We start from the raw sequence: 144,179 nt of genomic DNA on the forward strand, positions 1-144,179 counted from the left end.
CTGCGATCGCAGAATTGACCACATAATCAGCAAAATGGCGCAGATTTTTGAAAGGCCGCATATTTATCAAAAGGCCGCATAATCCCCGCATTTTTCCACAAAAGTTGAGAAGAAAAAAAGTTAACTCGTCTTGACGTGACGACATCAGCTCGCGCATCACAGAATGTAAACAACACTGTATAGAGTGAACGTGTGGAGCTCACACGATAGAGAAAACACCAAGATGAAAAAATCTAATCCATCTCATTTACCGACGAACATTTCTACTAAAGACCGGGCAAAAAGTGGGGGGAAACTATTCTGCACCCCGTGCAACTGTGTGTTGGAGCATAAGAGAAAATCGACGGGGACGACCCACTTTGATTCATTCAAACATTCGAAAATGCTTTCTGCTGCTGCGGACAAGAAAGCCAAACAACTCACGTTCAGCGAGGCATCAACCTCCAAAACCCTTTCGAGGGCTACAAGAAACGAAGTGAGTAGCCTACAAGATTGAAGCTGGTCAGATAACGAACGAGTAAATGAAAACGGAATGAGGCGGAGAAGTGTGTGTGTGCGTGTGTGTGTGCGTGTGTGTGTGTGTGTGGGTGGGTGTGTGTGTGTGTGTGTGTGTGCCCAATTGCTTTTATAATAAATAAACATTGAATGTGTTTAATTGAATAGTAAAGGGGTTTAACTTTAGTGGCAGTTTGTGTGTGAGAGAGAATAAATAAGACAGCCCAATATTTAAAAAACTTGTTATTCTTTTCCCCCGCATATTTAGCATATTCCGCAACTTTCCGCATATTTCGCAACTTCCCGCAATTTCACCGCATAAAATCACATAAAAACCCTGCATGTTTGATCGCATAATCAAGGATTCTAGCCCGCATAATCAAGGAATTTAGCCCGCATAATAAAGGATTTTTGCCCGCGTTTTTCTGGAGGGTCTATCTAATGTAACATTTTAAGACAATTGATTTTGAAAAGAGAGGAAAGTTTCCTCTCAAATCTTTAAGGACAATTTCTGTATACTAATTGCTTTTGCACTTTATTTCAGTTAAAGTATTTTTACTTTAATTTTATGGTTTTTGTTTGGCAGCCGCTGCTGCTTTTTTTACGGGTTTTTTGCCCGTAGAAGTTTTAGTGCTGTACTTTTATTAAAGGTTATTGACTTTAAAAAGAGAGGCTAAATCTGTAAAATTACAGTGTTTTCACGTTAAAGTATTAGTGCTGTACTTTTATTAAAAGTTATTGACTGTAAAAAGAGCAGATACATCTGTAAAATTACAGTGTTTTCACGTTAAAGTATTAGTGCTGTACTGTTATTAAAGGTTATTGACTGTAAAAAGAGAGGCTAAATCTGTAAAATTAGAGTATTTGCCCGTAGAAGTATTAGTGCAGTACTTTTATTAAAGGTTATTGACTGTAAAAAGAGCAGATAAATCTGTAAAATTAAAGTGTTTTCCTGTAAAATCTTTAAGGACAATTCCCGTAAATGAATGGCTTATTCACTTTATTTCAGTTAAAGTATTTTACTTTAATTTAAGGGTTTTTGTTTGGCAACCGCTGTTGCCAGTACTTTGACCGTTTTTTTACGAGTTTTTTTTTTACAGTGTAAGGAAGTAGCGTAATTCATATATCCATAGCAGCATCGTTTGTCCAGCGGCTTAACGGTATACCAATACCCTCCAATCAGGTACCGGTACTGACTTAGTACCGGTTCTCGATACCCATCCCTAACCTGCAGTATCCCTCAGTGAGAACAATTGTGAGAATATGAACAGTATTTAATTTAAAAGCACAAGAGTGCATCAGAATCAGAAACATAGGGTTAAACAAGGAATTTGTCTTGGTATGTATAGTGCATACATAAAAATAGTTAAAGAAGATAAATTGTAAGAAAAACAACCAAAAAATTAGGATAGAGAAAAGAGTTTACGGGATATATAGATATAACAAAACAAAACGTCATACAGTAGTATATGCTGCGTACATGCTGGGTATATTCTTACCCAAACCAGGTTAGATACATGAGGCAGCGGCTGAACAAAGGGTTGGTGTTCAGAGAGGGTCCACAGGGGGGCAGTAGCAGTCCATATTAGAGGCACTACCCCCCCCCCCCCCCCCCCCACACACACTCATCTTCTGTTCTCAGTCAGCAGGGATCACGGAATGGCTTGTGTATCACATCAGCTCTGAAACAAAGCTCCATACTTTATAGCGCAATTCTACCTACTACAGAGCCACATTACTGACAGCCTTTGATTCTCCCATTATCCACGCATTGGGCACTCTGGGCCCAAAGAACCGCCCTGCTCCAGCACCACCGTTATCATCACACCCACACATGTCGTATCGGCTGCTCGTCTGTTTGAACTTCTCTGTGTAAGTGAATCTAAGCAGCACGTTCACAGCACGTTCTCTCAAATTCATGAGACACATTTACAAATGCTGATGTCCTTGTATTCAAAGACTATGCCCATTTATTCTGACCAGCTAATTAGCATTCCTGTAATATATCCTGTGCGCGGGGGCACAGACAGGAATTGGAGTGTTCCTGATTCATTGCTATGTTGAGCGCTCATAAGAATGGTTCGATAGGAGAAACTGGTTAGAGAGTGTTAGAATAAGGGGTGAATATTTTCTGTTAGATCTGGTTTGGTGACGTTGGGATTGTGTTATTTTTTTATTTGTCTTTCTCTAATCCTGGGTCACGCTTTTTCAAAGATGAATAATACTAAGCCATATGAAAATGCCGGTAATATAAATGAATGTATGAATGTTGATCATATGAAGTGATATGAAGTGGTTATTTTTAAAGAATAGGTCAAAACTATCTTGTGTAACTTCAACTAAACTGAACAGAATTCTGATCGTTTCAGATCGTGTCTGTTTTAAGGCTGGTTTGTGGATTTTCAGCAAGTGCTGATTAAACATTGTGTTGTACTTGTACCTGGTGTGGATGGAAGGAGTTATCGTTTCTAAAAAGAACAGCCAGCCCATCAAAGACTAGCATGACTAGCGTTAGCAGTTTTTTGCTACGCTAGCTACTGAATGTAGCTACACATGCTGCTGTTATCTTGTATGATTTGAACGGTGAATAAATATCCTCTCTGCTTTATTGCAACATTTATTTTCATTTGAAGAGACCTTGGTTTACTTTTGATGCAAGTTAAAGTTGAGAATTGCCTGTAACTGAATATGTACACATGAAACTCTGAATATTAGTATTTTTAGATTTAAGCTCTGCTTCCAATGCAGTCAATGATGACATTGATTGTTGAGATACTACAATAGTGTGTATGTCATTTTCTCAGTTTACAATGGTTTAGGATTTATCTGACCATTTTCAAATCACTCCATGGACTAGCACCTGAACACTCGTCAGACATGACCCCTCAGGTCCTCTGACGTGTGAGGACAGACCGCTACAGGTGAGGGTCCTTGGTTCCGCCCTGTGGAATAGTCTGCCAGAAACACCGAAGGCATGTCAATGAAAACACCTTTAAACCATATCTTAAGACTTATTGTTTTACCTTAGCATTGTCATGATCTAATTTCAAGTTTAACACACAGAACTCATTAATCCGCTTTCTGACTTTTTTACACAAACAAAATACATTGTATTCCAATACGGTATGAAGTGTGTAATGCTCTGCGCTATAATAGGCTGTAAAAAAAGTCTTAATCAAAGACAACGTTTTGGTAATTGTATGCCTAGGCTATGAAATGGTAAAATTCAATGACTAATTAATAACAATCACAGAAGCATTCTGTTAACGCTTGTCATGTGTAATGTGCTGGAACTGTGGGAAGTATAATGCTGAACAGAAGACTCGAAACAGAAATACAACGTACAAATGGTTATTTATTGATAATAATTCACAAAACATTCAAGCTGAGGGATGGTTCTGACTTCAAACCTTCTTTTTAATGCATCTCTTTGACATCTCATGTCCTTCAGTGTTAGCATGATTAAGGCAACAGGTGCATTCTTCATTTCAATAACTTCAATGTCATCAACAGCTAGGATGACTTTACACAGGTTGTTCAATATAAAAGCTACTGTTACATATTAAATATGACACATTGTTTGATTAAAACAACGGTTGATTCATGATACATATAAGTATTATAATCGTTACAATATACTTGTTTTGATAGGAGCATTAATGTGGCAATAAGGACTTTTTTAGGTGCAAAAAACATGCATGTTCTTCAAAACAATTACTTCATTGTGAGACCTGTACTGTACCAACACACACTTCCTGACTACACACACGCACCATACTGTTACATATATAGTTATATATGTATATGAAGCACTAGCAAGGTTAGTGGTTTGACAGTGTGTTCACATTCTGTGCTTACCAGGCTTTCATGAATGAATGGAAAGAATAAGAATAGCAGAGGGGGCTCCACACTCTGCGGCTAGCTGTAGCATGCTAATGCGCTGCTAGCAAATTGCGAATAAAGGATTAAAGATGGACGGGAATAAAGGAGTTGAAGATGTGTCCCCTTTTTACAAGGTGAAGATATATCAAGGGTATCACATTTAAATCCTGAGGCAGGGTCCGCTGTTCCTGAGTAAGAGCAATTGCTTTTTAAGGTGAAAGGATTTAGACTGCAAACACTGAGCCAGATGAACATTTAAACTCTAAACGTTCACAAATGCGCTCATATGGCATTATACCAGATTAAATGTCTGCGTAATAAGTATATATTGATATTTGTACACTTAAACTTTAGATGTCACTTGTTCTCAGCACATACTAGTGATAGAGGTTGCATTTTATTAATGCTGGATCTTTGTATTTATGCGTATTTCTTCGAATTGTAAGAGATAATGAGCCCTTTCTACAATTATTAGAGCAGTGTACTTTATAGTCATTAGTACACTGACTTGCTTCTCTGACAGCAGAAGAAGAAACATCTGTGTTGTTTCCACCAGAGCTGTAGCACTACGTACACAGCAGGTATGGGGATTTTAGAAAACATCACACTTGACTTTGGACCCATGTTTCCTGTCTTTATGACTTGCTGTCACATGTCTAGGAGTTGTATAAGGACACTGGCTGCCTGAAACTTCTGAGCACTAATCAAATACAAACTGTTCATAAGATTACATTTGAATTTCACCAATTATATATACATTAAAAAAAAGTACGTTAAGGATATGAGAGCTTACAAGCTGGATTATACAGTGAGATATACTGTTTAATTGAAATGAGAGGATCAGCATTATGTTCTGCCCTCACCTCTATTACTTCATACACTGGGACCATTAAGATTAAATTGGCTTTGATGCCTGTAATGTTTCCATGTCTCTTAGCTTCATATCGTCCTCTCCCCTCGGTCACTCCTGCTTTTTGATGGCGCGTCCCGTGAAGTGGTCCATGAGGCTGAAGGCTCCCAGGTATTGGCCCAGCATGATGCCCTGCTTCACAGGGAGGAGGCTACGGAGAAACAAAGGAAATGTCTGTTAGCTCTCCCTTTAGTTCAGGTGAGGAGTGGGGTATGGATATTAAACCAACGTAAGAAGCACCTCAAAGAAGATCAAGTCTAGTTTATGTTAAATATATTAATCATGTACAGTAGTGGGGAATGTTCTGTATTGACCTCAATCCATAGGCATTTATATTTAATGTGGTTCCATTTCATGTAATTATTCCAACAATAAAGCAACACATTCCCTAGCTCTGTGTTCGCTGTTTCAACGGATTCTCTTAAAGCAACATGTTAAAGGGATGATCAATTATGGTATGTGCCCAGACTTTCTATGTGCTGCAGACACATTTTTATGCAGAGGGAAAGGAATGAGTATAGATTGAACACAACTTTTTTACTTGAACATCAGTTTCAAATTCAACATTTAGCACTTCCCTCAAACCGAAGTCAAAGGTTTTTTGAACACGTTTTTGGTTAGAAGCCTGAAATAAGATCTGTGGTTAACACAAGCTGAAGAGATGTTGACGTTTTGTTCTAGGACATAACATACAGTACGTCAGTAAATACCCCACTTCTGAACACAGAGTGGAGCACAGCAGAAACACATAATGAGCCTTGGTGACCGGACCTCTTCTTCATAAAACTAGTAATCGAGCAGTGTGATGTGTGTAGAGGTGTGTGTGTGTAGGTGTGTGTGTGTGTGTAGAGGTGTGTGTGGTTAAAACGTAGCAGCCTGCGGTCGCTCTTTAGCTGTTCTAATTAAGGTAAACACAGTTGACTCTTTGCAGCTGATGCTGGTGACGTTTTCCTTCTATAAAACAGCTGTGGGCAGCAGATACTGTGAGAGTCACAGACATGAATTCATAGATCAAGGCAGACTGGTTTACAGACTCTCCTGTTTTGCCGATCTGGTGCTTAAACAAATAGCTTCATACCCCTGGACAAAATGCTCTTATACGGAAGTCCGAGTTTGAAATACATCTCAAGTAATATAAGCACTGTCATGTCAACACCTAAACATAACAGTATGCAATGAAATGGTGGTCTCCTGTGTGCTCCACTTACACTTTTGCACACCGGTAACTTTCTCATTCGAATAAGAAAGTAGGAGAAACTAACCAGTTCGCCCCAATTTTCATTTCGGTTTTTTTCATCTCCCTTAAAAGTGTAATATAGGGCATATTTTCTTCCAGGTCGTCCTACGAAAATGTGTCATCACTGCACTATAGTGTACACCTATATGTGCACACCTATATGTTGTATGGATACATGTCTGACAGACAGAACAAAGGCACAGGTCGCCAATTAGCTGCATCTCTTTGTAAAAATACTTCCCACTCAAAGTCAAACCAATAAAGCATGTATTCATTTCATTTCATTTCAAACCTTTATTTAATCAGATTGGTCCCTTGAGATCATAGATCTCTTTTTCAAGGGAGACCTGCAGAATTACCGCAGAAGACCTGCAGTATTATTCAGAGACACACTAATAGGGTCGAAGTAATGGAAACATCTTTCTGTACCACTCAATACAGCAGCCAAACTACAGCCTGCTAAAATACCCAGTGAGACGCAGCAGGAACAGTGAAGCTCCACGAGGAGGATTTATTAGACATGTGGTTTGAGAGGTGGTCTTAATAATCTGCACTCTGACCGAAGAGTCACTGTACCTCAGGTTATCCACAGCGCTTACTATGCATGGGTTCATCTATTTATTTCTTTATCACTTAGATTTATATGTATGATTCCGTGCTGCATTTCTTTTGATTTAATGTGATGTCTTATTTATAAGCTTCAAGTCCCTCAATAGAGAAATAGCCCTGGTAAGATTGATATATTTCATTAGTAGTTCAATGAAGCTCTTAGTCTAGACACGGGATCATTGGATGTATTTGTCAGAAAGGTACAATTTGTAAGTTGCTCCACCAAAATGATCCCATATATTACTGTCATTATGGAAGGTGATGTTCAAGTACCGGAACACAAAATGCTTAAATGGTGAATTTTGTTTTACCTCTAACCCGTTCAACGACACAAGTAACAATCTATCTGTTGTTGTGCAGTGTGCCGTCTTATGGCAGAGCTGATCATGGGATTTTGGTTTACAATAGCATAAATAAGAAAAGATAAATCAGGATGACCCCTAATGCTATGGAGGAATGCTATATTTCTGGATAACCCATTTAAAGCCAGAAATAAATATACATTTATCTAATTGAACAACATATTTGTACTAATGTAAAATCATTAGAGCCAGAATGCCTCCTGCATTCCTTGTAAAAAAGATTTGTGTTAGCAGCTTCTCGGTGACTAACAATTACTCTTTTGTCTCCGAAGACGGAGCACATACACGGCTGGATAATACAACAACGCGTTATTAAAGACGGAATACAAAGGCTTTTATGTAAAGCCAGCAGAGGGGACAGGAAAAGCGCTATCTCCATTTGTGTGAGCCGTGTTCCAGAGAGGAAAATCTTTCTAATGAGAATCATTTATAAATATTCAATAATAGCTCCGTTCTGAGACAAATGGACCAGAGAAAGGAGGGAAGGAGGACAGAAGACTGCAGAAAGACCTCGGAGCACTGAGGGATCAATACAATGCTCCTCTTTTATCACCTTGGTCAAGTGATGGGAGTCATTCACACTACTGCTACTGCTGCGTTATGGGAAATGTAGGCACCAACCCTATTCCTGTTATTAAGACTTCACCCATCCGAAAATCCTAAAAAGGGCCCTATTATGCTCCTTTTCAGGTTCATATTTGTATTAAGGGCCTCTACTGTGACATGTCTCAGAGCTTTAACGTTGAAAAAGCTTATTTTTTGTTGTTGTATTGCCTTGTGCTGCAGCACCTCTTTTCACCCTCTGTCTGAAACCAGAGCCCAGTGTGTAGTAGAGAAACCCCCTCTGGAGGGAACACAGGGCATTTACATACACTAAAAGCTACAATATAGAACACACTACAGGAGAGGGAACACCCTTTATATTCATCATTATTTCATATTTGAAATGCTGCACGTTGCAGTTTAATGAGGATTAAATAATTGAATGTTATTGGCCATGATTGTCTCAACCTGTCACATCCGTCTGTGAGGTATGCTAATCTTTTCTTTCTGAATAGATCAGAGATCACCTTGTACTACCTTTTCCCCCTGATAATGCTACATTATGAACAATGTGATTTTGATGAATTTGGCAGGAGGAAAGCTAGCTAACATTAGCTGTTAGCTGCAGGAGGGCAGAAAAGTACTGCTTTGCTAAATTCAGGAGCTAACAGCTAACTTTATGATGAGTAACATTATGATGTTTTAGAACTCTTTCTAAAAGTGCATTAGTGACGTTAAATGTCATGTTAAAAATGTAGTTTTGCCGGAAATGTAATTAATCCAGTTGTTGAAAATAAATGTTTTCACAGCAAAGTATAATAGATATTAGAGAGGGATTCAGAACACCGTATATAAAGACCCTAAGCAGAGGGTATACATACAGTAGGTGTTTGTTTAGGAGATGGGAATTATTGTTTTGTTTTTCACCAGGGTATCAAACTGGGTGTCCAGAATCCTGGAATTTAATAAAATGTATTGGTAATACTAAAACTACTAATACAATTCTAGTATCAGTATCCTACTATGAGTTATAACTTCACATTGCACATGTGTGTTCTCCCCTCCCTGTTTGCCATTCAAACTACAGCTCCTTGGCAACACTTCCATCAGCAGACTGGTAAGTGCATTACATCCTCACAAGAAGCACTCTTACTAATCAATAATCCTTAAAAGCAGTGAGGTTAGTATCATGTCCACTCCACTCACTACCCCACTTTACTCCGTTAAACCGAAGATAAGCGCCATCGTTCCTCTCTGGCAGAACTGAACCAGTTAAAATGGCTTTTCAGATCATTTCAGCTAAACCACACCCTAACCAATTTTTTTCCAAATCTAACTAAGCAGTCCACGTCATAAACAGCGAGCTTATCCCTCCTCAAACTCCTTATCTAATTTAGACAGCATGAGTATTACCAATTGTTATGTTGACTGATGCTTGGCATTCAGGTAAAACAAAAGTGTTATGAGTAAAAACCACGACACAAATAAAAACTGGGTACAGTCATTTTTTTTGTTTTAAGGGACACCTACACCTTAGATTATTCAACAAATCAAATACAAGAATTGCTGATTTGTTGTATAGCCACCATTGGTAATAGCAGAGACCTGTAAGGTATATTCATTGTCTTCACTGTCCAAACGTCTGCAAATGCGCTCAAGCATCATCATATTAAACATCCACACAGACTGGCAGGTGGATATTTGGCAGAAGGTACCTCATAAAAGGGCATTGTATTTTACTGTAGGTATCGAAAATGATTTAAAAGGTGGACTTCTAAACTTCTTCTAAACTTAACTCCGAAAACCATATTGCAACTGTCAGTGTACCGCTGTGGCTCAGTGGTTTAGTGTGCTGATCTTCAGATCAGGGGACCAAGGAAGCAGGTTCAATCCCACCTTTCTTCCCTGGTGGGATTGAACCCACCTAGGTAACCCTAACCCACCACTGCAGTCCACATGCCGCTGTGTCCTCGGGAAAGACACATCACCCTACATGTCTAATATATGTCATATGTCAGCGTGTAATATTTTAACAAAGTTGTTACAACTGCAACTAGTGTTCTTCTAGCTCTGAATTTCCTTTAAAACACTCATGAGGTCATTCAGTAAAGGAAGAGCAGTTAAAGGGTGTTCAACTGATTTATATCACACTTTAATACATGTAGTGAAGGAAGCTAAAAAGAAAGGTTCCTTTTTAAGATTTAGTCTCTAGTAGAGGTCTGTTATTTTTGTATTGAAGCTGGGTGATTTGTATGCACATGAAACCACAGATGTGCATGAACCATACACCACCAGAACCTACATCAAATGAACCATTCAACCTGAAGTCATTCAGAAAGAGAAAGCATCTTGATGCTACCTGGTGACATGGACATTTGGAGATGGACTCAAAGGGCTGGAAGTCCAAAGGAAAATAATAATTCCATGTTTAACTAACTCAAATGTAACTTACTAAAAAAAAAGGAAATACAATTGAGTGTCTAGATAGTTGATTTGTTAAAGATCATCTCAGACCTTCTTAGATCATCTCTTTTTGTAACACAATTTGCCAAATGTCTAATAAAGATTATTCTCCTGCCATGAAGAACGTGTCACACCAGGAGCAGACTTAGTATCCTCTCGGTTTCACTAGAGCAGGGGTATTCAACTAAAATTCAACGAGGTCCAATTAGAGAAAATCTCCCCATGCAAAGGTCCGGAGCTTCAAAATGTCTAACTAGCTTTATGAATAGTGTGATATATTTTGAAGTAGCCTGTAGCTTTATCAACGTCTGCATGTAATCAACAACTGACTGCCAATCAAAGAAAGAAAGTACAATTCAAAAACAACAATATTTATTGTCAATTAACATTGAACTAAATACAGATATACAGTAAATACTGTGGATATGTGTAATGTTCCTCTCTGGCTACATTTACAAATAAAATAGAGAAAATAAATAAAATAGCTTTTGAAAATATGTGCATCTTAAAAGTGCTTAATTTTAGATAAATAAAAGAAAGTGTAGCAGCAGCTTGAGTTTCTCTTTTTCTTTGTTTCTTCCGTTTCACATCATGACTTAACAGTTTCAGACTATTGTAGAACAATATCAGTCTTTACACATCATAACAATTGAACAGTTTTAAAGTTTCTCTTTCTTTCCCTCTTACATTGCCCTTTGTGTTTTGTCTCATAGTGGCGTTTTGTCACTTTTAATGAGCGCCAAGGTCTCTGAACAAATGAGACACACTGGTTCTGTGCTCCCAGTGGGCAGGATGAACATGAATGAGTCCACTCAGGGTTCAAAGCTCTGTTCTCACTGTCCACTTTCCTTTTCTTGGAGAGTGCCATGTGTAATTATTTGTCTCTCCCTGTCTGCCGCTAACACGCCTGTTCACTCTCCTCTCCACTTCTCTCCCTGTATCGCTAACTCTTCTCTTCACTAAGGCCCATTCCCAAACCGCCCCCGACACCCTACCCCTACCCCTCCGTTTGCGCGTTCACGGGGAGGGTCCGCCATATTGAGGGCTGTTCCAAACCAACGAGTGTTGAGCGGTGTGGAGGGGGAGTGGGCTATCAAGCCCTCAAACAGCGAGTCTGCAGCGGTGCTGACTTGAGACTGGTCTCGACCTGACCTGACTCAACGCTGTGTGTGTCTGTCAGGAAACACGCTGTTAACAAGTAGTTCCAGCAAACAGCCACTGATAAACTGCGATGTTAACAACCTCATGATAACCTCATATGTTTTTAACTTAGGATCATACCTGTGTTTAGTCTAGAAAAAGGTAAATGTGTGCATTTTATTATAAAGTTGTGTATATTTACAGACTATTGCAAAAACTAAGAAGCTTATAAACATCAGGTTTCAAACTAAAAGAGCTTTACAAAAAGTAACACAGTTAAAGATGTTTGGAGTTTTATTTGAGTTATTCATTTACATTTTTTGTCAAAGAGATGCTGATTTGAAACCGTTGTTAAAGACAGTTACGGCATTTCCTGTTTCTGCCGGAGAGAGGGGAGTTTGTCCCAAAGCTTACCGCTGTATTTACTCCCTCCATCTGACAGGAGGGAGCCTCGTTGAGCTACGAGTGTGGCTACAGACGGAGTTCACTCCGTGACGGAGGGGTAGGGTCGAGGGAGTGGTTTGGGATTGGGCCTCACTTTCCTCTCCGCTTCTCTCTGCCGCGCTCTCGTCTCTTCTTCTGTGTTTCTCTCCCTATGTCGCTCACTCGTCTCTTTCGCCTCCTGTCAGCGGCGGTTAAAATAGAATCGCCCCACCAAAATTGAAATCCCCTATTAATGTATCAGGTCCGGGTCTATATAGGTCGGCGTCTGGGTCCGGATCCGGCCCGTCTGTTACTGAACTATGCACTAGGCTGTTGGATTTATGTACAGACCACAGCGGAAATAATCAACACCCACTTTTACATTTCATGAATTGAGGACCCGCTATGGGAAAAGCTCCAAAACCACTGGATCCAATACAGTAAATGTAATGTCCTCAGTTTGTTTGTGCCTTTCTGTTTAAAGAATGATCTTTTCAAACGTAATATTCACTGTAGAACCCACCTGTTTCCATTGCTCCTAAAACACATGTTGCACTTAAAATGGTTTGGCTTATTGAAAGCTAATGTCTTTGCAGGACTCTTGTTGTTCTGAGTTTGTATCCTCATTGTGGATTGCACCTATTTATAAAAGTGTTAGCTAAACAAAAGTTAATGTAAAAGCTACCACGATACCAACATTGATTAATAAACTGTTAAAGCCGAGTGTACCTTTAACTGACAATACCCTCCCATGATGCTTGGCCATTCTGTAGATAACCATGAAACAAGAGAACTAAAGCTGGTATATTTACTGGGTATCGTTAAAAGTGCTCATTCTAATGGCTGAATTAAATTTTCTGGACATGAGCAGTAACTGTCCTAAATAATTGTATTCTTCATTTTCCAGCTGGTTTATGCATGTACCTGCACATAAATGAGCAATGAAATCCCATCATACCCGTGGTGAGCATGTGTGACTGTGCTCCAGCTGAGAGCAGCTCCTTATTGAACCATTTTCATGCTTCATAAGGTGGCTGTAGCCTGATCCCTCCTGCCATAAAGACCCACAGTGTCTCCATAAAAGTGACGCCTGCTGCTGTTGCTGTAAAAAGGCAGCTGGAGGCCTGTGTTGTGTATGAAGGACCGTCATAAACACTGGGATACATAGCAGCCTGTTGATTTACTTCTAATGTTGTGGCTCTGTTTTTTCTGCTGTCTGACTGTACTCAAGCTCTGCATGTGAATACATTTGTTTATGGTCCACTTTAGATGGGCTCTGGGTTGTTGTTCCCACAACTAGTCTGTTGTTTTATTAATCTATTCATCTCCTTTTCAATGCGGAAGAAAATGCAGGTATAGTAATCACAGATATCTTCCTGCGCTGTTGTTGCAGCCTCAGAGCACTTCACAGGACAGTGGCTGAGCTGCAGGGAAGTGGACTAGCCGATGGCCAGAGGAGGTCAGGGTTCGTACGGGTGCTTGAAATCCTTGAAAATGCTTGAATTTTTACGAGGTGTTTTCATGACTTGAAAAGTGCTTGAATTTTGGGAATGGTGCTTGGATTTGAGATAAAGTGCTTGAAATTGTAAATGCTTTACTTTTACAATAAATTGCTGTCTGACTGAATAGTTCGCTTTTTAGATTAAAAGAAAATAAAGAAGTCGGAGCGCGCTTAGTTGCTTCGCTTCTACATAAAACAGCTCCGCTCCGGCCTTCCCGCGCTATGCGCGCGACCTGCAAGTGTTTTATTTTGTGTGACCTGGGCATTCTAATGAGAGAATGACAGTATGCCAGGAGGTTGCTGTTTTAACGAGCGTTGGCTATCCGAAAAGAAATACAAGCTGTGGCTAAAACGAGGATCAACCCAACGATTCGCCTTCTGCACAGTTTGCCACAAAGAATTTCAATTATTCGCGATGGGAGAGTCTGCGCTGACGAGCAATATGAAAGGTAAGCCGTAGTAGAGCATTTTGGATTAGGCTAACGTTGCATGTTACGTTTGTTTAAGCTAGTAACGTTAGCGAACTCGATGTGGGATAATTGCTTATGCAGGTGACAATAATAAAAAGGAGCGTACCTATGTCGGTATTTGCGACAGTCGCCATCCTGTGGTTTTCAGAGGATGAAGCACATAAAAGCAATGTATTTTGTACTGGTAGTATTTTTCGTGCGTAAACTTGCTCCATCGAAATCAGTCACATTGACCCGAAGACACATTTTGAGTTATACACTGTTGGAAAGAGGATATTCCTAGCTTTCTAACGGAGGAAACATATTTTCGTTTGTATTACTGGTCTGGGGGAAGCTCGCGAGTGTGTGTGTGTCGCGAGTGTGTGTGTGTGTGTGTGTGTGTGTGTTTGTGTATTTTTGCGTTTGTGTGTATTGTGTTAGTTTCCCGGGGAAAACACTCACGAGAAACACCGGCTGTTGTTATGCCTGCTTTGACGTAAAGTTACTCCGTTCTCCGCTTGTAATTATGCTGTTACAAGCTTCAAGACTTTGTTTATTTGAAATCAGATGAAAACAAACTGTAACGGACCCTGCCGTGTTATCTATGATTACTATACGCCAGGGGTACTCAAATACAAATGTTAAAGGTCCAAAAAAATGTTTTTAATAAGACAAAGGTCCGATGATTACGGTCATTCAACATTTTAAACAATTGCAACAAGATTCTTAACACGAGGTTGCAAAAACAAAAATAATCTGTGTGCAGCAGTTTTCATTGTTATTGCGTCTGTGCTTGATCCCTCAGAGTCGCAGAGCTGCACAGTTATGAATAAAGGCAGCCGCACCCTCTTTCATTCAGCATTCCCATCATTGCTTTATAAGTGTCTTGCCCCCTTGTGTGTCCACTGAGGTTCGTCAGGCCCAACTCATCTTCAACAAACTCCCCCTTTGCCTCATCATAAAAACTCACAAACACCAGCAACTGAGCATTGTCAGTGGTGCCAGTGGACTCATCCACAGCTAAGGAAATGCACTGTGCATTTTGTATTCCATCACAAAGCTGATTAATCAAATCACCAGCCAGTATTTATGTTCTTCTGGTTGCTGTGGAATCTGAGAGGGGGATTTGCTTTATTTGACCTGTCATTTCCTCTTTTTGTTTGCCTTCAAACATGGTCTCCATCACTTCAGTCATGCATTATTTTATACTTCAGTTATTATCCAGTGGAAAGTCCTTACCTACTGGCCTAGTTAAAAAAAAGTGGTTACTTTTTTTTGGCTGGGCAGTGTAGTTTTACACACCGTCTTATTTGACTTTCTCAGGACTTAGAACAGTTTTTTGGGGGCAGACCCCCACAAAGAAAAAACTCGTAAGGTCATCATCTTAACAGTTTTGTATGCTCATCCCGTGAGCAGAGCATCATGTCTATTACAGCTGAATGCCGCGATTACCATTTTGTTCAGCAAAACGCCTCACCAAATTAGTAAGATCCAAAGCTTTAGTGCATTTTGATTCAATGAACAGCCATTGATTCAATGTACAGCCAAACTTGACAGTCTCTTCTCTGTCATTGTAGACCGCAAATACCTCATTCCTTCAGTACTTAGGTCCGAATCAGTCTATGGTCCGAATGCTTCTCGTTTTGCGCCGTACCGTTCAAATGAAATCGCCGCCAATCATATTTCAACGCTCGCGCCATGGGTTGACGTGCGTTACAAGACGTGTGTCTTGTGCTGCATTCACTTGCACTCGGACATTAGAGACGTTCTCTCATAAATGTCCGATGAGCCACAACTTTTCTTTCAAAACAAAGCTGCCAACTGGGTGGCAAGGCCTATTTTTAGGGTGGCAGTTGCCACCCCATGCCGCCCCGGGGTCCCCGGTAGGTGAAACTAGGCTGCTAGCTACAGTACAGATGCAACTAGATGAGCTGTTAACTCTCGCTCTGACTTTTTTTTTTTTAAACACACATTTTTCCCACCCGCATTCCGCGAAGACCCGCCCTACTGTGCCTCTGATTCGCAGAGTGTTGGTGGGGGGGAAAAAACGCTGACGGGATGCTGAATGTGATTGGACCAATGCGTTGACAGACACACACAGACACACACAGACAGACAGACAGATAGAGCGCTGTTTGTACACAGCGGAGAATTTTGACTCGTTGCGTTGTCTCAAAAATAACACAGATAATACAGATAATACATATGAAAAGTATAATTTCGCTCAGAGTCCAGAGACAGTTGTCGTTCGGTCCGGATCCGGACCGGAGTCCGGACTTTGAGGATGCCTGCTATACGCCATACATTCATAATGTCAGCGGGAGGGAGGGGGGAGCATCGCTACTTAAAAGCATTAGTGCGAGGGAGAGCTGTCATCTTCCCTTTACAAGCTTCAAACATGTATTTATCGGGAGTTTTTGGCAATAAAAGTTTCATATTCTGAAAGCCAAGACTTTGTTTATTTAAAATCAAACAAAAAACCCGAGCCCTGAACAACCATTTTTTTTTAAACAAGTAGATAACGTAATAAAATAACACATACAGCGACATAACTGAATGACAACTATCATTTTCAGCATCTTACTGATAACTGTTTTATGAATAAACAATTTGTGTTTATGATATGTTATTTAGGAAAGAAGCATCAAGATTGGATGTGAAGACTTCAAACTCCAGGTCCTACATTGGGAGATTTTTTCCAACAGACGAGGGATGCAGTAGAGAGAGCCAATACAGTGGAAGCCGCCAGTGGAGTAGCGACAGGAGTTGCCCCTCTAATATCAGCAGGTTCATCAAATCCACCCAAGTCATCCAGCAAGACCACAGGCACTTTAACATCATTTGTTAGCTCTAATCCAACACTCAAAGCAGAAATATGTTGGGCAACAAAAGTTGTAACCAGCCACTATTCGTACAAATCATGTGAGAACGCAGGGGCCATTTTCCAGACAATGTTTCCTGACAGTGATGTAGCGAAGCAGTTCAGTTGTGGGGAGAATAAAGTGGCATATCTCACTACATTTGGGATTGGTCCTCATTTCTCTTCCATAATGAAGGCCAAAGCCAAGAAAGAGTCTGGATATGTTCTTCTGTTCGATGAAAGTCTGAATCGGGAAATGAAGAAAAGCCAGCTTGACATCCACATTCGATTCTGGAATGACAACCAAGTAAACTCAAGGTATCTGACATCGTTTTTCATGGGTCATCACACTGCAGCACAAATCTATGAGAAGGTTGAGACAGTGTGTTTGGATATAGGCTTCCAAAACCTGATTCAGCTGTCAATGGACGGTCCAAATGTGAACTGGAAACTCTCCTCCATAGCCCAGCAAAACATTGAAGGACAAACTGGCAAGAAATTGCTAAATGTAGGAAGCTGTGGTTTGCATATACTACACAACTCCTTTAGAGCATGGTGTGCATCCACAAACTGGGAGCTGGGAAATGCTCTGTCAGCCCTTACTGTAAATGGCTTTTCAAGGATGTTCCAGCTCGTAGGGAGGACTATACAGAAGTCACTGGTACCTCATCCTTCCCTCTTGACTTCTGTCATCATCGATGGCTTGAAAATGTGGAGGTAGCTGAGCGTGCCTTACAGATTTTGCCTTCTCTAAAAATAAACATCGATGCTGCCAAAATGAAAACTGTAACAGAACCATCTACTAAGTCTTTTAAGACTGCTCAGATGATTGTTCAAGATGACCTCTTCGAAGCAAAGCTCAACTTCTTTTTAATGGTGGCAAGGGAAGACACACCTTTTTTGAAGTTATACCAGACTGATAAACCGATGCTGCCATTTATGAGTGAGGATCTCTCTAATATACTGAGGAGTCTAATGGAGAAGTTTATCAAGCCCAGTGTCATGAAGAATGCAACTAACACGGTCAAGCTTCTGCAAGTTGACTTAACTGACCCAGTCAACCACATTGTCACCAAACTGAGAGTGGGATTTGTCACAGAGCGAGGTCTGGAGGAACACATGAAGAAGAACTCAGGTGCTGAGAGGTTGAGACTGGAGTTCAGACAGAATTGCAAGCTGTTTTTGCTGAAGATGGTCTCCAAGCTTTTTGAAAAGGCTCCACTCAAATATCCCCTTGTAAGAAACTTGTCTGTTCTGGATCCAAGGGTGCTCCTCAAGAGCAAAGAAGTAAGCACACGAAAATGCACTACTGTTCTGCGGCTCCTTGTGGAAACTGGCCGCATTGAAAAAAATGTTGCGATGAGATCATTAGGGAGTTTGGTCACTTCAATGACCACAGCCTGATGTCAGCGTCAGATTCCTTCAGGGACTTCAACCCACAAATTGGAAGATTGGATGAATTCTACCAGGAGCATTTATCGAACAAAGCAGAGTGTCGTCATCTATGGGAGGTAGTAAAACTCGTCCTGGTCCTTTCACATGGTCAAGCATGCGTTGAGAGAGAGTTTTCAATTAACAAGGAAGTTATGGTGGAGAACCTCAAAGAGCATTCATTGATTGCTCAGCGGGTCATTAATGACCATGTGCACAGTGTTGGAGGGCTGCTCAACATAGCCTACACAAAAGAGCTGCTCCTCTCTGCAGCATCTGCCAGGCAGAAATATCACATATATCTTGATGACCAAAGACGTCTAAAGCAAGATGAGAAGAAGACACAGAAGAGGAAAGGAATGATGGAGGAGATAACACAGATGAAAGCCAAAAAGAAGAGAATGGAAGAAGACATAAGGGTCCTCATGAAGTCTGCTGATAATAACACAGAAAAAGCTGAGTCAGAAGGAGAACTAAGCTTCATCTCCAAGTCCAATGGCCTTCGAAGAGCTGCTAAGGAAAAGGAAAGACATCTGGAGACTTTGGAGAGACAGCTAACTGATAAACTCAAAGAACTGAGAGACACTCCCTAATAAGCTGCATGCTATTTAGCCTTGATGATTCAGTGTATAAGCCTTGTTGCCTCTGCTGCAAAAAAAAAAGATGCGGTTTGTGTCTCCCACTTCCGTTTCCTTTCATGGAAATAGTTTAATCCTGTGATTGCTCCTGCGTGTTGTTTGAGGATGCATTCAGGGACTCGTGTGTTCTGCAGACCAGTGGTCTGATCTGATTTAAAAAGTGTTTTTTATCACTATCTTACGATAAATCAATATTGTAAAAACCAAAACTCTTACACAGAAAGAGGATCTCTGCACATGCTTTTTTTTTACATCAGCTTTGTGTTTCAATGGTTTTGTCCTAACCTTGGAGAGCCGTATGTTTACTGCCACCCTAAAAGGACCTCAAAAATGTTAATAAAGAATTTATTGAAAAGTTAGTTGGCTGATTGTTTTATATTGGCTCAGCCAGGTTATATGGGATGCCCAGTCTACTATATATGATATGGGTCACTCATTTTACAATATTAAACTTTGTTTTCTTATCTTACATTTTTCATCCTTATGTAGAATGTTATTACGAAACACACATTTGGTTGTTTATAGCATAAAGAACATCTGATTTAATGTGAGGTAGCGAAATAATCATTTTAGTATAAGTAAGTGCATATAAATATGTAATTTACAACAGCTGTACGCTGCTTGAAAAGCTTGAAAATGCACCTTGAAAATGCTTGAAAAGTGCTTGAATTTGACTTTGGAAAAGGTGTAAGAACCCTGGGAGGTGCATCCAGGAGGAAATGTTGCCTTGCTGACATGCACACACCCTCACTAGCTCGTATGTTGATAACCATTTCTTTTGAGTGCTTGCATTACAGAGAACATATTCTGCTCATTTCCAGGTGTATATCAGTATATAGTGTCTCTACTGGGACATGTCTCCATGCTTTAATGTTCAAAAAGCTCTTTATTTTTCTCATACTGCCTGTGCTGCAGCACCTCTTTTCACCCTCTGTCTGAAACCAGAGGCCACTCTGCTCTGATTGGTTCGCTGGACGGCTCTGTTGTGTTTGGTAAACGGCTTAGAGATGTCCCACCCCTTAGCCTATCAGGTACAATGTGTTAGAGCGCTAGCCAATAGCAGCGCTAAGCATGTTACATAGTGATGTCACTTGCTACTCCCCTCTCTCAGAGCACAGACATGAGACCTTGGAGTGCCACAGTCTCCTTATTATTGCCTGTTATGGGTCAGGCATAGGTTGATACAGGACATTCTGCCACTACTAGGGACATCTGGTAGTGCATCTCATCGGGGACGTGTTCCCCTTTGGCACATATTCTCTTAACAAGGAGTCATAGTGCTTTGTTGTCTTGTCATGCAGAATGTTGATTATTTTCTCAGAACTAGCTAAGTACTTGGGAGAAATCTACAGAATTGCTTCGAGAAAGCTTTGAGCTGTTACCAACCTTACGACCCCAGCCCCCCCAGAATCCTCTGTCCAACAAGCTCCAATTTGTTTTTCTTAACCTAATCTGAGTTTTGCAGAAGTGTTGTACTGCAGCGTGGGAGTTCATATTGAATTTAAACTGTAAAGGATAAATCCCATCTTCCACATTTCAAAAACGTTCATTTACTTAGATTATTTTGGATATGAACATTGTATTATTTATTTAAAACATCAATAAAACAATTTAAACCTGTACCCTATCAACAGGTTGGTCATTTCCGTTTTCCTGGCCAGCTTTGCATTAACCATTATAAATATTGCCGTGGGAAATGTGTCTCTCCAGCTGCAAGGTGACGTCTCGCTGACTCACCCTCTCTCTCTTTGATGATGCCAAAGAACCAATTCTGTGATGTGTGAGTCACTGGAGAACAGAAGAAGATACGATCCTTGATTCTTTCACCCACCCCTGAAAGATTTCATTTTATATATTCTTTCATTTAATATATAGACTGCTGTATTTCTTCACATCCAAGGCTGGATAAGCAGTCAGGGAAATGCCCCGGGTTCCCTGAGAGGGTGACCAGTTGGCAAAAAGTAAGTTTGTGAGGGACAATGTGGGACACGTACAGCGATGCTTTGAGGTAGTTTAGATTTCCATAATGTTCATTTAATCCTAAAGAACAAAATCAACATTTCTATTGAAACTATTAGCTTGTAAATATGAATACTAGGCTTTTCTATAGGTTGATTTGTTTGCACAAACTATGCAAGTTAAGGACTTAAATATATTTGACCGCAGGTAGCTTACTACCACAAACTGCTGAACTGCACAGTGTGGTATACGTTCATTATTTCACTGCTGTTACCTCGTGTGTTTGGATATCCTCTTTTGGTTTTTCTTTGTGAGTCAGGGGTTTCTCATGAGTCTTGTATATGTATATGTAGCTTCAAATCCTATTCACTTCTGGGAGCGATTAAAAAAAAACTGGCAAATGTCACCAAAAACTCTTCATCAGCTACTGAGTAAATCATTGTATGATTGATTGACATCTGACACAGCTAATGGTGATAGCCCTCTCTGGCAGAGAACAGCCATTGGATAAATGCAAAGCTTCAACTGTCTGGGCGACTGTCAAATGAAGGGACATGGCCTCAATCTGTGGGACAAAGGACACTTGGTCCCCCTACCTGGGACTATGGACTGATCTCTGTTTCCTCAACAAGGCAAGGAGAAAAAATGGCGATGTGTGTATGCAGCGCTTTTAGTAAACGCTGTGCATGTTTCATCAAGTTGGTGAAGATGTTTCCTAATTTGCATGTTTTGGCACATTTGTGTTTTGATATTTGCATCGTTTTTGAAAGTGCAGCATTTTTTTTTCCTAATTGAAATGTTTTCATGTTTGCACCAGTCAGCCCTCGTAAGAACGAATGAATGCTGCCATTAACTTTACAGAGTTCTTCATCCATTCAAGACAGAGTCTACAGTCCCATGCCTTCGAAGAACGCCATTTTCCACATTTAATAAACTGTGATGGTGTGCTCAGTCAGCCCTTCCCTTGGACATGAACCAGTTCCCTCATATAGAGTTTTCCCATACATGCCTACAATGGTCTGTAGTTTATATTTTGTCCAGTAGGTCTGTGCTTTAATAGATCTGAGTAGGTTGCTTATAATGTATTGTTCTTTCTTTTGAAAGAACAATACAATACATTGGTTCTTTCTTATTGTTATGTCCTTTCTCTTTGATGCCCCCTATTCAAAGCCCCTGTTGTGATAAAATACTGTATAAATAAATTAACCTGGCCTCTAAATTGGTTGACAGATAATGAGGTAAACAAATGGGGCGCGTTTGACTCAAGGGGAATGCTTTTAGAAGTGACGTGAGAATTGAAAAAGGTCCCCAGTGCCCTGACAGCACCCGGTGAATCACCAATTGAGTCACAGCAAAGGTCCTCTCAGGTCACGCTTCCTTTTGTATCAAAACCGCCTATGCAGTTCAGCCATGGCTTGAGCATGTGAGTCAAAATCAGCAGGAAGTGTTGAAAAGGCTTATTCAATTTGTGGACTGTGCAGAGAGTACAGAGAGAACAAAATGCTTTGTAATTAAGCATATTCAGAAATTGGTCTGTGGACAAAGTTAAAGTGAAGTTTAAAAAAGCAATACTACAATCTGAGTTTGTTTTAGTTTAATACATACAGTAAATGGAGAAATGTCCACACATTCTTTGAACCAGAGGCCATGATGACTGGTTTCGTTCAAGACTCCTAAATGTGTATCATAAAATATCGTTTAAAAAATAAATGTATTGCAACATTGTAATCCTGCTAGTAATCCCCATGTTTTTGAAATGTAACAGTAACCTGATGCATTATTTTATGTAAAAGTAAGGGAATACAATTATCTTTTTTTGTAAATATGTTACTTCCCAAGCCTGTTACATGCTGGGCATGTACTCTAGAGGCCTGTACTGAGAAGCCAGTTCAACACACCCTTCAACACACCCTGGATAGGTTTGAGTTATCTGGCTTAACTAACCCTAACAAACGCGATCTCGCTAAGCGGTCCTAAGTCAAGCAAGGGTTTCTCTGTCCTGCTATGAGCGGGTTCACATGAAAGGGGCGGAGTTAGCAACATTCCACTAATCACAATATAGAGAAGTGTATTGACAGCAACACGTCATATTTCATGAATGAAGAGTAAACTATAATATTTGATAAATATCAAGAAGTTCAACTGTATACATCCATGACTTCATATGTATGGCGATTTACCCACGTAAAAATTGAACCAGGGTTGTAGGACTAAAAAGTTAACCCTAAAGTATCTCTCTAACCCCAAATCCTGCTTCTTGTTCAGGCCTCTGATGCACGTTTAGTTACACCAAAAAAACTAAACACTGCCAGACCAAGTTCATGATAGCTTAAAGTTACAAACGGCAAGGTGAAACGCCTGACTTGACATTATACCGATAGTGAAGTTATTCTGTATTCATCACATCAACAGGAACACAGGGAAAAATATAATGTATATAATATAAACAGAAATGCAAAAATGTGTAGATTTGCACCAAAGGAAACCTCCGCCCTTATACGATCATGGGATGTTTGTAATGGTTGTTGCTGAGAGGTCAGCAGATTTAGATCTGAGGCTGTTGACTTGCAGTAGTGAGAGAAGGACTGCAGCAATGCCATTGATATTATACATCATTAGAGTGGTTTAGTCTGAGGTTCAGTGCCTTGCTCAGGGGAACCTCAACAGTAGCAGCAGCAGCAACGGGAGGGAGAGCAATTTATGTATAAAGACGTTTAAGAAGCCAGCAACCCTATTCGATGGAGCTTTAAAATAATAAAATCCTTTGAATGATCTTTAAGAAAGCCTCACTGATAGTAAGCCTACTTGTGTTGTTTTTTTATGAACACACATTATTCAGATTCACGAAAGAATACATAATCTTTATTTAACACTTTCAATATGCAGACAAAAGACCAACAAGTCACAATGATTACTGGTTATCTCCAAGACTCTCATTTGATAAAGGAAGTTAAAAAAAAAACTTTTATTACGTTCACTTTTCTAACAAAAGCTTTATAAACTTATATCAAACGTGTCTGTCGAGTCATGATGACCTGGAGCTACTCTCCACACACTGATGAAGAAGTTCATCAGGAGCCTGCTGAGGATGCGCAGACGATAAAAACACCTGCAAGCTGTTTGATATTGCTAATATACTGAAGTCTATTAATGACATCACTAACAAGTTCAGCATGTGGGAAGCCATTTATGTGAGTGCACACTAAACTATGAAAGAAGAAGCTTGCTGTTGGCTCTGTTCTACATTAAATCAATAGAGAACAATAATGCTTGCTAACGCTACACTGCTCTCTACAGCTGATGTAAAGTGCAGTAGTGTTAGAGGACAAGACTGAGGCAGTGCCAATACAGTGTGTGGGCTTTACCTCTACTTGCTATATTCTACATCTCAAGTCTCTTGACACATACACCCACACACCCAGAAGAACTGTAATATTGACTATTGTATTGACGATTGTGCTATTGCAATTTGAGATGCCGACTTAGGAAAGTTTGGCAGTCTACTTCAACTGACAATGCCCGGTAAGAGCTGAGGAGGGAGAAAAGCTTCCACTGCAGAACACTGGGGAGGAGGAGGATGAGGGAGGCAGGGGAAACAGATAGAAAATAGTGAGCTTATTTCACAGCTAAAAGGCAGCAAATTCAGCATTTGAGTTCATAAAAGCTATATTATTCCTGTTACTAACCACCCTACCATGACCACAGACTATCATGGCATATCATGTCTTTAAATGGTGTCACCCGGTCATGTAACTATATCTGTACTCATATATGCTTTTATTTTGTAATACAGGTGGTTTCTGTATCCTGTTTATGCCGTTTGCGCTCCATTATGCTTCTGCAGACGCTGCAATGATTTATGTGATGTTAACAATATTTATTGTACGTTGGAAATGCTGCCAAACCTACTGTAAAGGTTGTTAGCTTGCTCTGAAATTAGTATTTGCTTGCTTTGCTAGCTCTGTATTCATGTCAGAATTTCCGTTAGCCGGTAATTACCGGACTATGACCGGTAAATCTAAATCTCTCCGGTCAAAATGTCCGGTCAAAATAACTTCCCCTTAGTGCAATACCGCATCGGTTGCGCCACTTATGTGACAGACAAGAAGAGTCAATACGCTACATGCACAGTCACTTCCTTTCTAATGTCTGACATTTCATGTGGAGAAAGAGATTTATCCTCCTGAAGGGGACATGTTGACCCCTCATGTAAATATGTTTATTCTTTACTGTTGGTTCACTCATTACTGGATCAGCGAGCTGCATGAGAGGGACCGGCTGTCAGGAGAGGGAGAGGAAAAGAGAGGATCCGTTTATTATTCCTGTGTTATTATAAGTTACTGTACCCTTTTGAATAATTTAGTTAATCTACTATAATTAGTTTGTTTAATATAGAGTCGTTATCAATTTATTTTAAAGCTCAATAAATAACAAAGAAGACCTTTGACCGGCACTTTTCTCATTTTGTCCGGAAGATTTAAACTTTAATGGACATGTTGACCGGCAAAAAATAATTCTAAAGGAAGCTCTGATTCATGTGTACAGTCTGTATATTTTTACGTGTATTATAACATTCACGTTTGCTGCTGCAATAACTGAAAAGAATGCAGATTTCATATACAGTCTTTTAATGTCCTAAGCTAATGCTGACTAATAATCAGTAACTATTCTCACACATATACGCTTTGTTTCTTGCGCTTCATTTCAGAAACTTCTTCAATGTTTTACTTCCTCACTCATTCATGTACAACAACATTGTGTACTGCTTGTTGCACCTCTGCTTTGCAACTAAACACTTTTAAATCCATCTGCTGACTCTGTGCTGTCTGACCGGAGCCCTGTAGTGCTCCATTATCCACAACACCAGTTTAAAGGCTTGTCCCTACCTACCATGATCTCTCTGTTGAGAGAAAGCACCACCCAAGACTCTTCATCATTGATCAGTTAAAGTTGAGGAAGAGCTGAGGGAGTGCAGACAGGTCAACAGACTGGGACCTGGTTCAAAGGGTCCACAGCGACCATATTGGTTCACTTTAACAGTGAATTACAGACTACATTAGGGTCAGCCCCAAAGAAAAACTGAAAAATATCACCCGCTGGGTGGGTATAAAAGGCAATTTTTTGGGCGATTTTTTCAATCTGACTTCCAATTGACAATTTTTAACAACAGAGGGTGCTATATAACACCCTTTCAGGAAAAGTCACGGACTGGGAGACTTTAATATGTTATGGAAAAAAAGTTACATACCATCAAAAAACAGCTGCGGGTAAAATGTACCCGTTGGCGGTTCTAGTGTTAAGGTGCTTTTTCCCCCCTTTTTGTTTTTCACTAAACTGTGTCTCAGGGCTTCTTAAAATGTAATAAACTATTCATGTGTCCTACTCATTTAACGGGAAGAAACTCAGCTAACTGATGATATGAACCATGTTTACCGAAACAAAACACAAGTCTCACAAGAAGCGTCTAAATGAGCCCTTAGCGAAAAAATGCTATCGGACTCTAGGTATAAATGAATTGATATACTTATCGGATATGCACAAACAAGTTTAGCTAACAAGCTGAGATTCCATTGATTCTAGAAATATAAGTATCATCACTGAGCAATCAGAACTCGCGACAGGGGAAGCAAATACAGACATCACACAACGTAGCTTTAGGTAGCAAAACACGGAGATATGCTTACCTTTTGCTGTTATTCTGATCAAAAATGAGAAAAATGTGGCTGAAGGTTAATCGATAGGTTAATCCAATGTGTCTGTCACTTTAAAAAAATTATTGATAATCCATAATTCCATTTTTATATCAAAAACTGAGTTTTCATATTGGCTGCTAATGATAGCTTCCAGAGTGTATGACAGCTTCCTGTTTGGTCTCCTTGGATACGAGTCCAAACAACTCACAGACTGCACCGGTCACTGACGTAGGCGCCCTGTGGCTGTGACCATCATATTTGACTACGCTGATTGGCTGAAATTATGTTTCGGCGGCTGTGACGAAGGTCACTTCGCCACTATGGACTGACGGCTTTGGGCCGGGTAATATTGCACTTTATTAGCGGGATTCCACAGGACAGTTTGGATTCGTATTTGCACATAATGTATTACATAAACCGTATTTATTGAAATGTGCCTCCTCTGCCTCCTTGCTTGGTCGGGCCGCTCAACGGTCAGTACCACAGCGGCATAGTTTAAAGATAGCAACAGTTGGCTTCTGCTGCACTTGCTGCACTCTCGTCTGGGCGCTCTTCATAGCGCCCAGACGAGTGAGGGTAATGCAGGTCAGGTAGGAAACATGTGACTTATCAATAACTTTAGACATCGTAACACAATTTTAAACGAGATTTTATAGTAGATTATACATTTTACTGATACCAATTATATAATATTTACCTTGTTTATTAAAAATAAAAATAAAACATATTTTTCAAATATATATATTTTTTATTTTGAATGTGGGAAGAGGGGGGGCGGCGCCCCTATGGGCCGGCCGCCACTGCTTGCCACCAAAGCTAATTATTGTCATTATAAGTACTTGTATTATTTCTGGGATGTTTAAAAGAAGAATGTGATCACACATTATGTAAACTACACATCGTGGAACATTAACCAGACATACGCATGACATATTAAATATTCACTCTAAATTGTGAATGAGTAGGACTCGTTTGCTGTCATTGTAGCATCAACCAAGACTATAACACCTCTGTTGTGCAGTATTACTTATGCGCAATATACGTATATAAATATACCACTGTATAATTCTAATTATTACTGGCTGCTATCTCTTAGTTGACAATTCAACTACTGTAATAAATCTGTAAATAACTGTTCAATATATACTTCCGCTTTTACCTCTATCCCCGGGATGTTGTCACAATACTTTATACATGCATCACTTGCTTTTTAAACTTTTTGTTTGGATGTGTAATTTTGTAAATTGTAATTTATGTCATTTCTATTTTTATCTTTAATGTTTTAAGCATGCCTCTGCCCCAAACTCAGATTTGCTGGCAACACCTAAAACACTATTGTTCTCATGACAGACTCCAAAGCCAAAAGGATTTATAGCCAATAGGCGCATTCACACCGCAGTACTTTTCCCACAAAGGTTCATGAGAACTTAGTTCATGTGAACTCTTTAGTAGCTTACAAAGCTGCGATAGGCAAGATGCCGAAAACGCCTATAAGGGGAGGAAAGAATGATATACAGTGTATAAACAGGACTGTCTCAGAAAATTAGAATATTGTGATAAAGTTCTTTATTTTCTGTAATGCAATTAAAAAAACAAAAATGTCATACATTCTGGATTCATTACAAATCAACTGAAATATTGCAAGCCTTTTATTATTTTAATATTGCTGATTATGGCATACAGCTTAAGAAAACTCAAATATCCTATCTCTAAATATTAGAATATCATGAAAAAGTATACTAGTAGGGTGTTCAACGAATCACTTGAATCGTCTAATTAACTCGAAACACCTGCAAGGGTTTCCTGAGCCTTGAAAAACACTCAGCTTGGTTCAGTAAACTAAATCACAAGTATGGGGAAGACTGCTGATCTGACTGCTGTCCAGAGGACCGTCATTGACACCCTCCATCAGGAGGGTAAGACACAAAAAGAAATGTCTCAAAGAGCAAGCTGTTCACAGAGTGCAGTTTCAAAGCACATCCACAAAAAGTCTGTTGGAAGGGGGAAATGTGGCAGGAAACGCTGCACAACCAAGAGAGATGACCGCAGCCTTAACAGCATTGTGAAGAAGAGTCGCTTCCAGAATTTGGGGGAGCTTCAAAGACAGTGGACTGAAGCTGGAGTCCAGGTATCAAAAGTCACTGTTCACAGACGTGTCCGGGAAATGGGCTACAATAGCCGTATTCCCATGGTCAAGCCACTTCTGAACTCAAGACAACGGAAGAGGCGTCTGACTTGGGCTAAGGAAAAGAAGCACTGGACAGTTGCACAGTGGTCCAAAGTCCTCTTTTCAGACGAAAGCAAGTTTTGTATTTCATTTGGAAGTCAAGGCGCCAGAGTCTGGAGAAAGGCTGGAGAGGAGCAAAATCCAAGTTGCTTGAAATCCAGTGTGAAGTTCCCACAGTCAGCGATGGTTTGGGGAGCCATGTCAGCTGCTGGTGTTGGTCCACTGTGTTTCATCAAGCCCAGAGTAAATGCAGCTGTGTACCAAGAGATTTTAGAGCACTACATGCTTCCGTCTGCTGAAAAGCTCTATGGAGATGAGGAATTCATTTTCCAGCATGATCTGGCACCTGCCCACAGTGCCAAAACCACCAGTAACTGGTGTACTGACCATGGCATTACTGTCCTCGATTGGCCTGCAAATTCCCCTGACCTGAACCCCATAGAGAATATGTGGGGTATTGTGAAGAAGAAGCTGAAAGACACCAGACCCAACAATGCTAATGAGCTAAAGGCCGCTATTGAAGCATCCTGGGCATCCATAACACCTCAGCAATGCCACAGGCTGATTGCCTCCATGCCACGCCGCATTGATGCAGTAATCCGTGCAAAAGGATTCCCAACCAAGTACTGAGTGCATTAATGGACATTTTCAAATGTTTGATTGTGTTTTGCTGTTATAAATCTTTTTTTTTTACTTGGTCTGAGGAACTATTCTAATTTTTTGAGATAGGATTTTTGAGTTTTCTTAAGCTGTATGCCATAATCAGCAATATTAAAATAATAAAAGGCTTGCAATATTTCAGTTGATTTGTAATGAATCCAGAATGTATGACATTTTTGTTTTTTTAATTGCATTACAGAAAATAAAGAACTTTATCACAATATTCTAATTTTCTGAGACAGTCCTGTATGTATATTATTTTCACATGTTCATTTTGTACATTTTTAAAAATAAAGTTTGATGGAAATACTTAGTAGCCTTTCTCCCCGGAATTATTTGCTCCTATAACATATCATTCATATATAGCAAACCATGATTTGATTTTTCATCAAACAGCAGTAGTTTATTACAGGTAAAAATAACTTACTCTTCTATAAGAACAGTTGTAGGTACAGTTTGGTTAGTTAGCGTAAGAATTATGTTTTGCTCAGAGCGAGCCGAAAAAAGCACTGTTAGACATGGGAGGAGCCTCTCTGGTGGTTGACTAATCAGAACAGAGTGGCCGAGCCGACCAATCGGAGCACACTGGGCTCAAGGGGAGCGGGGGGGCAAGAGCCCCAACGAGCCGTTTAGGACAGAGAGTGAATACACATACTTTACAGAGATGCTGTATGCGAAACCAATGCGAGTTTGGAAAATTGCACTGTATATTCTATTTTAGTATACCTCAACAATGGAATTACGAACAGTGCAAATGGCCATGACATGGGACCTTTAATTGAAATAAAAAGCAATGTTAATTTTGTTCACAATTTGTTTAGTTAGTTTACATTATTTCTTTCTCCAAAAGAACCAATAAGAGTACCGTTAAAGGACCGGATCGATAAGCGATATCGATAAAAGTAGTAGTACCGTTAAAACCTTAACGATACCCATCCCTACTAGTCTGAAACAAAAACAGATGAGTCAGTGACATCAACTGCATTGTATTTCTGACTATATTTGAAAGAGCAATTATAAGCAGGCTGAGATCAGTCAGAGGATTCAGTTTCCTATTGTATGTGCTTCTACTGTGACATTATCTATTTTTCTCATACAACCTGTGCTGCACATGGATACGTAAAGAGAACTGGATACAGCATTGGAGGCGGGACCTTGTACATTCCTATGAAAGTTTCTCAGTGGAGCATGAAGCAAAAATGGCCAGCCTCTCGAGAGCAAAAGTACCCTTATCTGGAACCATAGAGCGTGGCCCTTGAGATTGCAGCGCCTCTGTTCACCCTCTGTCTGAAACCAGAGCCCAGTCTGCTTTGATTGGTTAGCTGCTTAGAGATGTCCCGCTTCAAAGCCTATCACATAAAATGTTTAGGAGCGCCAACCAATAGGAGCACAAGTGTGACATAGTGATGTCATTATGTTCGGGAAGTAAACAAAGGAGTCCAATGGAGGCGTTTTAGGCAAGTGGGGGGGGGGGGAGTGTATGAGAGAAATTCCCTCTGGAGGAAACAGTGATTCTAGCCTCTGCAGACCATTTACATGCACTAAAACCGATAGAACACACACAGGGAAGGGAAAACACCCAAAAAGCATAATAGGGCCTCTTTAACCTGTTAAGCCCCGAGCCTGAATCTCAGGCCTCAGGCTCGAAAATGACATGCCCAGAACAAATGATTATATCTTCACTTCTAAAAAGGGGTAAATTAATAATCTTTTTCTCAAAGCAATGTTAAACCTGTGAGTTCGATGTAAAAAAGTCAGAATCAATATAGATGTCTTTATTTAAAAGTAAATTCAGATTGAACATAGTAAAAAAATGTAAATTACAGTTTCTGTCCAAAAAAAAACCTTACTTATAGTGAAAACCACCCTTGAATGATGGGATAGTAGCCAAAACGCTTTAGGAATCCAAACTATAACATATAATAAGTACCCTGTATCAAGATTGATGCAAAACAAGTTAAATTTGACCTTTTTAGAGAGGTTTAGAAAAAAGAAAAAAACACTTCTGGGGTCATTTGGGTGTATTTGCCTCTGGAACCCATCGGTCGATTTTGGTGATTGACACCTGTTTTGAACCGTTAAGAGCCAATAGAATCGAGGGGATCCATCTAAATCCATCTAAACATTATCATTGGTGAATGAGATTGATGCGCAGCCAGCATGCCCAAAACCGGAAGCTCTCATACACTCTCATAGCAGCTATATATGAAACTACTCTTATTGAAATAAATGTTATGATGGATTATCAGTAATCGTTTCAAAGTGACACAGAGACATTGGATTAACCTTCAGCAGCGTTTATATGCGTTTTAATGCCCTTGTACACAACTTTTGATCAGAAAACAGCAAAGGTAAGACGTATACCGTTTTGCCCACGTAAAGTGAAGTTGTGTGTTGTCTTTCCTGGCTTCGCTGCAGAGTGTTTTGGTCACACAGTGATGATAAATATAACATTGGAATCTGTGGAATCCCAGCTTTCATATGATATATAGTTTGTGCAGATTGCATTAAATATAAAATATTGCCACCATGAGTTATGTGTTAAGTGTGTTAGCACTCTTTCGCTTAGTGCTAATTCAGACGCTCAGCCTTGTGTTTCGTTTTGGTAAAAATGGTTCATATCGTCAGTTAGCTAAGTGGGTATGACACATTAATAGGTTGTTTAATGGTAAGAAGCCCTGAGACACAGTTTTGTGAATAGTGCTGTGCCGACGGGGGCAATCGGGCTGAACAGGTTAAGAGGTTAAGCCTTTAGAACCAGACACAGTAATGTGGTGCAGCCACGTTAGACATGTTAGCATCCTTTCTGAATACATTTACATTTGTATGAGCATGGCCTAGTGAAAAAACAGGCGGTTCACTTCAATGCTTAGCATAAAGGTCAGGAGACTAAAAGAGTATCGAATTTCTGGACACACTTTAGGTCCGCTATTGACTCTGTACAGTGAAAGGTGTATGGAGAAAGGGTTTCAGTAAACGGAAATACAAAGGTAGACACTCACGTCTTGAGAGCAGTGATGAGGTACATGGTTTTGGGCAGGAGCAGGAACACCTGGTCTGTGAGCACAGCCTGGATTATCTTCTTAGCTACATAGTTTGGATCCAGGATTGGCAGCAGTGTTGGCCACCTGGTGAAAACAAGAAAAAGGATTTAGACAAAAAAATACAGCAATACATGGATACCACAACAGTTTGATCCTTTGAGCAGGCCCTTTTTTAGATGTCGTTTTAAAAGTGTGTGAGAAGTAGGAAGTGACAGGTCAGGCGTGAAGCATGTGTCCTGGTGCCTTCAGGGGCTGTTTGATGGGTGAATGCAGAGGGACAGAAATACAGATGGACACTAGTCAGCAAACATATTGAAAACCTGACCCCAGGACTTCTAGGAGTGTACGTGTGTGTGTGTGTGTGTGTGTGTGTGTGTGTGTGTGTGTGTGTGTGTGTGTGTGTGTGTGTGTGTGTGTGTGTGTGTGTGTGTGTGTGTGTGTGTGTGTGTGTGTGTGTGTGTGTGTGTGTGTGTGTGTGTGTGTGTGTGTGTGTGTGTGTGTGTGCGCACGCGGGGAAAAAAAGAAAGGCACCGTCAGTCCAATGTCTGCCAGTGTCCCCGGAGAGGCCTGAGGCTCGTCGCTCTTCTTGTCCATGGGTCCATTTGTGTGAGTCATTAGAGCAAGGTTAAAGGCTGGTACACTGAATAAACAACAAGGGTGGCCATGGCACTATGTGGTATGTGTGCATTGATAACAAATGAGTTTTTGGGAACAGATTGAGGAAAATTCCATTCAAAAGGGATCCTCCCCAATAGAAAATATTCCTGCATAAAGCACATTGGAAACAATTGGATAAAAAAATATATTGAATATGGGGGAACATGTAAAGAAAACGGGGGAGAGCGAAGTTTATAATGATATTGCCAATAGAAGACATTACAGATATTTGACCTCTTTGTATAATGCTGGCTTTAAAAAGGTGTCAATAACAGAAATTGTGAGCAGATCATTTGAAATATGTTGTAGTGCAACAGCGATACTTTTGTTTGCTTTCTTTAGAACTGTTTTGATATTTTCACATATAATATGTCATGTCTTACAGCTAATGAACGAAAACAAGGTCAACAAGGTCATTCCAACAGGCTTGGAACATTACTTTATCAAAAAGGATAGAAAATAACAGAAACCTCTTATATTAAAGAGATCATAGATGATCACAATCAATCCTATGTTAGGAATTAAGTCACTGTCCTTTTCTGTTCCCGTAATGTAAAATAACACAAGATCTCTGGCTAATGGAATGATCGAATGACTTTTTTAGTGTGCTTAACGAAAACATGGCTACCCAGGATATAACTGGCAACTAAAATGTTATTAAACTGTTTGAAGAACGTTTCCAAAACATGTTTCCATTGTTGGCTGACAAGGATTGCAACGAGAGTTTAATCATGTCTTCTTCATGAATCTGAGTCTTCATCATGAGCCTGAGTCTTCATCATGTCTTCACCATGTCTTCTTCATGAATCTGAGTCTTCATCATGTCTTCATCAGGAGCCTGAGTCTTCATCTTGTCTTCATCATGAGCCTGAGTCTTCATCAGGAGCCTGAGTCTTCATCATGTCTTCATCATGAGCCTGAGTCTTCATCATGTCTTCATCATGTCTTCATCATGAGCCTGAGTCTTCATCATGCGCCTGAGTCTTCATCATGTCTTCATCATGAGTCTTCATTATGTCTTCATCATGAGCCTTAGTCTTCATCATGAGCCTGAGTCTTCATCATGTCTTCACCATGAGCCTGAGTCTTCATCATGTCTTCACCATGAGCCTGAGTCTTCATCATATCTTCATCATGATTCTTCATCATGAGTCTGAGTCTTCATCATGTCTTCATCATGTCTTCATCAGGAGCCTGAGTCTTCATCATGTCTTCATCATGTGTTTATCAGGAGCCTGAGTCTTCAGCCAGTCTTCATCATGAGCCTGAGTCTTCATCATGTCCTCACCATGAGCCTGAGTCTTCATCATGTCTTCATCATGAGCCTGAGTCTTCATCATGTCTTCATCATGAGCCTGAGTCTTCATCATGTCTTCATCATGAGCCTGAGTTTTCATCATTTCTTCATCATGAGTCTTCATCATGAGCCTCAGTCTTCATCATGTCTTCACCATGAGTCTGAGTCTTCATCATGTCTTCATCAGGAGCCTGAGTCTTCATCATGTCTTCATCATGTCTTTATCAGGAGCCTGAGTCTTCATCATGTCTTCACCATGAGCCTGATTCTTCATCATGTCTTCATCATGTCTTCACCATGAGTCTGAGTCTTCATCATATCTTCATCATGAGCCTGAGTCTTCATCATGAGCCTGAGTCTTCATCATGTCTTCATCATGAGCCTCAGTCTTCATCATGTCTTTACCATGAGTCTGAGTCTTCATCATGTCTTCATCATGAGCCTGAGTCTTCATCATGTCTTCATCATGAGCCTCAGTCTTCATCATGTCTTTACCATGAGTCTGAGTCTTCATCATGTCTTCACCATGAGCCTCAGTCTTCATCATGTCTTCACCATGAGTCTGAGTCTTCATCATGAGCTTGAGTCTTCACCATGAGCCTTCATGAGCCTTCATCATCATCTTCAACAAGCTCTTCAAACCTCGTGCTGATAACCTCCCTACTTCTACTTCCGCTACTTGCAGCTCATTCCTCCAGTTTTTCGCAGACAAAATTAACGCCATTAACCACTCCTTCTCAGCTCCATCTGATATACAAGCATCTCCCCCAACCTCCACCGCTACCATTTCTCCCCCCATCTCCCTTGACCTCCTGACTCCTCCTCCCCAGCGCCGCCTTTCCCAGTTCAACCTCGTTACCCCAATTGAATTACTCCATCTGATCGGTTCCTCAAATCCCACAACCTGCTCCCTTGACCCTCTACCCACTCCTCTCCTGAAGTCCTGCCTCCCCGTCCTCTGCCCCTATCTTGCTAACCTTTTCAACTCCTCGCTGTCCCATGGAACCGTCCCCTCTGCCTTCAAAACTGCTGCCGTTACTCCAATCCTCAAAAAACCTGGTCTTGATCCCTCCTCCCTCACTAATTACCGCCCCATCTCCAACCTACCATTCCTCTCAAAAACTCTTGAACGCATTGTAGCCAATCAAATTCACTGCCATCTCCAAACCAACCAGCTTTATGAACCCCTTCAGTCTGGATTTCGTCCTCACCACAGTACAGAAACTGCACTCGTCAAAGTCCTCAATGACCTCCTCACCTCTGCTGACACTGGTTCCCTCAATATTCTCATCCTCCTCGACCTGAGTGCAGCCTTCGATATCGTGAGCCACAACATCCTGCTCACCCGACTCAGGGACATTGGTATTGAAGGTATTGCACTCAGATGGCTCCAGTCCTACCTCACTGAACGATCCCACTTCATCTCCCTCCCCAACCACTCCTCTGCCACAGCTTCAGTCACCCAAGGTGTTCCTCAAGGATCAGTACTTGGACCCCTCCTCTTCATTATTTACATCCTGCCCCTCGGTCAGATACTCCGCCACTTCAACCTGGATTTCCACTGCTATGCTGATGACACTCAGATCTACCTCAGCACCAAATCCCTCCATAACCCACCCCTTACCCACATCGATTCCTGTCTGACAGCTATTAAAACTTGGATGCAACATAACCTCCTCAAACTGAACAGCAACAAAACAGAACTCCTCCTAATTGGCTCCAAATCCACCCTCAGCAAGGTCACTAACATAACACTCACCATCGATGGCACCATTGTTTCCCCCTCCAATCAGGCACGCAACCTTGGCGTAATCTTTGACCCCACCCTCTCCCTCGAACCTCACATCCGCCAAACAGTCGAAACCTCATTTTTCCACCTCCGCAATATTGCAAAAATCCTACCCTCTCTCACCCGCCCCGCAGCCGAACGACTAATCCATGCCTTCATTTCCTCCCGCCTTGACTACTGCAACTCACTTCTTTACGGCATCAGCACTACATCCCTCAACAGACTCCAACGGGTTCAAAATGCAGCTGCACGTCTCCTCACACATACCAAATCATGGCATCACATCAGCCCAGTCCTCAAAGAGCTCCACTGGCTTCCTGTCTCCCATCACATCAATTACAAAATGATGGTCCTCACCTACAAAGCACTCCACCATTTGGCCCCCCCTTATCTCACAAACCTTCTCACTCCTTATCAACCCCCACGGTCCCTCAGATCCACCGCAGCCGGACTCCTATCCATTCCCACATCCACACTCTGCAGCTTTGGGGACAGAGCCTTCTCAGTGGCAGCTCCTAGGCTCTGGAATTCCCTCCCCCAAGATCTCCGTGACTCTGAGTCCCTCACAGTCTTTCAGTCCCGCCTCAAAACACATCTTTTCAACTCTGCCTACCCATAAGCCCCCCTCCTCTCAATCAATTTCCTCTTGACTGCCTTTTTATTTATTTTACTATACTTACTTGTTTGCCTGTCCTTGTTTGTCTACCCTCCCTCATATTGTAAAGCATCTTTGAGTCGTGAAAAGCGCTATATAAATAAAATGCATTATTATTATTATTATTATTATCATATCTTCATCATGAGCCTCAGTCTTCATCATGTCTTCATCATGAGCCTCAGTCTTCATCATGTCTTCACCATGAGTCTGAGTATTCATCATGTCTTCATCATGAGCCTGAATCTTAATCATGAGCCTGAGTCTTCATCATGTCTTCATCATGAGCCTCAGTCTTCATCATGAATCTTCATCATGTCTTCACCATGAACCTAAGTCTTCATCATGTCTTCATCCTGAGCCTGAGTCTTCATCATGAGTCTTCATCATGAGTCTGAGTCTTCATCATGTCTTCACCATGAGCCTAAGTCTTCATCATGAGCCTGAGTCTTCATCTTGTCTTCATCATGAGCCTGAGTCTTCATCATGTCTTCATCATGAGCCTGAGTCTTCATCTTGTCCTCATCATGAGCCTGAGTCTTTATCATGTCTAAATCATGAGCCTGAGTCTTTATCATGTCTTCATCATGAGCCTAAGTCTTCATCATGTCTTCATCATGAGCCTAAGTCTTCACCATGTCTTCATCATGAGCCTGAGACTTCATCACGTCTTCATCATGTCTTCATCATGAGCCTCAGTCTTCATCATGTCTTCACCATGAGTCTGAGTCTTCATCATGTCTTCATCATGAGCCTCAGTCTTCATCATGTCTTCATCATGAGCCTCAGTCTTCATCATGTCTTCACCATGTCTTCTTCATGAATCTGAATCTTCATCATGTCTTCATCAGGAGCCTGAGTTTTCATCATGTCTTCATCATGAGCCTGAGTCTTCATCATGTCTTCATTATGAGCCTGAGTCTTCATCATGTCTTTATCAGGAGCCTGAGTCTTCATCATGTCTTCATCATGAGCCTGAGTCTTAATCAGGAGCCTGAGTCTTCATCATGTCTTCATCATGAGTCTTCATTATTTCTTCATCATGAGCCTGAGTCTTCATCATGAGCCTGGGTCTTCATCATGTCTTCACCATGAGCCTGAGTCTTCATCATGTCTTCACCATGAGCCTGAGTCTTCATCATGAGCCTCAGTCTTCATCATGTCTTCACCATGTCTTCTTCATGAATCTGAATCTTCATCATGTCTTCATCAGGAGCCTGAGTTTTCATCATGTCTTCATCATGAGCCTGAGTCTTCATCATGTCTTCATTATGAGCCTGAGTCTTCATCATGTCTTTATCAGGAGCCTGAGTCTTCATCATGTCTTCATCATGAGCCTGAGTCTTAATCAGGAGCCTGAGTCTTCATCATGTCTTCATCATGAGTCTTCATTATTTCTTCATCATGAGCCTGAGTCTTCATCATGAGCCTGGGTCTTCATCATGTCTTCACCATGAGCCTGAGTCTTCATCATGTCTTCACCATGAGCCTGAGTCTTCATCAGGAGCCTGAGTCCTCGTCATGTCTTCATCATGAGCCTGAGTCTTCATCATGAGCTTGAGTCTTCATCATGAGTCTTCATTATGTCTTCATCATGAGCCTGAGTCTTTATCATGAGCCTGAGTCTTCATCATGTCTTCACCATGAGCCTGAGTCTTCATCATGTCTTCACCATGAGCCTGAGTCTTCATCATATCTTCATCATGAGTCTGAGTCTTCATCATTTCTTCATCATGAGCCTGAGTTTTCATCATGTCTTCATCATGAGTCTTCATCATGAGCCTCAGTCTTCATCATGTCTTCACCATGAGTCTGAGTCTTCATCATGTCTTCATCATGAGCCTCAGTCTTCATCATGTCTTCATCATGTCTTCATCAGGAGCCTGAGTCTTCATCATGTCTTCATCATGTCTTTATCAGGAGCCTGAGTCTTCATCATGTCTTCAACATGAGCCTGATTCTTCATCATGTCTTCATCATGTCTTCATCATGAGCCTGAGTCTTCATCATGTCTTCATCATGAGCCTCAGTCTTCATCATGTCTTCACCATGAGCCTCAGTCTTCATCATGTCTTCACCATGAGCCTCAGTCTTCATCATGTCTTCACCATGAGTCTGAGTATTCATCATGTCTTCATCATGAGCCTGAGTCTTCACCATGAGCCTTCATCATATCTTCATCATGAGCCTCAGTCTTCACTGTGTCTTCATCGTGAGCCTCAGTCTTCATCATGTCTTCACCATGAGTCTGAGTATTCATCATGTCTTCATCATGAGCCTGAGTCTTAATCATGAGCCTGAGTCTTCATCATGTCTTCACCATGAGCCTCAGTCTTCATCATGTCTTCACCATGAGCCTCAGTCTTCATCATGTCTTCACCATGAGTCTGAGTATTCATCATGTCTTCAACATGAGCCTGATTCTTCATCATGTCTTCATCATGTCTTCATCATGAGCCTGAGTCTTCATCATGTCTTCATCATGAGCCTCAGTCTTCATCATGTCTTCACCATGAGCCTCAGTCTTCATCATGTCTTCACCATGAGCCTCAGTCTTCATCATGTCTTCACCATGAGTCTGAGTATTCATCATGTCTTCATCATGAGCCTGAGTCTTCACCATGAGCCTTCATCATATCTTCATCATGAGCCTCAGTCTTCACTGTGTCTTCATCGTGAGCCTCAGTCTTCATCATGTCTTCACCATGAGTCTGAGTATTCATCATGTCTTCATCATGAGCCTGAGTCTTAATCATGAGCCTGAGTCTTCATCATGTCTTCATCATGAGCCTCAGTCTTCATCATGTCTTCATCATGAGTCTGATTCTTCATCATGTCTTCACCATGAGCCTGAGTCGTCATCATGTCTTCATCATGAGCCTGAGTCTTCATCATGAGTCTTCATCATGAGTCTGAGTCTTCATCATGTCTTCACCATGAGCCTAAGTCTTCATCATGTCTTCATCGTGTCTTCATCATGAGCCTGAGTCTTCATCATGTCTTCATCATGAGCCTGAGTCTTCAACATGAGCCTGAGTCTTCATCTTGTCTTCATCAGGAGCATGAGTCTTTATCATGTCTTCATCATGAGCCTGAGTCTTCATCATGTCTTCATCATGTCTTCATCATGAGCCTCAGTCTTCATCATGTCTTCACCATGAGTCTGAGTCTTCATCATGTCTTCATCATGAGCCTGAGTCTTCATCATGTCTTCATCATGAGCCTCAGTCTTCATCATGTCTTCATCATGTCTTCTTCATGAATCTGAGTCTTCATCATGTCTTCATCAGGAGCCTGAGTCTTCATCATGTCTTCATCATGAGCCTGAGTCTTCATCATGTCTTCATCATGAGGCTGAGTCTTCATCATGTCTTCATTATGAGCCTGAGTCTTCATCATGTCTTCATCAGGAGCCTGAGTCTTCATTATGTCTTCATCATGAGCCTGAGTCTTCATCATGAGCCTGAGTCTTCATCATGTCTTCACCATGAGCCTGAGTCTTCATCATGTCTTCACCATGAGCCTGAGTCTTCATCATATCTTCATCATGAGTCTTCATCATGAGTCTGAGTCTTCATCATGTCTTCATCATGAGCCTGAGTCTTCATCATGTCTTCATCATGTCTTTATCAGGAGCCTTAGTCTTCATCATGTCTTCAACATGAGTCTTCATCATAAGTCTGAGTCTTCATCACGTCTTCATCATGAGCCTGAGTCTTCATCATGTCTTCATCATGTCTTTATCATGAGCCTGAGTCTTCATCATGAGCCTGAGTCTTCATCATGTCTTCATCATTAGTCTTCATTATGTCTTCATCATGAGCCTGAGTCTTCATCATGTCTTCATCATGTCTTCATCATGAGCCTTAGTCTTCATCATATATCCACCATGAGTCTGAGTCTTCATCATGTCTTCATCATGAGCCTCAGTCTTCATCATGTCTTCACCATGAGTCTGAGTCTTCATCATGTCTTCATCATGAGCCTGAGTCTTCATCATGTCTTCATCATGAGCCTCAGTCTTCATCATGTCTTCACCATGTCTTCTTCATGAATCTGAGTCTTCATTATGTCTTCATCATGAGCCTGAGTCTTCATCATGAGCCTCAGTCTTCATCATGTCTTCACCATGAGTCTGAGTCTTCATCATGTCTTCACCATGAGCCTCAGTCTTCATAATGTCTTCACCATGAGTCTGAGTCTTCATCATGAGCCTGAGTCTTCACCATGAGACTTCATCATATCTTCATCATGAGCCTCAGTCTTCATCATGAGCCTCAGTCTTCATCATGTCTTCACCATGAGTCTGAGTATTCATCATGTCTTCATCATGAGCCTGAGTCTTAATCATTAGCCTGAATCTTCATCAAGTCTTCATCATGAGCCTCAGTCTTCATCATGTCTTCATCATGAGTCTGAGTCTTCATCATGTCTTCACCATGAGCCTGAGTCTTCATCATGTCTTCATCATGAGCCTGAGTCTTCATCTTGTCTTCATCATGAGCCTGAGTCTTCATCATGTCTTCATCATGAGCCTGAGTCTTCATCATGAGCCTGAGTCTTCATCTTGTCTTCATCAGGAGCCTGAGTCTTTATCATGTCTTCATCATGAGCCTAAGTCTTCATCATGTCTTCATCATGAGCCTAAGTCTTCATCATGTCTTCATCATGAGCCTGAGTCTTCATCATGTCTTCATCATGTCTTCATCATGAGCCTCAGTCTTCATCATGTCTTCACCATGAGTCTGAGTCTTCATCATGTCTTCATCATGAACCTGAGTCTTCATCATGTCTTCATCATGAGCCTCAGTCTTCATCATGTCTTCATTATGTCTTCTTCATGAATCTGAGTCTTCATCATGTCTTCATCAGGAGCCTGAGTCTTCATCATGTCTTCATCATGAGCCTGAGTCTTCATCATGTCTTCATTATGAGCCTGAGTCTTCATCATGTCTTCATTATGAGCCTGAGTCTTCATCATGTCTTCATCATGAGCCTGAGTCTTCATCATTTCTTCATCATGAGCCTGAGTCTTCATCTTGTCTTCATCATGAGCCTGAGTATTCATCATGTCTTCATCATGAGCCTGAGTCTTCATCATGTCTTCATCATGAGCCTCAGTCTTCATCATGTCTTCACCATGAGTCTGAGTCTTCATCATGTCTTCACCATGAGCCTCAGTCTTCATAATGTCTTCACCATGAGTCTGAGTCTTCATCATGAGCCTGAGTCTTCACCATGAGACTTCATCATATCTTCATCATGAGCCTCAGTCTTCATCATGAGCCTCAGTCTTCATCATGTCTTCACCATGAGTCTGAGTATTCATCATGTCTTCATCATGAGCCTGAGTCTTAATCATTAGCCTGAATCTTCATCAAGTCTTCATCATGAGCCTCAGTCTTCATCATGTCTTCATCATGAGTCTGAGTCTTCATCATGTCTTCACCATGAGCCTGAGTCTTCATCATGTCTTCATCATGAGCCTGAGTCTTCATCTTGTCTTCATCATGAGCCTGAGTCTTCATCATGTCTTCATCATGAGCCTGAGTCTTCATCATGAGCCTGAGTCTTCATCTTGTCTTCATCAGGAGCCTGAGTCTTCATCATGAGCCTAAGTCTTCATCATGTCTTCATCATGAGCCTAAGTCTTCATCATGTCTTCATCATGAGCCTGAGTCTTCATCATGTCTTCATCATGTCTTCATCATGAGCCTCAGTCTTCATCATGTCTTCACCATGAGTCTGAGTCTTCATCATGTCTTCATCATGAACCTGAGTCTTCATCATGTCTTCATCATGAGCCTCAGTCTTCATCATGTCTTCATTATGTCTTCTTCATGAATCTGAGTCTTCATCATGTCTTCATCAGGAGCCTGAGTCTTCATCATGTCTTCATCATGAGCCTGAGTCTTCATCATGTCTTCATTATGAGCCTGAGTCTTCATCATGTCTTCATTATGAGCCTGAGTCTTCATCATGTCTTCATCATGAGCCTGAGTCTTCATCATTTCTTCATCATGAGCCTGAGTCTTCATCTTGTCTTCATCATGAGCCTGAGTATTCATCATGTCTTCATCATGAGCCTGAGTCTTCATCATGTCTTCATCATGAGCCTCAGTCTTCATCATGTCTTCACCATGAGTCTGAGTCTTCATCATGTCTTCACCATGAGCCTGAGTCTTCATCATGTCTTCATCATGAGTCTTCATCATGAGTCTGAGTCTTCATCATGAGCCTAAGTCTTCATCATGTCTTCATCATGAACCTGAGTCTTCATCTTGTCTTCATCATGAGCCTGAGTCTTCATCATGTCTTCATCATGAGCCTGAGTCTTCATCTTGTCTTCATCATGAGCCTGAGTCTTCATCTTGTCTTCATCATGAGTCTTCATCATGTCTTCATCATGAGCCTGAGTCTTCACCATGTCTTCATCATTAGCCTCAGTCTTCATCATGTCTTCACCATGAGTGTGAGTCTTAATCATGAGCCTGAGTCTTCATCATGAGCCTGAGTCTTCATCATGTCTTCAACATGAGCCTCAGTCTTCATCATGTCTTCACCATGAGCCTGAGTCTTCATCATGTCTTCATCATGAACCTCAGTCTTCATCATGTCTTCACCATGAGTCTGAGTCTTCATCTTGTCTTCATCATGAGCCTGAGTCTTCATCATGTCTTCATCATGAGCCTGAGTCTTCATCTTTTCTTCATCATGAGCCTGAGTCTTCATCATGTCTTCATCTTGTCTTCCTCATGAGTCTTCATCATGTCTTCATCATGAGCCTGAGTCTTCATCATGTCTTCACCATGAGCCTGAGTCTTCATCGTGTCTTCATCATGAGCCTAAGTCTTCACCATGTCTTCATCATGAGCCTGAGACTTCATCACGTCTTCATCATGTCTTCATCATGAGCCTCAGTCTTCATCATGTCTTCACCATGAGTCTGAGTCTTCATCATGTCTTCATCATGAGCCTCAGTCTTCATCATGTCTTCATCATGAGCCTCAGTCTTCATCATGTCTTCACCATGTCTTCTTCATGAATCTGAATCTTCATCATGTCTTCATCAGGAGCCTGAGTTTTCATCATGTCTTCATCATGAGCCTGAGTCTTCATCATGTCTTCATTATGAGCCTGAGTCTTCATCATGTCTTTATCAGGAGCCTGAGTCTTCATCATGTCTTCATCATGAGCCTGAGTCTTAATCAGGAGCCTGAGTCTTCATCATGTCTTCATCATGAGTCTTCATTATTTCTTCATCATGAGCCTGAGTCTTCATCATGAGCCTGGGTCTTCATCATGTCTTCACCATGAGCCTGAGTCTTCATCATGTCTTCACCATGAGCCTGAGTCTTCATCATGAGCCTCAGTCTTCATCATGTCTTCACCATGTCTTCTTCATGAATCTGAATCTTCATCATGTCTTCATCAGGAGCCTGAGTTTTCATCATGTCTTCATCATGAGCCTGAGTCTTCATCATGTCTTCATTATGAGCCTGAGTCTTCATCATGTCTTTATCAGGAGCCTGAGTCTTCATCATGTCTTCATCATGAGCCTGAGTCTTAATCAGGAGCCTGAGTCTTCATCATGTCTTCATCATGAGTCTTCATTATTTCTTCATCATGAGCCTGAGTCTTCATCATGAGCCTGGGTCTTCATCATGTCTTCACCATGAGCCTGAGTCTTCATCATGTCTTCACCATGAGCCTGAGTCTTCATCAGGAGCCTGAGTCCTCGTCATGTCTTCATCATGAGCCTGAGTCTTCATCATGAGCTTGAGTCTTCATCATGAGTCTTCATTATGTCTTCATCATGAGCCTGAGTCTTTATCATGAGCCTGAGTCTTCATCATGTCTTCACCATGAGCCTGAGTCTTCATCATGTCTTCACCATGAGCCTGAGTCTTCATCATATCTTCATCATGAGTCTGAGTCTTCATCATTTCTTCATCATGAGCCTGAGTTTTCATCATGTCTTCATCATGAGTCTTCATCATGAGCCTCAGTCTTCATCATGTCTTCACCATGAGTCTGAGTCTTCATCATGTCTTCATCATGAGCCTCAGTCTTCATCATGTCTTCATCATGTCTTCATCAGGAGCCTGAGTCTTCATCATGTCTTCATCATGTCTTTATCAGGAGCCTGAGTCTTCATCATGTCTTCAACATGAGCCTGATTCTTCATCATGTCTTCATCATGTCTTCATCATGAGCCTGAGTCTTCATCATGTCTTCATCATGAGCCTCAGTCTTCATCATGTCTTCACCATGAGCCTCAGTCTTCATCATGTCTTCACCATGAGCCTCAGTCTTCATCATGTCTTCACCATGAGTCTGAGTATTCATCATGTCTTCATCATGAGCCTGAGTCTTCACCATGAGCCTTCATCATATCTTCATCATGAGCCTCAGTCTTCACTGTGTCTTCATCGTGAGCCTCAGTCTTCATCATGTCTTCACCATGAGTCTGAGTATTCATCATGTCTTCATCATGAGCCTGAGTCTTAATCATGAGCCTGAGTCTTCATCATGTCTTCACCATGAGCCTCAGTCTTCATCATGTCTTCACCATGAGCCTCAGTCTTCATCATGTCTTCACCATGAGTCTGAGTATTCATCATGTCTTCAACATGAGCCTGATTCTTCATCATGTCTTCATCATGTCTTCATCATGAGCCTGAGTCTTCATCATGTCTTCATCATGAGCCTCAGTCTTCATCATGTCTTCACCATGAGCCTCAGTCTTCATCATGTCTTCACCATGAGCCTCAGTCTTCATCATGTCTTCACCATGAGTCTGAGTATTCATCATGTCTTCATCATGAGCCTGAGTCTTCACCATGAGCCTTCATCATATCTTCATCATGAGCCTCAGTCTTCACTGTGTCTTCATCGTGAGCCTCAGTCTTCATCATGTCTTCACCATGAGTCTGAGTATTCATCATGTCTTCATCATGAGCCTGAGTCTTAATCATGAGCCTGAGTCTTCATCATGTCTTCATCATGAGCCTCAGTCTTCATCATGTCTTCATCATGAGTCTGATTCTTCATCATGTCTTCACCATGAGCCTGAGTCGTCATCATGTCTTCATCATGAGCCTGAGTCTTCATCATGAGTCTTCATCATGAGTCTGAGTCTTCATCATGTCTTCACCATGAGCCTAAGTCTTCATCATGTCTTCATCGTGTCTTCATCATGAGCCTGAGTCTTCATCATGTCTTCATCATGAGCCTGAGTCTTCAACATGAGCCTGAGTCTTCATCTTGTCTTCATCAGGAGCATGAGTCTTTATCATGTCTTCATCATGAGCCTGAGTCTTCATCATGTCTTCATCATGTCTTCATCATGAGCCTCAGTCTTCATCATGTCTTCACCATGAGTCTGAGTCTTCATCATGTCTTCATCATGAGCCTGAGTCTTCATCATGTCTTCATCATGAGCCTCAGTCTTCATCATGTCTTCATCATGTCTTCTTCATGAATCTGAGTCTTCATCATGTCTTCATCAGGAGCCTGAGTCTTCATCATGTCTTCATCATGAGCCTGAGTCTTCATCATGTCTTCATCATGAGGCTGAGTCTTCATCATGTCTTCATTATGAGCCTGAGTCTTCATCATGTCTTCATCAGGAGCCTGAGTCTTCATTATGTCTTCATCATGAGCCTGAGTCTTCATCATGAGCCTGAGTCTTCATCATGTCTTCACCATGAGCCTGAGTCTTCATCATGTCTTCACCATGAGCCTGAGTCTTCATCATATCTTCATCATGAGTCTTCATCATGAGTCTGAGTCTTCATCATGTCTTCATCATGAGCCTGAGTCTTCATCATGTCTTCATCATGTCTTTATCAGGAGCCTTAGTCTTCATCATGTCTTCAACATGAGTCTTCATCATAAGTCTGAGTCTTCATCACGTCTTCATCATGAGCCTGAGTCTTCATCATGTCTTCATCATGTCTTTATCATGAGCCTGAGTCTTCATCATGAGCCTGAGTCTTCATCATGTCTTCATCATTAGTCTTCATTATGTCTTCATCATGAGCCTGAGTCTTCATCATGTCTTCATCATGTCTTCATCATGAGCCTTAGTCTTCATCATATATCCACCATGAGTCTGAGTCTTCATCATGTCTTCATCATGAGCCTCAGTCTTCATCATGTCTTCACCATGAGTCTGAGTCTTCATCATGTCTTCATCATGAGCCTGAGTCTTCATCATGTCTTCATCATGAGCCTCAGTCTTCATCATGTCTTCACCATGTCTTCTTCATGAATCTGAGTCTTCATTATGTCTTCATCATGAGCCTGAGTCTTCATCATGAGCCTCAGTCTTCATCATGTCTTCACCATGAGTCTGAGTCTTCATCATGTCTTCACCATGAGCCTCAGTCTTCATAATGTCTTCACCATGAGTCTGAGTCTTCATCATGAGCCTGAGTCTTCACCATGAGACTTCATCATATCTTCATCATGAGCCTCAGTCTTCATCATGAGCCTCAGTCTTCATCATGTCTTCACCATGAGTCTGAGTATTCATCATGTCTTCATCATGAGCCTGAGTCTTAATCATTAGCCTGAATCTTCATCAAGTCTTCATCATGAGCCTCAGTCTTCATCATGTCTTCATCATGAGTCTGAGTCTTCATCATGTCTTCACCATGAGCCTGAGTCTTCATCATGTCTTCATCATGAGCCTGAGTCTTCATCTTGTCTTCATCATGAGCCTGAGTCTTCATCATGTCTTCATCATGAGCCTGAGTCTTCATCATGAGCCTGAGTCTTCATCTTGTCTTCATCAGGAGCCTGAGTCTTTATCATGTCTTCATCATGAGCCTAAGTCTTCATCATGTCTTCATCATGAGCCTAAGTCTTCATCATGTCTTCATCATGAGCCTGAGTCTTCATCATGTCTTCATCATGTCTTCATCATGAGCCTCAGTCTTCATCATGTCTTCACCATGAGTCTGAGTCTTCATCATGTCTTCATCATGAACCTGAGTCTTCATCATGTCTTCATCATGAGCCTCAGTCTTCATCATGTCTTCATTATGTCTTCTTCATGAATCTGAGTCTTCATCATGTCTTCATCAGGAGCCTGAGTCTTCATCATGTCTTCATCATGAGCCTGAGTCTTCATCATGTCTTCATTATGAGCCTGAGTCTTCATCATGTCTTCATTATGAGCCTGAGTCTTCATCATGTCTTCATCATGAGCCTGAGTCTTCATCATTTCTTCATCATGAGCCTGAGTCTTCATCTTGTCTTCATCATGAGCCTGAGTATTCATCATGTCTTCATCATGAGCCTGAGTCTTCATCATGTCTTCATCATGAGCCTCAGTCTTCATCATGTCTTCACCATGAGTCTGAGTCTTCATCATGTCTTCACCATGAGCCTCAGTCTTCATAATGTCTTCACCATGAGTCTGAGTCTTCATCATGAGCCTGAGTCTTCACCATGAGACTTCATCATATCTTCATCATGAGCCTCAGTCTTCATCATGAGCCTCAGTCTTCATCATGTCTTCACCATGAGTCTGAGTATTCATCATGTCTTCATCATGAGCCTGAGTCTTAATCATTAGCCTGAATCTTCATCAAGTCTTCATCATGAGCCTCAGTCTTCATCATGTCTTCATCATGAGTCTGAGTCTTCATCATGTCTTCACCATGAGCCTGAGTCTTCATCATGTCTTCATCATGAGCCTGAGTCTTCATCTTGTCTTCATCATGAGCCTGAGTCTTCATCATGTCTTCATCATGAGCCTGAGTCTTCATCATGAGCCTGAGTCTTCATCTTGTCTTCATCAGGAGCCTGAGTCTTCATCATGAGCCTAAGTCTTCATCATGTCTTCATCATGAGCCTAAGTCTTCATCATGTCTTCATCATGAGCCTGAGTCTTCATCATGTCTTCATCATGTCTTCATCATGAGCCTCAGTCTTCATCATGTCTTCACCATGAGTCTGAGTCTTCATCATGTCTTCATCATGAACCTGAGTCTTCATCATGTCTTCATCATGAGCCTCAGTCTTCATCATGTCTTCATTATGTCTTCTTCATGAATCTGAGTCTTCATCATGTCTTCATCAGGAGCCTGAGTCTTCATCATGTCTTCATCATGAGCCTGAGTCTTCATCATGTCTTCATTATGAGCCTGAGTCTTCATCATGTCTTCATTATGAGCCTGAGTCTTCATCATGTCTTCATCATGAGCCTGAGTCTTCATCATTTCTTCATCATGAGCCTGAGTCTTCATCTTGTCTTCATCATGAGCCTGAGTATTCATCATGTCTTCATCATGAGCCTGAGTCTTCATCATGTCTTCATCATGAGCCTCAGTCTTCATCATGTCTTCACCATGAGTCTGAGTCTTCATCATGTCTTCACCATGAGCCTGAGTCTTCATCATGTCTTCATCATGAGTCTTCATCATGAGTCTGAGTCTTCATCATGAGCCTAAGTCTTCATCATGTCTTCATCATGAACCTGAGTCTTCATCTTGTCTTCATCATGAGCCTGAGTCTTCATCATGTCTTCATCATGAGCCTGAGTCTTCATCTTGTCTTCATCATGAGCCTGAGTCTTCATCTTGTCTTCATCATGAGTCTTCATCATGTCTTCATCATGAGCCTGAGTCTTCACCATGTCTTCATCATTAGCCTCAGTCTTCATCATGTCTTCACCATGAGTGTGAGTCTTAATCATGAGCCTGAGTCTTCATCATGAGCCTGAGTCTTCATCATGTCTTCAACATGAGCCTCAGTCTTCATCATGTCTTCACCATGAGCCTGAGTCTTCATCATGTCTTCATCATGAACCTCAGTCTTCATCATGTCTTCACCATGAGTCTGAGTCTTCATCTTGTCTTCATCATGAGCCTGAGTCTTCATCATGTCTTCATCATGAGCCTGAGTCTTCATCTTTTCTTCATCATGAGCCTGAGTCTTCATCATGTCTTCATCTTGTCTTCCTCATGAGTCTTCATCATGTCTTCATCATGAGCCTGAGTCTTCATCATGTCTTCACCATGAGCCTGAGTCTTCATCGTGTCTTCATCATGAGTCTTCATCATGTCTTCACCATGAGCCTTCATCGTGTCTTCACCATGAGCCTGAATCTTCATCATGTCTTCACCATGAGCCTGAGTCTTCATCGTGTGTGATGAAGTGTGAAATGTGCCGGTGAAGATGACTGCATTGTCTTTTGGCTCCTCTCCAACTTTGCTTTTTTTTTTCGTATTTTTACAGTGTTTATTTACTTTTTGCCGTGTGCAGAGGCCTGTACTACGAAGCAGGATTTTTGGTTAGCGAGGTAACTCTGGGTTTCCGGTCCTACGGCGCTGGTTCACTTCTTACTTCACTTCTAGATCTCAATGGTAATTTATGCTGAACGGCAAACCTGCTCCGGAGTAGGTTTGGTTCCAGGAAAAGAGATCAACTCAGTGAAAGCACCACCTGCTGACCAATCAGAGCTCAGTGTGCTGAGTTTAAAGCTATCAAGTCATATTACAGGAGAAAGGAAATACAGAAAAACTGTCGATGCAGGAATGACGGCCGGCAAAAATCAACTGACTGTGAACGTGAAAATTAGAATATCACCTTCCATCTTCACAGCAATCTGACTATTATAAAATTAGCGTTAAAGAGCAACTTGCAGGTTAGAGACACCAGTAAATAAATGTGTAGGGAAATGATGAACACACTAGATTTTCAAAAAGATATACAGAAATATACACTACAGTGACATCTGGCGTCGTTTTAGTAAGACATTTTTACTTCCGCATAAAAAAGCTTCCGCACGTGACCTCCCGCGTGTGACGTAACATGGGGGAGAGCGGCCGGTCTAACGTATGAATAAACATGGATCACAATGCTAGTTTTGACACAGAAGAGGTTGAAAATATATCTTCGAATGCACATGATTATAATTATGAGCCTGCTATGCGTTCAAGAGACCAGGAGCAGCCAAGGATTAGAAGAAATAGCGGCCATCGGTGAGAAATGGAGCTGTGGTGTGAGGAGAACCAGTGGAGAACAGGGCAGCTGTCTTGGTGAGTGACCGGCGTTAGCTAGAGTTAATGTTAGCTAACGTCAGTCACATCACAACATTGTAAAGTTAGCTTTCATATATCAGGCTAAAACTAAAGTAGTATTGATAATATAGTAACGTTACTAGCAGGACTGTTGATACTGATCCATAACAGAAACGAATGCGCAAGTATCAGTAGTATCTCGCGTTACCTAATGCAACTCCACACTACGTCTTACGTTGCTGTGTACCGGAGGGGAGACGCGAGATACGACTGATACTTGGCGATCTGGCGGAGAAACGTTGTGGAGCCTCCGTTGATATGCCGTTGTAAATGGCTTGATGGAAAGCAAGTGTGTAGTCAGGGAGGGTGCAAAGCTGATTGCAGCAGGTGAGTGGAGGTCGAGCCGTGAGCCAGGAGTGACAGCCACCACGCCCACACAAACAACAGACAGGGGGAAACAAGTGGATGCACCTCGCACAACGCACCCAGGAACGAAAGCTAGCTCCGGTCCTTTTGCTGTTGGGGAAACAGTGGACTCGATGTCCTGACAGGCTGGAGGTTGCACAAACTCCAGCTCACCATGATTACAAATGGTGAAATGCAATGTAAAATGACTGAAAAAATACCAGCTCACTAAATCACAACCGCTCAAACCAACTACAAACTACTACCGCGGATTGGGCAGAGAGGGAGTCAGAGAAAGTAAGAAAAAAGCAGTTTTTAAAGAAAGTTGCTCCTCCATGTGACGTAATATGACGTGTTTGACGTATGACGTTAAAAAAAAAGCAGTTTTTAGTAGCAGAGCCGTTTTGAGCTCTGCTACTAAAAACTGCTTCTTTTTTTTTTTACTTTCTCTGACTTCACCAGCCTCAATGACTACCGCCCAATAGCACTCACCTCCATCATTATGAAGTGCTTTGAGCGATTAGTCAAAACCTTCATCACCTCCTCCCTCCCTGACTCTCTGGACCCCTGCAGTTTGCATACAGAGCAAACAGGTCCACAGACGACGCCATAGCCCTCACCATCCACACTGCCCTCTCACACCTGGACCAGAGGAACACATATGTGAGAATGCTGTTCATTGACTACAGTTCAGCCTTCAATACCATTGTGCCCTCCAAGCTGGTCATCAAGCTCAGAGACCTCGGGCTCAACAGCGCCCTCTGTGACTGGATCCTGAACTCCCTGATGGGCAGACCCCAGGCAGTGCGGGTGGGAAACATCACATCCTCCACCCTGATCCTCAACACCGGGGCCCCCCAAGGCTGCGTGCTCAGCCCTCTCCTCTACTGCCTGTTCACTCTCGACTGCGTGGCCACACACAGCTCCAACACCATCGCAAAGTCTTCAGGCACACGACCGTCATCAGCCAGATCACAGACTGTGACGAGACTGCGTACAGAGAGGAGGTCGCAAACCTGACATCTTGGTGCCAGGATAACAACCTCCATTTCAACGTCAGCAAAACCAAGGAGCTGATTGTGGATTACAGGAAGCAGCAGAGAGAGGGACACACCCCCATCGCCATCAATGGGACTACGGTGGAGAGAGTCAGCAGCTTCAGGTCCCTCTGTGTCCACATCACTGAGGACCTGACATGGACTCATCACTGAGGACCTGACTCATCACTGAGGACCTGACATGGACGCATCACACTAACACCATCACCAGCGGCTCTTCTTCCTCCGCAGGCTGAGGAGGTTCAACATGGACTCCAGGATACTTTGCAACTTCTACAGGTGCACCATAGAGAGGATCCTGACCTTCTACAGGTGCACCATAGAGAGCATCCTGACCTTCTACAGGTGCACCATAGAGAGGATCCTGACCTTCAGGTGCACCATAGAGAGGATCCTGACCTTCTACAGGTGCACCAAAGAGAACATCCTGACCTTCTACATGTGCACCATAGAGAGCATCCTGACCTTCTACAGGTGCTCCATAGAGAGGATCCTGACCTTCTACAGGTGCACCATAGAGAGCATCCTGACCTTCTTCAGGTGCACCATAGAGAGGATCCTGACCTTCTACAGGTGCACCATAGAGAGGATCCTGACTGGCTGCATCACGGCCTGGTACGGCAGCACAAACGCCCTTAATCGTAAGGCTTTACAGAGGGTGGTGAAAACTGCACAGCACTTCACCAGGACGGAGCTGCCATCCATGGAGGACCTTTACTCCCAGCGGCTCAGGAAGAAAGCCCTCAGGATTACAAAAGACCCCCATCACCCCAGCCACAAACCGTTCTGTCTGTAGCATCAGGACTAAACCACCACACACAGGGACAGTTTCATCCCACAGGCCATAAAGACTGTTAAACACATGAACTTTGAAACAACATCCATAACATTAAACTGGCTGCAATTTAGAAATTATGTATCTAATATATCATATTCAATCACTTGCATATGTGCAAGTGATTGAATATGATATATTAGATAAATAATTTCAAAATATATCATATTCAATCACTTGCATATATGCAAGTGATTGAATATGATATATTTAATCATATGACTATGATATATTAGATACATAATTTATAAATTGCAGCCAGTAAAGAAATAGTAAAAAAGTGGAATTCCAATTCCAATTTTTAACTATTTTTATTTTTGTATTTACTTACACCATATTTTCTGTTGTTTCTGTTTTATTGTGTTGCACTGTTGGAGGAGCCTGTGACCTAAGATTTTCATCGTCATAACTACACTGTAGCTATGAACGCATGACCAATAAAAGCCTTGAACCTTCATGTCTTCACCATGAATATACTGTAGGTAAATGGGCTGTTACACCCAGTCACATGCACACCTCGATAAACTCAGGACAAGACAATCTGAAGAGGCGATTAACACAGGCCATGTTAGACTAAAGCCAAAGACCGAAGATAATTACAGAGAATGGGAGAGATTTGATCTATGTCAATGATTCCCTATATGACGTGGCCCTTTCATACAAAAAGACAGGAGTGGGCGCGAGCACACTGGGCTCATAGGGAGGGAGGGGGGGCAGGAGCTCCAACAAGGCGTGTAGGACAGAGAGTGAATACACATACTATACAGCAGTGGTAACCAACCTTTTCAAGCCCAAGATCACTTTTTATTCCAAAATGTAAACCGAGATCTACCAATCCGATATCTTCCAAAAAAAACACTTAGGAGTAAGACTATTCATCGTCATATTTATTTTTGCAATCAATTTATGTTACAACAGGCTCAATGTACGTGTAAAGATGCACACAAAGAAAGACACAGTTATGTACATTTATCTGTGCAATGTACAATATTCTTATTTACGGTAGGCATATCTGTTCAATACAAACTATTAATATTTACAGTATCTGTTGAATGCACTATATTTAGTTTCTCAGTTCAATTAGTAATATTCACATGTACAGACATTAGCCTACAGTTCAATGTAATCCATATTAAGTTTCTCTGTTCAATGCACAATATATTTTCAATGCTCAAGTTGCTCTATCAGCCTGCCTTTAATGAGACTGCTGTGACTGCACATTATCTGTAAGCCTTTTGAAATCTGGCTGATAGTTAGTGATTGCCAGCCGGAGGCAGTCAGTAAGATGTGCGTCAGTCATACGAGTTCTATACTTGGATTTAATTATTTTCCTTTGTGAAAAGGCCGTTTCACATAAATATGTGGAGCCAAAGTAGGCCTTCAGTTTAAGCGCACATGACACAATCAGTGGATACCTCTCTCTACTCACGAGTGACCAAGAGTCCTGATCTCTTGCTCTGGCCTTCAATTCAATGTTGCTTTGCATTCCAATGATCTCCGTGTCAACATCCATAGGTAATGTAAACACCTCCTGCATTTTAGCTGACAGTTGTTCAATGTCAACGCTGAGGAAAGGGTTTGATACAAAACCAACTACTTGCCCCATGTCTTGTACTGTAGCTCCACAAATCGAGCACCAAATTCTGATGTCAGTTTGTTCAAATGGGCGTAGAATTGTTCAGGATGGAAAGCCATTTTGTCTGTGAGGTTTTGTGACACCTTTTCAAGATTTGGGAAGTGTGTCAGCCTCGCATGTCTTAACTGAGTGGTCCACAAACTGAGCTTCACTTTGAATGCCTCCACTGCGCTAATCATGTGACCAAGCTCTCGTTCTTTCCCTTGCAATTCTCGGTTAAGGTCATTGAGTCTTGCAGTCAGATCGCTAAGGAACCCCAAGTCCAATAACCAAGTATCATCGGACAGCTGCTCATACTCCTCGTCCCTCGACTTCAGAAAACCGATGATCTCTGGCAGCAAATCCAGAAAACGCTGGAGGACCTTGCCCCGACTGAGCCACCTTACATCTGCGTGAAGGATCAAATCTCCATACACAGAGTCGAGCTCGTCCAATAAAGACTTAAATAGCCGGTGCTGGAGTGCTTTTGCACGAATAGAGTTGACAATCTTAACAACAACATTCATTACATGTGACATGTCAATTGCTTAGGCTGCCAATGCCTGTTGATGTATCACACAGTGATAGTTTACAAATGGTGGAAAGTCTGAGTCTTTTCTGCACAGCGCAACAAATCCTGAACGAACACCGAGCATCGCTGGTGCCCCATCGGTTGTGAAGGATACTATTTTATGAATGGGAATCTTGTACTCATGAACATAGTCCTTGAATGCCTTGTACACATCCTCACCCCTGGTTCTTTCTTTCAATGGGATAAGGGCAAGAAAGGCCTCCTTGACAGTAAAATCCGTGAAAACCATTCGGACAAACACACCTAGCTGGGCTGTGTCTGTGGCATCGGTAGACTCGTCAAATTGAACTGAAAAGTATTCCGAGAGAGACAAGTCTTTTAATACTTGCTGGAATACATCTTCGGACAATGACTCGACTCTTCTGGCTACAGTAAGTGCACCAAGTGGTACACTTTTTATCCTTGCTTTTATGTCCTCTTTGTTTTTGAAATCCGCAAATAAGACGTCAGCTGTGATGCTCATTGTTTTTTTGTACTGAGCCAAAATATGGCTAATCCGGAGGGACGTTTCTGTAGCTGCATTGCTCTTTGCTGTAGGCGCGATGAAAAGCGACTGCTGTGCTTTTAGTCCTCTTTTCAGTTCATCAATTATTTTGGTTCTTAATGCGCTGTTGAGTGGATATGAGTCTTTGAATTTACCATGGGTGCTCGCATGATGGCGCTCCAGGTTGCCCCGTTTCGCCAAGGCTACCGCCTGTTGGCATATGAGGCATATAGTCTTCTCTTTCGCTGATGTGAAAAGAAATTCATGCTCCCCCTCCGGGTGGCAATAATACGATTTTGATTTCTTTTTCGCCGGACCCTCAGCCATATCGATGTTGGTTAAATATTAGCAGAACTTGGTACAGTTTAAGTTACTCCTCAAGATGACCGTTAAGATACGATTGTTAACCCCACCCACAATTGCATGCAGCAATTCATAGACGTCAACATATCTAATAACCAATTGGAGTTTGTAAAATGACCTGTGCGTGAATCAAATCAACAAACCAGAGCTAGGTCTAAAAAGATTGTTTAAACAACCAACCAACCAGAGCATGAACATTTTCTTTTTTTGGGGAAAATATTTTTTTTTTGGAAACTATTTTTTTGGGGAAAATATATATATATATTTTTGGAAAATATATATATATTTTTTTTAAATGCTAGGGATCGACAGTGAAAGCTTTGAAGATCGACCAGTCGATCGTGATCGACCTGTTGGTTACCCCTGCTATACAGAGATGCTGTATGAGAAAACCAATGTGATTTTGGGACATTGAATAATGTAAATCTATTCTATTCAACAATGGAATTATGATCAGTAGAAATGGCCAAAACATGGGACCTTTAACTTCCAACCGGTCCATTTTAGTTTCCAAAACAGCAATCTTCAGAAGAAGTTTATGGAAGTCATCAGTAGAGATGGAGAGGCCTTTTTTTTGCCCACTAGCTTAAGCTAAGTAGCATGCAGTCTAGGCTTTAGCTGTAGGTAGGCCATGCTACTGCAGGACTGAGGTTGTTGTTAACATTTTAAAATATGACAAGAGTCCTCTGTCCATCTACAAAGAATAAAAGTCCCAGTGATTAATAAAACTCCCGGAGCCGCTGCTCAAAGTTTTCAGATTAGAACAATAGGAAAATCAGCAGAAGAAAGTAAGCGGAGGCGAAAGCAAGCATAGTATCTACTCGCTAACCAACTAATGTAGGCTACTCCCGGGCAAGCTGAACAAATAATAGCTAATATGGCCAAAGTCCTTGCTGTTATACACCCCTTACAGGTCTGTAGACATTAAATGAACAGACAGAAAAAAAAAATCCTGTAAAGAGACCTACTTAGTTTGACATCCATCGAACATTCCTGTGTTGATGAAGTATGGGCACACAATGGTTGTCTTCACGCCATCTTTCCCAGTGGCCAACAGCTCCAGACCCACGGACTCCGCAAAACCTACTGCTGCAAACTTACTGGCACAGTAGTCTGCAGAGAGAAGAGGAGGCAAGCATGAGCATTTTAAAAGAAACCGGAAAACCTAGAAATACTGCTAATTCACACTCACTCAATCTCAAACCCAACCACATGTTCCCTTTAAAGTCATTAAGAAAAAAAACACACTCAAGTAAAAATTTAAGAACACAGTGCATTAATACTAATGTTGTATATCATACTCATAAAGATCTTCCACACTGAACCCTCAGAACATAGGGGAATGGGTGACCAGAATTCTTTTAATTTTTTTGGTTTAAAAATAATAAATGTGTATTAATGAGATACAGAATAGATAGAATATCTTCACAAATTAAATCAAAACAATTTAAACAATGTTAGTTGTCAATGTTTAGTGAAATCTCACAATTCTCCATGCCAACTCAATTTAACAGTGAACGAATCCAGATTACGTCATACATTGTCATCAACTTTGACAAACACACCACATTAAGCCAGTCTTTTTAGATTATGGAGAAATATTCTTACTGTTTTGAATAGCCTGAAGGCTCTGCATGACATCAAATGAGTCACCTCTCCGTGTGTGAGGCTCTGCACCTTGGTGCACAACAATACTGTTTTTTACAAGTAGCAAACCTCTTAAGACTTTATTAACAGGTTATGTGTGTGTGTGTGTGTGTGTGTGTGTGTGTGTGTGTGTGTGTGTGTGTGTGTGTGTGTGTGTGTGTGTGTGTGTGTGTGTGTAACCCATGGAGGTATAAAGAGAACCAGATACAGCTTTGGAGGCGGGCCCCCGTTCAGTCCTATGAAAGTTGCTCAGTGGAGAATGAAGCTCAATACAGCTGTTTCTACACGGACCACTATTGCGGTAAGCATGTTGTAACTTCCGGTTGTTGTTGTCATCTCCGGGTATCCCGTGTGCCTGTTCTGTTGCTGATAGCTTGTTATCTTAACTTAATCGATCGTTTTAAAACTCTTGATCACGGCAACTGCGTGACGTTGTAATCACACGTTACTACAGCTTAAGCACTCACAAACTCTCCTTCTCTTAGCGACTGTAACTCCACAGTTGCCTACACTCTTTTCGGGTTTGCTAACGGTAGCTACTTTAGCTTGATAGCTAGCCATGGCTCTTTCCCCACCCTCGGGTGCTATTTCCTGCTCTAACTGTCTCATGTTTGGTTACTCCCCTACCTCCTTTACTGGTACCGATACATGTGTTAAATGTAGTATAGTTGTTAGGTTGGAGGCGGGAATCATAGCCATAGAAGCCCGGCTCCGCATCTTAGAAAATAACTCAGCTACAGTAAAGCCCATGTTAGCCGGTGCGGACCGGCAAAAGGTAGCTCCTCTTAGCCGTCCCCCGGCAACTCCCGAGCAGCAGGGAGAATGGGTGACTGTTCAGAAGGGGCATAACGCGAAACCCGCAGGTCCCCACCAACCCGTTCACGTATCTAACAGATATTCCCCACTCAGCGAGACACCCGCTGAGAAGCCAACTCTGGTTATTGGTAGCTCTATTATGAGACACGTGAATTTAGAGACCGATGCCTCCACAGTCACATGCATTCCGGGGGCCAGAGCGGGCGACGTTGAGGCGCATCTTAAACTGCTGGCTAAAAATAAACGTAAATACAGTAGGATTGTTATTCACGTCGGTGGTAATGATGTTCGTTTACGCCAATCAGAATGCACCAAACTTAATGTGGCGTCGGTGTGTAGTTATGCTAAAACAATGTCGGACACCGTAATCTTCTCTGGTCCCCTCCCCAATCTGATCAATGATGACATGTATAGCCGCATGTCATCATTTCAGCGCTGGTTGTCTTGGTGGTGCCCAGCAAACAATGTGGGCTTCGTGAATAATTGGACAGCCTTCTGGGGAAAACCTGGTCTGATTAAGAGAGACGGCATTCATCCTACTTTGGAAGGTGCAAATCTCATTTCGGCAAACATTTCAGGGCTCTGTGGACTTAATCCATGACAAACTGGAGTTGAGACCAGGAGGCAGAGTCGCAGTCTTACACGCTTCTCTGCGCTCTCTCCTAGGCAGTCATCCATAGGAATCCCGACCCCAATAAAATACCCAATATTAACGGTGTGTGTGTCTGCCCAAGGACAATTTAAGGTAAAACCTAATAGAGGTGTCATACATAATAACCTAATAAAAGTAAATGTAACAACTACTACAGTGCAACAAAACAGGAAGATTAAATGTGGTCTCTTAAACATAAGATCTCTAGCATCTAAAGCAATACTGGTAAATGATTTAATATCAGATTATAATATTGATATATGCTGTCTCACTGAAACTTGGTTGAGACATGAAGAATATGTCAGCATAAATGAGGCCACTCCACCCAGCCATATCAATACTCATATTGCCCGAGGCACGGGCCGAGGAGGTGGAGTTGCAGCAATCTTTGACTCAAGTTTACTTATCAATACTAAACAAAAATTAAATTATACCTCCTTTGAAAGCCTCATTTTCAGTCTTACGCATCCGACCTGGAAAACTTTGCAGCCAATCTTATTTGTTACAGTGTACCGTGCACCAGGTCCTTATTCAGAATTCTTATCAGAATTCTCTGAGTTTTTATCAGCTTTGGTACTTAAAACAGATAAAGTAATTATCGTAGGTGACTTTAATATTCATGTTGACGATGATAAAAATAGCCTTACTGTTGCATTTAATTCTATATTAGATTCTGTTGGTTTCTGTCAGAGTGTAAATAAACCAACCCACTGCTATAATCACACTCTTGACCTTGTTCTGACTTATGGTATTGAAATTGAGCAACTATTAGTCGAACCGCATAATCCTGCTTTATCCGACCATTTCTTAGTAACTTTTGAAGTACTGTTACTAGACTACAAAGCATTAGCCAAAAGCTCCTGCAGCAGAAACCTATCTGTTAGTGCTATAGCCAAATTTAAGGAAGAGATTCCACCAATACTTAACTCGATAGCATGTCTGCATGTAGGGGAGGAAACTTATACAAAATGTACACCCCCCCAAATTGATCATGTTGTTGATAGTGCTACAGATGCGCTGCGAATAAAATTAGACTCTGTTGCTCCTTTGAAAAAGAAGAAAATAAAACAACATAGATTAGCTCCATGGCATAATGCCGAAACCCGCAAAATAAAGCAAAAGTCGAGACAACTTGAAAGGATATGGCGTTCCACTAAACTTGAAGAATCTCGTTTAATTTGGCATATTACTCTCAATGAATATAAGAAAGCACTGCGTAAAGCGAGAGCAGCATACTACTCTTCATTAATAGATGAGAATAAGAATAATACAAGATTTCTTTTCAGCACTGTAGCCAGGCTGACAGAGAGCCACAGCTCGACTGAGCCTTCTATTCCCATAGCACTCAGTAGTAATGATTTTATGTGCTTTTTTAACGATAAAATTGTTACTCTTAGAAACAAAATCAATGACCTCTTGCCTTTGACCAGTATAGTGTTATCAACAGCTCCCGGAAACGTAAGTTCTAATAATATTACACTAGATAGTAAACTAGAATGCTTTTCAGCCATAAACCTTGAACAATTAAATTCAATGATTCTCTCTTCTAAACCATCAACGTGTATCTTAGACCCGATTCCAACTAAGCTGTTAAAAGAAGTTTTTCCATTAATTAGCACTTCTTTATTAAATATTATGAATATGTCTTTATTATCAGGCTATGTTCCAAAATCATTCAAAGTAGCAGTGATAAAACCGCTTCTTAAAAAGCACAACCTCGATCCAGAGGTTTTAGCCAACTATAGACCTATTTCTAATCTTCCGTTCCTCTCAAAAATTCTTGAGAAAGCAGTCGCAAAACAGCTGTGTGATTACTTAAGAAACTATGATTTATTTGAAGATTTTCAGTCTGGCTTTAGAACACAACATAGCACAGAGACAGCTCTGGTTAAAGTCACAAATGACATTCTAATAGCCTCTGACAAGGGACTTGTCTCTATTCTTGTCTTACTCGATCTTAGTGCTGCATTTGATACTATCGACCATGATATCCTATTGCAAAGACTAGAGCACTTAGTTGGCATACAGGGAACTGCTTTAGGCTGGTTTAGGTCTTATCTATCTGAACGCTCTCAGTTTGTACGTGTCAACGATGAATCTTCCATGCAAACCAAAGTTAGCCATGGAGTGCCACAGGGCTCAGTGCTTGGACCTATTTTGTTCACCCTATATATGCTTCCATTAGGCAATATTATAAGGAATCATTCTGTAAACTTTCATTGTTATGCGGATGATACTCAACTATATTTATCAATCAAGCCTGATGAAATTAATCATCTAAATAAAATTCAAGACTGCCTCAAGGACTTAAAAACGTGGATGACCTTAAATTTTTTGATGTTAAACACGACCAAAACTGAAGTTATTGTACTTGGCCCGAAGAATCTACGAAACAAATTATCTAAAGATATATTAACTATGGATGGCATTAATTTGGCCTCCAGTGAGACTGTAAGGAATCTTGGTGTTATATTTGATCAGGATTTATCCTTTAACGCCCACATAAAATCAATTTCAAGGACCGCCTACTTCCATCTACGTAACATTGCAAAAATCAGGCATATCTTGCCTCAAAACGATGCAGAGAAACTAGTCCATGCATTTGTTACTTCAAGGCTGGATTATTGTAACTCCTTATTATCAGGGTGTACCAAGAAGTCAGTCAAGTCGCTTCAGCTGATTCAAAATGCTGCAGCTCGTGTACTAACCAGAGTTAGGAAAAGGGACCACATTACTCCTGTTCTGGCTGCCTTACACTGGCTGCCTATAGAACACAGGATAGAATTTAAAATTCTTCTTCTCGCCTACAAAGCCCTTAATGGGCAGGCGCCATCTTACCTTAAAGAACTCATTATACCCTATTGTCCTACTAGGGCATTGCGTTCCAAGAATGCAGGGTTGTTGGTTGTTCCTAGAGTCTCTAAAAGTACAATGGGAGCCAGAGCCTTTTCTTATCAAGCTCCACTTTTGTGGAATCAGCTTCCAGTTTGTGTTCGGACGGCAGACACCCTATCCGTTTTTAAGAGTGCGCTTAAGACTTTCCTTTTTGATAAAGCTTATAGTTAGGGCTGATTAGATTCAGCCCCTAGTTTTGCTGATATAGGCTTAGTTTGTCGGGGGACATCTTACTTCTTCCTTCTCTCTGTCTATACCTGTGTACTCTCATGTTCCGATTAACCCAGCTTCCCCAAATGTCTTTCTTTTTGGTGTCTATATACGCCGGGATCCGGAGTCATGGATGATCCTGCGGTCCTGTGTCATGGATTGCGAGTCCTGGATCTTGAGACGTGGCTGCGGTCCTGGATCATAAGTCCTGGATGGATATCCTCGTGGATTCATCTTCTTATTATACACACATGCATTTCAAAACATTTGGACTACCTATGTTGCAAATGTATTATCTTTTCAATTTACACACGGCATCTATTGCACGTCTGTCCGTCCTGGGAGAGGGATCCCTCCTCTGTTGCTCTCCCTGAGGTTTCTCCCATTTTTCCCTTTAAACTGTGGGGTTTTCTCTGGAAGTTTTTCCTTGTACGATGTGAGGGTCTAAGGACAGAGGGTGTCGTATTGTCATACTGATATTCTGTACAAACTGTGAAGTCCACTGAGACAAATGTAACATTTGTGATATTGGGCTATATAAATAAACATTGATTGATTGAAGCCAAAGTGGTCTAACTCCAGAACAAATAGCACCTGGTTCTTCCAGCTAACTAACGCATCTATTGGGCCATAGAGCATGCACACTAGTGTTCTCCCTAAACCCTGCCTCCAATCCACTATGTCATGTCTGGGCTCGGCTTACTGAGAGGGAAGATATCCCTGGAATCAGCTATCAGAGTATTTTATAATTATTAAAATGTTAAAAGGCTATTCAAATGTAAGACTGTGAAGTTGGCTTACCAAACAAAACCATGACACTGATTTACAGATGTCTTTCTCCCGATGCAAGTAAATGGAAAAGGTCTTTAAAAGGTCCCATGTCATAGCCATTTCCACTGATCATAATTCCATTGTGGAGGTCTACTAGAATACATTTATATTGTGCAATTTTCCAAACTCACATTGGTTTCTCATACAGCATCTCTGTAAACTACGTGTATTCACTGAATTTCACTCTCTGCCTTTAACGGCTCGTTGTAGCTCGAGTAGCTCCAGCCCCCACCCTCCCTGTGAGCACAGTGTGCTCTGATTGGTCGGGACGTTGTGAATCGCGCTAAGCTCCGTGGAGGTGTTGTTTCCTTGTTTAGCGATACACAGCGAATCACAGCCAAACTCATCCTGAGCAAACACAAAGTCACAGCCGAAGTAAAAACAATAAGTATGGCTTGATATTGAGTCAGAAAAAGGTTTATAGGTTGATAAACACTGTGAGAATGGGTCTGCAGAGAGAATTTCGCCGCGATCTCAACTGTCTGTTATCAGCCTGCAGCCGGGGAGGATAAATCAGCAGAGCTGCTTCCACTGAGTGTGTGTGTGAGGAACTCCGTGGATTGGTCAATTTGGACCAATCAGCGGGGGCTTAACGTAACGGCTCCACGGATTGGTCCATTTTGTTCCGGGTACGGTTGACATCATGCGTACCCGGAAGAATCAAATGGACAATGACGTATCTCCAACGACGCGTTTTGGGGAGGTATTTTCTGTGTTAGAGTTTTACTCGCTACAGGGTGTACTTTGAGGGTTTGTGACTCTGCAGACCGTTTATATGCATACAAACCTTCATAACACAGAAGGGGACGGGTAATAACCAGAAAAGCATGACATGGGACCTTTAAGGGAGGACAATTGACTGACACAGAGGTTGTAGTACCACCGTTTGGCCACTGTTGATAATGTGCTTCAACACTTGGTCCACTTCCTGGGAGCTTGATCTAACCCCACCAAGTGCGGTTGACATGGAGATAGGAAGGGAGTGTGTGTTTGTTTGTGGATGAATGATAGTACGAGAAAAGTAGAACTGTTTAATCTGTGAACAATCTGGTGTGTGTGCATTTTTTTGTTTTTTTGTTTGTAACCTTTATTTATCCAGATTGGTCCCATTGAGATCATAGATATCTTTTTCAAGGGAGACCAGCATTTCATTTGACGGTGAATAATTCCAACAACTTTTCTAAGACTAAAGCCAACTCCTTTGTGTTGCTTTCAACTCCATTTCAAAGCGGTGACTTAAAGGTCCTCGTTTTCACACAGGCAGAATTGTGTCGCAAATGTTAGAATATGCAGAATATCAACAAGTCATGTTTTACTGAGCTGACATCAGTCAGATTGTAGAGGAGATGGACAAATGGTGGATTTCAGGCATAAGGCTGTTCAACATTTAGAATACAATGTATCTGAAAATCAGTGCATGGTATCTTCACACCACATCTTCTGCGTCTCCGGTTTCATTCAGAGGAAGTAGGAAGTGAGCACACTGAATCATGCACATTCAAAGCAGTCATGTGATATGTTGTTTGTTACACCATTTATTATCTTGTGCCATGGCTACATCTTTTGAATTATATAACCCAGGCTGAGTCAATATTGATAAGGCACTCTGAATATGGGTGAGAGGGCGACAAATGATTATCTTAGAGAAGTATTATTAAATGAATTCTTATCTGGTCGACAAATGAAGTCAGCAGATGCCAGCCAGTGCTTCTCAAACAAAGTTCAACCAAAACCCATATCATTAAAGAAAAAAAGAGGATACAAGACTAGGACTGATCTGTACTGAAAACAAAACAAAAATATGTAGTTACATGTCTCCATTTCCACATTTACTAAAATTGCTAGGTTTGCAGATGCTATTTTAAAATTAACATTTCAAGTAAAAAAATTATGAAAATTGCGAACAACAATCCAAATTGGTTTCCAATGTTCTACTGTGATTTGTGATTAGTTCAGCCTTAAAATGGCCATACAGCTGCTGCTGCACTGAAATTAATCTGATAATCAAATGTGTTTAAACACCACTAACATTCGGGGTCTGTTCTGAGCATATATATATATATACACTCCCTGATGTTGAAATTATACAAAATATCAAAGATTATCGGTATTAAATGAAAATGTGACACCTTCACATTTAAAAATAAAAAAGGTGAAATGTGTGACACCTGGCCACATGATAAAAATATAAGGGCCAGAATTTGACCCGGTCCATGCAATAAAAGTATGCACTCAGTTATTTCATAAAAGAGTTGTTGCACACTATTTGGTGTTGTCGTTTCTTCTATAAATGTAATTCTGCCTTAAAGAAAATACATTTAAAAAAAGATAAAGCACTGCTAGGGCCCAGAACAATATTCATGTTGTTATATGTTCACATTGACTTCATGACACACTGTGAATTACCTTTTTGAACTATGAGCAGATTAAGTAACCTGAATGGAACTTAATTACTGTTTTGTCATTTATGATTATTTTATTACTTCCAACACAGCCCTGGAGTTGGGACAATCACTTATCTATCTTTGGACTAAGACAAAGTTCATGGTGGCTAGTACTACAACTATAATAAAAAGATAATAGATGATAAATAAACTACAGAGTAATCGAAACTACAACTGTGCTTGTTAAAACCACTACAGACACAGAAGCAGTTTTAAGGGGTGTTCTTACTGGATGAGATGCAATATTTCGCTCGTCGCTTTACATGTAAAGTCAATGTAAAGATGTTGATAGACGGTTCACTCTAGGAGTAACATTTTTACAGATCTGGAACATTAACTTAAAAACATCACACTGCCTACACTTGAATTACAGGATGCAGCACAAAATACGTAAATAGGTTTGACGTTTCATTGAGAGGCAAGTGGAAGTCAGACACAGAATATTTATTGGAAGTTACGGCAGGAGAATTGACTAAGACATTCGCTGCAACAATAAAAGTGACACAGCTCCTGCATGAACACATCTGAAGCTTTCTCACCCAGTCCCAAGTATTTATCTAGTTCTAGATAAAACTATTCTCACACTCCCTGAAGCAATGTTACTGCTGTGAGAATGTTTCAGCACTGAAAAGTTCACTTGATTCGTATTTGATCAGCACTGATCAAATAAGAATCGGGTGAACTTTTAAGCCGTCACATTTTGTCAGAAAATGTTTCTAGTAAACCTTTGAATTGCAAAATGAGAACGTATGAGTTGAAAAGGGTCGAACCAAAACACCCCGCAAACTAGACAAAGAAAGATTGGAACTGGAAATGTTAAGGATGGATCATTTAAATGTAACAATGGGGAAATCAGAAACATCCATACCTGCCAATCCATTGCAGGATATGAGTCCAGCAGAACTAGCAATGCTGACAAGATGGCCGTGATTGTTGGCAATCATGGCGGGAAGGAAGGCCTTGTAGGTCTGAGCAGAGAGAGACACAAATGAAGCATGATATTTAATATAGAGACCTGAACACGGATTTGATTGTAGAGCTCAGAGGACAATTGACTTTCACAGTACATCACTGAAATACAGGAGTATTTTTGATGAATCAAAATTAAATTCAATGCTTCAACGTTGAACTTTTAACTGGATCTTTGGGTCTTCATAAAGAGAGGAAATGTGCAAATTGAAGTCACATGACCTAACTCTAGAATTTCAGTTATGTGATATGTAGTCGTGGAAGAAATGAGTGGAAAAATCTTTCTGAAATGTATTGATTATTCAATCAAATGTAATTGTATAGTAAATTGTGTTGGAGTTCCTTGCCCTGCCTACATTTAGAACATTATTAGAAATAAATGCTAAATGATTAAAAAAAAAAATATATATATATATCTCTACAATATTGACTGATCAGTCTCTTCATCATCAATCAGGTTAAATCTCTGTAAGAAATCATTTGGACCCAGAGGTAAGCTGTGTGTGTATGTTGTGTCTGACTGACCCAGAAGTGAGCCATGGTGTTGACCTCCATCGTCTTCTCAATCAGGGAATCAGGAGCATCCATGAACTTCTTCCCCGTCACAATCCCAGCATTGTTCACCAGAATGCTGACGTCTCCCACCTCCCGCTTCACCTGCATGCAGCACAGTAGGTCAGTGATCCTATTTTGTAAAAAAATACTTTCAAAGATTAGGATTAATATTAAAATGAATTTGTATTAATCCCAGAGGGAAAATTCAGTTCCATGCATAAAGAAATTCCAGATATGATACATCTATCTCGTAATATTAGCAGGCAAAAGGCTGTTGAGACCCTGAATAAATCACCATTCCAAGGAATTACATTGTTTACATCACGGTTCTCAAAATTTGGGGACACAGACCTTTTACAAGGAGAACATGTTTTCATGATTAATTCTACTGATTAAAGAGATGCTTACTACCATTTGTACTCTGAGTTGTCCTTTGAATATGTTGTATTCCAAAACTTTGCAACCTAAATACCAAGACCTGACAAAGAGAAACACACTTTACAACTTTAATAAAGACGAAGATATACCTTATTAATCCCAGAAGGGGAAATTACTTTTATCACTCACATTAAACACACTGGTTGATATACATGAACACACAGAACCACATGCAGGACAGGAGAGGGAGAGTGAGGGGCAGCCAGTGTGCCTGCGCCCAGAGCAGTTGGGAGTTCCGTGCCTCATCATGTACCAGCCTGGTACCTTGTATGATCGAGACGTGAACTGGAAATCATTCAGTTCAAAGGCCAAGTCCCTACACTCTGAGCCACTGCCGCCGTAAAATGTGGTCTCTTGTTCCCATTCTAGCTAAAAAGACACCAGAGCCTGTTTTAGATATTCTTACTATGCAAGGACAAGTACTTGAATTGGTTACCTGTTACAAATACCTTGGTATCTGGCTTGATGATTGTCTTACTTTTAAACTTCATGTCAATAACCTGCTTAAAAAGCTGAGGGTTAGACTAGGTTTCTTTTTCAGAAACAAGTCCTGTTTCTCGCTTGAGGCCAGGAAAAGGCTAGTCACTGTGACCTTTTTACCTGTGCTATGGTGATTTGTTGTATGAATGCACCTGCCCATTGCCTGAACAAGTTAGATGCCGCCTATCACAGCGCACTGAGATTTGTCAAATTGTAAAGCACTTACTCATCACTGTACCCTGTATGCCAAGGCAGGTTTGCCATCACTTACTGTACGGAGGCTCAGTCATTGGTACACGTTTATTTATAAAGCTTTGTTGGGTAAACTCCCGTATTATATCTGCTCTCTGATAACACAGAGAGTTGCAAGCAGCTATTGTCTGAGATCGCATGATGTACTATTGTTAGATGTGCCAAGAGCAAGGACTGTCTTAGGTAAGACAGATTTTATGTGCGCAGCTCCACTTGCTTGGAACAATCTTCAGCAATAATTGAAACTGAGCAGTCTCATTCTTCTGCATGTTTTTAAAGCTAGGCTAAATTAAATGCTTGTTGATACTATGGGCACTTGTAAATGTCTATAACTATGTAAATGTATCCTGTAAATATAATGTATGATGTCTTTTATTGTTTTATGTTTCATGTGGAACCTATATGCTGCAGGTCTCCCTTGAAAAAGAGATATATGGTCTCAATGGGACCAATCTCGTTAAATAAAGGTTTGAAATGAAATGAATTCTAATACAAAAATATTATTATATTTTCATATTTTCTCAATTTAGCTAGTTTGGGCTTAATGTCACTTAAAAAAACGGTTTTATGTTCAACAGCTAGCTACCAGACTAACAATCTACGACAAGAAGCAGCCAAATACCTGTCTAATAATCCATGTTAAACAGCAGCTGGCTAATAATCCATGCTAAACAGCAGCTAGCTACCTGGCTAATAATCCATGCTAAACAGCAGCTGTATAATTGATAATGACCTTACTATTTTAATGATATGAATGAAAGGTTATTCGGAAACTGTGATGCTACTCGTTGCTCATCACAAGCTGCAGAGAGGATTTTAACCAATACATTTTGATGTGTTCTCCAGTGAGTCACAGAGCTAACATGAAGTTAGTGGAAGCTGACAGGACCTGCCTCTGCTGACGTCTGTCATTCTAACAATGGCTTTGTCTCTGACTTGTAGCCTGATCTAAGATTAGCTCTTCTCCTGCAGTTACTACTTCACAAAGCGATGAGAAGAGGTGTCTGCTTGACACTGACAAGGTATTTTACACCTGCAGAAATAATGTTGGCTGGAAAGCATCTGTCTGCTGACAGATAAATACATGTGGTGTGCTGGGGAATAACTTAGTAGTTTTCTGTCTTGCTAAATGTTTGACTTAATCATTGTGAATTTATTAAGTTATCATCTGGTGAATAAGTGCTGTGTTGTCAGTTTTTCTGTTGTTAGTTATTATATAAAGCACTGGTTTTCATGTCTCCCTATGGTACACAGCTCAGATACATTATTTTTATTAAGCCAATCCAGATTGTCCATTAATTATCCTGCGTTACAACATTGCTTCCTGCTTTGGAGCAAGAGCAATGTCTCAACAGCTCAAGGTGGGCTGACTTTTAAGGTGGACATGATATTGTCTTTTGAAAGAGTGGAGGCACATGCGCATAGCTGGTCCACTTGCTAGCTCGGGGAAAAGAGAGCCCATAGTGGCCATTTATACATTGCACAAAGTTCCCGGGCTACTTGCTAGATATTTCCATTCAAATACATCTTGTCAGGTCCATTACCAAGTTGATGATACAATATTATATGTTACAACAATACTTTAAAGAGCCCTATTATGCTCTTTGAGTTTTCCTTTCCTGTGTAGGGTGTTATACAGGTGCATCTCAATACATTTGAATATCGTGGAAAAATGTATTTAATTAATTCAATTCAAAAAGCGAAACTCATATATTATATGGATTCATTACACACAAAGTGAAATATTTCAAGGCTTTATTTGTTTTAATCTTGATGATTACGGCATACAGCTAATGAAAACCCCAAAATCAGTATCTCAGAAAATTAGAATCTTGTGAAAAAGTTCAATATTGTAGACTCACGGTGTCACACTCTTATCAGCTAATGAACTCAAACCACCTGCGAAGGTTTCCTGAGCCTTTAAATTGTCTCTCAATCTGGTTCAGTAGGCTTCACAATCATTGGGAAGACTGCTGACTTGACAGTTGTCCAGAAGACAGTTGTTGACACCCTCCACAAGGAGGTCATTGCTAAAGAAGCTGGCTGTTCATAGTGTGCTTTATCCAAGCATATTCATAGAAAGTTGAGTGGAAGGAAAAAGTGTGGTAGGAAAAGGTGCACAAGCAACACGGATAACCGCAGCCTTGAGAGGATTGTCAAGCAAAGGCCATTCAAACATTTGGGGGAGCTTCACAAGGAGTGGACTGAGTCTGGAATCAGTGCATCAAAAGCCACCATGCACAGACGTATCCAGGACATGGGCTAACTGTTGCATTCCTCGTGTCAAGCCACTCCTGAACCAGAGACAACATCTGTCACATACTATTCTTGTCTGTCACATAAGTGGCGCAACTGATGCGGTATTGTGCTAAGGGGAAATTATTTTGACCGGACATTTTGACCGGAGAGATTTAGATTTGCCGGTCTTCAGCATATTTTACCAGTCAAAGTCCGGTAATTACCGGCTAACGGAAACTCTGAGTCCAGTGTGAAGTCTCCACAGTCAGTGATGATTTGGGGCGCCATGTCAACTGCTGGTGTTGGTCCACTGTGTTTTCTCAAGTCCAAAGTTAACGCAGCCATCTACCAGGACATTTTAGAGCACTTCATGCTTCCTTATTCTGACAAGCTTTATGGAGATGTTGATTTCATTTTCCAGCAGGACTTGGCACATGCCCACGCTGCCAACAGTACTAAGACCTGGCTTAGTGACCATGGAATTACTGTGCTTGATTGGCCAGCAAACTTTCCTGACCTGAACCCTATTGAGCAGTGGTTCTCAACATTTTTACACCAAGTACCACCTGAGAAAATAGTTGGCTCTCCAAGTACCACCATATGACCCATGTTAAAATACAGTCTATGCAGGATTCGGAGGCATATTTATTCATAATAACATTATTTATTGTCAGCCATAGCTACATGTACAAAGGGCAGTCTCTATCTCTAACTCACCGCAAGTGAGAATATAAAGAACCAAATAATAACTTATTCTCACACAACAAATGACAACTGTACATACATGTCATTTCCTATACCAAAGTTTGAATGTAGGCCTCCTGCAACAACCTACATTGTAACAGAAAAATGTCCTATTGGGAATTCAGTTCCACAATAATAATGAAAGCCTCCAGGAGCAGATGAGCCTAAGGGCTAATAGCTCATATTCAGTCTGCTGATGTTTGCTATTGCCATTTATGTTGTGGCAAAGTAAAAAAGAAAAAATATAACAATTAAGAACAATTAAGTGTGTGCTTTTTCAGCTTTTGACCTCGGTCACAGCCTTCTCTGACCCGGACCGAGTTTACTGATTTCCACGTCAGGACCGCTACGGGCCTCCAAAAGAGTTTCCTCTGGCTTCACCCTGCCCAGGCATAGTTCACCATCTTTCGGGTCCTATCGCAGGCGCTCACGCTCCACCTCCCCGACGGTGCAGGCGAGACGGGCCGGTGGTGCGCCCAGCCCCGCAGGACCGGGATCCCACCTCAGTCGGCGCGCGCCAGCCCGCACTTTCATTGCGCCACGGGGTTTTGAATGCACCCTCTGACTCGCGTGCGCGTTAGACTCCTTGGTCGCCTCAGACCCCTGACGTCTTTTTCGTGAGCTGATCCCTGCTCTGGCGACACGACGCGGTCGGAGCGTACTGAGGACAGTACGGCCCGGTTGACTGTCGAACCGGGAACGGGGGGCCCCGTGCCCGAGAGAGGGCGCAGCGAGCACTTTGTCCACGTCCCCGGGAAGTGGCGAGACCGGGTCAGTCCGGGTCCGTGTCCTTCTCCAGGTCTTTTATTTTTAATTTTGTATATTTCAGATTCCTCCGGGTACCACTAGCGGGAGTTGGCGTACCACAGGTTGAGAACCACTGTTAAAGAGAATCTATTGCGTATTGTCAAGAGTAAGATGAGAAACACAAGACCCAACAATGCAGACGAGCTGTCAGGGAGGCATGTGGCGCAGTGGGCTAGTGTGTTGGTGTTCGGATCAAGGAATCAAAGGTTCAAACCCCACTGCAGTCACCATGTTGTTGTGTCCCTGGGCAAGACACTTCACCCCAAAATTGCTCCTGTGGGGATTGTCCACAGTATTGAGTTTGTAAGTCGCTTTGGATAAAAGCGTCTAACAAGTAATATGTACTGTAATGTAATCAAAGCAACCTGGGCTTCCATCACACCTCAGCAGTGCCACAGGCTGATCGCGTCCATGCCACGCCGCATTGATGCAGTCATTCATTAAAAAGGAGGCCCAAGTACTGAGTGCATACACATGAACATACTTTTTTTGACTGCGTTTCCATAAAAGACCCATGCATTTTACAGAATGAAGATGCTACCAAAGTAAGCTGCCAATTCACACACATAAACTAAATAATCATGGACATGACTCACCACTCCCTGCATTTAGACCCTAGCCACACGGAGACGGTAACGAAAACAAACCGAATTTGATATTAAAAAAAGTCTTCCGTCCACACGCAATCGGCACCAGAAACGTGTCCGTCCACACGAGACCGCACGACCCGCTGGAGACGCTGTAGTAGATATGCCGGGCCAGTAAGTAGCGCTGTACTTCTGCCACACAATACACCAAAAACAGCGAAGAAGACTTCACAAGCATGCATGGTTGCCCTTCTGTTTATTCTCCGCGGTGGATTTAGCAGCAGAGGTGGGGAGAGAGGCAGGGGCAAGGGCTCTGGCTCCCTCCCAGAGGCAAGTGTGTGCTCCTGCTGTAAATCTCTCCGGTAGTCCACCAGCAGATGAAAAACACCCACCTCTCCGCCTCTTCCAAGGGACGAAGGAACCGTGCGGCAGAGCTTCCGTTAGAATATTTTTCCGCCGGTCAACGTGTCCGTTAAACTTTAAATCTTCCGGACAAAATTATAAAAGTGCCGGTCAAAGGTCTTCTTTGTTATTTATTGAGCTTTAAAACATGAATAACGACTCTATATAATAATATAAGAATAATATACGGAGTCTCTCTTTTCATCCCCCTCTCCTGGCGGCTCGTCAGTATTTTCATTATCAGGAAATTATCGTATAGGGCGTAATCACAGAGTCGTTTGGCCCCCAGAGCGTTTTGTCCGCAGATCTACCCACCTTGGGACCCGTTATCGTTTTCTGCGTTTCCATGTCGGCCTCGTGTGGTCGAACCGTCTATATCAGCGGTTTTCAAAGTGTGAGGCCCGCCTCCCCTGGGGGGCGCCAGAGAGCTTCAGGGGAGGCGCAGTGTGAGAAAAAATTAAGGAGAAACAGTGAATTCAAGCTGGTTAACTTTGGTGAAGTTACCTAAAGTGAAAGAGGAGACAGCGTCTGGCAGAAAACGTCACTTGCACACTTTTGGCTGTCTGTGGAGACCGAGTTGCCCCACCTCGCCAAAAAGGCTGTAAAAGTGCTCATTCCCTTCACCTCACCGGTCAAGCAGGGGCGGATCCCCAGCTGCCACCCCAGTTGGCTTCTTTGTTTTTAAAGAAAAGTTGTGGCTCATTGGACAATTGTGAGAGAAAATCCCTTATGTCCGAGTGCAAGTGAATGCAGCACAAGACGCAAGCCTTGTAACCCCTCCCCCCGGCCCTGGCGCGAGCGAGGAAATGTGATTGGCGGTATTTGCGGTCTACAATGACAGAAGAGACTGTCAAGTTTGGCTGTACTCAGCATTGAGTCAAAACGCACTAAAGCTTTACATCTTAATACGTTTGTGAGGCGTTTTTCTGAACAAGATGGTAATCGCCGCATTCAGCTGTTATAGGCATGCCAACTTGATGCACTGCTCAGGGATGACTCAATGAGCATAACAAACTGTTAAGATGATGACATTACGTGTGTAAATATATTCTTTGTGGGGGTCTGCCCCCCAGAAACAGTTTTAAGTCCTGAGAAAGTCAAATAAGACGGTGTGTAAAACTACACTGCCCAGCCAAAGAAAAGTAAACACTTTGATTTAACTAGGCCAGTAGGTAACGGCATTCCACTGGATAATAATAATAGCAATAATAATTGGGAGGGGGGGGCGTGGCTGTTCTTATGTTCTCTGAGGGGAATCTCACCTTCCCACACTTTGAAAACCCCTGGCCTATATGATAGAGAACTGTAGCGGATACGACCCGTTTCGTCTATGTGTGGCTGCAGCCTTAGTCAAAACACTGAATGTTTACACAACACTCATCCCTGCCCTCCTTTAAAGACACACACACTCACACACACATGAGAAAACAACAGGGGAGTAGGAGGCTGACACCATAGGTACAACCAACAGGTGTTAGCTAACTTGAAGCAACAATGAATATTCCATAGCCTTGTTGCTAATTGGATTGGGTTGCTAGACTAATAGTAGCTAAGTAGTAGGGGTGTAACGTTACACGGGCCCTTCGGTTCGGTACACGTGTGTACCGAAGTGTACCGAACGAATATAACGTTAAACGTAAAAAATTGAGAACGTGAACAACTTTTTGGAAGTAATCTCAGGTGCTGCGTCGAAGCATTCAGAGTAATTTTATTGAGTCAGATTTGGGTCAATATTCTAGCGCGCAAAACAAGCTACTCACGAGCGGAAAATGTGCTTTTACACGCGCATGAAATTACCCTCGCGCGCAGACAGCCCTCTTGCTCGCTCGCGGGAGTGTCAGCCCCACTCGCTCGCGGAGTCTGTCTGCGCGCGCGTGAAAGGTTTCTCACACTTTGGGGCGGAGCCACTGGACTTTCATTGAGAGCTGCCAGGAAGCCCAGAGTTGCCAGGTTTGATAAATGCCTGAACTATCAATTAATTTGATATTTAAAAAAATACACATTAATTCTAGGAGTGTAATGCTTTTACAAACACTATAGTAATAATATGCATTCATTTTGACAATATCATACTATTACTATAGGAGTGTTCTATAGTGTGTTCAAAAAACAACTACAGAAACACTATATATTATACTATGGTAGTACTATTTAAAATAATTGAGTCTTAATACGGAAACACCAAAAAAAAAACTATAGTGGTACTTTTACAAACACTATAGTAATAATATGCATTCACTATGACAATATCATGATATTGCTATAGGAGTGGTCTATAGTGTGTGTAAAAAAACAACTATGAAACACTATATATTATACTATAGTTATACTATTTAAAATAATATAGGAATACTACAAAGATCTAGATTACTATTGAAATATTATAGGGCTACTATAGCTAATAAAATGGCACTATAGAAAAAACTATAGTAATACGATAGCAGGTGAAAAATACTACAGAACACTAAAAACTTAGTATGGACACTATACAACTCTTACAGCATACTATAGTAATACTATAGTTCATTAACGGCCCGTCCACACTACAGCCTCAAAAAAAGCTTGCCGGCGGGCGTGTCTGAAGCTCGACCAACAACCAATCACATGAATCTCCCGCCCCTAACACACAAGCAAAGGTTTGATTGGCTAGAGCTTGTACTGGCATATGATTTGATTGGCTGACGCTTCCACCGAAAGCTTCAGAAGCTTCAAAAGTTGAACATTGCTCAACTTTTGCAGCCTGAAACGCCAGGAAAGCTCCGCTCTGCTACCCACAATTCAGTTCGGCAAAAAGCGAGGCAACGTGACGTCACCCCATTCAAAGTGAATGGGCAGACGCATTGGAAACCGTTTTTGAAGCTGTCGAAGCTGTAGTGTGGACGGGCCGTTATAGTTTATTTCGTAAGAGGTGCATACAGCAGACAGTAGCTAGCAGTTTTCAACAGATACAGCCCACTCAAAAATATATTGTTTTATATCAAATGAATTAATATATATATTATTACCTTCCCTTTTAGGTCTAGGGGTTCCAAAGGGAAGAAAAACAACCAGAATAGAATTGGTATAAGTTACAAGTGGTTTATTTGTAACTATAAATGAACAAAAGGATATGCACAAACAGCCTGGCACAAACAAAGGGCCACACTGTTGCTATTTAACAAAAGGAGAACTCCAAAAGAGAGTTGCAGGGTATTATCCCACAACGGGTAATACACAAAAGGAAAGAAAATACCTCACTTCTAAAGTGGACCAAAATAACAAACAAAAGGAGGCTGTGCGAGAACAGAGCTGTTGCCGATCTACAGGCGCTAATCTATCCTGGGTCTAAGCGATACACACACAAATGCTGATCTACAGGCGCTAAGCTAACCTGGGTCTAAGCCAGGGGTTTTCAAAGTGTGGGTAGGTGAGCCTCCCCTCAGAGAACATAAGAACAGCCGCGCCCCCCCTCCCAATTATTATTGCTGTTATTATTATTATTATTATTATTATTATTATTATTGTTGTTGTTGCTGCTATAATGCAGGGGTATTCAATTGCATTTCAAAGAGGTCCAGTAAGAGAAAATGTAATTAAATGCTCTGTTTTCACTGTCTACCTTCCGCCATTTGAAATTACTCTGACTGTTTCTCTCTTCTTGTCGTGTCTGTGTGTGTTTGAATCTATCGTGCTGACTGCACCGATTTGATTGGCTGAGTAGCGTCACCTCCTTAAAACATTAAACAATAACTTTTTTAAACCTTTTTATTTTTACATTTCATTTAGCTGACGCTTTTATCCAAAGTGACTTACAATTACCAATTACAGGGACATTCTCCCTGGAGTAACTAAGGGCTAAGTGCCTTACTCAAGGGCACACTAGTGGTGGTGTTCCAGGTTTTTATGTTTTAAACATATTGTATAAAACTCCCCCACTACTTGGACTATTCCTTGCACCCCTCTAGAATAAGCCTGAATGGTCTCAACCATATTGCATCAGTAACGTGCACTTGTTATTATAACAAGATCGCAAGGACGCTGGTAGCGATCGGAAAATTGAGTGTTGTTCAGTTTGTGTGTTGTGGAACATGCGTGTCCGTGCATGAAAATATACCACACACCCAATTACAATTGCATGTTCAATTCACTACCCTGGAAGTTAATACAGTTGTTAAAGTTGGAACAGCCTGTGGACAGCCGTTCTTCCTTGCATGTCAGTCGCCGACACCTTCTTACAGAGGATAGGCACATCTAGCTGCAGCACGACCCGTATATTTCCGCACGCCTTGTTCTCAAGACATATTTTTTTTAACATTTTCAACATGGTGGATAAATCCTTAAATGCTCCCGGTAACACACTGAACGTCAACTTTGCCTCCTTATTACACTCAACCCTACTTTAGTGGGAACAATGAGTCTGCATCTTTGATGCACACAGGAATAAACGCAGATCATCCTCTGGCTGCAGCCTTGACCGGTACTTGCTTTTGATCAAAGTCGATGTGGAAAACCTGCACTCACACAGGTAGGTGGAGGTCAAGGGAAAGAGCACTTTTACAGCCTTTTTGGCGAGGTTGGGGAACTCGGTCTCCACAGACAGCCACAAGTGGGCAAGTGTCACTTTACTCGTCTTTTTCTCGTTCTTTTGTGTCTCACGCTGCGCCTCCCCTGAAGCTCTCTGGCGCCCACCAGGGGAGGCGCGCCTCACACTTTGAAAACCGCTGGTCTAAGCGATACACACACACTATACTAAACACAAAACACTACGACACATTGCTAATCAGTGTAACTAGCACAGAAAACCTACTTAACACGCTGCTAAGCAGTCTAACAAAGCACAGAATATGGCGGCAACACAACGAGAGGCAGGAGGCGTCTGTCTCACAATACAGAGCCTCTCAAATGATGTCCGTGCCCGGCCTTTGTACTCCTCCCCCGGATGACGTGGCAGAAGCGGGCGGGGATTGGACGACGTCAATCCAGTCACCTCGGATGTTGCGAGGACGGGACGGCTCATTTACATATACACACACAAACCGAGTTAATGGCACCAGGAAAGCAGCGGCTGTAACATATATATATATATATATATATATATATATATATATATTAGCTGTACACTTTACAAATATAACGTTTTTTTATGGACATCTTTACCATTCAATCTCGGCCAACTGATCTTGCTGCTGTCGCTCCTCGGCTCTTGGTAGTTCAGGCATTTATCAAACCTGGCAACTCTGGACTTCCTGGCAGCTGTCAATCAAAGTCCAGTGGCTCCGCCCCAAAGTGTCAGAAACGTTTCACGTGCGCGCAGACAGACTCCGCGAGCCAGTGAGGCTGACACTCCCGCGAGCGAGCAAGAGGGCTGTCTCTGCTCGCGGGGGTTTACTCTGCGCGTGAGGGTCATTTCATGTGTGTGTAAAAGCACATTTTCCGCTAGTGAGTAGCTTGTTTTGCGCGCTAGAATATTGACCCAAATCTGACTCCATATAATTTGCTCACATTGGGTTCAACGCCTCATAAAGCGAGCAAGTCATTTCATTGGACGAGAGGCATACTATGAGAGCTGGTCAGAGGGATGCATTCAAATGTAGTTAGTAATTTGAGGAACTGTCGAAATGGTGAACGCAACTAAAGTTGAGCTCGAAAATCCTCCAGCATCATTGAAGTCTCCGGCTTGGGAACATTTTGGTTTCGCAGTTACGTACAAGGATGACGGACAAAGACAGGTGGACAGAACCAAAGCTGTTTGTCGGCATTGTTCAACTAAAATTGGTTACGCGGCTGGCAATACATCAAACTTGCACACTCATTTGAAAAGGCATCACCCGAACGTGAATATCACCGGTACCAAAAGAAAAAAGACTGAAGTGCAAACCCAACTCCCACTATAATTTAAGCCTCCAACACTCGCAAAAAGTTCATACCGAGCCAAAAGCTATTACAAACACCAAATATCCTTACAGATGTAGCACTGAATTTCAGACTCCAGCTTACAGCTTCCTGCCTACGACCTGCCTAAGACCAGTGTTGAGGAATGTCAAGCCCTCCCACTATTTTCCAAGAGGGCGTTGCCAGATTTTCAATTTCAGGTTTTAACCAGGAGATGGCGCTTCATTCACAAATACAAAAAGACAAGTTTCATGGACTTTCAGTTGTGTTTTGAAGAGCATTTGAACACATCAATATTTCAGATCAACTAAAGTATATATAATCTTGTAATTCAATAATATATAGTCTTTATATATTAAATAATCATAATTATAATGTAAATGTTTACATTACACTTCTTTATTTGTTATGCTCATACTTTTACCTTTACAATCGTTTGCTTTAATATGCAGTATATTTTTTGTATATTTTTGTGTTTGCTTCCTCCAGCTCCCTTTCGGACACATACTGTATGATTTATTATTATTATTAATATGAAGATATTATTAAGATAAGATAAGATGTTACTTTATTGATTGAACATTTTAGTTTAGAATGTGCTGTCCCACGGTAATTCAGAAGACTCACAGGTCACATTCCGACCATTATTTAAAACAATAGGTGCTTTCACACCGTCTACAGTTTGATTTGTATAGAGGGACCTCTGTGGCTGAATGGCCAGATTAGGTGTGGCGCATTTATCATAGGTGATCAGAGCTAACTGCCTGCCGTCAGATTTCATTTAAAAAAAAGATCTGATTTTAAGACTACTACGCTCATAAAGCATGATAAGAATAAGAATAATGCGTATTGAACTGGTTTCATTAATTAGTGAGTTTATTTAACACTAGAACCGCAAATCGGGTCAATTTGTGTGATGTGTGTTGTGTGTGTGCAATGTAACTTTTTTTCAATAAAATATTAAAGTCTCCCAGTCCGCAACTTTTCCTGAAAGTGTGTTATGTAGCACCCTATGTTGTTAAAAATTGCATTCTAATAGCGGGATTTGACAGGTTTAGGTAGGCCTATACAAAAACCTCTGGCGGTTCTAGTGTTAAGGTAATTAGGTACAGTAGAAGCCCTTTTTTATCAGTAACGAATTTAGCAGTTGAACATAAAAGTCAACTAACTGAGGGTCACTTGCAATGACATTGTTGTGTCTAACTGTAAGCTTGTCACTCAGAGTAACCTACCGTTAATTTAGCTGCAGGAGAAGAAAGATCAGGGGGGGAGGGGGGGAGAGAGCTGTGGTTGATGGGCCATTAGTTGTGTAAATACACAGATGAGAGCTGCCGTTTCATTCAGACTGTTTAAAAAACGGTAACAATGGACTATTTTTCTTAGCGGATGCATGTCAATTTAAATCAATACATACAACTATTTTTTAAATCAATAAAACTATTTTTTAAATCTATAAAAAAAAAATCTAAATCCATAAAAGCATTTAAATTAATATTGGGAGTCATCTAATAAGCGGGATAATTTGCAGCGACTTGTTCCTTATGGGGAAAATAACACCCGTCATGTGTGTGTAGAGGTCTGTGTGGTTAAAACACTTTCATGAAGTGAAGGAGGTTTTCCTTCTATAAAACAGCTGTGGGCAGCAGTGAGTGTCACGGACATGAATTCATAGATCAAGGCAGACTGGTGCACACACTCTCCTGTCCTGCCAGGCGACACGCCCTTTCTAAGCCGTGTCCCTCACTCCTCACATCCCAAGCTGAATCCCCACAAGTGTATTATGTTTTTACATCGGTTCAGATGTTATGTTTCAGTTGTGCTCGGTCTATGTTCAGTGATGCAAACTTGTCACCTTTCGGCGAAATTCGCCGTTTTGAATCCAAAATAGGTCGTTTGTGATATTCATGTAGATCTGCAATAAAAATATTTTTGGGGTATGGGGGGGTCTGGGACCCGGAGTAATCTGCGGCCGTGAGCTGTTATGTGCCATCATGACACGCATGGTGTTCTTTTTTATATATATATTATAATGAAGTGCGAGCTGTGTGCTCGAGTCTTCCTGCCTGTCGGCTCTGCTCATGGTGGATGTATAATAAGGCTCTGCTGCTCCGAGATGATGGTCTAGCTTCAGCAGCTACATTACCTACGGGTGAGTTCGTTAATATTAACTGTGCGTCCGGAGTCACTGTGGCACAGACTGGACCGCTGGTGAACAGCTGTTAGAACGGGCCGTTCTGGTGTTCAGAGCAGAGCTCCCTGTTGGAGCGGCAGAGCGTGATGTGAACTGAAAAGTTTTTCTGTGGCAATATTATTTAAGGAATCGTTGAGCTAGCTAGCTAGCATACATTGTCACTATCTGCTAACGTTAGCTTTAGCCTTCTATTTCTAATAGTTTTTTTCATAGGCTATAAACAGAGGTGGTATAAGTATATATATATTGTACTTGAGTAAAAGTAGAAGTACTCAGATCTTGTACTTGAGTAAAAGTAGAAGCACATAGATCTTGTACTTGAGTAAAAGTAGAAGCACTCAGGTCTTGAACTTGAGTAAAAGTAGAAGCACACAGATCTTGTACTTGAGTAAAAGGAGAAGTACTCAGATCTAGTACTAGAGTAAAAGTAAAAGTACTCAGATCTTGTACTTGAGTAAAAGTAGAAGTACCAGAGTGTAGGAATACTCTGTTACAGTAAAAGTCCTGCATTCAAAATGTTCCTCAAGTAAAAGTAGAAAAGTATTCTCATCAAAATATAGTGAAAGTAGCGACAGTAAAAGTAGTCATTGTGCAGATTGGTCCATTTCAGAATAATATATATGATATGTTTTATAATGATTGATCATGAAAGTGTTCTCAAAGCTGGTAAAGGTGCAGCTAGTTTGAATGACTTTGTATACTGCAGGGTAGCTTGTGGATTTGCTCCAGGTGGAACTAAAGTCTGATTTAACACTTGATTATATTTCACATCATTCATCCACATCTGTTAAGTAACTAAAAGGTATTAAATACATGTAGTGGAGTAGAAGTACACCATGTACCTCTGAACTGTAGTGGGGTAGAAGTACAAAGTAGCAAAACATTGAAATACTTAAATAAAGTACAAGTATCTCAAAATTGTGCCCAAGTATAGTACTTGTTGAGTTTATGAACTTAGTTACTTTGCAGGGTTCCCCAATTATATTTACCAAAGGGCCAATTTTTTTCAAGCAAGACCAGCTAAGGGCCAAAATATTATGTGTCACTAAAAGTTGTTTTACACTATGTGCAGATGTTACCTCTATTATAATTGTTGTAGTAGTGGCAGTAGTAATTAAACAAACCCTGTGTTGAGAGTAAAGGAAAAATGCATCCTTGAAACAAAATTAGACCGAAATCAAACATTTATTAACAATAATAATAAATAAATGCTCTAACAAATACAAATGATTTTGCTGTGGTCTGATGGGGCATAACAATAAAACAAAAATAAAAAACAACAGAGTGAACTCTGATCAAATAGTCAGACAGGTCCACATCCAATTCAGCAAACACTGTAACACACACACACACACTGGGAAAGACAGGAAGACAGAGAGAGAGTTTCAGTTAGTTACTTTTATAATGTCGTACCAAAATACACCACATTATTAGTTTTAACATTTTTAAATATGTGTACCAAATAATATCAGGCTGTAAATAAAAAATAGTATTTGGTTTTTTTAACTTTATTTTTAATATATTATTTTAATGTTGTATTCAATTTAACCAGTTTGTGGGCTGTTGTTAAAAGCCCTGCATTATCCAAGGTTTTTTCTCTATCATATTAATAATTTGTTTTTAATTACGCTGCGTAGCATTTTATTTAGGAAATGAATGTACATATAAAATATAACTATAAAATGGTTATTTTTGTCTTAATAATTATTATACCACAATAGAATTGACAAATTGCAAAAATAAATTGATGTTGTTCACTCACCAATCAGTGAGAGAAGTGAGAGCGGCGAGAGGAGACAACCTGTCTGATGTTGGGCTTGTATTCTGTTGTGGCAATCCTGAGGCACTGTCCAAGATGTGCACTTGAGAGTCTGTTCCTGTCCTGGCTTTTGATAGCATTCATTGAAGAAAATCCTGATTCGTAGATGTATGTTGAGTAGAACATCGTGAGTAGGAACATAGCAATAGCTCTGGTGTTTTTGAAACGAGCTTGGGGAACCACGTTGATCCAAAAGTCACACACTGGTGCATCCTTGTGTTGAGCTTTCAGCAACTCAGAGCTTCCCATCTCTAAGACCTCCATCTGAAGAGCTCCCTCTTCTATGGAAGGCACCAGCCTTTTGGCCTCTCCAGTCCACTGCCCGTCTGCTGACACAGAGAACGGCTGTCTGAGGAAGAGGAGGATGTCACGTGAGATTTTAGGGGAGCTTTCAAATCGCTCCTTGAAGTTTTCTGCCAGTTTTGACACAAAATCCTTCATTACTGGATCTTCCGGCATTTCATTCTTCTCGCAGTGCTTACGCAGACGTAGAAAGTGCAGCTTCCTCCCATGAATATCTCTCTCCAAAAGGTGCAGCTTTGACCGAAAAGCTTCAACCGCCTCGTACATCTCAGCAACAGTGTGGTTCTTGCCTTGCAGCTGCAGGTTAAGGTGATTTAGATGAGACATGATTTCACACAAAAAATTAACATCTGCTATCACCTTGGTGTCAGTTAAAAAGCTCAAAAACTCATGGGCTTTTTCGCTCTGCAGGCTTGATAAGAACGACACCAGTTCATCACGCAGGTCGCACACCCTCTCCAACACACGGCCCTTGCTCAGCCAGCGAACATCGTTGTGTAGTAAGAGATCCTTGTGTTCAGATGACATTTCCTCTAGCAACGATCTAAAAAGGCGATGCTGCAGACTAGAGCTCTCACGCACAAAGTTAACCAGTCTTGTCACAGTATCCATCGTTTCTTTCATTTTTCCACACAGTTTTGCGCACAACACTGATTTGTGAAAGATGCAGTGAAATGTCAGAAGCGCCGGGTTAACGGTGGAAAGCCTGCTTACCAAACCGTTTAATTAACTCAGCATCAGCAAACGGCTTCTTGGCTCTAGCAAGTGTCCAAGAGACGTGCAATGAGGCAGCTGATGCGCTCTCTTGTGCCGATGTTGTTTTCGACATTGTGGAAACAGAGTGCTTGTATGATGCAAGCAAACCTGCTATCTTTTGTGAGCGCTGGTCGGATTTCTCTGGATAGTTAGCATTAAAACTGGCAGCATGAATAGAGGTGAAGTGCCGCTTCAGGTTGTCTGATTTGATTACAGCTACATTCTGCATGCAAATCAAACAAGTCGGTTTAGCATTGACGTGGTCCGGTAAAGAAAAACAATACTTCTCAGTCCAGTCAGTTTTGAACTGACGGTTAGTGTCATGTTGGTCAATCGCTGGGCTGGGATCACAGGCGGCTAGCTGGCGAGCTATTGTTTATATGTGTTTGCCACTATTCCAGGTGGGTGACGAGTAAGTCAAGCCCGCGAAGCACGTCTTGCATATGCACGCGATAAGGTCGTGGGTCAGGTTTACGAGTGTCGACGGAGGTCAAAATAAAGCGAAACCGCGGACATTTTATTTGATGTTTTTATGTTATAACAAGTGAATGCCAGTAGATCAGCGCGGGCCATGCATTTGCCTCTCGTGGGTCTGATCTGGCCCGCGGGCCGCTAATTGGGGTTGGCTGCTTTACACCATGTGGCTATACAGATAGAAAGACTAAGCCTTGCACAGAGGCATGAAAATACATTTTCAAAATGCTCAGCAGTGCTGCCAAAATTATAAATTGACTGCTACACAATTTAAAATAAATGCTTTTATATATTTCTATTAGATGTGACTCTTTGGCGTTTCTGTTATTATTAACACTGCTGCTTTAGTTGTTCTGCTAATATCCTCTGTTATTCCTCATTTTAAAGCCGATATTCTGTGGGGTGGGGGAGCCGGGGGCTCGGATCCTTGTCACCTTTTTCATACCTGATGAGTTTGCATCCCTGTATGTTAAAAAGCCTCAGTCACCTTAATTCATGTAATAAAAACATCTCAGGTCAGTAACATTCAAAGCTAAATGTAAAGTACCATGTTCAGCTATGTTACTATTTATAATGTTATTGTTGTTACATCAGAAGATGTACATATTGGTGTTATTTCTTAACTTAGGCTATTTTTTACAATGTGTGTTGGAAGGATTTATTAAATTACTATGAATATTGTCATTGTTGAAGGCTTTTAGAGAAGGGTGAACTATAAGCCTGAATTACATAACATTTTATACCTAAAAACATAAAAGCCACAATAAATAAATCACAATTATTCTAGTTATTTTTACCTCCCGTATTGCTTTCAACCCACCAGCTTTTATGGTGTTGTTACGTCACTAACTGTAAGCTTGTCACATACAGTCTATGGTCACTCAGAGTAACCTACAGTTAATTTAGCTGCTGGGGAAGAAAGATCAGGGGGGGAGGGGGGGGAGAGAGCTGTGGTTGATGGGCCATTAGTTGTGTAAATAGACAGCTGAGAGTTGCCGTTTCATTCAGACTGTTTAAAAAACGGTAACAACGGATTATTTTTCTTAGCGGATGCATGTCAATTTAAATCAATACATACAACTATTTTTTAAATCAATAAAAACATTTTCTAAATCCATAAAAGCATTTCAATTAATACTGGGAGTCATGTCGTTACTTTGTTGAGAATGTGGCCATGTAATAAGCGGGATAATTTGCAGCGACTTGTTCCTTATGGGGAAAATAGCACCCGTCATGCAGATCAGGATCCCTCCGCTACGCTTTGGGATCCTGATCTGCCGACGAGGCTCCATTAAAATATAAATGTTTTAGTGAATTACTGAGTTTAGGCACATTAATAACGTTTTAATGAAGTTGAATACAATATATTCATATGTGTCAGTGATTTCATGTCAATTCGGCGAACATAAACATAAATGATCGTGGTGAAGATGATGATTAAATTAGGATAAAAAATCGAGAGCCGGGCTGCATTTCCTCCGGTTTGTTTTTTTCAACTAAACAACATTATTTTGTTAAATAACAACATGGTGATGTTTTGTAAATGATTACATGTCTCTTATTTAGCACAGTAGTATGATATCCGTGACATATGGATCTTAACAAAGTTCCGCTGTACATCCAGCGTACTGTATCTCACTTTATTTCACATGAGCTCCAGTGTGGAACCCCACTGCACCCCCTGGTGGATCAATGATCCATTGCAGCTGGCTTCATTATAAATTACATTTATCTATCACGGGGGCGGTCTCAAGTCAAGCTGGGGGTTTTCCCTTGAGCGAGGGCAGATCACGTACCAATCACGGCCCTCGCGTTTCAAACTGTCTGAAATGAATCGCTACATCTTTATGTTGCCATGTTAGCAAAGCGCTACCTGGCTGTATCTGCTACCTCTGTCCCTAGCGAGAGGGTTTTCTCCACAGCAGAAGACATTGTTAGTGCCAGCAGATCTGCCCTTTCGGCAAGCAATGTGGACAAGTTCATCTTTCTTTAAAAAAACATGAAAATACAATGACAAGTAAGTCCTCATGTCAAACTGGCTGCTTAGGTACAGTACAGTTCAAATACAGATTATTTCAGTTCATCGAAATGCTGCACCTTAATGTTTATTTTATTATATTTTGTATTTATTTGAGTGAATATTCACTGTTTAATAATAATTAAAAACCGAAAACGAATAGTTTATCTTTTGTGAGTTGCCTACTAGCAGTGGCGGTTCTACGGGGTGGCACGGGGTGGCAGTTGCCACCTCAGAAAAATGCCTTGCCACCCCAGCTGCCATCCCAGTTGGCAGCTTTGTTTTGAAAGAAAAGTTGTGGCTCATCGGACATTTTTGAGAGAAAATCTCTAATGTCCGAGTGCAAGTGAATGCAGCACAAGACACAAGCCTTGTAACCCCTCCCCCCCCCCTGGCGCGAGCCTGGAAATATGATTGGCGGCGATTTCATTTGAACGGGGGGACAGCGCAAAACGAGAAGCATTTCGGATCCAAGTAGACGGAAGGAATGAGGTATTTGCTGTCTACAATGACAGAGAAGAGCCTGTCAAGTTTGGCTGTAAGGCAAGGCAAGTTTATTTATATAGCACTTTTCTGAACGCGACAATTCAGTGCTTTACAAAACAAATTAAAATACTTTTTAGGAATACATACAGTAAAAACACATATATAATGGCATTTTACAACAGGCATTACAAAGCAAAAGTCACCTTTGGTGCAGTAACCTAAGATTTTCATTGTCATAACTACACTGTAGCTATGTACACATGACCAATAAAAGCCTTGAACCTTGAATACATGTTTTGACAGCTAGTGCAGAAACTGTGTTACGCAGCTGCAAAGCGAGAGTAACAATAGCTTTACTCTTCTCTTTCCAATTATAACTAGTATTAAACATGGCGCAGGTCCAAATTGCAACTTTTGGGTTACCAAAAACAGCCCTTGAGATTGTAAATGTTCTCTTGTGCAAATAATAGTGTACAATTATTTGTGCGTCCCCAGTTTAAATGACGCCTATGGATACCAGTACCGACAAGTTTCAACGCTGGCCAAGAAGAAGACATTAGGGTGGACATTATGAGGGAGCAGGATGATGACAGTCAGTAATGTGTTATTGATCAACACAGCAGACTTATTGATGTTGTAAGCTCCCACCACAGTGTGTGTGTGTGTGTGTGTGTGTGTGTGTGTGTGTGTGTGTGTGTGTGTGTGTGTGTGTGTGTGTCTCATAGCAGAGTATACTTTCTGCTTCATCATTAGAATATGTATTCGGGGTGTAACGGTTCACAAACATTTCGGTTTGGTATGTACCTCGGTTTTTAGGTCACGGTTCAGTACGTTTTCGGTGCAGCAGAAAAAATGATCACAAAACATAAAATGTTTTTTGGGGGTTTTAATTATTATTAAACTGTGAATAATGTATTCACTCAAATACAAAATATATAATAAAATAAACATTAAGGTGCAGCATTTCGATGAACTGAAATAATCTCTATTTGAACTTTACTGTACTTTTACTCACACAACATAAAATATTTGTTTTGGGTTTTTAATTATTATTAAACTGTGAATATTCACTCAAATACAAAATATAATAAAATAAACATCAAGGTGCAGCATTTCGATGAACTGAAATAGTCTGTATTTGAACTGTACTGTACTAGTACCTAAGCAGCCAGCTTGACATGTTTTTTTAAAGAAAAATGAACTTGTCCACATTGCATGCCGAAAGGGCAGATCTGCTGGCACTAACAATGTCTCCTGCTGTGGAGAACACCCTCTCACTAGGGACAGAGGTAGCAGATACAGCCAGGTAGCGCTTTGCTAACATGGCAACATTATGATATTTGGTGTTTGTAATAGCTTTGGCTCGGTCTGAACTTTTTGCGAGTGGTGGAGGCTTAAATGATAGTGGGAGTTGGGTTTGCACTTCAGTCTTTTTTCTTTTGGTACCAGTGATATTCACGTTCAGGTGATGCCTTTTCAAATGAGTGTGCAAGTTTGATGTATTGCCAGACACGTAACACATTTTAGTTGAACAATGCCAACAAACAGCTTTGGTTCGGTCCACCTGTCTTTGTCCGTCATCCTTGTACGTAACTGCGAAACCAAAATGTTCCCAAACCGGAGACTTCAATGATGCTGGAGGATTTTCGATCTGCGTTCGCCATTTCCTCAAATTACTGACTAAATTTGAACGCATCCCTGTGACCAGCTCTCGTCCAATGAAATGACTTGGTCGCTCTATGACGCGTTGAACCCAATGTGAGCAAATTACACTGAATGCTGTGATGCAGCACCTGAGATTACTTCCAAAAAGTTGTTCACGTTCTCAATTTTTTACATTCAACGTTATATTCGTCCGGTACACTTCGGTACACACGTGTACCGAATATTTTCGGTACGAATACGTATACCGTTACACCCCTAATATTTATTGTTACCTAGTATATCCTCCCTTTTTAACATAACAACTTGTCGTCTACTTAAAAGAGGCCCCATTCTGCTTTATCTGTGGATATGTTGCTATGACGTTTGTATTCACAAAATAAAGTAGTTATCAAACGGTATTGCTAACAATGGGTAACCCGAGATGACTGCTGCTGGAACTGGGGTGTGACTTATTCCCAGTTCCGACCCCGACTTCCAGTGTAAATACAATGGTTTTCAGGAACCTTACCTGGTCTGCCACTCTGTAAACCTCGTTCTTGTCGCTGCAGTCACACAGATAGTAGTGCACTCTGCTGGCTCCGCTCTCTTTAGCCAGCCTGGCCGTTTCATTCATCCCCTCCTGGTTAATATCCCACAACACCAGCACAGTGTTTAGAGCCGCAAACTCCTGAGCCATGAGGCGACCGATCCCACTGCCCGCCCCAGAGATCAGGACCACCTCTCCTTCTATGTTCTTCCTCTTCCTGGGCACAAACAGGTGGACGAAGGACTCCAAATTGTACCAGATGGACATCAGGAGGACTTGGAGGGTTTCCAGGATGAAATTCATGATGGATCTAAGAAGGAAAATACAGAGAACATACATTACATAATGAGATAGCAGGCTAAACCCAAGTTCAAGGTTTAGATATGCGTTATGTTAAAAGGTCCCATCAAATGCTTTTCCGGTTATTACCCGTCCCCTTGTGTGTTATGTAGCTTTTTCTGCATGTAAACGGTCTGCAGAGTCACAAACCCTCAAAGTACACCCTGTAGGGAGTAAAACTAACACAGAAAAGACGTGTCTATGCTGCCCCAGAACACCTCGTTGGAGATTTTTATTTTTCAATTTTTTTCTTCCGGGGCATATTGACGTAACTACGTCCAAATGGACCAATCCACGGAGCCCCACACACACACACACACACACACACACACACACACACACACACACACACACACACACACACACACACACACACACACACACACACACACACACACACACACACACACACACACACACACACACACACACACACACACACACACACACACACACACACACACACACACACACACACACACACACACACACACACACACACACACACACACACACACACACACACACACACACACACACAGAGTTTGTGTGCTCAGGCTGAGCTCTGCGGTGTCTCGCAGACCCCACGCAGAAACCAGGAAACGACACCAGTAATCCAGCTCACACTGTCCGCTCCTCACAGCAGCGAGCCCCGCAACGTCCCGCCAACACGGCACCCAGACCCCACGCAGCATTCTCATCTGTTTGTCATTACTGGTGTTATTTTCTGGTTGCTAACGCCATTGTAACACATAATCACTGATGTTTCGCTGTAACGGTGGTTGACTCATCAGAACAGAGTGGGCGAACTGACCAATCAGAGCACAGTGGGCTCACAGGGAGGGGGGGGGGGGGGGGGGGGGGGGCAGGAGCTCCAACAAGCCGTGTAGGACAGAGAGCGAATACACATACTATACAGAGATGCTGTATGAGAAACCAATGTGAGTTTGGAACAATGTAAATCTATTCTAGTAAACCTCAACAATGGAATCATGATCAGTAGAAATGGCCTGGGATATGTAATGTTCACTTTTCTCTCTGAATCAATAACAGTTTGACTCCTGGGCTTTTTTGTTAGAGATCAATATGTCAAAGTGTTTCTTTTCGACTGTTTTGCAGCAGAGAAACTGTCCTGTTGTGAGTTATGGCACATATAGACAAAGATCTCTGGTCTGTGTGGTTTTCACAGGAAGTTTGAGGTCGGCAAGCATGTGTGTACTACACAGAATTAGGCAACATTTAAAGTAAAATGAGAAGAGTTAAAAGGGTTGGTTTCCAAAAGCTGGCATTATCTGAGCATTGTAGAAACACGAGCCCATGTATTTTACCCCACTTGCTAGAACCTGCGAGTGCGCTCACCCTGAATGGATCAATAGATCGGCCACATTTGGGTCTCACATGGGAAACTGTGTCCTTGCATGTCCTAAAGGGGCATTTTGGAGGGATTTTTTACAATTTAAATTCATTCTTAAATAGTCAACAATGCTTAAATCTAGCACCAAATCTGAAAAAAAAAAAAATGACAATCCAAACATTGCTGTTGATTATGATTACCTGAACCCATATTTACATACTGTAGATCAGGGGTGTCAAATTCAAGGCCCGGGGGCCAAATCTGGCACGAGACTTCCTTTTATGTGACCTGCAAGAGCTTGCAAAGAGTATAATAAGTTTATTATACGGTTACATGCCACTTTACAGAAGCAGGTTGCCCATAAACTACATGTCCCACAATGCATCTCGTTTTGTGACATGCACACTGAAGAGACTTGCGATTATTTGCCCTGGACTTCTGCTTTCAGACGTAGTTAATTCAGAGGCAATAATGTAATATAATACATTATTTTATATATATTATATATGTATATTTAAATAGTTACAACTTTGAGTCCAACCATAATGCTAATGTGGCCCGCGATGAGTTTGACACCCCTGCTGTAGATGAAAAGAAACACTAGAAACCGGCATGTTTTTCATTTAAACATCAATTGGAATGACACAAAATAGAGCCTGAGAATGGTCCTCATTTATAACCATCCTGTTTTAAGCACTTGTACACTTTAAACTGTCGAATGTGAGGTACAAAAGAGGGTCTATGTGTGTCTCTATATGAGGACGGCTATTATTTAAAATGACATTTACTTTCTAACTAACTGGAGGTACACGTTTCAAATTGTTATGTTAATCTACGTATACATGTATCACTTTAGCACAAGATTGAACTATTTGCATGCTTTTTACAAATAGTTTATATTCAAATTCAAATCTAAATGATGGATAATGTATTGTTTCACTTTTAAGATGAATGAAACTAAAATTCATCTCAACAAAAATTGGCTGTTTGGTATATTGTAACCACTCAGTGGTGGAAGAAGTACTCGGATCTTGAACCTGAGTACAAGTAGAAGTACAGTAGAGTGTAGGAATACTCTCCTACAAGTAAAAGTCCTGCATTCAAAATGTTACTCAAGTAAAAATAGAAAAGTATTAGGATCAAAATAAAGTGCCTAAAGTAAAAGCAGTCATTTTGCAGATTGGTCCATTTCAGAATATATATATATTTGTATATATAATATCTACATGTATATTTTAATTTCAACATGTGTATTTTATATTTTATTTTATTTATATTCTTGTTTATTTGTAGTTTTGTTTTATTGTAAAATGCCTTGTCTTTTATGCTGCTGCAACAAAAACAATTTCCCAAATTGGGATCAATAAAGTACCATCTTATCTTATCTTATTATATATATATATATATATATATATATGTGTGTGTGTGTGTGTGTGTGTGTGTGTTTTAGAATGATTGATCATTAAAGTGTTCTCAAAGCTGGTTAAGGTGCAGCTACTTTGAATGACTTTGTATACTGCAGGGTAGCTTGTGGATTTACTCCAGGTTGAACTAAAGTCTGATTTAACACTTCATTATATTTCACATCATTCATCCACATCTGTAAAGTAACTAAAGGTATTAAATACATGTAGTGGAGTACAAGTACACCATGTACCTCTGAACTGTAGTGGAGTAGAAGTAAAAAGTAAAGAAAGCGAAAAGTGGCAGATATGACAGAGCTTGATAAAGCGTTTAATTGACAGGAGCGTCTAACTTACCGTTATGCTGTGAGCTACCGTTAGCGAGAGTTGTGCAGGGCTCCACGGGAGTTAAATAAGTGAGACTTTGCTCACCGCACAGGCTACACACGCTCTAATCAAACGTGCCTTAACGTTATCAGGGTAAAGTTGATAAAAACAGTTCGCGGGGCCGCGCACCGTGCCTGGGTGTGGTGGAGCTCGGCTGGATATACTTCCTGGCAGTGTCTCGGCCCTGTCTGTAGCCTCTGGAGTTAAAAACAAAGCATTTAGCGCCGTTCACATCACACAGCAGCCTCCTCACCGCCGACCAATGACGCGGTGAGCCGGATGTGCCATGTGACTGTCAGCCAATCCCGGCCCGTAGCCTCTCCTCGTCCCCGCAAGGTGTTCTGGGGCTTGAAGTGCGACTATACTTTTTATTTTATTCCTGCTAAATGTTAATTTAATAATAATAATACATGTTATTTATATATAGCACTTTTCCTGTTGCCCAAAGCACACTTAAATATCTAACTTCAATAACACACATTGTTACGTCATGAATTAGCAAACAAGAGTAAAAGAGAAACCTCAATCACAATAGTGTATTATTTTTTTAACAAGATTATTTAACTTTACTGAATAACCTCACATTTGAAATATAGAATTGTCAATTAAAAGTGAATAAGTCATATTAATTTATGAACTAACTAATTAAAGTAAAAAACAAGCACGTACAAATCATTGCATGATGCAGGATGCCTGTGTTAATTTATACTAATACAATGTGTTTAGCTTATCAGCCTGTTTTTTGTTTAGTTTAATTTTCCATTTCATAAGAAATGTTCCCAACTAGGAAGTTAATGATTGTTGTCTCACAGTTTGTATTGTGCATTCATATAGCTGAATCTTTCTCTGGCCAAATACAAACATGTCCTTAAGGCTTTGTGTGTGAAGACAATTATTTTCCCTCAAAACGTGGCTGTCACTTTGTTTGAGAGGGGCCCTCATTTCCCATGAGGCTAAGCATGAACAAAAACATAAATAAATAAAAATAATCAGCAGGCAAAACCGTTGTTTTATATCAATAATATCAATTGGTCAATACGTCTTCCCATGGTTCATTATGATTGAACATTCAAAGTGCTTATAGTTGCGTGTGTCACAGGGATATTCAGCGATAGGTCTGTAATATGTCTGTCAGTTAATATGAGTGAGTGGACTAGTTTGTTCTGCAATGACTTTTGATCAGATGCTTAGTTTAGATAACCGGCCAACAGCCTAAACAAATGATATGATTGTAGGAAACTGAAATCAGCCTGTGTGGTCGGGCCTTAATACTTTGGACTAAAATGAATTTGACTATTGTCTTGCTGTGTTTTAACCCCTTGGTTACCTAAATAAGCATTCATGCATTTCTTTATATTCATGGAGTTATTGTCACGTTTATATGCAAACATTAGGCATTGTGAGTGTGAGAGGGAGCTGCAGTTTAGCCTGTAAACACAGATTTCTGGATGTTATTATTGGTAGGGACATCACTTTTCTGAATACCTAAATTGGCATGCATTTTAAAGGTGCAATATGTAACATATGCTAAAACCACCCCGTATCCTAGTAAAAAAAAAAGGTGAATTACACAAACCGTTGAGTAAATAAACAGATATCTAATCCTCAAATGAAGAAAATGTGAATGCTGTAAACTATGAACATTTGTTGCTAAATTTAGCTGAAAATGCAGAAAAAGCTGAATATGTTATTAGTTGAATGGTCTCTGTAGCTGCTTTTAGCTAAGTGTGTAAGTGTGTTGCTGAACTTAGCGGAGAAATGCAGAAAAGTGAAATGATTTGAATCAAATTGTTACAGCTCAAATGCATTACAATGACTTTGCTGAAACTTGAAAGTGAAATGTTAAGCTGGAAGAGTAGGAAAAATAGTGAAGAAGCTTAATATCTAAAAGAAATAACTCAGTTACCTCTAATCATTAACTCATGTTTGTATAATTGAGTTAAAATAGTCGGAAAAGTGTTTTTAAATGTATGGAAGAGAGTTGTAGCCTGTCATTTTGCAGGATATCATTTAACATGTAACCTCTCCTGGAAATGCACAGAATATGTCCATTTCCAGGAGAGATTCCATGTTAAATGATATCGTGCAAAATGACAGGCTATAACCCAGGAACAAGTGTTTGAAAGGCGGGGAAAAGTTGTTTAAAATAGTCGGAAAAGTGTTTTAAAATAGTCGGAAAAGTGTTTTTAAACGTATGGAAGAGAGTTGTAGCCTGTCATTTTGCAGGATATCATTTAACATGTAACCTCTCCTGGAAATGCACATAATATGTCCATTTCCAGGAGAGATTCCATGTTAAATGATATCGTGCAAAATGACAGGCTATAACCCAGGAACAAGTGTTTGAAAGGCGGGGAAAAGTGTTTTAAAATAGTCGGAAAAGTGTTTTTAAACGTATGGAAGAGAGTTGTAGCCTGTCATTTTGCAGGATATCATTTAACATGTAACCTCTCCTGGAAATGCACATAATATGTCCATTTCCAGGAGAGATTCCATGTTAAATTATATCCTGCAAAATGACAGGCTATAACCCAGGAACAAGCGTTTGAAAGGCGGGGAAAAGTTGTTTAAAATAGTCGGAAAAGTGTTTTAAAATAGTCGGAAAAGTGTTTTTAAACGTATGGAAGAGAGTTGTAGCCTGTCATTTTGCAGGATATCATTTAACATGTAACCTCTCCTGGAAATGCACAGAATATGTCCATTTCCAGGAGAGATTCCATGTTAAATTATATCCTGCAAAATGACAGGCTATAACCCAGGAACAAGTGTTTGAAAGGCGGGGAAAAGTTGTTTAAAATAGTCTGATACCTCCAGGGCGCATCACCGCATTTTAAGCCAGGGAAGGTGTCTGAATCCTGGGTAAACATATTTTAAATAGTCTGACACCTGGCACTGTATTCGCCCCTGGGAACCTTCAAGGTTATATTCATGTTTTATTATTTATTTAATAATCACATGATTTTTACAAAAACAGTATACACAGTATAAATATATACAATAATAATAATAATATAACAATATACATAATAAAAACATGAAAAGTGGTGAAAATGAGAAAATGTATCCGAAAATAGTGCCTCATAATGCGGGCATGTGGACAGTAGCCAGAGACTCACAGGCACACACACATGCAGAGATCCAGGGGGCGGAGCACATGGCTTTTTTTACCCAGAAATAAGTCTCTGAGAGGCGGGGAGACTCAGAGGACAGGCTGCATCACCTCACTTTGTAACCCAGGAAAAGAGCAGGAATTATGGCTGCGTGAGTGTTAAAAGTGCATTCATCTGTGTTAATCCGACAGCCGCAGAGGTGCTGACGGAAAGCAGGCGGAATAAATTGATTATTTTAACCAGGAATAAATGTTTGCAAGGCGGGAAAATTGTTCCTGCAGCCCCTCCATAACGGTAATAATGATTAGAAATGATTTCCAGGGCAGAAAGCGGTTTTTTAAATGTGGAAAAAAATATGTTAAACTGTTTAAAAAGCACAAAGTGATTTGAGTGCAGTTCTCATGTGTCCCCACAGGAGGGCGCGTCGTCCCAGGGAGCACAGTGCATGGTGACAAGGTACGATTTATACCCCAAAATAGCATGCTAAGCGTGGGTGGATTAGTTTCAAAGCATGCACACTCTGCTCATGTCAGACTTACATTAAAATAGACTGGGAAAAAACACCTCTTTTTAGCCCCTCACAGAGCCCCAAAGGACGGACTAAGCAGCTCCAGCACGGGTCCTTCACATGCACACTCTGCTCATGTCAGACTTACATTAAAATAGACCGGGAAAAACACCTCTATTTAGCCCCTCACAGAGCCCCAAAGGACGGACTAAGCAGCTCCAGCACGGCTCCCTCACATGCACACTCTGCTCATGTCAGACTTCCATTAAAATTGACCGGGAAAAGCACCTCTCTTGGGCACCTCACAGAGCCCCAAAGGACGGACTAATGACCTCCAGCCTCTCTCCCTCACATGGAGCTCAGGTTATTTCATACCTCCAGGAGAGGGACCGGGAAAACCACCTCTCTGTAGCCCCTGACAGAGCCCCAAAGGACGGACTGAGGACCTCCGGCAACAGTGGTACTTCCATAACCTCGTGCACCGTGAGACCCCGGGCCCCCGGACTTAAGCACTCCCCCACGGACTAAACCCAGATGTTCACACCCTACAGAACTTCATGCCCCCTGGTTACCCTAACTAGCTGTTATGGAGAAGTTGTGGCTCCAGAGCACAGCTGTTACTGTCAGCGCAATGAGACAAAGTGATTTGCTGAGAATTTCAAAAGCTGAGGCCATTACATCTGCTAGTTTGAAATATAGGCGCAAGAGTCTAAGCACAGCAAAAAAGGTGAAAAGACATCAGCAGGAGATGCAGGAGGGGCCTACTTATGGAGCAGGCATGGACTAGGGTGGCAGTTCTGCAGTGCGTGTGTTACTGTGGTCGTAGTGTGTGTGTGTTACTGTGGTTTTGTTCATCAGGTACATACTGTGTTACTCAGTTTTCAGTTGTATTGTGTTTTATATGTTCTATATTGTTGTTGTTGTAAGTATTAGATTAGATATTGTGTCTGAAAATAGTGTCTTCCAATAAAAAAAAAATGGAATTTGACAATACATATCTTTAAAGGTCGTTTTCTCAAAATGAGTTTTTTCTCCTACTCTGAGCACAACATTTCCACTTCAGTAGCACGTAGACACACCAAACCTTCCAGTTATATTCCTATCCATATTCTGAAGGCTTTTACAGAAGGGTTTGTTCATTTATCATTCATAGCCTGAATTATATCACATTTTATACCTAAAAACATGGCGAAAATTGATATTTTAGGGCTGTTGACAGTATTTTCTGATTTATTTAGTGATAAAAAGAGATATAAAAAATCCCTTCTGTAAAAGCCTTCAATTCTAATATGACAACAAAATGAAACAAGAATTTTGAACCTGGCTTTATCCAATAAAAAAAATTCGTTTCCTGAAATGTGTTAAAATATGCGCATATTTAATGAGATTATGGCTAATTTGCATATTTAAACATGCTATTTCTGAAAACTTGTAATACAAAAAACAATTGCCTTATTGTAAGTAATTAACTGGAGAAATTTCTAGCTGATATCTTTAAGTTAAAAAAATTACCCTATTCACCTGTAGTGTCTCGCCTTAACTCTGTGTGTTGCTGCTAGCATACATAACACCTGACGTGGAAACGTTACTCTTGGATGGGGCTACAGAGCTGCTAGAAAGACAGTCGAACCCGGTGCATTCCTCCGTCTGAATGTGGTGCACTTTTGCTAAATGTTTAGATAAATTGCTTGTGTTACCGCCCTTACATGCTAAACTCTTATTGCACTTATGCAACGAGGATTGTCAACATTGAGACGGGTAAAGTTTAACCGCACCCAGTGGCGGCGCCAGATATTTTCTCTAGGGGGTGCTGTGGGGTAGCTTGACGTTTCATAGAGGGTGCTCAAACATTAAGGGTTTCCCATTAATGCACCAGCGCTACAGTTGAATGTTCTACTGCAACACTCCCCACACGCACACACAGTGTACCCGCGACTGTTACAATGAAGGCTTGGTAATCAGCTCACGGCATATTGGTGTAAGCAGGGGTAAAGTGCTATTTTTACAAGTGGGGAGTGGACCTCACCTCCTCTAGGAGGGTCCTCACCTCCTCTAGTGGGGTCTGGGAAGATCTTTTTTTAAATATTGAAGTTAAAGGCATCAATCTGGTGCACTTTGAGGGCAAAATGAAGAGATCTATGGATACATCTCTCAACATAGATATGAAACAGAACTGTAAACAGATTTTCTATTTCTTTATAGATATTTTACAAATCACTCCCCTTTTAAAACAAACCGTTTGAGACCCACTGAGATAACTAGACTCAAGTTAACTATAGCACTGACAGTCCTTTACTTCACCTGAGCTGAGGTTATCTGAGACTCTCAGTCTGACAGGAGAGAGTTCTCCCTCCACCTTGTTGTTGAAAAAGCTCCTTATATCCGTTAGCTTGGCTAGCTAGCACCAGATGCTAACCACAACGATCTCCGGTAGATACCCACCGGTACGCGAGCTCTCTCTCTCGCTCGCTTGTGCACACACACACACAAAATGGCTCGTCCAACACACACAGAAAGCAGAGCTTGAATGAAACACAGAGACCCAGAAGTAAGCTACTTGTACTCACGAGGCCTATTATTTACAGAATACCTCTCGCTTTCAGTTGGTTTTGATTGAGTGTCCACACATGGACATTTAAGGACTAAAAAACGATCCATTTGTCACTTTAATGTTAGCAAATAATTTGGGGCTCCAGCTAACAGGAAGTCACTCAAGTGTCACAAAGTAATTTAGCCTATGGGTAGGTCAAAAATCTAATGGGTACTGGCCATTGGCCTAATCATATCACCTGTGTTGGCTTTATATTTTTGGTCAAACATTTCTTTGTTTCACATTTGCATTGATGTAATCAATAATTTTCCTGATTTAATTTAATAAAACTAATAATAATAATTTTCGGAAAAAGAAAAAAAAACACATTTCTTGGGGGTGCTTAGGGGGTGCTTTGGCAATCCTGGGGGGTGCTTCAGCACCCCCTAGCTCCCCCCTGGCGCCGCCCCTGACCACACCTCGGAGTGCGTTCTCTCCGCCATCTCCGCAGTGTGTTGCTGCATGTAGCAGCTGTGTGTGTGTGTAAACTGCCCCGCCCCCTCGCACACAGAGAGAGAGAGAGATCTCGTCTGATCGAAAATACATCATAGACGCATTTGTTTGTCTTTTTGCACATTAGAAACGAGTTGGCGACACTAAGACTGCGATATAATGTTTTTTTGGCAATAATACATGACATATATTATTTAAATGTCTCCAGTACCGATAAAAAGACCAATATTCGTTGGAGCTTAGCGGTGCGTAAAACACACGTGATGACGTCACCAACGAATCGACGACTGAATTAGTTGGCAACTAATTTGGTAATCGATTTTAATCGAATAAGTCGATTAGTTGCACCCCTAGTGGAAGGAGGAGCATTTGGCAAACGGTGTAGTTAAAAAAGGATTTGAAGGTTCCTCCCATTGAGTTCCATGTTAAAAAAAGGGTTTAAAAAGCTGAATATTTCAAAAAAGTATACAATATTCTGAAAAAGTTGAAAGTTTCCCATCATGTGCTGAAAAGGCTGAATAGTTTTATATTTGAATGGTTTCTGGAGCTGAAAGTATTATTGAGAGCCAAAATATTGGTTGAAAGAAGAATCAATCAATCAATCAATGTTTATTTATATAGCCCAATATCACAAATGTTACATTTGTCTCAGTGGACTTCACAGTTTGTACAGAATATCAGTATGACAATACGACACCCTCTGTCCTTAGACCCTCACATCGTACAAGGAAAAACTTCCAGAGAAAACCCCACAGTTTAAAGGGAAAAATGGGAGAAACCTCAGGGAGAGCAACAGAGGAGGGATCCCTCTCCCAGGACGGACAGACGTGCAATAGATGCCGTGTGTAAATTGAAAAGATAATACATTTGCAACATAGGTAGTCCAAATGTTTTGAAATGCATGTGTGTATAATAAGAAGATGAATCCACGAGGATATCCATCCAGGACTTATGATCCAGGACCGCAGCCACGTCTCAAGATCCAGGACTCGCAATCCATGACACAGGACCGCAGGATCATCCATGACTCCGGATCCCGGCGTATATAGACACCAAAAAGAAAGACATTTGGGGAAGCTGGGTTAATCGGAACATGAGAGTACACAGGTATAGACAGAGAGAAGGAAGAAGTAAGATGTCCCCCGACAAACTAAGCCTATATCAGCAAAACTAGGGGCTGAATCTAATCAGCCCTAACTATAAGCTTTATCAAAAAGGAAAGTCTTAAGCGCACTCTTAAAAACGGATAGGGTGTCTGCCGTCCGAACACAAACTGGAAGCTGATTCCACAAAAGTGGAGCTTGATAAGAAAAGGCTCTGGCTCCCATTGTACTTTTAGAGACTCTAGGAACAACCAACAACCCTGCATTCTTGGAACGCAATGCCCTAGTAGGACAATAGGGTATAATGAGTTCTTTAAGGTAAGATGGCGCCTGCCCATTAAGGGCTTTGTAGGCGAGAAGAAGAATTTTAAATTCTATCCTGTGTTCTATAGGGAGCCAGTGTAAGGCAGCCAGAACAGGAGTAATGTGGTCCCTTTTCCTAACTCTGGTTAGTACACGAGCTGCAGCATTTTGAATCAGCTGAAGCGACTTGACTGACTTCTTGGTACACCCTGATAATAAGGAGTTACAATAATCCAGCCTTGAAGTAACAAATGCATGGACTAGTTTCTCTGCATCGTTTTGAGGCAAGATATGCCTGATTTTTGCAATGTTACGTAGATGGAAGTAGGCGGTCCTTGAAATTGATTTTATGTGGGCGTTAAAGGATAAATCCTGATCAAATATAACACCAAGATTCCTTACAGTCTCACTGGAGGCCAAATTAATGCCATCCATAGTTAATATATCTTTAGATAATTTGTTTCGTAGATTCTTCGGGCCAAGTACAATAACTTCAGTTTTGGTCGTGTTTAACATCAAAAAATTTAAGGTCATCCACGTTTTTAAGTCCTTGAGGCAGTCTTGAATTTTATTTAGATGATTAATTTCATCAGGCTTGATTGATAAATATAGTTGAGTATCATCCGCATAACAATGAAAGTTTACAGAATGATTCCTTATAATATTGCCTAATGGAAGCATATATAGGGTGAACAAAATAGGTCCAAGCACTGAGCCCTGTGGCACTCCATGGCTAACTTTGGTTTGCATGGAAGATTCATCGTTGACACGTACAAACTGAGAGCGTTCAGATAGATAAGACCTAAACCAGCCTAAAGCAGTTCCCTGTATGCCAACTAAGTGCTCTAGTCTTTGCAATAGGATATCATGGTCGATAGTATCAAATGCAGCACTAAGATCGAGTAAGACAAGAATAGAGACAAGTCCCTTGTCAGAGGCTATTAGAATGTCATTTGTGACTTTAACCAGAGCTGTCTCTGTGCTATGTTGTGTTCTAAAGCCAGACTGAAAATCTTCAAATAAATCATAGTTTCTTAAGTAATCACACAGCTGTTTTGCGACTGCTTTCTCAAGAATTTTTGAGAGGAACGGAAGATTAGAAATAGGTCTATAGTTGGCTAAAACCTCTGGATCGAGGTTGTGCTTTTTAAGAAGCGGTTTTATCACTGCTACTTTGAATGATTTTGGAACATAGCCTGATAATAAAGACATATTCATAATATTTAATAAAGAAGTGCTAATTAATGGAAAAACTTCTTTTAACAGCTTAGTTGGAATCGGGTCTAAGATACACGTTGATGGTTTAGAAGAGAGAATCATTGAATTTAATTGTTCAAGGTTTATGGCTGAAAAGCATTCTAGTTTACTATCTAGTGTAATATTATTAGAACTTACGTTTCCGGGAGCTGTTGATAACACTATACTGGTCAAAGGCAAGAGGTCATTGATTTTGTTTCTAAGAGTAACAATTTTATCGTTAAAAAAGCACATAAAATCATTACTACTGAGTGCTATGGGAATAGAAGGCTCAGTCGAGCTGTGGCTCTCTGTCAGCCTGGCTACAGTGCTGAAAAGAAATCTTGTATTATTCTTATTCTCATCTATTAATGAAGAGTAGTATGCTGCTCTCGCTTTACGCAGTGCTTTCTTATATTCATTGAGAGTAATATGCCAAATTAAACGAGATTCTTCAAGTTTAGTGGAACGCCATATCCTTTCAAGTTGTCTCGACTTTTGCTTTATTTTGCGGGTTTCGGCATTATGCCATGGAGCTAATCTATGTTGTTTTATTTTCTTCTTTTTCAAAGGAGCAACAGAGTCTAATTTTATTCGCAGCGCATCTGTAGCACTATCAACAACATGATCAATTTGGGGGGGTGTACATTTTGTATAAGTTTCCTCCCCTACATGCAGACATGCTATCGAGTTAAGTATTGGTGGAATCTCTTCCTTAAATTTGGCTATAGCACTAACAGATAGGTTTCTGCTGCAGGAGCTTTTGGCTAATGCTTTGTAGTCTAGTAACAGTACTTCAAAAGTTACTAAGAAATGGTCGGATAAAGCAGGATTATGCGGTTCGACTAATAGTTGCTCAATTTCAATACCATAAGTCAGAACAAGGTCAAGAGTGTGATTATAGCAGTGGGTTGGTTTATTTACACTCTGACAGAAACCAACAGAATCTAATATAGAATTAAATGCAACAGTAAGGCTATTTTTATCATCGTCAACATGAATATTAAAGTCACCTACGATAATTACTTTATCTGTTTTAAGTACCAAAGCTGATAAAAACTCAGAGAATTCTGATAAGAATTCTGAATAAGGACCTGGTGCACGGTACACTGTAACAAATAAGATTGGCTGCAAAGTTTTCCAGGTCGGATGCGTAAGACTGAAAAGAAGAAGAAGAAGAAGAAGAAGAAGAAGAAGAAGAAGAAGAAGAAGACTAGAAAATGCATTTCCTGCAGAAAATGCGTGCGAATGCACTGTGAACATTTGTGGCTGAATTTAGCTGAAAATGCAGAAAAAGCTGAATATTTTACTAGTTGAATGGTCTCTGTAGCTGCTTTTAGCTACAAAAACCAAGTAAGTGTGTTGCTGAACGCGGAGAAATGCAGAAAAGTGAAATGATTTGTTTCAAAATTGTTACAGCTCAAATGCATTGCAATGACTTTGTTGAAAACTTGAAAGTGAAATGTTAAACTGGAAGAGTGGGAAAAATAGTGAAGAAGCTGAATATTTAAAAGATAACTAAATGTATAGCCTCAATGTCCTGAAACAGCTGAATACGTTAAATGTTGAATGGTTTCTGTAGCTGAAAGTAGGCTGAAGGAGTTAGATATTAAATGTGAGTAGTAGTGAATGAATGTGTATTAAGAAGAGAAAATAAAGTAAAAAGGCTTTGAAAAGCCGCAGAATATTTTAACTGCAAACTTTTGAACTAACTTGATGGTGAATGATCTGTCGCCATGAGAACGGCATTTGACGAAACCCCATAATACGCTTAGATGTGTTGATGTCTGCATCGGTACCAAACCTGTGAAGTTTTGGGCCGTTTGGAGCATTTTCACTGAAGTTATGAGAAAACCGTGTTTCATGGTGAGCATTGAGAAATCGCAAAACTGTCCCGCAGATGTCTTCACGGCTGGACTGTTAGCACACATGTGAATTTTGAGCACCTTTTGACCATTTTCATAGGAGTTATAGAATTACGTGTTTTAGAGCGAGGGATGCGTTGCCATGGCAACAGCTTTTGAGGAAAACTCACTATTGGCACATAGAAATGTTGAGGGCTGGACCATTAACCATCATCTGAAGTCTGGTGCTGTTTTGATCCTTTTCATAGGCGTTACGACAACATCATGTTTTATGGCGAGGGATGCGTTGCCATGGTAACACCACATTATGTAACATCAGATTTGACGTAGAGCTGCTCAGGGCCACAGTGTTAACCATCATGTGATGTTTGGTGGCGTTCTGAGCCTGTCAGTTGGAGTTATGACCAGGGGTGCACATAACTTTTTTGCCCTGGTTCTCAAAGGAGCACCTGGAGATGTTGCTTGGTGCTCATCCTTAAAATGAAATAAACCGTAACTTTTGAGGGGGTCTTGACTTTATTTGCCAGACACACGACACTGAACACACATGCAGAGGTGAACACAGAACACACATGCAGAGGTGAACACAAGACAACATTAGCACGACCAGCAATCCTACAAGCTGTCATCACTACTCTCCTGACTGTTCTCCTCAATGTCTTCCTCTCTGTCAGATATGGTAGCTGATGATGTAGGCCTACTACTTTCTCTCTGGTTGAGTCTGCGATTAGCTGCTTGCATCCACAAGTCAACAGCTTGTTTTGGGTCGAAAGTCTCCTTTTGTCATCTTAGACAAGTGGATGTAATAAAATAATCATGTGAACATAACCAATAACCTACCATAGCCAATAAGAAATGAATGTAAATTATTTTATTTTTGTTGTTCATTCATACCTTATTTTTCTTTCTTTATGCATTTTATTTATCTCTCCAGTCTTAAAAGGATATTTATGGTTACTGTCCTATAGTATACATTGAAATGATTTCAAACCTGTTTATCCCAATAATTATAAAGGAGTGCCTTTGAAATATGTGTTTACATAAATTGTGACCAAACCGTTTGAACTTAGACTAAAGTTAACTATCTAAACACTCAGAGTCCTTTACCTCACTGAGCTGTAGTTATCAACCTCTCAGTCTGACTGGAGAGGACTCTCCCTCCACATTATTGTAGACACATCTTCTTCTTATATCTGCAGCTAGCACCAGATTCTAATAACAACAGCGCCGGTACCGGTGCACCCTCCCTCTCTCCCTAGCATTTTGGCTGTGAGCTCCGGGCGCCAGATAAGCCAAACCCCCATTTTCATCACTTACAGCGCCCATCGTAGAGGGCAAATGAAACGTGTAACCGGGGTGAAAAGGGTGTTACATTTACTTAATTATGAATATTGTTACATCAAGGCCGAAAATTAGGATGAGTACCAACGGTCAAAAATGTTTTTTTCCCTCCCAGAACTGCCAGCGCAGCGCCTCCCCAGATCTGGCGCCCTAGGCGAACATTCTAGCCAGTGCTACGGGCCGGTGTTGCAGTATAAATTGATTCATGACAACTGGCGACATTCTATTATTTTCGTCATAGGAATCCAGGGCGTGTACATTGAGGACCCATTGTTGATTTAGCAGGAAAGAAACATGTCGATCGCCTCGTTTGTCATTTACGTTCATCTTTTGCTATATCTGCCTTCCTAAGATCACTTTGCTGCACATTCAGTACTCGTATGTGAGGTTGTGGGTGAGAGGCCGATGTCGTGACGCTTACAGGGAGGTATCGAACATTACAAAGTAGGTGACTGTGTGGATGTGTGGAAATAAACATTGCAAACTTCAATAAATCATTTAAATTATATATTTGTGTCCGACTTTCATTTGTTCATCGTTCTTAATGTGATGTATAGTAGCTTTGATAGTTGTCCATACCTTCAGACAGCCTAAAAGTAAAACACAAGTTGTTTATTCACAGCCCGAACGCTCATCGAGATGACTGGATCATCTATGACAACTTGTGATCAGCTCCGATTAAATTGTGATATCAATTCTGTAGCTATTCCCCAGGGAGCACGTTTTTTTAATGAAATACCTGTATCCCTCTCATCACAACAAGACTCCACACTGTGCAGGAAAAACCATTACATACATGAAAATAACCTTGATGCATGGGAATTAAACACACAAACTAACAGATAAATCATCAGAAGAAGGCAGAGAGGAAGTAAATAACAACAGGAACACGGAAGGCAGACAGAATTGCTTAGACACGGGTGTCACATGAAATTTAAATGTTCTGGAAAGTTCCTTATACAGCTTTAGCCTTTTTTATCTCATGAAGTCCCTAAGTGACACACACTGAACAGTCTGGTGGGTCATGGTCTTTGTCATTTGCTTTTGTCTTCCCATAACAACATGTCCAAGATGTCCATGTGCCATGTGCCAGGCTAATACATGTGACAGAACTAGCTAGATTTGGAAAGGTTTTTTGTTGCTAAAGTTAACATTCAAGCCATTTAAGAATAAAAATGCTTACATGACATGTCATTTGTTAAACATTAAGCTGTCTTCGGCTCTTTTCTGCTCTAACAATTGTACATTTAACCTATGTGGGACGAATAAAGGTATTCTGATTCTGATTACATTTAACCTGTTGTGGAAACATTTCTTGATGAAATTGATATGAAACAAATGCCATAAATATTGCTGTGACACTGGTATGCACAATTAGAAATATGATTATGATCTGGTCAGTTAATTTAGCTGATTCAATTATATTTAGTTAACATATGCTTTATTCTTCAATTCAAAGTATGTTCAAACAAATGCAAACCAAAAAATCATCCTCGTTAATTAAGTTATAAATAAGAGTTACTTTACCATTAAAGCCCAGATATTTGACACTAGTGGGGGTTACTTATCAGAAATGTGTCTATTTAGTCTAAATGACGTTCCCCTTAATTTCCCCAAAAGTAGAAATGGGTCCGGGTTCTTATGGGTTAAACGTATAGGCATAATAGAACTACCGTATTATATGTATTCAACTTGTGCCCCGCTGGACTTACTTTTCTGTGGTTGACCGTTACTGTGACATATCAGTATAGCCACGGAAGATAGTTTGTGTGTTTCATTCCCATGCATCAAGGTTATTTTCATGTATGTAATTGTTTTTCCTGCAGTGTAGAGTCTTGTTGTGATGAGAGGGATACAGGTATTTCATTAAAAAAACGTGCTCCCTGGAGAATAGCTACAGAATTGATATCACAATTTAATCGGAGCTGATCACAAGTTTTCATAGATGATCCAGTCATCTCGATGAGTGTTCGGGCTGTGAATAACCAACTTGTGTTTTACTTTTAGGCTGTCTGAAGGTATGGACAACTATCAAAGCTACTATACATCACATTAAGAACGATGAACAAATGAAAGTCGGACACAAATATATAATTTAAATGATTTATTGAAGTTTGCAATGTTTTCAACAGGCATCCACACAGTCACCTACTTTGTAATGTTCGATACCTCCTTGTAAGCGTCACGACATCGGCCTCTCACCAGTGGCGTTGCGCAATATTTCGGGGCTCCCCCGCAGGTCGGACCATGGGGCCCCGCCCCCTCCCCTAAATCGATAATAGAGTGACATGGGATAGACATCGCGGCAACTTTTTTAAATGTTTATTTTTTCAGGCATCTTTTGAAAACAGTATAGGTCAGTAACTTTATGTATAAAGATACATCTGATTTAAACAGTATAGGGTCAGTAGGAACTTTCTGTATAAAGATACATCTGATTTAAACAGTAGGGTCAGTAGGAACTTTCTGTATAATATACATCTGATTTAAACAGTAAGGTCAGTAGGAACTGTATAATAATATACATCTGATTTAAACATCATTGACAAATACAAACAAGTGGCTGCAGTGCATGACATTAAGGATTTTGGGAGATGGCCCTATGGGCCATCTAAGCTAATTTACAGATGGCCCTGAGCCCAATAGAGATGGCCCTGAAAAAAGGGCGCGGACGAAATGACGCACGAAAGGTGTCTGGTGCATTCTCTAGACTGAATTATAAGATGAACAACCATATTATATTGTACAATTTCAAGTTTATTCTTCATTTCACTTCTTCTTGTTTGTGTTTGCTGATTCAACGACTAATGGTCTTTCAAGAAAGTGTCAATGTCTGACTCGTCTATGTCTGACTCATCCGAGTCGTCAAGAGCTTCAGCCAAGCGCTTATCGCCAGCAGCCACATTCTCTGCCTCAAGCCCGAGCTCGTCAAATATGGCCTCCTGGCGCACATTTTCCTCCTGCTCGGCTTCCTGATCCATAAGAACCAGGTCTTCATAGAGGTCGTCCCGTATCTCCTGCTCCTGCTCCTTCTGCCACGGGTTGAAGCCAGGGCGACGAGCCCTATTTCCTGAGGTCCACCACTTCTCCACGGCTCCAGCAGCATCAAAGTTGTCCATTGAGGGGCCCTCAATGGAGGAAAACATCAGGCGGCTGAGCTGCTCAGTACCCAGACAGGAACGCCAGTCGTTCTTCACCCTCTTCATGCAGCTGAACCCCCGCTCACACACTGCAGTGTTGACTGCCAGAACAAGGTATACTTCAAACAGTATTGACAGCCCCTTATACTGTTTGCATCTCTCAGTGTCACACAGGATGCCAGAGAAGATCTGTGGCATTCGAAGTGTGCGGGCTGCTGCATAACTCTTGTAGAGGATGAACTCAGACTTCAGCATTTTAGTTGTAACACTGTGCTCGTCCATCAGGGGCTGATAATGCTCACAGATATCAGCAAAGTCTTGTTTGCCATAGGCAGCCAGCTCCTGTCTGTCAGAGGGCCACTGACTGGGGTTGAAGATGGCACATTTTGAAGGGACACTCCCTTTCTGGAGATCTTGGAATCTTTTCTCCAGGTGCTTGATTAGCACATCTGCAAACACATAAAAAATGTCAAATTATAATCCCTGTATTTGGACCACCATAAAAACATCATCTATTAAAACATGTTATGCCCATATTTACTTATGAAGAAAATATTTACTTTTGAAGAAAAAATATTGAATATTTACTTTGAAGAAAATATTATTGGGCACATACCTATGACTTTCTTCCGGAGAAAGAGAATCTGCCCTTCGTTGACATACTTGAGTTTAGTCCCTCGGAAGAGGCCGGTTTCTGAGACTGCATCAATGACCTCCTGCATCCCCTCAGTTGGTTCGAACTGCAGGTCCACTAACTTCAGTGAGCATGTCTCCAGGGCTTCCACAGCATCACATACAGTCAGGCTGTCCTTCTGGAAGTTCAGTGACAACTCAGAGAGGGCTTCAAAAGTGTCACGCATGAAATAACTGAAAAGAACATTGTCATAGTCCATGAGGAAGGTGAGGATCCTGTACGCCCTTCCTCGCACCTTTGGGCTTGGCTTTGGTCTTCTATCAGTGCTTAGGAGATCCTGGAAGTAGGTCACGAATACCGCGTAGCTTTCGCACACAATCTGCAATAAAGATAGGAATTTTATATTTTCTATGCTGATGAGATGTAATTATCTATTAAATATTTGTTTAGACCTACCTTGTTGGCTTTGTGTATGTATGGGAGAAATCTCGCCCCAGCAAGGTTGGTTGGCTTCAGCACTTTCTCCTCCAAGGCATCCGCTACCAAACGCAGCTCATGTAAGGCTTTTGGGCTGAACTTATAGTGCTTGTAAAGCCACTTAAGGTTCTGATGAAGTGCCTTGAGCTTGTCAAGCTCCTTGAGGCTGTCAACGAGCCCCCTCTCAGCACGGTGGGCCACACAGTGAAGAGCGATGAGATATGCGATATCCCGTTTGAGGAGGGCCTGGACACCATTGTCTTTCCCGAAGTTAACAGCAGCCCCATCTGCCCCGAACCCCACCAACCTCTTCTTCCAGTCGTCCACTCTACCCCGTGCAAATGCTGTTTTTCAAATAGTTTTCAAATAGCACATTATTAAATGTCTTCAGCAAACCATTTTTTTTTTTAAATAGATAATCACATGTCATCAGCAAAGAATGTCTTACCTCCCATAATGAGTGCATATAGGCCTTTAGCATTGGCTCGCTTGACGTGTTCAATGCTAAAAAACACATTCTTTGGCCTCTTGGTGGAGTCTAGGTACCGTACGTACACGATTTCTTGTTCCAGGATCGCCTTGTCCGTTGCCCCATCTATCATGACTGAGAAGAATCGGGCACTCTTCACCTCAGCCAGAATAGGGTCATAAATGAACTGGTAGATGTCCACAAAAAATCTAAAAGTAAAAATATCAATTAATTTAATACATTTGCATGTGGCAGTTGTAACAGTTTAAGGTGAAATAAATGCAAGAAGTACCGGTACCAGTAATTCAAAAAATTACTTGTGAAGAAAAGATATTTACTTTTGAAGAAAATATTTACCGTGCGCAGGCTTTGTCGTGGTGGTAACACAGGGGCATCTTGGCACCGGTCCTCCTGTTCAGGTCCACCAAGACAGGAAAATCTGCAAAGGGCCTCTCACTCTTGACCACAAAGTAGGCCACATGGAAAAGGTTGCTCATGCCAGCACGAAGTTCATCCTGCATCTTAGAGAGGCCACGCAGTATACGGGCCACCACAGAATTCTCACCAGCAATCTTTGCTTGGGCAGCTGCAGCACACATCTCCTGCTTCTTGCTTGGATCATGACAATCCAGTAATGTTTTGCGGAACGTACTGTTGCCCTTGTACAGACTGCATGTCCTGAAATTAGGGAAAAATAAAAATAAGCAATTTGGGGTTTGGGGCAGCATTTTTTCTAATTCGAGACATGGACAAAGATTGGCCAGAACTCCCCCTGTACATAGTGTAATTTGGGGCCAGAATATAGAAAAAAAATTGAAAATCAAAAGTACATATACAAAATTGCATAATTATATAATAATAAGTTCATACATACTTATCACTGATGGAAGGGAAATGTCTGCAAGGCTCACAGAACATTTCATTCTTCTCTTTGTCAAATCTCAGCCATGGAAACTGGTCCAGCCAAGCTGGGATGAATGCCCTTGCCCTCTCCTTCCCCTCATAGTCTCTGGCCTTCTGGATTCTCTCTTCTTCTGACTGGGATTCTCTTTTTGATTCTCTTTTTTTGGGGGGGGGCTGCAGCTCAGTCTTTCTCTTCTTCTTTCCAGGTTGTTCACCTTGCTTTGGTGGACTAAGAAACATTGTAATACACTCTGACTTTAAACGATTTGATCATTATGTATTCAGCATCAGAATCCGTAACTAAACGGAAATTTCCGCGAAAATGTGGTTGCATTCGGTACATTGTCCGGGTAGTATTCAGTTGCGCCACTTATGTGACAGACAAGAATAGTCAATTCTAATGTCTAACACATAATGTGGAGAAAGGGATGTCCTGTATGGGTGGATTGTGCGTTGATCTGTTGGTAATGCCTCGGGGTTCCGTTTGGCATGTAAACAAATGCATAATGCTGCGCAGTACGCTATACTTTGCGGCCTCACCCGGTTGCATAGCGACACTTATTGTTTAGGTGTCTTTTAATAAGCAGGCAGTCATATCATTAGCTAGAACTAGCTGGATCTGATCGATATGGACATAAACGCGAGTGAAGTCTAATCTGACGGGAGAGAGAGATCAGCTGCTGCTGACGAGTCGACATGCAGCACTGCATGATCACATGCAGCGGTGAGCGGAACAAAACACACACTTCAGGTTAGAATATCACACGTAGATATTTTAATTACCTCTCAAACTACCTAAAATAGTTATAGATATGTTTAGTTTTACTGTCGGGTCACTCATTACTGGATCCGCGAGCTGCATGATACTAGAATAATCAACAAGTCCTCCAACTAATACGACCAAATAGGTCGATTGTTTTCCTCGTTTTCCGACCCATTAATACGACCCAGAGCAGCGTTTTCAATCAACGGGTGCGTCAGCCTGTATACCTTTACGACCCACGGGCGCGTTTTAAATCAACGGGAGGCGGCGTAATGACGTACAACGTCCTCGACAACTTCTGTTAACAACCATCGTTTTTCAGACACGTACACTCTTCAAAAATCACGGCTTTCTGTCGTAGAACAAAACGTGATCCGCCTCTTAAATTTGTGTCGACCACAGACCTTATTTCGAGCTATTTTCCCAAATCCTATGGAGAAATCTCATTGGTTCTGACGCGAGGGAACCGGAAGTGGTCAAATGCTAACTCACCGGGGTTTTGGACTCGTCACTGCATCAGACAACATCCATTTATTTCCCAGACAAGCTAATAAACGTGAGTAGTCAGATATCAAAAGTATATTCATTTTGGGATATGTATTATGTTGTTTTATTTTGTCGTCTAGTACAGTGACTAAGATTACTATGTTTACCTAGGAATAATGATAGCAAAGCTAAATTAGCCAAAAGTAGAATCAGCTAACGTTAACGTGAGCATGGAAGTTATGTGATCCATCGGTTCATGCGGTTGATCCAAATGTTATCAAACGTCACATTCTTTATAACTATATTAAATACTATTTATCTATTAAGTGAAGAGTGACCAGGGGTGTAATACTGCCGGAACACCGCTCCGGCACCTAAAACGGGGATGGTTGTTAGCATCTGGTGCTAGCTAGCTATGATAACGGATAGGCTAAGAGGCTAATGTACCTAATGTAATGTTTACACAGTTAACTTTAGTCTAAGTTATCTCAGTGGGTCTGAAACAGTTTGGTCACCATATATGGAAATACATATTTCCAAGGCACACTTTTATATTATTGTAATGTTCCACAATAGGAGTCGGAAATTCAAGTTCTTAGGTTCAATAGCTCCTTTGGTAGTATACAAATACAGGTTCATAGGTCACAGGTTGCAGGTCGCAGGTTCAACGTCACACAGCACCCTAAAAAAAATCGAATGAATCTAAAACATCGATGAAATCATTACAATTCATACTATTGGACATACAACAAATGCATAAAAAAACAAAACAGTAAATAGTTAAATATGCACAAAGATACATTTAAAAAAAGTATTATTCTTATCATTTTTTTTATTATTGAAATGTATACAGTTAAGTTTCATATGGGTGTTGACAGATGTATCCATAGATTTAGTTAATTTTGCCCTCAAGTGCACAAGATTGATGCATTTAACTTCACGGGGGCCTCCGGACCCCCCTAGAGGACATGAGGTCCACCCCCACTTAAAACATATTCACATGGATAGGATACTAAATACATGTGCACACTTTTTATATAGTAACCTTTGTACCTCAGCAGGAGGGAGTTAGTTTATAAAGGTCCTTCACTGATCACTTAACTATCACGCAGCTGTGTGCAGCATTTACTGTAAGAATCACACATTTATTCAATAATGCAGACTTAATAAATGACCATTCTTTGTTGATTCTGGCTGGAGTGTTAATTGACAGTAGTTACATAAGCTTCAAAACAAGCCACAACTGCGCGTGCACACGTGCAGAACTTATAGAATTAGCAATACACCCCTGCTAATGATGATTTTAGTATTATTTTCTGTGATGATGGAGCATCAACTTTTGGATCAACCAGATATTGACAGATTAGGGTTGTCCATAACAGTCACTTTAAACATGTGACTGACTCTGTATAACATTGTTTTCCTTACTCTTGTGATTTTTGTTCATCCTATCTAAAAGATAAAAAAACATGAGTTCATTGTTTTAACAAGATTTTTCACGATATAATAAAATACATGAATCCTGTAAACATTTGTAGTATAGTATTCTTATTTTTGGTATTCCCTGACATTATCTGTGTTTCTGTTACAGATGCCTACTCAAAAAGTGTGCCAGACATGCAGGCAAAGCATAGGAGTAGCAAGTAAAAAATGCAAACAATGTGGTGCCATCCAACCCTACAAAGAGAAACTCTCCAAGCAAAAAGAAAAGGTTGCACAGGAGTGGAAGGCCACGCAACAGAAAAACCACAGTGTCAACAAAGTGTATGACTCGACACATTTACTGGTAAGCTTTTTTCTCTTGCAGATGTCAGTTATCATAAAAAAGTGTGTAAATAATCCCTGATCTTAATCTTTTTATACAAATTGTTAAATTACTGAATTGATTTATACTTTCCAACAGTCGCCCTCATTTACTTTTTAAAAATAATCCTAATTTCTTAAGTAAGTTTATGTGAGAAGTACAGACTAGTGCACGATTACTGCACTTCATGTAATGTGTTAAGCAAAATTGTTGTCACCGTTGTATTTAAAGCTGTAAAGGCATAACACATTTTTTCGAACTGATGTTAGATAGTGTTTGTACTTGCAAGCACCCAGTTTTAGTAAAACATTATTTCTTAACCAGAAGTAACATAGTTCAGGCCAGTGGTAATTCCTAGAATCAGAGCTTCAATGTACATGTTTTTCTAATTATATCTTACAAAAAAACCTGCATTTTGGTGTTTTATATTTTATTTTGGAACTTCATGGTATGGAAAACACATAATTATGTGACTATGGTTTCCAAAAGTAAAATAAATGAAATATCATATACATTTTTGAATAAATGGTAAAACCAAGAATGTCACAGAATCAAAACCAGCCCATATTAATATAGTGCTTGAAAGACAATCAAGACCTGGAAAGAGTTAGTATTAATAAAGAGGCCCTTAAAAGCACTTTCATTAAGCTTACCAGAGTCTCTGACTTTGAGCCGTGTTCGAACAGTCATTTCAAAATTCCCCTGTAACACCAGCTTTACATCTGAAGTGCTGTTAATGCAGAACTTTGAACCTGAAATGATATAGGTTATAGCTTGCTGACATGTTTCAAAGCTAAATGTAGCTTATACAGATATCTGAATGTGAGAGTTAAATGGACCCATATTAGGGATGCCAGAAACTGACCATGATCAAAATCGGACAGCCCTGGCGAATATTAATTGATTATTCGCCGCCGAATTGAAACTAAGCCAGGAAAAAAAAGAAATACATAAATAATAATACAAATATATATAAATAAAATCGAATTTTAAAAATAATTTTCGATTATGGAGACTGTAACGAATATTCGAAAAATAGAATAATCGCTGGCATCCCTAACCCATATAAAAATAACTATGCCCATGTAAAAAAAACTCAAAGTGAACCCGAGCTCGATAAACTTCTTTTTTTTTTACAGTTCTTTTTTAGGGGCTCCCCTAAAAGGGGTCTAAAATCACACCTGGTTAATTGTGGGGTGCCTTCCTCAATGTGCACACGTATCACCTCAGTGCATTTTTCACTTATGCAAAATAAATGGAGTTATAATGGCTTTAGGTGTGTGAAAATGTTTAGAACTGTTGTGTACATAATATTTCTTGTTTTTTTGTGTCCATTGTGTTCCAGCTTCACAAATGGAAAATGTTAGATCGGCGTCCCATCCTCCTTCTTGCCAAGAGAGGCACAAATGGTTTTTGCCGATTGCATCTGTCCATGGCAAATCGAGACAGAAGATGGTAACAATGCACTTGTTACCATAAAGAGGATTTACGAAAGCCTTATTAATGGTAAAGTATACAAATCTGCATGCTATATTTCAGCAATTTATCTGTTAACATGTTTTGTAAATTAGTTGCTCAGTTATCTGGTTTTAAATGTAAAAAAATGTGAATCACTGTTTACCAAGTAGTACAAATATGTCGTTATGTCTTGTTTTGTCAGTTAAAGGGCCCATGTCATGCTTTTCTGGTTATTACCCGTCCCCTTGTGTGTTATGAAGCTTTTCCTGCATGTAAACGGTCTGCAGAGTCACAAACCCTCAAAGTACACCCTGTAGCGAGTAAAACTCTAACACAGAAAATACCTGTCTATGCTGCTCTTTTTCAATTTTTTTCTTCCTGAGTATAGTGACGTAACGGGCATAGTGACGTACCGGCTCACACACACACACTCACTCAGCCTTATCTTTTCTCAGCCGAGGCTCCGCGGATCTCCTCACGCACACACGCACTCACACTCACAGCCTGGCTGTGAGTGTGAGTGCGTGTGTGCGCTCAGGCTGAGTTCCTCGCTGTCTCGCAGACCCCACACAGCAACCAGGAAACAACACCAGTAATCCAGCTCACACTGTCTGCTCCTCGAGCCTCAAAGGGCGGAGCAGCGAGCCCCCCAACGTCCCGCCAACACGGCACCCAGACCCCACGCAGCATTCTCATCTGTTTGTCCTTACTGGTGTCATTTCCTGGTTGCTAACAAACGCCATTGTAACACAGAATCACTGATGTTCCGCTGTTTCATTTTTAGCTGTAATTACTCAGATTATAAATGTATATGGCGGATTATACTTGGTCATTTACTCACCATGCGTCTACTTTTTTTTCTTCTCAATAGTGACTTTGGCAGTTGAACCTGAGGGCCCTTGTACCACACAGGCAGAAATGGCCGCAGACCCAGGATCAGACTTGTCTGTACCTCTTACCACCGAGACTGACACTGAGTTCACTCTCTTCCTCACTCCTGTGTCCTCCGGCCTGACTCCTGCTCTCTCCTCCGGGCTGACTCCTGCTCTCTCCTCCGGGCTGACTCCTGCTCTCTCCTCCGGGCTGACTCCTGCTCTCTCCTCCGGGCTGACTCCTGCTCTCTCCTCCGGCCTGACTCCTGCTCTCTCCTCCGGGCTGACTCCTGCTCTCTCCTCCGGCCTGACTCCTGCTCTCTCCTCCGGCCTGACTCCTGCTCTCTCCTCCGGGCTGACTCCTGCTCTCTCCTCCGGGCTGACTCCTGCTCTCTCCTCCGGCCTGACTCCTGCTCTCTCCTCCGGGCTGACTCCTGCTCTCTCCTCCGGCCTGACTCCTGCTCTCTCCTCCGGGCTGACTCCTGCTCTCTCCTCCGGGCTGACTCCTGCTCTCTCCTCCGGCCTGACTCCTGCTCTCTCCTCCGGGCTGACTCCTGCTCTCTCCTCCGGCCTGACTCCTGCTCTCTCCTCCGGCCTGACTCCTGCTCTCTCCTCCGGGCTGACTCCTGCTCTCTCCTCCGGGCTGACTCCTGCTCTCTCCTCCGGCCTGACTCCTGCTCTCTCCTCCGGGCTGACTCCTGCTCTCTCCTCCGGCCTGACTCCTGCTCTCTCCTCCGGGCTGACTCCTGCTCTCTCCTCCGGGCTGACTCCTGCTCTCTCCTCCGGGCTGACTCCTGCTCTCTCCTCCGGGCTGACTCCTGCTCTCTCCTCCGGCCTGACTCCTGCTCTCTCCTCCGGGCTGACTCCTGCTCTCTCCTCCGGCCTGACTCCTGCTCTCTCCTCCGGGCTGACTCCTGCTTTCTCCTCCGGGCTGACTCCTGCTCTCTCCTCCGGGCTGACTCCTGCTCTCTCCTCCGGCCTGACTCCTGCTCTCTCCTCCGGGCTGACTCCTGCTCTCTCCTCCGGGCTGACTCCTGCTCTCTCCTCCGGGCTGACTCCTGCTCTCTCCTCCGGGCTGACTCCTGCTCTCTCCTCAGTGTCTTCCTCACAGAAAAGAAGACCAACGAGGAATAAAGTGGCAATTAATGGTATGTGCGGGTTAATTGGTAATTATCTTATTTACATCGACTGAAACTGTGTTTGATTTTGCACATTGAATTAGTTAAAGAGAGAGAAAACAATCATCGGTACAATTAGAATACACCACCTTTTGTTTTGTTTAAGACTTTGCAGTATCGAAAGTCTCAGTGCCATTTTGAACAGTTTAATTGAGCACAATGTGATGTTAGGCAATGTTTAGGAGGTTATTGCTGAACTTCAACTTATTACCATCTTTTAATTCCTTGCAGAATGTCCCATTCATCAAGGGTCAGACACTTTCCCCTACAAAAAACTACTGAGGGAACGAATCAGGGAGGTTTGTTTAGAAAATATTTTTAAATAAATAAACAATGACAATAATGTTTCCGTGGAACCAAGTCTTATCTTATTGGATTTTCGTATACTTTGTTTAAAAGGAGTGTTTCAGTCTTAAGCATGACTGCTAATGTAAATATTGAAATTACAGTAACAATAATTTATTATTAATTTAAGGTTGAGGTACTTGTGTAATGCTTCATGTCGCATTAATGCATCATGTCCAGCCATTTATTTGTATATTACATTTTTTCTTGTAATCCTTTGTAGGTGAATTCCTATTCTTGGCAGTACAAATATTTTTTTAAATAATAATAGTATTCCAAAATATTAAACTGATGGGGAAAATGCTATTGACTATGTTACAGTCCTTCATATGTTTGAGTTAATCGTACCTACTATTATTTCAAATTATCATTTGATTTCACTGGACTTTTTGTATTTACATGTATGACATTTGAAAAAAATGAAGTTTACCTAAAATCTGTGTTTCTTTACTCAGGGCCATACCGAGGTGTTGGTGCAGTGGCAGTCTTGCTCTGGATGGTATGTATCTAATCTGAAGTTTCCTTCAGTGTAGCTGATGGGTCTGGCAGAACAGGGGCCACAAAGTAGTCTTACCAACCAACTTCATCAACCCTGAGATCACTAACTTAAACATTTTGGGTTCCTCAGCAGTAAATTGAATTTAGTTGATCACATGGGGGTGGGGAGCCATGTCATCAATGGCTCTATCAGACGTTTGCGCCATAAAGTAAGACATCCAAGTTCTCTGCCCTTCGTCATTCAGACATCGCGCCCTAGAAACGCTGTCTGATTGTAACACATAAGCAGGGAAGTAGCCTACATTGAAATAGAAATTAAAATATACAATAGAGTTTATCATTGATCAATATCACTAAAGGTTAAATGATTGATATGTGAGGCTGGATGGTATTTGATCTCTTTTGTAATTACTGACTTGTTACATTTGTTCTTAACAATTATACTATAAGTATAGTTAGTAGTAATAAGTAGTATTATTTCTGTGTGCAGTCTTGCAGGCAGTTGTCTAAGTTTAGTGCTGTATGTTTGGGCATTGATAAGACAGCAAATTCAAAGAATTGGTCAAATGAAACATTGACTTTGAAATAAAAAATGTACCTTGTATTATATATGATGTACGTGTTATATATAAATATATACATTATACTGCACTTTCATCATGATATTTTTGAGTGACTTAGTATATCTTCTCATTTGAAATAGCATTGTCAACATACTGTAGAACTACATATTCCAAAAAGTAATACTTTTTGCTGTGTCAGTATTGTCATACTGATATTCTGTACAAACTGTGAAGTCCATTGAGACAAATGTAACATTTGTGATATTGGGCTATATAAATAAACATTGATTGATTGATTGATGGACTGTTTCTGTTTTACAGTGGGGCGAAGTGGAAAAATTCCTGGGAGCCGAAGGAAAACTTTTCCAGTTAAATATGGCTGACTTTTTTTTTTCTATTTTGGAGTAATAAAATACATATAAAAAAACATCTATGTAAGTGTTGTGCCTATTTGTGTTCTTATGTTATCAGTGAGCTGAAGCCAAGACAAATACAAATATGTTTTAAGTGTATCCATACAAACTCATTCTCTAAAACTGTCATGATTGGTCTGTTGTGAATGACACCCATGAGGAAAAAGGTCCTATACATTATATCACATCGGCAGGGCTGTGATGTGATGAGGCCCTCGCGAGCGTCGACGGGGGGGTGGTGTGTAAACCCTGGACACACCAAGCCGATTACAGCTAGTGGAGCCTCGCAGCAGAAACTGTGGCGCGCTCAATTGCGCCGCATTTGCGCATCAGATGAGGCTCCCTCCACAAGATAAGGGCGAGAGGCAGACGCAGTCTGTGTGATCGGCGTGTATGGAGGGGCGGGCCTGCACATCGGCATATCACAGACTGGTGCATACATTGTACAGGCGGCAATTTGAAATGGAACGCAGCCCACACACGGCAGACAAACCCAAACACTTTTGGAACACGCCACCTCCAGACACATTAACATGCACTCCCCTAACTTTCCCCTAATCTGACATTGTATTTCATTCCATAACATATAAATATACTGTTCACCCATGTGAAACACACACACTGAAACCAAAATAATTTACAAACATGTGAAAATCTTTCATATGCGATGGAAACTTCTGAAGCAATGGAAACAGGAGTCAGAGAGACACGAGGAGAGCAGGAACTTTGATGGCAAACTGATGGTTTATTCACAAGACATGTTGTGTGCCACGAATTGACACAAAAGATGCCAAACCAATTCTGAAGATCTCTACCCCAGACCCATATTTAGCTAGTTCTGAGAGAAGAATCAACATTGTGCATAACAAGATAAAACCAACACCTCTATCAGCTGACGCCAATAGGCAGGAACAGGGAGACAAAACACTGAGAGCACAGTAGCCAAGGCTACAGGTGCCTGTGCTCAGTCAGGAAAAGACCTGGGGGGTATACCACGAAACTGGTTCAACCTAACCTGGATATGTTTGAGTTAGCCGGTTGGCCTAATCCAAAACATACGCCCTCTCGCTAAACGGCACTACGACACGGGTTATCAAGTGGTTCGCTCAAGCCAGCCGTGTCCTATCTAGTTAGGTGCGCGTTCACATAAAAGGGGTAGTATTTGGAGCATTCGACCAATCACAAACATGGAGAAGCGTACTGACAGCGCAGCGCGTATACTTCCTGAATGAAAAGTCAACTATATAATTAGACAAATATGAAGACTTTAAACATCCATGACTCAAACACTTTATCCAGGATAAAAGCCACATAGCTGCACCTGCAAGGTGAACACAGCTGGTAAAAGAAAAAGTGTTTGAATGCGTACATTAACAGGTTTATGATATGCCACGTCTAAGACACGATCTGACTTTAATTACATTTGACTCGAGTGTTTCGTAATGTGTTGCTTAAAATAATACTTCTGCATACAGTATGTGACACTGTAAGTGTTGCACGGCCAGATACGGCTCAGCTGACTCAGATAAGGAGATATATGATACATTATGATGTGATGCCGCGGACTGTACTGTTACTTTGATCCAGTTACTTATGTTGTGGCAGATATTTAATTAAGCTTTCTTAACGCTAATGTTATAATAGTCAGATTGCTCTGAAGATGGGAGGTGATATTCTATTAATGTTCACATTCACACGTGAACACGTTTGGTTCTATGCAAACTCAGTAATATCCATTGTGATACAGTTATAAGGCCTTCACAAGAGACTGTCAGTGGAGATTAAAGGGGATCAGGAGCTCACGTCTTCTCAGAGTCCTTGGTATCTGGCTTGATGATTGTCTCACATTTCTAAACTTCATGTCAATAACCTGCTTAAAAAGCTGAGGGTTAGCCTAGGTTTCTTCTACAGGAACAAGTCCTGTTTCTCTGCTTGAGGCCAGGAAAAGGCTAGTCACTGTGACCTTTTGACCTGTGCTGGACTATGGTGATTTGATCTATATGAATGCACCTGCCAATTGCCTGGTCAAGTTAGATGCTGCGTATCACAGTGCACTGAGATTTGTGACAAACTGTAAAGCATTAACCCATCACTGTACCCTGTATGCAAGGGCTGGTTTGCTTTCACTAACTGTACGGAGGCTCAGTCACTGGTACATTTTTATATACAAAGCCATGTTAGGGAAACTTCCATCTTATATCTGCTCCCTGATCTCACGGAAAATTGTAAGTGGCTACTGCCTGAGATCGAATGCTGTGGTTTTATTAAATGTGCCAACTGCTAGGACTGTCTTAGGGAAGACAGCTTTTAGATGCGCAGCTCCTCTGTCTTGGAATAGTCTGCAAATTAAATGGAAACTGAGCAATCTGGTGCCACTAAATGTTTTTAAAGCTCGGTTGGATGCTACTCAATCGGAAGCTATTGGTACCTGTTTATGTGGATAGTTATGTAAATGGTGCTGTATGATGTCCTTTTGTTGTTCTGTTTATGTTTTTATGTTTCGTGTGGAACCTACTTGAGCAGGTCTCCCTTGAAAAAGAAATCAATGATCTCAATGGGATACACCTGTATAAATAAAGGTTTGAAATTAAATGAAATGAGAGTCATCATCATCATGTTCTCTCTGCTGCTGCTGCTGGCAGCTGGAAGTGAGTCAACACTTATTATACTGCTGTTCAACAGGATAATCTGTCATATAACTTTTTTTTGTATTTGTACAGGTGTGAAGTGTGAACAGTTGACACAGCCAGCTTCTGTGACTGTGCAGCCAGGTCAACGTCTGACCATCACCTGTCAGGTCTCTTATTCTGTTAGTTAATAATAATAATAAAATTCAATAACATGCTTTAACCACTAGGTGCCCGTTTATCAGCTGTGCACCGTTATGGTGTAAATACTGCCTATCTACCAATTGGATCCAATATAAAAGTCAGCCGAATTACTGTTGATATTGCAAGGAGACATATTGTGTGAAAATAAATCTAAGATGTTGTTAAATGGCTGATATATTTGTGATCCACGTCACGTTTTCAGTTTTGGCGGCAGTTCTTCCTGTTTGTATAGAAGTCTTCTCATCAGGGCTCTATAAATAGATAACTACGGCAGATATGTAATATGTAATGCAGCCGAACCGTGTATTACAATGCCGTTATGTGATTAGCTCCAAAGAGAAAAGCAAGCAAACTCGGAATAAAGTATTATTATTATTTTTTTTAAATGTTTTCGGATTTCACATCGCATAAACACCATTTCCCAACGTGCATTGCGGCTAAACCATGAATCACCGAGCTGAGGATCTTGGTTATGGCTAGAAAGGATCCGTCTTGTGTAAAACTCTCGCGAGAGTTCGGCTGAATGTCACGTGGCTGAATGTTTACGTTTGGCAGGCAGCCTTTCAGTTAGGATCGTTAACATCAGTTGGCCACAGCAAATGATGGTGAGAAGCTAAACTATCTATTAATTATGTCAATGACAGGGAGTGTGATCGTTGAAAAGCGGTCTTGCTGGTGTTCAAAGAAGAATGACAACACTGTAGATCACCAACACTATGGTTTATTTTTTATTCACAGGCAAGTCAACGTTGTCGCAGTAAAAGTCCCAAGATAGCTCCTGGTGCAATAAAATGTTCCCTTGCAGTGTTTTACTATTATGTCTGATGTTTCTCTATTAATATTGCTGCTGCATTAATGTGTATGTTGCATCATGTTACTGCTGTAGATGTGTTTCCGAGCCGCTCCGATTACAACGAGAGTTACAACGAGAACGTGACGTCATATTTACAATAGAAGGATCCTTTCTAGCCATAACCGAGGATCTTGCCTACGTCTGTTTCCGGTATTGTTTTTGACGGATGTATTTTGTTATACACACATTCCTTCACATTTAAATTAAAATGTACATTAAAATATTTCATGAGGCTTTCTAAAATGTTTTAAAATATAACTACGGTTCGAGTTGAAGAGTTTATAAATTAACATGAACCGAAGCTGTTGCCTGGTAACGCAATCGTGCAACGTCACGTCCGTTAATTCCACATCCACACACATCGATTTAATAAATGAATATAGCCTTTGTATCTGCTAAAAGAGGTGCCGACCAGCTGGGGCAACAGAAAATTGGCGAAATTGAGTGTGACTATTACAAATGAAATCATTATTATATTAATATTGATAATAATAACAACCGACCGTCGGGGTAGCATTTGCTTGGCATTTCCGGGTATATCTCCACTGGTTGGGCCACGTTAACAATACTGTGTAATTGTCACGTTTGAAGGGACGAAATCGTGACAGCTTCACGTCTCCCATCATGGTAAATCGTCACATGTTCACGTCTTGCCGTGATACCGGGTTGTGCTGACCATGTCCATGCCTTTATGACAACAGTGTACCAATCTTCTGATGGCTACTTCCAGCAGGATAACTCACCGTGTCACAAAGCTCAAATATTCTCCAACTGGTTTCTTGAACATGACAATGAATTTTACTCAAATGTCACAGTCCACAGTCATCAGATCCAAATCCTACAGTGCACCATTGGGATATGGTGAACGAGAGATTTGCGTCATGGATGTGCAGCCGACAAATCTGCAGCAACTGTGTGATGCGATCAGGTCAATATTGAGTGAAATCTCTGAGGAATGCTTCCAGTACCTTGTTTAATCTATGCCATGAAGACTTAACGCAGTTCTGAAAGCAGATGGGGGTCCAACCCATCCTAGCAAGGTGTACCTAATTAAGTGGCTCGTGAGTGTATTACTTAGCTCAATTTGTATTGTTAGTGTGTGTCTGTAGGAGTAAAGTCTAGACACATTCTTTGGATGTAAGCATTGGCTAATTAAACAGATCATGATTAAATGACATGATGATAATAAGGGTGATCACCAAAACCTTATACCAGGGGTGGGGAACCTCTGGCCCTCGAGGTAACTCGGATCTGAAGGTGACTGATAACTGCTAATGGCATTTACTTGAATACCAGACATAGTAAATGCAAAGCAGGATCATATAAAAAAAAAGGTAATAAACAAGCCATTCAATCGTAATACTCGTTTTAATACGTTGACATGCATACAACACAATAGACTTGTTAAGTCCTGTTCGTTGTCCTGTTTGTTGTCCTTATCACCGTCCTGTTAGTTTTCCTCATCACCGTCCTCATCACCGTCTTGTTCGTTGTCCTCATCACCGTCCTGTTAGTTTTCCTCATCACCGTCCTCATCACCGTCTTGTTCGTTGTCCTCATCACCGTCCTCATCACCGTCTTGTTCGTTGTCCTCATCACCGTCCTCATCACCGTCCTGTTCGTCGTCCTCATTACCGTCTTCAATGTCTTCCTCCATCATGAGAAAAGACGAGTCCGAGCCAATACAGCTGTAGGTGCTGGTGACTCTGCTCAGTTTCTGCTCCAGAAGATATTGATGGTGTAAAATACAGCAGTGCAGTCCCCTGTATCCCTCTTCTGTTATATCGCTTGGAGAAACTAAAATAAAAAGACAAAATGACAGTCTATGTAAGGCAACTTTTAGTTAGCATTGATGTTGGTTCCATATAAGCAATTTGAATGTTTAACTCCGAGGCTGTATATTAGCTAAAAAGATTTGTGATTCAGAAAAAATGCAATCATTACAGATGCTATTCAGTGATAGACATTTGACACTGGGAGGGGGGCAGTGGCAAATGTTATAAATCGGTATTTGTGGAACATACTTTGGTTCCTGATGTCGTCTTTTGTCTGATGAAGGAGGTGGTCCAGTTTGTCCAGTGCCTGCCTCAGATTTTGACAATGCTGGGTCATCTCCTTCACAATGATGACTTTCTCCTCTTCCATACGCCTGACCAGCATAACCTGGTCAAAAAGTCGCCTCTTTGTGCGCAGGTTCACCACTATAATGGAAAAAACACAAAATATAACAACCACAATGGTAAGGCTAATAAAACAAATAATATCAGTTTGTATTCAATCTTTTTTAATTAAATTGACCAAAACCTTAAAATCTGGTAAAAAAAAATTCAACCTCGCCGCTTGCTGAATTTTTTCAATTCTGTCTATGTTGGCAGAATTACATTCAGTATGTCTTGAGATTCAACATTAGTATGCAGTTCAGGGTGGTCAGGAAGGGTTTTACTGTTTCCATAGATATGCCTGTCCCAGTGAGACTAGACTATTAAGACTTGATAGGGCAACATCATACAGACCTTTCAATATAATTATTTTAAAATGATTTGTTGTGATCATGATGATTTGTGACACCTATGTTGATAGCTCTGTGTTACATTGGTGATTGTATTCTAGTACTTCAACTGAATTTATGGAATATCTAGGGCAAACAAAAACAAGTTGTTTCTTACCATCTCCTTGCGCCTCCCAGGGCAGAATGACATCCTCAGACAGACCGCATGCTGCTTCTGTGTCAATTTTCTCTGAACAGGCATCAATGGTGTTGTACTGCAGTATCCTCTCTCTGAGTTTCTTCTTGAGCTCTGTCAGTCTTCTCCGTTTGCGTTGCCTTGTTTGGTTGCTGTCTGTAAAGTAAAACAAAATACAAATAAACTAATATTAATAATACAAACAACAACAACAAGAAACAAATATTGTTTCTAGATAACGTAATAATAAATACCATTTTGTCGATAGAGGTCGTGTTTCTTTCTTCGGAGGGAATAAATAATTTCATCTATTTCTCTCTGGAGCTCCTCTTGGCTACTCTGGGCTCCATGTTTCTCTTGAAAACAGAAACAACAAGGTGTAATCATAAAACATGAAGCCAAATGTTTGGAAATATGGAACCAAATCTATACCACAGTGATCATATAACATACCAGTGGCTGCCCATTGCTTGACCTCCAACACCCACTGCTCCGTGTCCTCCAGGGAGATGTTCAGCTCTTGCTTGAGACTCTCAAGATTGTCCACTTCAGTTTGTGCTCTCTGTGTAGTCTGGTTAGAATGTTTAAAAGGAAAAAGTGAATATGCGTTCCAGTTGGTTGAGAAGGTTGTTTTTTACTGAATTCCTTTATGCACATTAACTGACCAGACAACAACATGAAATGCTAAACACCTTCTCTTCAAGGTTGGCAAGTATCACCTTAGTTTCCCTTTTTTTTCAAGATCAAGCAGGATTAACATTATTATTATTATTATTATTATTATTATTATTATCCAGAAATTCAGATGAATCAACCTATAGTGCTTTATTAAAAACAAACAGAACAGAGACTCTCTTGGCAGAACAGTGTGCCATGGCAGCACCATCATAATGAAATGATTGCAGAATACATTCAATTCAACAACATGTAGCTAAGGATGGTGTTAAATTACTACAACAACAAACTCGGATAGTCTTAATATACATTTTGAAATGCAGCATGGACGTCTTACTTTGACAAATCTCTTTGAGAGTGTCTTGTGGAGATTCTCCACCTTCCTGTGGTTCCATTGCATAGCCAGCACGGTTATCATATCTGCTCTAGCTGTAAACACAAAAACATGAAAATTCATATGAGCTTTACAATGTGGCACTACTTAAAACTATTTGTTTTCCTCTACCAACCTGATTTGGTCATGTATTTTGTTGTCAGAGCTGCCCTTGAGAGGAAGCTGTTAACCTGTTCCACTTCCTCGCTGACAGTATTTCCAGCACCTTCCTGGCTTCTGCCACCCCACTTCACCTGCTCAGAATCATAAACAATGAGATCTAGCTATTTAGTTCAATATTATAATTTCTTGTACTGTACATCTTTAGTTATCATCAGTGTCAGGAGCAATTTCAGAAAGTTAAAATGTTCTGATATTGAATTATGCTTTGAACTACAATGTCACAACTGCAGTTATTTGAAGCTCTATTCATTCATTATTTCTACAGTGCGGATATATTTACTAAAATAAACATAATGGGTTTTGGAAGCCTATCCTTGTGACAGTCTGTTTTGTAACAATTTTGTCAACATTTGTAACTATTACAATTATTCCACAGGCTTGAATAGAATATACTACATGATATTCTTATGTGCACTACAATTTCTAAAACATTTGAATCTAGTGACACAAATGTTTAACTTGCATACTGTACCTCGCATTTGCCTGTGTGGGCCTTGGCGTGCATTACAGAGAGAAAAGGTTTCATCTCTGTAAGTGGTTGGAGCTCAGGCAACTTTGCTGCCATCTTCTCCAAATAAGGCCAGTACCTGTAATGACAAAATCAATTAGCTTTTCCAGTTGCATGATGGCATAATAGTAAAAAGATAAACCAGGTCCTTAAAATTACCAGTACAATCCTTGTAACCAACATCAGCATTTATCCAAATGAATGCTTTTTTTGCTTTACATCTACTGGATGTGCAAGAATTAAATAGATAACACGTTTCCCACAAACACTTCCAATTTTGCAATAGTTATAACTACCTGCAGGCAACATCCATACAAAAGAATGTTGCATTCGCAACTTCAGCCAGCTCCTTCTGCAGGAACATTGGGTAGGCATATATTTCACCACGGTAGTGATTTAGGCCTTGTAGTAAGATGCCATGTCTGCACACAGCTATTTGCAGTCCTTCCTCATCCACCTTGGCCATGGACTTGTGTGAGGTTTCTCTGCAAGCTGTGAATGTTGCCGGTCCACAAACATCACGACCACTTTTCTGAAATAGACACAATCTGTTACATTTAACCCTGTGCTAAGAAAAATAAATAAAGGGTTAAGGGATTGAATAGATTCTTACAATCGTCATCTGGCTCCTGATTTTGTCGACAAAGGCAGACACTTTACTGTCCTGGGCAATGAACAGTCCATCAAATAGAGACGGTTCATCTGTCCTGCGAAATTCGAGAAAGACATTGTAAGCAACATTATCATACATACATAAGTTTGATTGTGTCCTCTATTTAATGTGGCCAATTTGCTTTTGCCATAACATTTTCATAAATGTGGAAAAGGTCTTTGTGAATTTGATCTGTAATTCTGTGTAAAGTCTTTTGCCACCATTATTTAACATTAGTGAAAAGTTTACTGACTTCTTGTAAAAAGGTAAAAATAAAAGTACATCCTTTATATTGATGGGCATGGAATAGGGCAGAGGAAGGCATAGAAAAAGGTTCCTGGGCAATTTAATACATTTTTCATGAAGCGATTATATCCAAAACTGGTTCTTAGCTCCAACATATCCAACTAACGTCAACCATTTAACATTTTAAAGTTGAGTTAACTTTACAGGCGTCATATATAATAATTTTTATGAATTGGATTTATATAATTATGTGTAATTTCAAACCAACTATTGTTTTCTGATGGTCTACAAACTTTGGAAAAAGAAATTGCAGAGTTGGGGAAAGTTAGACATTTCAGCAAAGACATTCAGCTTAGTCAATAAAACAACAACTAAAATGAGAATATGATTTCACTGACCCTCTGGACTTCTTGAAGCGATAATGCTTTCTATTGCCATCTACAGCAATAGCCAGCATGTCAGGTGTGCATGCTGGGCATTTAAAGGGCTCCACCAGGCATAGATCTTCTTGTCTGTAATTACAGAAGGCAAACTCCCGAAAGACTCTGTGGAAGGTATCGCTACAGATTCTGCCTGTCTGGAAAAAAGAATGGTATTCATTTGGTTAATTAAAAGTTTGGTATTCAAAAATCTTGAAAACCACATTTTATTCTTACCCTTCCTGTGGAAAACGATCGATGTTCAAGCATTTTTATAAATACTTGCTGGGATAATGCTGGGCTGGCCAATTTCATTTGCTCGAATGATGTGAACACATCAAACTTAAAAATAATTTTGCAGCTGTCGGTTGCTGGCCAGTATTTGTATCCCAGCAAGTCACCTATGCTCGGGGACCATTTGGCGGAACAAATTGGGCAGCACACAGAAGGCAGACGAACGTTGTATGGACCTGAGAAAAAATATAAATGTGCAATTTGACAGCTATCTATGCAATGTAGGACAAAAGTATAATAGTAATCCTGTATTTCTGCTTGATCGTCTTCTGGTGGCAACAAACCATTGATAGTCACCAACACGGTCTGCTTTCCTGGGATGATGGTGAAATCTTGGCTTGGACCACAGAAGCAGATTTGGGATGGCGGAGGAATTGGAAGCAGACACACTGCAGCAAAGACAATTTCAGAGATTCATATGCATGTTAGGACATGTTATAGGAAATGTAGTCAATACAAATTGAGACATTTTAACTGTTAAAGCAAACTTCCGACATGGTGAAAATGATGCCGCTGTATATGTAGTGCACATTAGGAAACCATGGTAAGGGAATATGTAATACCTTATTTGAACCCACCTTGTTCACAGAGTCCATATTGGCCACTTTCATCCACAACCACTAAGGATGTGGGAGGAATAGGTCTGTAAAACCCATCAAACATGGCTTCCCTGTCATGGAAGACATGTTTACCATGGATAATAGGGTCACATGCCGGACAAAGAAAGGGAGTTCCTGGTGGAACACAGTCCAAGCACCGGACCACAGCATCATCAGTTTTGCATTGGAGACAGGAACGTGTAGTGACAATCTCTGCAGCCAATTTCAAATTAAGGAGCTCTGGCATTGCAGCTCTGAATTTTTGTTCACGTTTCAACTGTCTTTGGGTCCATGTTGATGCAGTGGGTGTTTCTTCTGATGATGCAGGGACAGTGAGAGAACCCAACAGGTTTCTCAGTGTCTGAAGATGTTGATCTAAAATAACAAAATATAAAACAAATCATGGAATTTAGTTTAATTTAAAAAAGATATTCCATACATGGCTTTTCACTTTACAATGTATCATGAACAAAGCTATTACATACTACAAACAATTACCTACATTTCAAGTTGAAGGATAATTTAAGAATTCATTGTGCATACCAAGACTTGGGACCTGTAGAGGAATCTCATGTGTCTCCTCGACCTCTGGGGACTTCTGAGAGCTGGAAGGTTTAACTGCATAAAACAAAGTACGAATTTATGGGAAACATTATTGAGGACCGACCAACGACATTAAAACTTAATGAAACACTAGAACTAGATTATATTTTACAGACCAGATCGATTCTTATTCCAATGTTGGGCTATAATGTTCCCATCCAGGTCCCTCTTCCTCCAGGAAACATTTGATCCTTGCGTTATTTTCTTTGGTATCTTCTGTATCTTCGGTTTCTTTGGTTTCTTTGGTATCTTAATATATAAATATATAAAAGAGATTATATATTTCCCTTAATTGTTGCACACACATCTTTGTAATGTGTGTGTCTGTTATCATTTGAGTAAATGTTATAATACATTTTTGGATAATGTTGTACTTGCCTTATTTGCCAACTCATCTGCGAGGGCATTCCCTATCTCTAGCCATTCATTCAGTTGCTTGGATGACATTTTTAAGAGAGGATAAAAAGGGCAACAACAAACAAAGGATGAACTGACATACAGGGAGGGAGAAAAACAAAACAAAAGACAAGAAAACGAGAGGGGTGAAAGAGAGTAGGAAGAGGAATATGGCTCTGAAAAGAACCGTTGATTTTTTTATGATAATAGGCTACTTCATATAATTGAATTGATAGATGACCTGAAAAAAACCAAACAGATGAACTCAGATTAGCTGTGCTACCATGTAATTTAATTGTTGCTTCATAAATAAGCATTTGCCAAAATAAAACTACAGGCACCAAAATCAATCAAGTCCCAGGTAAATCAGTAATTACAGGGACATATATTTCTCTTTTTAACTAGATGTGATGCTTTCACAAAACTTAAGTTGAATTAGCGAATGTTTAAAGTAGTAAAACAACTATGACCTGATGATATTCAAGTGTTGAACTTACCCTAACTATCATTAATGCAACATGTTAGGTGACATTTCGAAGAAAGAAAAAGTGTGTGCATTATAAAAAGCGCCATGTAAATGTCAACTATTATTATTATTATTATTAAAGTGCCATTTCCTTTCGCATTGTTTACGTTCATATCATGTCCTGGTCTGGTTAGCTGAATATACATACTTTTGCCATTGTTATGTGTTATGTCACGTGCTACCAAGGGTTTTGTTTTTAGGCAAGATTTTAGCTCCTTTTGTGCGAAGGAGAAAACTCTCCCTACAACTTGTTGTAGACGAACCTTCTTATATTGCAATACATATCCGTTAGCGCATATAAGCTAAGCGCTAAGCGCTAACCTTTACAGCCATGCTATTGCTAACAACATGCATTCGCCTATACTGCCTATGCCACGGGCCAGCCCTAAAACGTAAAACTGAAATATCGTGGTTAAACATGCTTAGTAGAAAAACGACAGGATTAATTAAAAGCGTAAACAAATCAAATGAAATACAGAAATCAGATTTACCACTTGTAAAGCTCTGACGCTCTTTAACAATCCTTCTTCTTCTTCATCTTCTTCTTCATCTTCATCTTCTTGGCTCGTCGCACTTTTATTGATGCGCAAGGTTAAAGTTCACGGGATTACGATCGTGACAAAACGTGACAAAAGGTTGTAATAAACTGCTGCTAGAAATGAATAATGGGAAAGCTACGTGGCTATGGGTCGTAATATCGTGATCAACACTGCTTAAACAATCGACCTATTTGGTCGTTTTTTGTAGGAGGACAGGCTGAGAATAATAGACCAGCAGGTGAGGCTTCATGGCCCGAGCTAAATGCTAGATGGCCCGGGGCCATCGGGCAGCCATTAATGTCGAGCCCTGGGCTGTGTATTTTTTGTAACATGAAGGTATATTGTAGAACGTTATAGCCTATCATCATTGGAGTTCACACAACGGAACGGTTCACATATATATAACATTCTGTATAAAAGAAAAGTAGCCTACAAAAAACAAACAAATAAAACACATCCTATAGGCTACATAGAGGATGCAATCAGGAGCTGCTTTGTAGGCCTATTATTTTATACGAGCGCTTCTCCTGGCATTCTTCTGCGCAAAGTCCTGTATAACAGTCTTTAAATCTATACTGCGCGCGCGTCGGCTCTCAATACTAAGGACTGCCAACCCAGACAGTCTCTCTTGCGACATTGTGCTCCTCAAATATGTCTTTATTAATTTAAGTTTTGAGAAAGATCTCTCAGCACTGGCAACAGTCACGGGTATAGTTAAAAACAATTTCAGTGCTGTGGCAACATCGGGGATACTTGGCAAAATGGACTGATTTTCAATGAGCAGGGTTTGTGCAAGGTCTTTGATTGTGCCACGCTCAATTTTCTTTATGGTAGGCCTAAGAGCATTACGGAGGGACATGATCTGGAAAGCAAACTCGGCTGACAGGTCGTCTTTATACTGGCCTGATAAAGCACTTGCGGACTCAGACAAATCCTTGTCTGTTGCGCCAAAAGTTTGCGGGGAAGCAGAAAAGAAAATCGCTGTGCAACTTCGCTCATTCCAACAAATCGATTTTTGAGTTGGGCAACGACAATAACGATATTTGCGTAAAATACCGCCACTCTGAAATGCTCCCAGGGGTCTTGGAGCCGCTGGTCCTCGCAAAGCTCTGAAAAGTGCCTCTTTGTGCGCCTTGCGCGTCTGTCTTTGAAGAGACTGTGGACACACCATGAGGACGCCAGGTCTTGCGCTTGCGCTTTTAAGCCATCAAACTCTCCTCGGAGTTGGGCAAGTGTATCGGTTGCGTTACCAAGCATTGCTGTCGCCTGTAAGAGGTCCACGTCTTTGCGCTGGAGAGCTTGGGACACAATGTTGACTGTTTCAAGGACCTTGCCCTGTATTACAGTCATTAAAACAAACTCAAGCTCTCCATGGCCTTTTTCAAGCCAGTCGCCTCGGCACGTTCCTCGCTTTTTTTGGAGAGCAAGTCTATCTTAGTTCGCGCTTGCATAATATCAGCATAACGGAACCGCAATGATTGGACGGCGTCTTATCTTGATGCCCATCGTGTCGGGCATAGTCTCTTCAGTGTTGGCTGACCAGCCTTGGGCACTGAGAGGTGTGTTTCCAAGAGCTCCCATCGTTTGACGCTTCCACTAAAGAATACATATAGCCTTTCAACAGTGTCGTAGAAGTCTTTTATCTCAGGTATATTTTGGCATGCGTCATTGAGTACAAGGTTTAAATTGTGCGCAGCACAATGAATGTACACTGCGTTGGGCTCTTTATCCCTTATGCGTTTTTGTACACCGGAGTAGACACCACTCATATTGCTAGTTCCGTCATATCCCTGTCCGCGGCAATTCCCAAGTAGTATCCCCTTTCTCTCCATCGATTCGAGAATTTCTCTCTCTAGACCTGCAGCAGATTGGTCTGTGACTGCATGGAAGCCCAAAAAACGTTCGTTTATTTTCACCTCTGTAGGGTTTCCATTTTCATCATTTGCTATAGTAACATATCTGAACACTTGACTCAGTTGGTCTACTTTTGAAATGTCCTGGGTAGTATCCATTATAATCGAATAGAATTCTGCATTCTGTATGTCTGTAATGATTGTGTCCTGCACTTTTTTCGATAGCAATGAAATTATTTCGTTTTGAGTTTGAGGACTTAGGTAGTGCACCTTCTTTTTGTTTTCAATAAGCCTTTGCAGAACTGGATCATAACGCGCCATAAGTTCTATGGTAGATAAGAAATGACCATTATCTATATCACCTATTTTCTCTCTGTGACCCCGGAAAGCAGAGTTGCGAGAGGCCAGTGTTAGTGCAACATCAGTTATTCTGGTTAGGACCTCGGTCCAAAACCCCACCTCTCTCTTAAACTCAGATGATATTTGCGCTTCAATGGTCAGATTATTTTTCCACGTATCATACACGACACATGCTGCCAAATGAGAGCGAGAGAATTCGTGTTCCTTAATCTTTTTAGAGAGACCCTGCCAATCATTTATTCCTATTCTCCACGCTTGGTGGAGGTGATGGGGAGACGGTCTGTCACCGAACAGCCAGCACTGCTCACATACACCCGGTCCATAGATGGCGAGTAACATAGCCACTTGCACGGAATTCTACATCCAATTTTAGATGTTTTGTTATAGAACTCTTTTGAAAAGCACCTTCCCTTCCCATCCCTTTTGAATGGCCCTTCAGGCTTGCATGGCCCGTTATTCAGAATGTACCGTTTAACATCATCGTCTTCTAAATCTACAGGGAATTTCCCCCTATCAGTAGGGTATTCATTCACAGAGTTGTCGCTGGCCAACGTGTCCCTAGGATGGGTGGGAGCTGCTGTCACTGTCGGGGCAAGGCTAGCTGGCTGGGCAACCTTGGCTATGTCTGAACTGGCCTCGGAGGGGGCACAGCTGACTTCTTGCTGACCTGCAAAAATGAACGGATTAGATTCCAATTCCAATGTAACCTGTAGCATACTCTTACAGGTTATGGCGAATAAAACTTAATATTATTCTAATGTCTAACCTGTCTCGAAGCGCGAGCCACGACTAGCTGGCTCGGCTGTAACGGGGCTGCTGGGCTGTCTGCCTGGACTCGGAGCTGACGGCCGGGGGCCGGGGGGGGGTTGCTAGCAGTCTATCTGCAGTAACGTTAGAGTCTACGTCTACCTTTGCTGCCTGCCGGAACAATGACGTTATTTGAGGTAGTTTTGCCCTCTCCTGTTCGGCTTTCGCTCTCATTTTGCTTTTCTGAGCACCGTTTGGGTAGTGGCGCTTCATTTTTCATGTTTACCGGCAACGCAACTAATGAACGTTATTTATATGAGCAATGCTTCCCGCTTTGTTTTGAACGCTGCCCAGCCTGCCAATGAACATTAGTTATCAGCCGGCTAGCCCTATCGCAGGTCAGCAAATAATTATAATGATACACTGTTGTACTACTACAGGCAGCGTACACATGACGGGGACGGGGTGCCTAGCAACATAGCAGGGAGGTGGGGGCCCCGCACTCTGCGCCCTGTTCCCGCGTTACGAAATCTAAGAGGATAGCCTACAGTGGGGGCGGGGCCCCCTAAGGTCCGGGGCTCCCCCGCACTGCGGGGGTGCGGGGGCCAACGCTACGCCACTGCCTCTCACCCACAACCTCACATACGAGTACTGAATGTGCAGCAAAGTGATCTTAGGAAGGCAGATATAGCAAAAGATGAACGTAAACGACAAACGAGGCGATCGACATGTTTCTTTCCTGGTAAGTCAACAATGGGTCCTCAATGTACACGCCCCGGATTCCTATGACGAAAATAATAGAATGTCGCCAGTTGTCATGACTCAACTTATACTGCAACACCGGCACTGAGTTCATATGCAACTCGCACAGGGGCGGACTGGCCATCGGGACGTTCGGGACGAATCCCGATGGGCCGGTACTGAAGTGGGCCGGTCGGACGATGTGGGCCGTCCGGTAATCGGCAGGGCTCGACATTATAAATGGCCCGCTGGCCCGGAAGCACTATTTAGACACCCCGGGCCAGCATAACGTACTTTCCACTTGCCCGCTCGGGCCATGAAGTATTATTTGAATTATTTGAAGTATTAAAGTAACGTGTTATGGCAGGAAAGTTCAATCTGGTATATTCATTTTAATGTCACCTTAATTTGTGTTAAACTTGTGATTTCTGCATTGAGTGACTTCTGCCTAGCAGATACCAAGAAGAGGCCCCTAGGGTCTCTCTGTTAATTATCAATAGTCCTTGCAATCAACAGGGGAATTCCCGGATACATTTTCAGATATAAGGCAGTTAAAGTCTTGTAGAATTAATGTTTATCTCCTACACATCCTGCAGGCCTTGAGACTTGGGTCACCCAGCAGTAAACAAGATAAACGTCCTTTTGAGCTTATCAATAAAATGTATTCATTCCTAGTAAGCTGACTTTGGGGTGAAGGGAAGTTCAGGGAAGCCATTAAGCCACAAGAACAATTAACTTATGTTGGTTGGGTGATTCGGTGACTGTCATGGGACGATGGCGTTTGGATATTTACAAATATGGCTTTCATAAAGAAAAACAGGTGACTGTTGTGTGATAAGATACATGATACGATGTTTGTGTGTGTTGAAGATGTTTAGGGGGAATGAGTATGTGTCCTGTCAAAGAGTCCTCTGTCATGACTCCAAATCATTGATTGGGGGATCTGCCTGAGGGCAGAGGGACAGAAAACACACACACACACACACGCGCGCACAGAAGCAACATGGAATCAACAACTGCGGACTTACTACTTGGGGTCCCGCCCAGAAGTGAAACCGACCAATGGAATACTGCCAACTCACTGTCTAGCTCGCTCAGAAGTGAACTCTGTGTATAAATGTTGTGATCATATTGAAGATCGGCGCTCTTGTTTTTGACTTGCCGTTCCTGAGACGTGTCTCACACGGTGGTAGAACCTGAGCCCGGAGTACTCTGCAGAGTGCTTCGTGATTAGGTGAAGTATTTGTATGTTCCCGCCATTAAAGCAGATTATTGTTTAACCCTTATCCTGGCTGCTTTGAATTGTTCCTTCTTTTGAGAACCCGCTCATATAGGAACGGCGCGGAGCAGAGATTCTGCCCCAACAGCCACTAAAAATATTGCTTTAAAATAATTGTCCTGTGGTATTGGTATTTTGACTTGCAATTTAGTTAAATTGTTTCGTTTATCAACGCTACAACATAGAGTTCCGTGAGTCGGTTGTCGTTGTTGGGTGAAAAGCAAACAGCTGTTTGCTACGGAGCGCAGCGCGAGCAGGCTCACGTGAGCGGGAGCGCCCTCCTTCTTCACTACAGACTATCACGCCACCTAACCATTCGCCAAAATGTTTTTAATACCAGCGGTAACCGGCCAAGCGCCGGGCAAAAAACAATCTTCAAACAAAAGAAAGTCACCGGAGGAGTTAAAGGAGAGTGACAGGGAGCATGAGAAGAAGAGGGAGAGAAAGTTTCAGCCAGCTTGATCAATGGAGTTGGCTTCTAGTGGTGCAGTGACGCGTCCTAAAACCCTTTTATAATCTATCGATTAGATTTATGATTTGAACATTATAAAAGTAGGGTAGACATGTGGAGATTATCCGGCTGAACAAAACGTGCATTTATCAAACAGGTTTTTTTTCCACAGACCTTATTTCCAGCTATTTTCCAAAACCGTGAGGAGAAATCCCATTGCTTTTTGTCGAGGGAACCAGCAGCTTACTTCCTGGTTTTAGGACGCGTCACTGGCTGCACCTCTCATTATGATGCCAATATAAACAAGGTCTTCTGTCGGCTCTGTACATCAATGCCGACCTATGCTGACAAGTAAGTGAAGAGTAGACAATATAAAGGTATTGGCGAAATGTCCCAGCAGTTTAGGATAATGAAGGTTCTAATCAAATAAATTACATAGCCATTACATTTCTAACTCCTAATGACAGGAAGGCAGAAAGTGCATTATACAAATAATAATACTCATAATAATAGCAGAGATTTTTTAACAATGACCACAATATCATTATTTTAATAAACCAAATATGAACAATTGAGGAAAATGAGGAAGAAATTATGATTCAAATGTTGTAGTACAAGTAGTAATTAGACCCTCCAGAAAAACGCGATTCTGCGATCGCAGAATTTACCGCATAATCAGCAAAATGGCGCAGATTTTTAAAAGGCCTCATATTTATCAAAAGGCCGCATAATCCCCGCAACTCGTCTTGACGTGACGTCATCAGCTCGCGCATCACAGAATGTAAACAACACTGTATATAGAGTGAACGTGTGGAGCTCACACGATAGAGAAAACACCAAGATGAAAAAATCTAATCCATCTCATTTACCGACGAACATTTCCACTAAAGACCGGGCAAAAAGTGGGGGGATAACTATTCTGCACGCCGTGCAACTGTGTGTTGGCGCATAAGAGAAAATCGACGGTGACGACCCACTTTGATTCATTCAAACATTCGAAAATGCTTTCTGCTGCTGCGGACAAGAAAGCCAAACAACTCACGTTTACCGAGGCGTCAACCTCCCAAACCCTTTCGAGGGCTATAAGAAACGAAGTGAGTAGCCTACAAGATTGAAGCTGGTCAGATAACGAACGAGTAAATGACAACAGAATGAGGTGGAGAAGTGTGTGTGTGTGTGTGTGTGTGTGTGTGAGAGATTAAAATAGCCCAATTGCTTTTCCAATAAATAAACATTGAATGTGTTTAATTGAATAGTAAAGGGGTTTAACGTTAGTGGCAGGTTGTGTGTGAGAGAGAATAACTAAGACAGCCCAATATTTAAAAAAATTGTTATTCTTTTTCCCTGCATATTTTGCATGTTTCGCAACTTTCCGCATATTTCCCAACTTCCCGCAATTTCACCGCATAAAATCACATAAAAACCCCGCATGTTTATTCGCATAATCAAGGAATTTAGCCTGCATAATCAAGGATTTTTGCCCCCGTTTTTCTGAAGGGTCTAAGTAATGTGTTTTTTTTATACATTACTATTGCAACAAATGTGTTAATTTTCTTCATTATTAGTCGATTTTTTTTTGGACGAATGCTCCGGGCCAGTGGTTACAATGGTGGGGCCAGTGATAATATAATGCCAGTGGGATTTTACCCTTAATGTCTACCTCTGCGGTAAGTCACTAGCACCGCGGTGGGCCGGCGGCAGTGGCGGCTGGGCCATAGGGGCGCTAGGGGCGCCGCCCCCCTCTTCCCACATGTTTGATTGTCATTAAAAATTAAAAATAAATAAAAATATATATTTCCAAAAGATATATATTTTTTATTTTTATTTTTATATTTAAAGAACAAGGTAAATATTATATAGTTGGTATCAGTAAAATGTATAATCTACAATAAAATCTCGTTTAAAATTGTTTTACAATGTCTAAAGTTACTGATAAGTCACATGTTTCCTGCCTGGCCGCAGCGTGTGTCATTACCCTCTCTCGTCCGGGCGGTAGAAAGGAGCCCTCAGCCAGAGCAGCTGCAGCCAACAAGCTGACTGTTGCTATCTGTAAACTATGCAGCCGAAACATAATTTCAGCCAATCAGCGTCGTCAGATCTGATGCTCAAAGGGCGCCCTTTCAGCGCCCTGGCCTGTGTGTCTGTGAGTTGTTTAGACTCGTATCCAAGGTGACGCTACAGTAGGGGATGGCTGCGTCTGCAGGTGTCGACTCCGGTGCTAGTGGATCGCCGGAGCTGTAGATTAACATTTGCATGCTTATTGTAGTTGTAAGGGCAATGCCTGTGGCACCTGTTAGATATTTAAAATCAATGTTTTGATGGTATAATGTAGTTTAAACATACTGTCAAGTTAAATGCTCTTTTATACTGAAAAACCAGAAATTCTTGTGCACAAGCAGTTAAGCTTTTATTCTGAAAATCCTTCATCTACGGTTGGCATTTAGCATTTGGCTAATATACGATTTCCTAAAGAGGTGAATTGAGTAGCGAAATGACGTGGTGTGGTGAAAACCGAAACCTACTGATTTAACACTACAACTATAGATGTCGAGATACTACCATGCTGAATATTAAATGAAAGTACAGTTTATTTGAATACACTATTGTTTACAGACGAGAGTAGCATGTGACAACATCCGGAATGACCGGAAACCAAACCAGCCGTGAAGCATTTTCTGTATGTTAGAGTATTGATTACAGCGTTTAGAATGTGTTACATGAAAAGTGATGAAAGAGTATATGAGGAGAAAAGGCGTGTTAAGCATATGTTGAAGGTGAAAAGTACCAATCCTCTGTTTAAATGCAACAACGGACATTAGAGGCGAGGCGAGCCGGCTGGCAGGGAGGAGCCAGCAGAGGATATATAACGGCACCGAACGGGGGATTCGTGTCTCTCTTCTTGCTCAGGAGAGTCAGATCACAGCTGTTTTCTGCCGGAACAATATTCTGCCTGTAACACTACCGCGCCTTTTTTAAATAAAGTATCCCATTTGAATCTTTTCAGAGACTCCATTTAGTCTCATTTTAAAGCTTCTCTCCTGGACGCAAGAATAAAGAACATATTTAACACACCATGGAGCATATGTGTGGGCTGGACCTGTATTTTACAGGAAAGGAGTGATCAGAGGGTCGAGTTGTCGATTCTTGTTCAGTTTTCATCTTCCTCACCCTGTCAGACTTTGAGTTGCGCGCTCTGCTAAAGAGACGCGCTACCATGGAAACCAAACAATGGTGTAGCTGTATTAAACTCCGAGTGGAAACATTCGTGAGTAAATCTGATTTTGTCAGAAATCGGGAGTCTCCCGCGAAAATCGGGAGGGCTGCAAGTATGACACACACACACACACACACACACACACACACACACACACACACACACACACACACACACACACACACACACACACACACACACACACACACACACACACACACACACACACACACACACACACACACACACACACACACACACACACACACACACACACACACACACACACACACACACACACACACACACACACACACACACACACACTGTTCGTATTTAGTCTCCTGATTTTAAATGCCCTAGTATGGTTTTGTCACGATTTCCATAGCCCCACCAAAAATATTTTCAACCAGCCGCCACTGGCCGGCGGTATCCGAAGTGGGCCGGTCGAGAGTCCCGGGCTGATTTGTAGTCCCAGCCAGTGGCGATTCTAGAGATTTATACATGGGGTGGCAGAGGGGTGGCAGGCATATATTGTTGGGTGGCAATTTTTTTAGGAAGCCCACCTTACTTTGTACTTTATATGCACCCATATACAACAGTTTTTTCAACACCCAAGTGTGATAAATTCAATATTTGGTCTACATACATGAGCATTCCACTTTTTAGTACATTAAAACAGTGTTTCCCTTGGGATTATTGTAGCAGCAGAAATGTTGCTCATCCCAAGCAAGCCTTCTGGGGGGGTATCCGGGGCATATCCCCCGGGTCAAAAATGTTGAACATTGTTAATTCAATCTAATCAATCTGAGGCACTTCGAAAGCAAAATCAAGCCATAGGAATGATTTAGAAATTTGAGGACTTCCCAGCACTTTACAAAATTCCAGCATTATTCTAGAAGCAAAGCCCTCCCTCAAAGGCCTGCCTGCCAAAGTGTTTTGTGAGTGCATGTGTACAGAATAGGTTAGACAGGTTTGTGAGAACAATTTCTGTGTGTGTTAAAGTCACAAAATATATACAAGTATTTACATTATCAGTTATTGATGAAATTTCACATTGTAAATGCAACCAAAAAAATACAAAGCAGATTAGAATGTTTTTTGACTCCGTTACATATATCATCTGATTGCTACAGAAGCTGTATGCGACGATTGCTATGCTGTGCAGCAAATCTCTTCACAAACTCATCCAAATTTAAATCTTTCGCACGTTTAGACTCAATACTGAGAATTGCTATACTTGCTAGTCTGTTCTCAGTCATGGTAGAACGCAGGTGATTCTTGATCAGTTTAAGAGCTGAAAAACTCCTCTCACATGCTGCACTGGTAACAGGCAATACCACAGCTATTTTACATAACCTGAACATCTCAAAGAATACCTCCTTGTATGGTTCCAAAAAATTAACAAATTCTATTAAACTGGACGGACTTTTTCCATGTGTTGCTTGTCGATCTAACAACCTTCTAGTCTGGTGCAGTTCATGTTTCAGATCCTCTACATTTGACCCATATGCATTTGCTAATAGAAAAACTGCCTCCTCATTTAAAAAGCTGCTGCTGGATGGATTTAGGGCCTGGACACCCTGCATGATGTCACAGTTTACGCTAGAGAATCTTCTTCTCATTTCACCAACCATACAATCAATGATGGGATAAAATACCTTGGTGATAAAAGACCTCTTACTGTCCGATTCTGTGTGTTGTCCTAATGTTGACATGATAACACTACCTTGAAGTCTTTGTGTTATTTGCCTTGCCCTTTTAAAGGTGTGAGTCGTTGAAATGTCAGACTTTTCACAGGTGGCTAGTACCTCATTCCACAGCTCATCAAAGTATGTCTCACTGCGATAGTCTTCCAGAGTCTGTCTGAGGGTCGCAATTAACTCTACAGCTTTAGTAAGGTCAATCTGTGTTGACTGAAGCATCTCTGACAAAAAGTGTGTGTCCTTTAGTACCTTTCTAAATAGTACAAGACATCCAATAAAATTTAGATCGATCTGAACTAGTAGACCTCTTGCTTCAACCGCTCTGTCCGGATTGTCCTCCTCTGAAATATCTTCCAGTACTTGCATTACAGCAGGCAACCTATCCATGACATTGCGACAAGCTGTATGTCTGCTGGCCCATCGAGTCTCGCTGAGACGTGAGAGTTCCCTTACTTGACCATCATACATCTCTCTCTGCACATCCAACCATTTAGGATGGACATAAGATCCTGACATAAAAATATACAGTCGCTCTAACAATGAAAATAAATTTCTTGCATCAGGAACAGATTTCACACTGTCTACCATCACTAGGTTTAAGCAGTGGGCACTGCAATGAACGTAGAATGCATGCTTGGCTACTTCTCTTATTCTGGCTTGGACACCAGCATGCTTCCCACTCATAGTTGAAGCACCATCATAGCCTTGCCCAACTAGGTTTTTTTTATATTCCAGCCCATACTTCTCTAAACAGCCAATGATCTTCTCTGTTAAACTGGCAGCATCCAGTTTATCTGCCTCTTGAAACTCTAGAAAACTCTCCTGAACTACACCATTATAATAGTACCGAAGAACAAAAGACATCTGCTCCATTTTCTTTACATCTTTTGTTTCATCAACAAGAACAGAAAATTGTGCACTCTCTTTAACCTCTTTGATAATCTCCTCTTTAACCATATCTGCTAAACACTGCAGTATTTCATTTTGTATCAGGCTACTTGTGTATTTTGCATTTTTTGCTTGATTTTCCATTCGTTTTTTTAAAAACGGATCATGCTTGCTCAGGAGATCCAACAATTCTAGGAAATTTCCTCTATTGTCCGCCTCGGATGATTCCCGGTGACCACGCTGGGAAATGTTTTGAGTGGCAGTTAACAACAGGACTTCACCAAGTGTGCGTATATATTTCTGGTTTTCGATTACTTTTTTACTTGACTCCTCTTCCATCATTCCTAACATTGATGAGTTTCTGTCTAGCATTTTCTTATTCTCTGTCCATGCAAACATAGCATTAACATGGCTCTCTGATTTAGCATGTGAACAAAATCCACTGTCCTTAAATGTAGCTTTCTTCCAGTTAGAATAACCATTCATAGAGGTAAACACAGTCCTAGAGGCATTAGGTAAAGAAAAGTGTCTACAAGCAAAGCAATATGCTGCGTCTTTTGACTGTGAGTATTCCACCTAGTTATGCATTTTGTACCAGTCAGCATGGAAACTTCTCCTTGCACAACCTTGCATCGTCTTGGGAAAGCTCTCCAGCGATGGTTGTGTCGGCCCATCCCCTCTGTGTTTGGAAATGTCTGGAAAAAGATAAAATAAGGAGGGAAAGTTACTCTATAATAACTACCCTGATAAGCCCCAAGATGTGTTTAACTACATTGATTCATTGATACATTGATTCATTGATACATTGATTGATCTACATTGATTCAAATCATACATGGCATTTACTGTACTGTGGCTTTGATAAAATGTCACTAATTCTGTGCTGATATATGTATTTGATCCAAATGGTAAATGGACTGCACATATGGGACTTCATTTGCAACTAACGGTACCCAACACACTTTACAATGGCCTCTCATTAAGCCATTCTCACACACATTCACACCAATTGTGGTAGCTTTTTTTCAAACGTAAGGAGCTAACACTTGAATGGAACCCCCCACCCACCAAAAAACATACCATGAGGACCAGCTGTAGCTGCACAATCTTCCACTTCTGTCTCAGACTGTCTCTCTGCACAGTCATCATTGACACTTTCTGGCTCTGGCTCAGGCTC

The 144,179-nt window shown here is 41.1% G+C and overlaps 5 protein-coding genes and 2 long non-coding RNA genes across 9 annotated transcripts in view; 2 read left to right on the plus strand and 5 right to left on the minus strand.

The window, feature by feature from the left end:
• Positions 1-3,832: 3,832 nt before the first annotated feature.
• LOC307017955 (epidermal retinol dehydrogenase 2-like) lies at positions 3,833-93,123 on the minus strand. Its single transcript, XM_079647939.1, has 7 exons — positions 92,841-93,123; positions 89,370-89,697; positions 67,302-67,433; positions 66,676-66,775; positions 57,281-57,425; positions 32,485-32,610; positions 3,833-5,438 (listed from the first exon to the last, which is right to left on the minus strand). The coding sequence occupies exons 2-7, from the start codon at positions 89,688-89,690 to the stop codon at positions 5,339-5,341; spliced, it is 924 nt and encodes a 307-aa protein (XP_079504065.1). The 5' UTR covers positions 89,691-89,697; positions 92,841-93,123; the 3' UTR covers positions 3,833-5,338.
• On the minus strand, positions 82,576-84,039 carry LOC307017956 (protein FAM200A-like). Its single transcript, XM_079647940.1, has 2 exons — positions 83,104-84,039; positions 82,576-82,695 (listed from the first exon to the last, which is right to left on the minus strand). The coding sequence occupies exon 1, from the start codon at positions 83,989-83,991 to the stop codon at positions 83,107-83,109; it is 885 nt and encodes a 294-aa protein (XP_079504066.1). The 5' UTR covers positions 83,992-84,039; the 3' UTR covers positions 82,576-82,695; positions 83,104-83,106.
• Positions 93,124-107,533: 14,410 nt separating the features above from the next.
• Positions 107,534-111,771, minus strand: LOC307019468 (zinc finger protein 862-like). Of its 2 annotated transcripts, XM_079650419.1 has the most exons (7): positions 110,974-111,771; positions 110,457-110,777; positions 110,079-110,308; positions 109,610-109,974; positions 109,449-109,532; positions 109,136-109,331; positions 107,534-108,968 (listed from the first exon to the last, which is right to left on the minus strand). In XM_079650419.1, exons 1-7 carry the CDS (start codon positions 111,240-111,242, stop codon positions 108,184-108,186), a joined length of 2,250 nt encoding a protein of 749 aa, XP_079506545.1. In that variant the 5' UTR covers positions 111,243-111,771; the 3' UTR covers positions 107,534-108,183. The 2 variants fall into 2 exon arrangements, with proteins under 2 accessions (XP_079506545.1, XP_079506544.1); XM_079650418.1 differs by having other exon boundaries at positions 109,136-109,532.
• Positions 111,772-111,944: 173 nt separating this feature from the next.
• Positions 111,945-116,638, plus strand: LOC307019470. The gene is made up of 4 exons (XR_013802670.1): positions 111,945-112,321; positions 113,843-114,037; positions 115,401-115,561; positions 116,385-116,638. It is a non-coding gene; the product is annotated as an uncharacterized lncRNA (long non-coding RNA).
• A 650-nt stretch (positions 116,639-117,288) lies between these two features.
• Positions 117,289-119,610, plus strand: LOC307019597. Its single transcript, XR_013802702.1, has 4 exons — positions 117,289-117,533; positions 117,795-117,862; positions 118,364-118,407; positions 119,291-119,610. It is a non-coding gene; the product is annotated as an uncharacterized lncRNA (long non-coding RNA).
• Positions 119,611-124,415: 4,805 nt separating this feature from the next.
• On the minus strand, positions 124,416-132,269 carry LOC307020118 (uncharacterized protein). 2 transcript variants are annotated; one of them, XM_079651271.1, is made up of 18 exons: positions 131,716-132,261; positions 130,681-130,792; positions 130,419-130,551; positions 130,243-130,317; positions 129,679-130,074; positions 129,385-129,489; positions 129,044-129,276; positions 128,786-128,964; positions 128,103-128,196; positions 127,786-128,021; positions 127,454-127,568; positions 126,935-127,052; positions 126,763-126,854; positions 126,204-126,321; positions 126,005-126,106; positions 125,733-125,906; positions 125,091-125,267; positions 124,416-124,863 (listed from the first exon to the last, which is right to left on the minus strand). In XM_079651271.1, exons 2-18 carry the CDS (start codon positions 130,747-130,749, stop codon positions 124,577-124,579), a joined length of 2,703 nt encoding a protein of 900 aa, XP_079507397.1. In that variant the 5' UTR covers positions 130,750-130,792; positions 131,716-132,261; the 3' UTR covers positions 124,416-124,576. The 2 variants fall into 2 exon arrangements, with proteins under 2 accessions (XP_079507397.1, XP_079507398.1); XM_079651272.1 differs by having other exon boundaries at positions 124,751-124,889; positions 131,716-132,269.
• Positions 132,270-143,578: 11,309 nt separating this feature from the next.
• LOC307019868 (uncharacterized protein) overlaps positions 143,579-144,179 on the minus strand; it is a gene marked incomplete at both ends in the record, with an annotated part of 4,378 nt that continues 3,777 nt past the window's right edge. Inside the window, 2 exons of the mRNA XM_079650969.1 lie at positions 143,579-143,697; positions 144,083-144,179. The exon at positions 144,083-144,179 is cut by the window's right edge and continues 29 nt beyond it. Of these exons, the coding sequence (XP_079507095.1) occupies positions 143,579-143,697; positions 144,083-144,179 (216 nt within the window). The remainder of the gene's footprint in view (positions 143,698-144,082) is intronic.

Source organism: Notothenia rossii (assembly GCF_949606895.1).
Source record: "Notothenia rossii genome assembly, chromosome: 9".
Taxonomy (NCBI): Eukaryota; Metazoa; Chordata; class Actinopteri; order Perciformes; family Nototheniidae; genus Notothenia; species Notothenia rossii.

What these genes read in the sequence shown, in the direction of transcription:
- LOC307017955 (XM_079647939.1), bottom strand. Translation starts at nt 89,690, where the DNA reads ATGAATTTCATCCTGGAAACCCTCCAAGTCCTCCTGATGTCCATCTGG. An exon ending in TTCGATGGATGTCAAACTAA is followed by an intron (nt 32,611 to 57,280) that starts GTAGGTCTCTTT and finishes TGTTTTCACCAG; the next exon opens with GTGGCCAACACTGCTGCCAA. An exon ending in CTCATCACTGCTCTCAAGAC is followed by an intron (nt 5,439 to 32,484) that starts GTGAGTGTCTAC and finishes GTTTCTCCGTAG; the next exon opens with CCTCCTCCCTGTGAAGCAGG.
- LOC307017956 (XM_079647940.1), bottom strand. Translation starts at nt 83,991, where the DNA reads ATGTCATCTGAACACAAGGATCTCTTACTACACAACGATGTTCGCTGG.
- LOC307020118 (XM_079651271.1), bottom strand. Translation starts at nt 130,749, where the DNA reads ATGTCATCCAAGCAACTGAATGAATGGCTAGAGATAGGGAATGCCCTC. An exon ending in CGTGTTGGTGACTATCAATG is followed by an intron (nt 129,277 to 129,384) that starts GTTTGTTGCCAC and finishes ATTTTTTCTCAG; the next exon opens with GTCCATACAACGTTCGTCTG. An exon ending in CTGGGAGGCGCAAGGAGATG is followed by an intron (nt 125,268 to 125,732) that starts GTAAGAAACAAC and finishes TTTCCATTATAG; the next exon opens with TGGTGAACCTGCGCACAAAG.
- LOC307019468 (XM_079650418.1), bottom strand. Translation starts at nt 111,242, where the DNA reads ATGTTTCTTAGTCCACCAAAGCAAGGTGAACAACCTGGAAAGAAGAAG. An exon ending in ATATGCACTCATTATGGGAG is followed by an intron (nt 109,975 to 110,078) that starts GTAAGACATTCT and finishes TTTGAAAAACAG; the next exon opens with CATTTGCACGGGGTAGAGTG. An exon ending in ACATACACAAAGCCAACAAG is followed by an intron (nt 109,533 to 109,609) that starts GTAGGTCTAAAC and finishes TCTTTATTGCAG; the next exon opens with ATTGTGTGCGAAAGCTACGC.